The 116,691-nt window shown below is 36.6% G+C and overlaps 9 protein-coding genes and 2 long non-coding RNA genes across 12 annotated transcripts in view; 6 read left to right on the forward strand and 5 right to left on the reverse strand.

Annotated features, from left to right (window-relative positions):
* Nucleotides 1-22,790: 22,790 nt before the first annotated feature.
* Nucleotides 22,791-24,916, forward strand: LOC133880699 (uncharacterized). Its single transcript, XM_062319689.1, has 2 exons — nt 22,791-23,050; nt 23,350-24,916. Exon 2 carries the CDS (start codon nt 23,462-23,464, stop codon nt 24,779-24,781), a length of 1,320 nt encoding a protein of 439 aa, XP_062175673.1. The 5' UTR covers nt 22,791-23,050; nt 23,350-23,461; the 3' UTR covers nt 24,782-24,916.
* Nucleotides 24,917-26,539: 1,623 nt separating this feature from the next.
* LOC133879375 (N-acylphosphatidylethanolamine synthase) lies at nt 26,540-29,526 on the forward strand. Its single transcript, XM_062317916.1, has 5 exons — nt 26,540-26,840; nt 26,923-27,050; nt 27,170-27,255; nt 28,058-28,195; nt 29,026-29,526. Exons 1-5 carry the CDS (start codon nt 26,632-26,634, stop codon nt 29,317-29,319), a joined length of 855 nt encoding a protein of 284 aa, XP_062173900.1. The 5' UTR covers nt 26,540-26,631; the 3' UTR covers nt 29,320-29,526.
* An 834-nt stretch (nt 29,527-30,360) lies between these two features.
* On the reverse strand, nt 30,361-44,562 carry LOC133879374 (myosin-12). 2 transcript variants are annotated; one of them, XM_062317915.1, is made up of 40 exons: nt 44,388-44,562; nt 44,163-44,291; nt 43,295-43,438; nt 43,023-43,168; nt 42,798-42,954; nt 42,663-42,721; nt 42,405-42,564; nt 42,177-42,326; nt 41,953-42,089; nt 41,710-41,856; nt 41,342-41,443; nt 41,198-41,255; nt 41,017-41,118; nt 40,885-40,922; nt 40,476-40,602; nt 40,225-40,395; nt 40,010-40,141; nt 39,801-39,907; nt 39,490-39,550; nt 39,192-39,369; nt 38,395-38,600; nt 37,802-37,921; nt 37,577-37,675; nt 36,812-37,027; nt 34,735-34,874; nt 34,553-34,654; nt 33,799-33,907; nt 33,624-33,671; nt 33,432-33,491; nt 33,129-33,299; nt 32,854-33,009; nt 32,571-32,777; nt 32,342-32,491; nt 32,177-32,247; nt 31,973-32,072; nt 31,830-31,886; nt 31,694-31,750; nt 31,090-31,170; nt 30,677-30,759; nt 30,361-30,604 (listed from the first exon to the last, which is right to left on the reverse strand). In XM_062317915.1, exons 1-40 carry the CDS (start codon nt 44,388-44,390, stop codon nt 30,454-30,456), a joined length of 4,692 nt encoding a protein of 1,563 aa, XP_062173899.1. In that variant the 5' UTR covers nt 44,391-44,562; the 3' UTR covers nt 30,361-30,453. The 2 variants fall into 2 exon arrangements, with proteins under 2 accessions (XP_062173899.1, XP_062173898.1); XM_062317914.1 differs by lacking the exon at nt 44,388-44,562 and having other exon boundaries at nt 44,163-44,313.
* On the forward strand, nt 42,448-46,384 carry LOC133879376 (uncharacterized). The gene is made up of 5 exons (XR_009902060.1): nt 42,448-42,585; nt 42,685-42,860; nt 43,045-43,162; nt 43,266-43,354; nt 45,890-46,384. It is a non-coding gene; the product is annotated as an uncharacterized LOC133879376 (long non-coding RNA).
* A 10,734-nt stretch (nt 46,385-57,118) lies between these two features.
* Nucleotides 57,119-60,465, forward strand: LOC133880024 (protein neprosin-like). The gene is made up of 7 exons (XM_062318881.1): nt 57,119-57,676; nt 58,063-58,149; nt 58,248-58,496; nt 58,732-58,896; nt 59,043-59,096; nt 59,193-59,339; nt 59,964-60,465. The coding sequence occupies exons 1-7, from the start codon at nt 57,491-57,493 to the stop codon at nt 60,339-60,341; spliced, it is 1,266 nt and encodes a 421-aa protein (XP_062174865.1). The 5' UTR covers nt 57,119-57,490; the 3' UTR covers nt 60,342-60,465.
* Nucleotides 60,466-76,901: 16,436 nt separating this feature from the next.
* Nucleotides 76,902-77,980, forward strand: LOC133879487 (uncharacterized protein At4g04775-like). The gene is made up of 3 exons (XM_062318062.1): nt 76,902-76,998; nt 77,432-77,567; nt 77,641-77,980. The coding sequence occupies exons 2-3, from the start codon at nt 77,442-77,444 to the stop codon at nt 77,968-77,970; spliced, it is 456 nt and encodes a 151-aa protein (XP_062174046.1). The 5' UTR covers nt 76,902-76,998; nt 77,432-77,441; the 3' UTR covers nt 77,971-77,980.
* A 1,101-nt stretch (nt 77,981-79,081) lies between these two features.
* LOC133879303 (uncharacterized) lies at nt 79,082-80,880 on the reverse strand. The gene is made up of 5 exons (XM_062317829.1): nt 80,717-80,880; nt 80,399-80,486; nt 80,201-80,296; nt 79,718-79,742; nt 79,082-79,176 (listed from the first exon to the last, which is right to left on the reverse strand). Exons 1-5 carry the CDS (start codon nt 80,878-80,880, stop codon nt 79,082-79,084), a joined length of 468 nt encoding a protein of 155 aa, XP_062173813.1.
* A 586-nt stretch (nt 80,881-81,466) lies between these two features.
* On the reverse strand, nt 81,467-84,827 carry LOC133879304 (protein FAR1-RELATED SEQUENCE 8-like). Its single transcript, XM_062317830.1, has 8 exons — nt 84,749-84,827; nt 84,060-84,660; nt 83,576-83,870; nt 82,418-83,479; nt 82,198-82,317; nt 82,042-82,110; nt 81,827-81,952; nt 81,467-81,745 (listed from the first exon to the last, which is right to left on the reverse strand). The coding sequence occupies exons 1-8, from the start codon at nt 84,825-84,827 to the stop codon at nt 81,467-81,469; spliced, it is 2,631 nt and encodes an 876-aa protein (XP_062173814.1).
* Nucleotides 84,828-87,587: 2,760 nt separating this feature from the next.
* On the reverse strand, nt 87,588-91,299 carry LOC133880261 (uncharacterized). The gene is made up of 3 exons (XR_009902224.1): nt 90,920-91,299; nt 88,888-88,988; nt 87,588-87,893 (listed from the first exon to the last, which is right to left on the reverse strand). It is a non-coding gene; the product is annotated as an uncharacterized LOC133880261 (long non-coding RNA).
* A 3,597-nt stretch (nt 91,300-94,896) lies between these two features.
* Nucleotides 94,897-108,096, forward strand: LOC133879641 (protein transport protein SEC31 homolog B-like). Its single transcript, XM_062318280.1, has 17 exons — nt 94,897-95,350; nt 95,768-95,822; nt 95,940-96,062; nt 96,574-96,670; nt 96,765-96,801; nt 97,406-97,511; nt 97,629-97,686; nt 98,829-98,926; nt 99,058-99,177; nt 99,763-99,805; nt 104,278-104,399; nt 104,471-104,595; nt 104,699-105,293; nt 105,455-105,547; nt 106,078-106,263; nt 106,342-106,555; nt 107,494-108,096. Exons 1-17 carry the CDS (start codon nt 95,040-95,042, stop codon nt 107,802-107,804), a joined length of 2,694 nt encoding a protein of 897 aa, XP_062174264.1. The 5' UTR covers nt 94,897-95,039; the 3' UTR covers nt 107,805-108,096.
* A 5,267-nt stretch (nt 108,097-113,363) lies between these two features.
* Nucleotides 113,364-116,691, reverse strand: part of LOC133879305 (protein transport protein SEC31 homolog B-like) — a gene marked incomplete at its 5' end in the record, with an annotated part of 3,612 nt that continues 284 nt past the window's right edge. The window contains 4 exons of the mRNA XM_062317831.1: nt 113,364-113,949; nt 115,477-115,690; nt 115,769-115,954; nt 116,484-116,576. Coding sequence (XP_062173815.1) covers nt 113,639-113,949; nt 115,477-115,690; nt 115,769-115,954; nt 116,484-116,576 — 804 coding nt within the window. The remainder of the gene's footprint in view (nt 113,950-115,476; nt 115,691-115,768; nt 115,955-116,483; nt 116,577-116,691) is intronic.

Raw genomic sequence — 116,691 nt, forward strand, 5'->3', positions numbered from 1 at the left:
TTTATTTGATTATTGTGCACAAAAGGAATATAAATGCTTTTAAAACACTAAAGAGTTAATTAAGCATTAAATTTGATTTTTTTTTTAATGCTCAAAATTATAAGGATTTTATTTTTATTGAAACATATTATATATATATATATATATATATATATATATATATATATATATATATATATATATATATATATATATATATATATATATATATATATATATATATAACAGCCGAGTTTCAACTTAGAGTTGGCATAGAATTAGGACACGTGGTATGAATCCATACTTTTTAAACATTGAACTGGTCATTTGAGTAAAAAACTGGTAATTTAAGTAAAGCTAAACCGGTCTGTGTATTTCAAGTAAAATAAACGGTGCATTTAATATGACTAATTAACTCTCTTATATTGAATAAAATATGAATAGAAACATCAAATTTTTTTTGTCATTAAATTCTCACTAATTTCTACATCTTTCTATTCCTTTAAGTAAATTTAGAAAAAAAAAAAAAAAAAAAAAAAGGAAGGTAAAATTGAATTGTTCCATGCACTTCAAGTGAAATAAACGGTGCGTTTAATATTCCTAATCAAATCTCTTCCATTGAATAGAAAATGAATTGAAACATTTAATTTTGTTGTCATTAAATTCTCACTAAATATCCGTTACTAACTAAACCTCAAAGAACCAAACGTCAGTTTTTTTTTTTTTTTTTTCTTTAGGAAATGTCAAAAGTCACTCTAATATCTCTTGCTTTCTCAAATAAATATATGGAGAAGTAATGGTTTGTGGCAATGCAAAACCGCAATGTTGTTTACATTACTGGAGAGTGGTGCTCAAAGGAAAGAGAGCAAAGTTTTTGCTATTGTTGAAACATTTTTGTTTGTAATACTGCTATAGCCTTTTTTTTTTTTTTAGTTTGCCTTTCAAGTTTGTTGGGGTTGTGTTCAATAGAATTGTAAATAATATGTTTGTATTTATTTTATGTGTTTTTGTTTTTCTGATTTGATTTTCTATCCTTATTTTTGCATTGATAATTTATATTTTTTTTTATTTTATTTTTGTTGAAGAAGTAGTTTCTTTTACGCTATGTATAAGAATGATGGTTGAATTAAAAATATCTATCTGACTGTAGTTTCTTCTTATACCTATAAATTTATTTGGAACTGGAAAAAGTATATAATAAAATAGTTATTTTCTATTATATTAGTGGTTATCATTTTACATATTTTTTTTTACTTTATTTTCTATGATTTTGTTTTTTCTTTACATTTTTTTTGTCCCTATTTCCTAATTTATATTATTTTTTTGTTCAAATTGCTTCTTCTTTTTTTTTTTTCTTTTTCTTTTTCCTTTTCTAAATTTTACATTGAATTTAAGGAAACTATGGAAAGAGAGAGTTTACATTAATTGTTGTTTTGAGTACGAGGTATGACGATTTTTTAATTTACATTGTTCACTGATTTTTTTTTTCTCTGTATAATGCACATTGTTAATGTGCTTAATTGATAGACAATATTGATTTTCAAGGTTTCATATGAACTGGAAAAGCATATGAGAAAGAAAACTCTACTTTATTCTATTAGTATTTTTTATTTTTTACTTTTTGTCTATATTTTCTATGGTTCTCTTATTTCGTTTCCTCTCCTTTTCTTTTTTTTTTTTTTTTTTTTTTTTTTATGTAATTAATATATTATTTTTCATTCAAATTGCTTATTTTATCTTTTGTAAATTTTACACTAAATTCAAGAAAATGATGGTGAGAGAAAGTTTTCTATGGTTGTTTTTTGTACGGGGTATGATGATTTTTTTTAACGTATTATATTTATTGAATAGTTTTTTATTACTTTGTATAATACAAAAAAGATAACACAATTATATGGACATAAATTTCCTACAAACCGATTTATAGGAAATTTCTTAAAGGATACGTGTATTTTTTAAATGTGAGTTTTAAAAAATTTCCTACAAACCAATTTATAAGAAATTTTTGTCCCTATTATATTATTTTAGAATTTTTCAGTTTTCATTTTTTATCTATATTTTCTATACTTCTCTTCTTCCATTTTATTATTATTATTATTATTATTATAAAACTAAGGGATAATTGCACCGGAGGTCCCTGTGGTATACCATAATTATTTTTCACTCCCTATGGTTTAAAAAGTTCACTGGAGGTCCTCGTGATATGCAATAATTACAAATCGATCCCTGGCGTCAAATTCTGTTAAAATTTTTAACAGATTCCGTCAAATGCCACGTCAGCGCCACGTGTCGCCAATAAGATGGCGACACGTGTCTATCGTAATAAAAAATATAAATTTATTAAAAAATAAATAAAAATACTTATTTTTTTATAAAAAAAATTCAAAAAAAAAAAACAAAAAAAAAAAAAAGCTGAAGGGGTGGCCCAGCCACCCCTTTGGGGGTGGCCTGGCCGCCCCCAGCCACTGGGGGTGGCCGCGCGCCACCCCCAGTGGCTGCAGGGGGTGGCGCGCGGCCACCCCCAGTGGCCGGGGGTGGCGCGCGGCCACCCCCAAGGCCCAGGTTCGGGCCACCCCTAGATCTACTAAGGGTGGCCCGATGGCCACCCCCGGCCACTGGGGGTGGCCGCGCGCCACCCCAGGTGGCCTCTGGGGGTGGTGCGCGGCCACCCCCAGTGGCCGGGGGTGGCCATCGGGCCACCCTTAGAAGATCTAGGGGTGGCCCGAAGGCCACCCCCAATGGCCTGGGGGTGGCCGCGCGCCACCCCCGGCCACTGGGGGTGGCCGCGCGCCACCGCCGGCGGCCTCTGGGGGTGGCGCGCGGCCACCCCCATGGGCTGTTGGTGGCCTGGCCACCCCTTTCCCATTTTTGTTTTTTTTTTTTTTTTTTTTTTTTTTTTTGTTTTTTTTTTAAAAAAAATAAGTATTTTTTATTTATTTTTTAATAAATTTATATTATTTTATTAAAATTAGACATGTCAGCGCCACGTGTCACCAATAAGATGACGACACGTGGCGCTGACGTGGCATTTGACGGAATCTGTTAAAAATTTTAACAGAATTTGACGCCAGGGATCGATTTGTAATTATTGCATATCACGAGGACCTCCAGTGAACTTTTTAAACCATAGGGAGTGAAAAATAATTATGGTATACCACAGGGACCTCCGGTGCAATTATCCCTAAAACTAAATTATAAGGAAGAATCCCGTGCATAGCACGGGTTATGAGCTAGTATATATAAAAGTCGAGTTCTAACTTAGAGTTGGCCTAGAATTGTGACACGTGGCGTGAACCCATCATTTTTAAACACTGAACCAGTATTTTAAGTAAAAAACCGATGAATTTTAAATGTTGAACCGGTTTTGTCATGATTTTAATAAATTTATTGTGTTTAAATAAAAACATCATGGGTGTGAATCTTCATGAGACCAAAATAAAAACTTTTTAGCATTATAGCATTAAGTGGTGAGAATTTTTTTAAAAAACCTAAAATTAAAAACTTTTCCGAGTTCTAACTTAGATTTGGCCTAGAATTATGACACGTGGCGTGAACTCATCATTTTTAAACACTGAACTGATCTTTTAAGTAAAAAAAGGGTGCATTTTAAAGGTTGAACCGGTTTTCTTCTTGCTATTTTTCTTTATACTAATTTTCATTCTAAACTACACCTATGAGAACAAAGATTTTAACATATTTTAATTTAGAAAAATGTTTCTTGCACACACTTTGTACACAAAGTCCTACGTAGTATGTTATAATGCTTTGATAATCAGAATATTGGTTTTTCTCTTGCTACTTTTTTCTCTTTACACTTCTTTCCATTTTAAACTACACATCTGAGAATATTTTAAATGTTTTAATTTATATGAATTAAAAATAAAATTATGGTTCTTTTGATTGTAAAATTTTATGTGATTTATATATTCATGCAATGTTCTATGTGCAATGGAGATTTTTTTTTTTTTTTTTAATTTTCAAAATAAAATTATAATTAATAATCTCGCGCATTGCGCGGTTTATGAGCTAGTTACAATAAATGAGAACATATATGGAAATGAAATGAATTCATATCAGTTTCATATCTTCAACACTCCCCCTCAAGCTGAGACAGAAATTTCTCGCATGCCTAGCTTGTACAAGGCTAAATGAAGAACATTACTAGACACTCTTTAAAATATTCGCAAGTTGTTCCCCTGTCTTCACATAAGGTATACAAATCAATCATGTGCACAATTTTTTCTTGATAAAATGTTTATCAATTTCAATGTGTTTAGTTCGATCATGTTGAACTAGATTATGAGCAATATTAATCTCGGCCTTATTATCACAATATAGGCTCATAGACTCATTGCAATTATTTTTCAGGAGAATATTCAATCATAATAACTCACATATCCCATGGGTCGTGACTCGGAATTCAGCTGTTGCACTAGATCTAGCAACCACTAACTGTTTCTTACCACGCCTGATAACTAGATTTCCTCCCACAAGAGTGCAATATCTCGAGGTAGATCTTCGATTCATGACTGACCCAAACCAATTTGTGTCGGTATAACCTTCTGCTGTTACATGATTATGTCGGCCAAACAACAACCATTTCCTTGGTGGAGACTACAAATATCAAAGTATTGGTACTTGCCTTTATCCACCAGAGAACTCTCATCACTTTCTTCTAACTTTTTATTTTGCTCTACTGGATTGTCAATAGCCTTATAACCGAGCATCCTCGTTTCCTTAAGCAGGTCAAGAACATATTTCTGCTAGGAGAGGAAGATACCATGTCTTGATCTCGCTACTTCAATGCCCAAAAAGTATCTCAAATTGCAAAGTCTTTTATCTCAAATTCGCTAGCCATATATATATATATTTTTTTTTCGATCGTTGTATTTCCTCATTATCATTGCCAGTTTGCTACATAAACAATCAAGGCAATTACCTTTCCCTGTATAGAATGTGTGATGAACAATGTATGATTCGTCTGATTTTGTTTAAGCCAAATCTTTGCATAGCTTGAAAGAGTCTCTCAAACCAAGCCCTCTAAGATTGTTTTAGCCTATATAGCGCCTTCTTCATTTTGCAAACTGTACTTTTGACTGATGAGAATTTGGCACCAGGAGGTAGTTCCATGTAAACCTCTTCCTCTAAATCTCCATGAAGAAATGCATTTTTCATATCAATGTGCTAAAGTAGCTAATCTAAATTTGCTTCTAAGGAAATGTGGACTCTGATGGAATTCATCTTTGCTACTGGACAAAGGTCTCCTCGTAGTCTATCCCATATGTTTGATTAAAGCCTTTAGCAACCAATCTGACCTTATATCTTTCCACTCACCCATTAGCCTAATACTTTGCTGTAAACACACATTTGTATCCAATTGCCAGTTTTCTATTAGGCAACTCAACTAGCTCCCATATGTTATTTAGTGTAGAGCTCTCATCTCTTCCTGAATCGTTTTCCTCCACTTTGGATTACTAATTGCCTCTTGTAAATTTTGATGAAAAAACACTAAAGGCAATTTGGAAACAAAGGAATGATAAAAGGGTAAAAGATGTTGATATGATACAAAGTTAAATATATGGTATTAAGTACAAGATATGACCCCTTTACGTTGAGCAATAGACAAATTCATATCATCAATAATAGGTACTGAATTTAAATCAAAGGTAGGGGTACCATTACTTGAGTTAGGGTTAGATTTTCGGCAAGTAGCATCAGGAGTAGCCGTACTTTAATGGCGTCTAGAGTAAACTCCCAACTCCATCACTGGCGGTGGCTCACACAACTCACTAGTAGGGGACTCATTAGTTGGATTATGTTTGTCATGCTGGGCCATAGGAGCAATGACAAGTAAAGGGCTACTCATATAAGACTTCTCTTCACTTGAAACTCTACCCTTAAAGAAAAATATGGTTGTGACTCAAAAAATGCAACATCCATTGAGACAAAATGCTTCCAATAATGAAGATGATAACATTTATACCCCTTATGAGTATAGGAATAACCCACAAAAATACATTTGAGAGCACGGAGATCTAATTTACCTCGAGTTTGATCATGAATGTGAACAAAACAGATACAACCAAACACCTTTGGAAGTTGAGAAAGGTAGAGACAATACTTCAAGAGGTGTTTTGAACTTTAAGACATGTGAGGGCATCGATACATCTTATTGATGAGATATGCTACAATGAGTAATGCATCACCCCAATAAGATTTAGGAACATGCATATCAATCATTAAGGACCGAGTTACCTCAAGAAGATGTCAATTTTTTCACTCAGCAACTCCATTCAGCTAGGGAGTATCAACACAAGTAGTTTGATGGATAATACCATGTTTATGAAAAAACACACTGAGACTATTAGACATATACTCATCCCCATTATCGGAACAAACAATTTTGTTAGAGGCATTAAATTAGGTCTAAATCATGCAGTGAGATATTTGAAAAACAAAGGACGCCTCACTTTTATCTTTTAACAAATAGACCCAAGTGGTTCGAGAAAAATCATCAATAAAAGATATAAACAATCCATGACCACTGATGTGGTCTCTTCTTTACCAAAATATATCAATAATAAAATTACCACTCGCAATAGTACGAATCCTTATAGGATAGGGCTATGTTGAGGGTGTCGAACCTCAAGGACTGCGTAGGAATTGCTATCAAGTTTTTCAAGATTAAAAATAACTTAATTTAAAAGATATTTGATTTTTGTTTTCTTAAAATAAATACATAAAAGTAAAAGACATAAATTTAAAGATAATATGGATGAGATAAAGAATAGGGGATTGATTTCACCACTCACCGCATAACAATGATCAATAATAAATTAATAAGGAAAATTCATACTATACATGATAAAGGGCTCGTCTCACTCGAGTAGTCAAGAAATTACCTCTAAAGAATAAGTATAATCCATCTTCGGTTGGCACGGACCGTCCACCTAACCACTAAAATGCGGTACGACCCGTCTTCCCTAGGCATGGACTAGCTACGTCTTTAATAGGATATACACACAATCAATGGAATAGTATAACCCATTTTCGGTTGGCACAGACTGTCTACCTAAATTACACTAAACTAGGGTGTAGTACAATCCGTCTTTCCTAGACATGGTCTATCTAATCCTCTTGATCATATATCAATTAAAACCGTTGTATAACAATCATTCACATAATCACAGAAAATATGAAGGATTGAGTTCAATCAATATAAAAGACTTTCTAAGACAAGATAAGAAATTCATAATGATTGAATATAAACATTAAAATCAATTCTCACAGTTATACAACCATCATGCATAGAGAAAATCCCAAATTAAAATACAATTAAACCATTGTTACTTGGAAAGGGCTACATCAACACCCTATTAGGAATTTAACTGCTCATCGTAGTGCTGGGATGGCCTCCTGCCATGTTCTTCTCCTCTTCAACTTGTCAGGACTCCGAGAAGAATTTTCTGTCTAAATCTAAGTACAAGCCCAAGCACCAAGCACCAAGCACCAAGCACCAAGCACACCTTCTCTTGAAGCTTAGGGGTCTATTTATAGGGAGCACACAAGTCCTAGAAGCCCTTGGAATTCCAGAAAAATCTACTCTTGAGTCTTCTTGTCCAAGTAGGAGATTGAAACTTTAATCCAAGTAGGAAAAGGATTCCAAATTCGGCCAGAATTGCGGTCTTTTATTGCGAGACGATTTTGACATAGTAAACATCCTAATTTAGGAAAAGCTATTTCTGACATATTTGTTTAATTGTTTATTAGCTTTCCAACGCCACCAATTTTATTGCAATCCGATATCTGACACAAAAGTTATGATTCAAACACTGAGACATGTGCAGAATCCAAATTTGAACCCAATCCGATTTTTGACTCTTAGTAGAGAAATTCCGATTTAATCCTTCACTTGATTTGATTAAACTTAACCACATCACATAGGTATTCTATTATGATTGGTTAAGTTTAAACATATCTTCTAGGTCTTCTCAAAGTGTGCTTTAAGCCCAAAATTAATGGAATTAATTGCATCTTTATTTAAAACCTGAAAACAATAAAACAACACAAAATCAAACAAATAACAATGCTAAGGAATTAACATATATAAGTTAAGGGGCTTGAATGTGCAACATTCGACGCTTATCACACCCCCAAACTTACATATTGCTAGTCCCTTAGCAATACAAAACAAGAAATAAAACTGAAAAACAACAGAATAAATCCTTCTTTCGTGGGATATACGATTGCATTTAGCGTATGCAACAAGCCTTTTAAACCTCTAGGACTCCCTAGTGGACGAGTGAAGTCTCGTGAGGGTTTGCCAGGAATGTTACCCACAAACATTGTTCCTACCATGTTATCCCCAAGAATGCAACATCATAAAAATAATGTTTCTCATTCATTAGCAAGCTTAACAAAATAAACTCCATCTTCACAATTTCAGGGAATTAAAAATTAAGCTACTAACATGGCATTATGATATATCACAAGATTCAACTAGTGTAAAGTGAACTTAACACATAGTCATGAGGTTTCAAAACTAATCTCAATCATGAATGGTTCAATACTCAAAATTCGTTGGACTCCCCATTAGATAAAACAACCAAGGCATATATATATTTATTATTATTTTTATATATGCAGGCTGTGCAATGTTTAGCTCCCTTAAGCTTTCTAATTGACCCATGTAACAAGTGTTAGGTCAATGACTCCCAAACCAGATGGTTTTAGGGCATTAGGTGTAAACACCCTAAAGACTTACTAACTCGAGTCAAAAAGGCTACGAAGCTAAACTTAGCCATTTTATCAATCAAAACAAACTTTCACCTTTTGACGCGAATACTCAATGCTTAATGAGGCAAGAGATCCGGTTACTCAGCGAAAAGCTCAAAGTGATCAATATTTTTTTTTTCTTTCTTTCTTCTTTTTTTTTTCTTTTTTTTTTTTCTTTTTTTTTTATGCCAAGGTTATTCCTCCAACAAGTTACCCAACTGCATCCAAGATATTGATAACAGACATAACTGATTTCAAATTTCATACCCCACAGACTACGTGCTAGTGTGCTTGTGAGAATCAAATTGAAACAAGTAATATCTCATGCTGCCAAAGAAAATAACAAAACTTCTTAATTCCTTAATCAAGTGATCATGTGTTCATCATGTTAAGCTCACCAATGAAATACGAATCAGAATTCAAAATCAACAGTATGCTTAAGAATAACATTGCAAAATATTGGACAGTGTTTCGTTCTTCCATACCCCCAAACTTGAATCACACATTGTCCCCAATATGTGTATAGAACTGAACATAACAATAAGAGGATAGGAATACCTGAATGAGCAGATGTGGGGCATATCATACCCCCAAACTTGATTGTAAAAACACATGTCCTGAAAAAGATAGTGATACTCCAACCAAATACTAGTCAAGTGCAACACATTATTGTAAAATTATAAACAAAGAATGAAACAACAATGGAGAAGATAAACCTGGAAGGAGATCATGTAACCCTGGCCTGATAGAGGACTCGAGCGTACAAGGCCTGTGCTCAAACCAACGAAGCTGACTCATTTAGTCAAAATATGTGGGATCCGCCAAGCCAACGGAATCCACATCCTTGATGCGCTCAGTGCTCATTGACCCTTAAATTTAAATTTGAAGCACCAATCTTTTCTTCTCTTGGACCAGAGAGGATAAAGTTTACCTACAAAAAGGTAATTCCGAATGCCCGCATCTCGAGGTAGATCCCTCTTAGTATTCTTAAGTAGTTTCTCATCCGGAAGGGAATCATGAACTGGAATAGAATGAGGAGAATACACAAGGAAGTTTTCTACCTTAATGGTCTCTTTTTGCTCTTCTAATATCCCTAACAAACTACTCTCCTGACCTCTTGGTAAATCACAAGCAATAGGGGCTCGGGGTTCATATGGCGTCTCGAGAATAAGAGTGGATGATAAAGGAGCCTCAATGCTCACTTCCTCGCCTTTTGCCCGTTGTAGAGCTTGTGGGTCCTCAATTTGCTCTTCCTTCTTCTCTTCCCCTTGAATCTCGACCACTTCTCCATTATTCATTGTGGTGATGGTTTGCTCATGATAAGAAGTACTCTCATCCATCACATAGTATCTATCAAGATCAGCCTCTGATTGTCTTTGAAACTCTTCTTCTTCTATTTGCTTTGCCATCTGCTCCATCTGAAGCTCTAACTTGGCAATGGCTTGGGAGTGAGAGTTCAATGTCTGACCCCGAGATTTCAAATTCTGATTGATCTCACCCATAAGTTTCAACATCTGAACTTGAACGTCAGAATCTGACTGAGTAGATGGTGTAGCCTGAGACTGCTGTTGTGGAGGCCAGTAGATGGGAGATAGCTCCTCTTCGTGAGCATCCATCTTGCTCATAAATTTCAACAGCTGATCTTGAGAATCCGAATCCAACCGAGGCGGTGGTTCGGCATGGTACTGCTGTTGTGGAGACCAGTCAATGGGGGATGGCTCCTCTTCTTCAGCATCTATCTTAGCAATGGATTCAGAGCGAGAGTTCCATGTCTGACTGACAGAGGTCACTATCTGATCCATCTTGTTCATAAATTTCAACAGCTGATCTCGAAAATCCGAATCAAACCGAGGCGGTGGTGTGGCCGGAGAAGAAGGTTGCCAGTTATCCTCAAAGTTAGCACAATATGGAGATGATTGCCATTGTTGGTGGGGAGGATGGAAGTTAGATGGTGGATAGGCCGCTTGATCATTGAACTGCGGATATGTCTGATGGTATAGTTCATGAAATTGTGGAGCATAACTTTCAGGAGCTTGAGCTTGCCATGGGATATCAGACTGGTTACTCCATGCCGGGTCATAGGAATCACAGTAAGGCTCATTCCTCAGTTTAGAGAACTGTGTGTTCATATGCTCATAAGAATAGTTAGAAACTTGTCCTACAGTAGGACAATCTTTAACATGATGATAAGGACTATAGCAATATGAACATGGTCCATGGGGTGTTGGAATGCCTCCCCACATGAACTAAATTGACAAAAAAATTAAAAAAAAAATAAAAATAAAAAAATAAAAAATAAAAACAAAAAATAAAAATAAAAACAAAGATTGAAAACAAAAAATAAAAATAAAGAAAAAAAAAAAAAAAAAACAGAAAAGAATCAAGTTAAATTCAATCTTTAAAACTTAATAACATAACCGTTTGCAATCCCCGGCAACGGCGCCAAAAATTGATGTGGTCTCTTCTTTACCAAAATATATCAATAATAAAATTACCACTCGCAATAGTACGAATCCTTATAGGATAGGGCTATGTTGAGGGTGTCGAACCTCAAGGACTGCGTAGGAATTGCTATCAAGTTTTTCAAGATTAAAAATAACTTAATTTAAAAGATATTTGATTTTTGTTTTCTTAAAATAAATACATAAAAGTAAAAGACATAAATTTAAAGATAATATGGATGAGATAAAGAATAGGGGATTGATTTCACCACTCACCGCATAACAATGATCAATAATAAATTAATAAGGAAAATTCATACTATACATGATAAAGGGCTCGTCTCACTCGAGTAGTCAAGAAATTACCTCTAAAGAATAAGTATAATCCATCTTCGGTTGGCACGGACCGTCCACCTAACCACTAAGATGCGGTACGACCCGTCTTCCCTAGGCATGGACTAGCTACGTCTTTAATAGGATATACACACAATCAATGGAATAGTATAACCCATTTTCGGTTGGCACAGACTGTCTACCTAAATTACACTAAACTAGGGTGTAGTACAATCCGTCTTTCCTAGACATGGTCTATCTAATCCTCTTGATCATATATCAATTAAAACCGTTGTATAACAATCATTCACATAATCACAGAAAATATGAAGGATTGAGTTCAATCAATATAAAAGACTTTCTAAGACAAGATAAGAAATTCATAATGATTGAATATAAACATTAAAATCAATTCTCACAGTTATACAACCATCATGCATAGAGAAAATCCCAAATTAAAATACAATTAAACCATTGTTACTTGGAAAGGGCTACATCAACACCCTATTAGGAATTTAACTGCTCATCGTAGTGCTGTGATGGCCTCCTGCCATGTTCTTCTCCTCTTCAACTTGTCAGGACTCCGAGAAGAATTTTCTGTCTAAATCTAAGTACAAGCCCAAGCACCAAGCACCAAGCACCAAGCACCAAGCACCAAGCACACCTTCTCTTGAAGCTTAGGGGTCTATTTATAGGGAGCACACAAGTCCTAGAAGCCCTTGGAATTCCAGAAAAATCTACTCTTGAGTCTTCTTGTCCAAGTAGGAGATTGAAACTTTAATCCAAGTAGGAAAAGGATTCCAAATTCGGTCAGAATTGCGGTCTTTTATTGCGAGACGATTTTGACATAGTAAACATCCTAATTTAGGAAAAGCTATTTCTGACATATTTGTTTAATTGTTTATTAGCTTTCCAACGCCACCAATTTTATTGCAATCCGATATCTGACACAAAAGTTATGATTCAAACACTGAGACATGTGCAGAATCCAAATTTGAACCCAATCCGATTTTTGACTCTTAGTAGAGAAATTCCGATTTAATCCTTCACTTGATTTGATTAAACTTAACCACATCACATAGGTATTCTATTATGATTGGTTAAGTTTAAACATATCTTCTAGGTCTTCTCAAAGTGTGCTTTAAGCCCAAAATTAATGGAATTAATTGCATCTTTATTTAAAACCTGAAAACAATAAAACAACACAAAATCAAACAAATAACAATGCTAAGGAATTAACATATATAAGTTAAGGGGCTTGAATGTGCAACATTCGACGCTTATCAACCACATAAAGAGACCACCCGTAAAGGACCCCAAACATCAGTGTGAACCAAAAAAAAAAAAAGATGCATTGCTTTTGGTTATACCTTGAGAGAATGACACCCAATGATGTTTAACAAGTTCACAAGTTTCACACTAAAACTTAGAGAGAGGATTATGCAAACATAAGGAAGGAAACATTCATTGTAATAACAGAAAAGAAGGATGCCCTAACCATTGATGCCAAAAAGCCAAATTCTTACTGTAGAGTCCTCTGTCCGAACGGTGTGATAAGCTTGTGTGAGCTAATCTTGTGTGGATTGAGCACCCAGATAGTAGAGTCCATCTCTCATACTAGCACTACCGATTATCCTCCATGTGACTAGGTACTGGAAAAAATAGTAATTATAATAGAATATAACTGCACAATTTAACTCACGAGTAATACAGGCAATGGACAATAAATTGGCTAGAAAATCTAGTATATGAAGAACATATAACAATGACACAGACAACATTGATTACTCCAACCAAACACCTTGAGGAAGACGACAATGAACATCACAGACAACACTAATTACACCAACCAAACACTCTGAGCTAGTTTTCTACATGGGGCATAAAAAAACTCACATCACAGCAAACCACTATTGCGGTTTTGCTGCGTACACCAACACCACTGACAACAACGAAAAATATGGCAACTATGACGATGACATCACACCAATGACGACGATAATCTTGACACGATCAAGCCCTTAACACAGGCATTAAGCCCAATACTCATTTGTCTTTGATCAGTACCAAGAACAAAAAAAATAATAATAATTAGAGAGAAAAGGGAAAGAGAGGGGAAAGAGAAGAAGCAAGGAGACAAAAAAGAAGAATGAGTAGGTAGATGATTAAACTTAGGCTCTGATACCATGTTGAAAGATTAGAAAGAAAAATTCTTATTATTTCACAATACTTGAATGATACATCTAAGATTGTTTATATAGAGAAGCAACACACTCTAATATGGAATTAAAATAAATGGGAACATATATGGAAAAGAAATCAAATCATATTCGCTCCATATATTCAACAAAAAATGCTATAGCTTGCTCCTCAACATCCGGTTTCAGCGAATTGCTCTTTACTCGAATTGTTCAACCACACTTCCATTTATTTGTTGTAGAGGAAGGCTAACTACTTGCTGTTAAGAGTTGTAGCATCCTCGTGTGGCTCTATGACAAGGGTATTGGATAGAAATGACCTTGTTGTACCTTACTCTCTTCAATGGGGTCTTTTCTTTTTGGGGGGGAGTTCACCTGATACAAATTTCAAGTAGAACTCATCCTTGAAATCCGACTTGTAAGGGGATTGTGCCTAATAGCTTATATATACATAATTAAGATTTTGGTATGTCGAGTCTAGACGACTCCGTATGTGAATTTTAAATTATATGTTTTACCACTCACAATAGTACGAATCAATTGTACTATAGTAAGGGTTATCGAACCACAAGGATTTGGGAGTTGTTTTGCGTAACGGGATACTTAAAGAGCGTATTTAACTTAACTTCACAAATGAAAACTAATGAAAACGAGTAAAGTAAAGAAAAGCGAAAAATGAAAACAAACTTAAAAGAAAAACTTAGGGTAATGATCTTATCAAATCCTCAACCAATGGAATACTTCAAGTTTATATGGATCTTCCTAACATTCATGATATGAGCGCGTAATGGGCGTCAACCATTACGACGACCTCAACATGAAAATACTTTAGTTAAGACGTAATGATAAAGCACATAGTTTCACATCAAACACTTACCACGTAAATATTTAAACTACAATGAAAAAGCAATTATACTACCAAAAGTGTGGGGGATTGATGCTCCCTAGCTTACTACTCTATAAAACATCCTAATAAGTATACACAATACATGAACACCATAGTTAAGCCATAATGATAAGGTATTTTAGTTTCACACCGATCTATTCCATGAAAAGATTAAACTACAATGGAAAGACGTTCTATACTACCAAAGGTATGAAATGACCGGTGCTCCCTGGCATACCCTATAAGATGACTCTAATAAGTAAACACATATCATGTTAAATAGAATCATTGCAAAATGCATCGTTTCCTTTCAAGAACGTTGGTTTTATTCAAGAAATCAAGAAAACTCATAGAACATCAAGAACACTCCATGGTTTTCGGAAGAGATTTCGATCAAACCCTAAGAACGAATTTAGCTAGACATGAAATAAACTAATCTAAGCATGAAATCAAAGGAAAATAGTAAAGAAAACAAGATTTAAATAAACTAAGAACTCTATATTAATCTAAGAAAATTCGGATTACAAAATGAAATGAAAAGCACTAAAATTAACTAAGATACACCTGAGAAAATCGAAACCTCCAAAAGATGCATGAAAATAACTCTCTCTACAACCTCCTATTTATAGAGAAGAAAGTTTTCAAATATCTAAGGAAGAGATAATATAAGAGATATTTTGGAAATATCTGAAAATATCTAAAAATATCTAAAAATATATAACAAGTATCTAAAAATATCTAAGAAATATCTAAAAATATCTAAGATATATCTAAAAATATCTAAGATATTTAAAATATCAAAGAAGAGTGACATGTCAACATTGTTCTAGATTGTTCCGAAAATATCCCGATTCAATCGACCGATTTCACGGCTGCCCTGTATCACTTGATCGCATGTCGCATGATCGACTTTTCTTCGACTGATGATTCGATCGATCGATTATAAAGTCGATCGATCGAATTGCCTTAGCTGATTTTTATCTTTTCAGGATCGACCTTGAACTCTAAAAATGACCAAATTGCCCTTAATGTATTTTCAGGTCTAATTCAAGTGTTTTGAACTAGATTTCAATTAAGACCTGAAAAAAAGACATAACACAAAACTACAACAAAACGTTATATATATAACAAACTAGGTATAATAAATGCAAATTAAGGGATCTTGAATCGAATAATTCAAGACTTATCGGATTTTACTTAACCATATAAGACATTTAAGATCATAACATCGCCATTATGATAATTAGAGGAGCTTTGCATCTGATACTTACACAAAGGAACAACGACTTCAGGTGCTAATCCTAGTGTTAGGCTCTGGGAACTCAATCTGGAGTGGGAAATCCTACGCACATTTTTTTTGAAGCAAACATTGATAAAAACAATAATGCCAAACGGGGTGGCTATGGATCTGTTGGGCCTATAGATTGTGGACAGGGATTAGGGAAATGACCATTTGAACCAAGCACTTGAAGGATTGGAATTTTAGAGATTTTTTTTTTTCGAGGTAACCAACATTTTCCAAGCCAAATCTTTGTTTGTTAAAAATGTGAGTGTTTTAGTAATTTTGGTTCAATTCCGATGAGAGCATGTGTATTGTCACCAAACTAAGGATTATGAATAACTATTTCATTTCACATTTTTTCATTCCCAATAAATAGCTATTATTTTTTCAAATGAAATAGTCATTTCACGTATCAAACGTGCCCTAAATGTATAAACAATACAACTAATGGAAAAGAAAAATCTTCCAAGAAGACCATATCATCTAAAAAGGTATTCCTTATTGTTTCCATACAATTAAGCCAAAGCGATGTTTGTTACAACTCCAAGTTGCCTTGGTACATTCTTTTTTAAGTGCCAAAGAGCACTGGATACATTTATGTAGTCAATAACTATATAGCTTTTGATGCCATGTTGTATATTGCAGTGCCACTTGTTCACTTGAGCTTCTATTTTTTATTTTTTATTTTTATCTTTCAATTGTCTAACAATATTGATGTGACACTCCAAATCAACCATATATCTTTTTTATTATTATTATTTAACAATAATTAATCCAAAGGTTAGTTGAGAGTATCATATCGGCATTGTTAGATGAATATTTGATATAATTATAATATCTAACATTTCTCAAAAAATAAATAGAAAGAAAAATGCATGTGAACAAAAATGTGAGTTACACTTGCTTATTTTTAGAAAACACAAATAGATGTAGAGTTGACTCATTATTTTTTTTTCTTTTTCTTTTTAAAAAAGAGTGACCGTTTGGCATCCTCAATGGAGGACGAGGAGAGGGGGGGAGGGGGGGGTGTGGCTTTTGATTGGTGTGGCCGAATGACCACCCTTAACCTATTGGGAATGGTTGCACGATCAGATTTCTCTTTCATTGAGAGTGACCACACAACCACACAACTTTTTTAAATAATAAGTTAGTTCTTAACTCGTAAAAGTTAAGAACCTTTTTTTTTTATTTTTTTTCTAAAACTATATTGTTTCAAGAAGGTGTGAGAAGTTTTAAAAAAGTGTTTTGTGTTTTGAATTTTCTGTAGATATATTTAAGAAAAATGTGTTTTTCAAATTGAAAACAGAAAATATCAAATAAAATTAAAACAGTTAAGAGAATACACTCTAAAATATATATAAAAAAATGGAGAACTTTACTTAAGAGTACCAAACTTTCACCATTTTTGAAATAAGGTACCTGAACTTCAAAACGTTTCAATTTAGGGTATCTATTTTTCAGAAAGTCTCATTTTGGGGTCCTCCGTTAGGATTTTTCGTTAAATCCTATCAAACTTCCTAAAATACCCATGTGTTTCTTTTTTTTTAAAAAAAAATTATTTTAAAAACATTTTCAAAGATTTAGGCATGTGTATTTTTGCAAATTCCATTAAATTCTAACCAACATCTAAATCTTAGCATTTTTTTTTCTTTTCTTTTCCTAAAAAAAATGAGGGGTATTTTGAAAATTTTGATAAGATTTAATAGAAAATCCTAACGGGGGACCTCTAATTGAAACTTTTTGAAAAATGGATACCTTAAATTAAGACGTTTTGAAGATCGGGTACTTTCTTTAAAAAATGGTGACAGTTCGGTACCCTAAAGTAAAGTTATTCCAAAAAAAAATTATGATTAAGATTTTGATCATAAAATTATTCTAAAAAAAATAAGATCACATGATCTATTAACTTGACTCGTTTGCATGTTTTCTATTTGATTAATGCTACTTTTCATGCGCTTTATATGGATTCAAGGTTTACCTGACAGGGGTGGGTACGTGAAGTGACTCTGACTTAGAGGAGTTACTCGTCATCAAAAAAAATTAATGCTACTTTTTATAATTATTTATTACACTCATTTTACACCGGTTAATATAGTGTGTTTCAAGTGGTTGCCCATAACACTTACATAAAAAACCGAAAATGTACGTCACTTGAAACGCACTACATCAATAAACAATAAATATTCCCTTAAAAAAAAATTTAAACAGTAAATATTAAATAAGTGTAAAGGGTAGAATTACTCTTTCCATATTAAGCAAAGTAAAAGTCATGGAGATAAATAGAATTTGCTTGTAATACTTTATGTTCTCTCTCCTGAAAACTCATCCCCTAAAACACCCGACTGCCGAGGGGGAGGTAGTGATTTTCACTGCCTCCTCCTTTCCCCTTTCTCCCCTCTTCCTCATTCCCCCTCCCTTTCTCGCCTCTTTTGAGGCACCAATCGCTTCATCGGAGGCCATATTCGTCACCCCTGGCGACTTATCTCGATTCAACGGGTCCACCGGCTCTACCTCTACCTCTGAAGGTCCGATTGCAGCCCCCATCCGTCGTCCCCATCCTCGGATTTGGTCTCTTCCTCGAGTTCTTAGATTTGACACTTTCAAAATCAGATCTATCTACTTTCGGAAGTCCCACCACCACACACGCCACACCACCATGCTCCAGGCATCCTCCACTTTGCTCTTCTGCCAGCCACATCCCAAATCGTCCACCACGCGCTTGCGAATAGATCTCACTTGTGGGCGCGTGTATCCCACGCGCCGACGTGTGGTTGATGCTGCCGACGGCCTCTTGTGGAGTTTATGGCTAACCTTGCCTGCTCGTGGTCCTCACGCGCCGGCGAGAAACTGCCAGTTCGCCGTCTTTGTTCCTTTATGTTTACTACTTTCCCTAGATCCAACAGCTGTTATGTTGTTGTAGTTGGTTTTAGTTTTCCACTTTTGTATTTCTGGGCGTTTAATTTTCTGTATTCCTTCTATTCCCTTTGATTGTGGTTACGCAACCAGTGTCTAGGTTCTATGGGCTTTGTACACACCTTTAACTACTTTTATTGGTAGGGGTTCTTGGCATCTCTACCAAGAATCAATATGCTCGCGTCTTTGGATGCATTACCTCTGCGTACTTATATTTTTGGAAAAAATACAATTTAGCCCCCCCAACTACCATCGATTCTTCGGATGGCACCCCAAACTACCAAAGCTTGAATTCTGGCCCCCCAAACTACCAGTTCCTTGTTTTTTGGCCCCATCCATCAGTTTGTGCCGTCATTTTGGATGGAAAACACTACATGTGCACGGCACGTGACTCTAAAAGACAAAAAATTCGCAAATGCCCCTAATTTTAACCTTAAAATTACTAGATTGCCATTCTTGAGAAAAACACGTGTATTAGTGGCTTAGAGTCAGAATATTACGAAAATGCCATTCGTCTTCTGATTCATGTATCCACTAGATATCCCCTCTCCTTCGCCCCATCCACTAGCTTCGCCGGAGTCTGACAATCGCCATCTTTTTTGTCCACCATGTCCGGCCGTATGACCCATAAGAACCGCTTTTTGCTATTAACCAAACCATATCAAAACTCCATCCACTAGTTCTTCGTCATTTTTGTAATGCTCCAAAGCTCACGTAGACTACAGACTTCAATGGTTGAGCATCAAGCCAAGTCATGTAGCTTCTGTCCACTTCGAAGAGGTTGTTCGAAGAGTGAGACTGCACCTTATTTGGAGAGGATGGTAAAGGCTGATGTGTGTTTTAATGAGTACTCGCAAACGCACGAATCGTTTGCAATATAGTGTGTGTAAGTGCGAGGTCGAATCCACAGGTATATGGTCAAATATTGGTGTCTTGTTTAATCAACCTCATTTTAACCTAGTTCCAAAGGTTTGAGGATTGATTCAAGAACAAAAGACTAAATAAACGAGATGAAATGAAATATGCAAATCAAAAGGAACTAAGGCTAAGGAATCTACCAAACCAAATCCAACAACTCACACTCTTGGTTCCCACTTGAACACCCGAAGAACATTAAGGTTAGGGTGTTATTCAAGTTTCTCAACCAAATACTCTAGAACCATTAAATGAATCCAACTCAAAGATAAATCACAAAGAGTACCCATTTGAAATCAAATCATCCAATGATCCATTTAGTGAACAAATCACAATGGATATCATCATTCAAACCGATAAAACAATGTATCAATCGGTTGAAACACATTAAATGTCCTATGTCTACCAACAATCACATTCATTGCAAAAGATAAAGCATTTAAATGAATGGAACTTGAACAACAAATATGATATATCATCAAATGTGCAAGTAGTATAACAAGAGTGTGAGTGTCATCAATGGAAAGGTTTTATCCTCAACCTTAGTTGAGGTTACTAGCCTTCCATGACTAGAACACCACAAGAAAATGAAGAACAAACATGGAAATAAAAGAAAAGCTTTACAAAGAGAAAGTGTCTAAGAACAAAAGCTACTGAAATACACTATGAAATGAATGAAATTAAACCTAGCTACTGTTCTCTGAACTCTTTTAACAAGGAGGTATGGCTATGGCTTTTATAGAAGGAAATTAGGGCTAGAAACCCATGTAAAATGACTCCTCTAACCCCCTCTAGGGTTCCTCTATTGCTAGAGACAACCAAGGTCACGAAACCAGCGTGTTCTGCTGCGAAAATTAGAGGGAGAACTGCTTTTTGTCATGGAGAAGCTCCTGATTGGGTGTTCTGGCGCGCTTCTGCAAAAGTAAGTTCTGGAAAATTTCGATCGATCGACTTCGGGCAAAATTCGATCGATTGACTTTTAGTTCGATCGATCGAGTTCTTCAGAACTTTCGAATTTTCCAAGCAATTCCTCATGAATTTTGCCATTCCTCACTTATTGACCTACAAAACATAAAAACACAAAAACTAACCAAAGCATCAGAAAATAACAAGGTTAAAGGTCTAACTAATATAAATTAATGGGTCCAAATACACAATATTTGGCACTCATCAAAGGCGAACCAATTACACCTTTTAGATTCAACTGCACCTTATTTGGAGATTCAGTTCAATCTTCTCATGCAGCAACAACCACGTATGAACATGCAGTCCACATGTCACAATCCCCAAAAGGCATGTTACAACTCCACTATAGGCTTGACATGGAAAATGTTGCACAAGAAGACCATAAAAGATGACCAGTTCAATTTATGCATGTGAATAGCTTTTGTTTTCAGAAAGATTAGCATGACTTCTAGATAACTTGGATCAGTCTTCATTGCTGGTAATCTAGTTAGAGAAGCGGAAGACATGTAGCATTGCACTACTTTTTGGTGAATAAATTAGAACTCAAAGATACAGTAGCATGTAAACAAGCAAAGCAAAGGCTCAAAGCACCTCGAATAGCCATTATCAATGAAATTCTTCTCATTCTAATTTCTTTCTTCTTTTCTTCATTAAATTCCTAAAAGACCAAGAGGTCTGTATCATGTTATTGTAAAAAGGAAAGTGTTTGAATTGAAAATAAATTAACCACTCTGGTAGGAGACACCACATGCAAGTTGTTTGTAGAAATTTCTCAATGATCTCTTTCATTGAGTTTGCTCCAAGAATTCACGTCGAGTACAAGAGGACTTTGTCTTGGCTCAAGCTCAGGCACGACGTCGTCTTACTTCAACGTAGTGTTTTATCCAGAGAGCGGCATGAGGAAGAAGAAAGGGGGACGCTTGCGAAATGTAAGGTAGCATTGCTGGAGACTTATGGGCCATCACGGTTTGCAGTCCAGACAACGTCTTCTCAGGAATTCCAGCAATAAAAATCCCGACAGCGTACCCATTGCCTTGCTTGTAAAATTCAAAGGCATAGAGACCAGAATGTGACAACCACGTAGAGTTTGTGGTGGGTGTTGTGCTGAAGCAGTACTAAAGAATACAAAGACAACAAAAAACAGAGCGATGAAATCCATAAGAAGATAATGATATCTCTCAGTAACTTCTCTTTTGTCCACTTTTCATTTCCTTTTCGAACAACTGGTTTTAGCATGAAATTACCAGTTTGTGGTCGCTGGGTCTCTTTTCATGACTCTGTTCACCTTTGTTTTACAACATGAAAACAGAGATGAAGCATAGTGACCGCGCACTCATGCTCCAGAAGCGTCTGTGTGAGAGAGTGCCGCGTGGCCTTCCCGCTCCCTTCTCTTCACCACGTCTTGACACTTCTGTTGGCCGAGCCAGTGAAGACCAGGCCGTCTGAGCCAGGTTGCTCGGTTTGATGGAGCACTTCGACGTAGTTGCTCGATTTGATGGAGCTCTTGAAGATGTCCATCAAGGCGAGGGAGAGATGCTGGGTCTGTTGGGGTTTGCATGGAGCACGCATGAGAGAGGAGAGAAGGGGAAGGTGTTGGAAGAGAAAGTGGGAATGTGCGGTAACTCGGAACAGTTTTCCTCTCCAACTTTTGGAAATAGGTTTGAGTTGTAGAATGGCATTTTCGAACTTTTTGGTCTTAAAAAGTCGTGTGTCGTTCACGTGACTCATTTCCATCCAAAATGACGGCACAAACTGACGGATGAGGCCAAAAAACAAGGAGCTGGTAGTTTTGGGGCCGGAATCCAAGTTTTGGTAGTTCGGGGTGCCATCCGGAGAATCAATGGTAGTTGGGGGGCTAAATTGTATTTTTCCCTACATTTTTATTAGTGTTTAAATTGGGGTGCTCGACCCTAGTTTTGTTGTAATTTCCTTTTCAATCATCTATCTTCTTCTTCTTCTTCTTCTTCTTCTTCTTCTTCTTTTTTTTTTTTTTTTTTTTTTTTTTTTTTTTTTTTTAAAAAAAATAAAATAAAAGAAGAAGTCATAAAAAAACGAAATTTTGGGTAATTTACCAATGGGCCTTTTCAAAAGCATAGGAGAATCTAACCCAAAAAAAAAAAAAGAAGAAAAGAAAAAAGCATAGAAGAATTAGGAGAGAGGCGGATCAGACGCCCATCGCCTCAACCACCTCTGTAGAGTTTCGCGCCTCTCCTTTTTCTATCTAAATCCAAAGAAGAACAGGAAGATAACCATGTTGTGAAACGAAAAAGCATTAATTTCTGCTGTTGTAAATGAATAGCTCCGAAGCCTCCGATCAAAAAATCTGCTGATGAATGACGACCCCATTCTTCACTGTGATTCGGTACCATTTCTTTCTCAATTCTTTCTTCCTATTCATTTTGGCTTTAAAATCATTATCTGTCGCAAAGAATCATCTTAGAAAATTGACTCTATCTTATATATTGTGGAGTTCCCCCAAAACCCTAATGGTTGTTTGCTTCTTCAGAAAATAAGCAGATTAAAGGAAACGACCCAAAAAAAAAGAGACTTATTTTATTTCTTTGTTCATTTTTTTTCCTTTTTCTTGTGTTCTGGAATATGGCGGAGACGAGTTTACTTTGGTAAAGCATAACGAAAAGATGTTGTTCTATGTGTTGGCAGGAAAGGACCACTGTTACAATTATGTTGGGTGTCTAAATAGTCTGAATTTTGTTTTGGGTTCTCAACCAAAAGGAGAAAGGATTTCGATTTGCATTGCTGTAATTCCTTTTTCATGGGCAACAATATGAGGGAAGAGATAATGGATCTTGATTTGAACCAAGAACCTTTGGATGAACCCCGCGGTTCAGCACTAGGATTAGACTCTATAGTCAATGAACTAGAAACGGCCCATGAACGCATTGAAGAACGTATCAGACAGCTTGAAGCAGTCACCGCTAGAGCTAGGCACCGTCAAAGATGGAGACAGGGTGAAGCTCCCCCTCAAACAGATAGCTCTGCAGAAGCTATGGTTCAACATGCAAGTAGGCTGCATAATGCAGGTGTTGGTAATGCTGTCCAGGAAAGAAGATTTGGCAGTGGCAAAACTAGTAAGACAGGCAGTATGTTTTTGATAGCTAAAGCACTGGGGATGGATACGGATGCTGAGAAGGCAGGAAGTGGCAGTGGGGGTTTTTTTGATTGTAATATATGCTTGGAAATGGCAAGAGATCCTATAGTGACCTGTTGTGGTCACTTGTTTTGTTGGCCATGCTTTTATCAATTGTCATATGTTGATTCCAATGCAAAGGAATGCCCGGTGTGTAGGGGAGAGGTAACTGATACAAGCATCATTCCAGTATATGGCAATGGAAGTGGTGACAGCCCCCGCAAGTCAGAGTTAAAAGAGATTGGGTTGAAGGTTCCCCCTCGGCCTCATGCACACAGGGTTGAGAGTATGAGGCAGCAGTGTAGGGGTCAAGGAGTATCTTCTTCTGTTGAGGAAAGAATTCACAGCATTGTTGGCATCATGGGAGAGCGAGTGCAGGCACAAGATCTTGATCGTCCACGCATAATGGGTGAAAGAACTAATTTCTCAGCCAATCGATATCGAACATCCCGGGTATTGCCTACCACAGAGACTGAGAGCAGCCAGCGGCATCGTTCCCTTCAAGTTTCAAGATTATTACTGCAAGGAGCTGCTTCGTTTTCTTCACTTTCATCTGCATTAAATACTGCGATGGATTCTGCAGAAAGATTAGTCGAGGACCTTGAGGCATATATTCATAGTCGCCATATGAGAGGAAGCCACGAACAAGCTCCAAGTGTTGATAATAGAGATTCATTCTCAAGCATTTCTGCTGTTATCCAACCTGAAATCCAGAGTCCAGATACTGCTGCTGAAATCAATTCTATAGTTTCCCCTTCTTTTTCATCTTTCAGGACTGATATTGATGCTCCTGCTGTAAACTTGGAAAACCAGACCACGGATAACGCCATAGAAATTAATTTATCACCTTCTCCTTCATCATCTAGGACAAGAACTGATGTTACTAGAGTTTTAGATTTGGAGAATGGAGTTTCGCATGAAGCCAGAAGGAGAAGGTTTAGATGATATAGCATTTTCCCAGAAGGAATAGATGAAATTAATATGAGGTTTCTTCCTAAATACCCTAATATAGTTGTGATTAATGAAATGTTTGTGTTTCGTTCTTTTTGAATAAATATGCGTGCCAAATTCATGTATTCAGCTCAGAGTGCAATTATAAGTAAATCTTTTGTCCGTTTTATACAGAGAGTCAAATGTGTTGGGTCCTTTTGATGTGCTACGCTATTGATAATAGCATAACCGTGCTTCTTTTGTTAAGAATTGATTTTCATGGAAGAAACCTGTTGATGTTCTTTTTCGACATTGTACAAAACTTATAAACTTTGATGGTGTGTCATGACTTCTTTTCCAAATAGCAGATCATCATTTTTGTAAGATTTGTAGATGCTGCTACTAGCTTCTTACTTTCGCAAATATTTTTTAGATGATTGCACGGTTATTATCTTTCAAAATTGCAATTGTTACTAATTGGACATGCCTTCTGCTCTCCTGGTCTTTATATTGTATGTTCCCACAAATTGAGTTCTAGGATGAAATATTTTCTTGTCATTGTCTTGACTCTAATTAGGCTCTTATTGATGCTTTATGTTCTTGTTCAATATTTTAGTGGATTTCTCTCATTAGTTTGCGGGATGAATTAGAGAGTTCAATAGAAAGCAACGAACTGTGCAAACCCCTACTAACCTTGAGTGGAAAATGCTTCAAGAACACGGTTAAAGCATTTTTCCCACTTCTCTTCCCCCTCTGCCTTCTCTCTCGCTACTGCAGAATATATGGTGGCTTTTCTCCCTATCGGATTTAATATTCTTTAGTACAAGTTGTGAAGTCGCAGCTAATGGATTAACCAAACCACATTAGGGTATCAAAGTTATTTGCCGGTACTTTGAGAGCTTTTGAGCACCTTTTCGGACGCTCTATATTTGCACATGCACTGCAGGTTATAATTTCCGTAGATCTTCAAATTTCTTTATCATCTTTTTGGTCCAATGCATAGGAGGGGGTATCTTTCTTCTTTTATGTCATGAATGACGACAACGTCGTTTCCATCTCTCTCTCTTCCGTGTTCTTATGAGTAATCACTAACAACAACTAAGAAAACATGATTGATGGCAACTTGGTAAGATATGTCTATTTTTGTTTATATGTTTCTCCATAAAGGATCAGCTTCAAATATACACAGCAATCAAATTCAATGTTCATCCGTCCAGCTAATACTAACCCATCCAACAAAAAACCTTAAACAAACTCAATAAAATGTATGAGTGGATTGAGATAATAACCAACAACGATAATTGAGGATAAACAAAATGGGTTGAGAGGGCATTCTTGCAATAAAATGTGTTCGTCTTTTTTTTTTTTTTTTTTTGTGTCGACAACTAAGATTTATCTTTGTTCGGTTTGTTGTAATATCAAGTAATGTTAGAAAATCTACGTCTTTATTGTGTTATTTCAAAAATCCAATCATAATTTTAAAAATCACCTTAATTTTGGAAGAACACAAAAAAAACATAAGTATTTCTTCTAGCATTACACAATATTACAATAAGGCCTAACAAAGATAAATCTTAATTATTGACAAAAAAAAGAAAAAAGAAAAGAAAAGAAAACCAACTTAGTTAGCTCACTTCTAGCATTACTCGATATTACATATTGGGTCTAAATGAGCCATTTGTTTTTAACTTTAACTTTTCCAAAGCCTACATTATACAGGCCCAATCACTGCATATATCAATTAATAATAAGAAAAATAAAGGGTCGTGTGAAATGAACGAGAGCCATCATCCCCTCGAAACGACCGTGGCCTGAAGACTACAGAGAGGACCGAGAGGTTGTGTGAGTGGGGGGATTGTTTGTGAATGGGACGAAAAATGGAATGGGCAGGGCGGGCGAACCACATGGGAGGGATTCCGAGAAAGCTGGTGTTCATGGCGGTGGGTGCGTTCGCCAAGGCCGTTGCCACTCTTCTCAACTCCACCTCCGTCCACAACGCCGATACCCTCATTCGCCTTGTCCGATCCCGACCGCCTGGGGTCCCCCTCCTCACTGTCAGCAATCACATGTCCACGTATACCTCCTCCTCTCTTCTTAGTCACTTGAGCATATATGATGTTACGCAATTTGGTGAGTGTGGTATGATTTTGTGACAGGTTGGACGATCCGCTCATGTGGGGATTCAAGGGTTTTCCCTTGTTCGACGTAAAACTGGCTCGATGGGTACTCGCTGCCGAGGACATTTGCTTTAAGAATGCGCTGCTTTCCTATTTCTTCCGACTTGGTATGTAAAGTTGCGTTTTTGCAGTCCCAGATTCTGCTACTCGGTTGCTATCTAGACATGCTTTTTCTGATGGATTGGATGCCTTTGAAACCTTGTTTCTGAATTGAATTATTTTTCAGGGAAATGCATACCTATAACAAGGGGTGCTGGGATTTATCAAGAACACATGAACGAAGCTCTTGATCGCTTAAGTGATGGAGCATGGGTATTTACTTGATATTAAACTTTTTTACTCCACATGCATATGAGATTTCAAATCCATATGCACCGGAAATGCATACCTATTACAAGGTGTGCTGGGATTTATCAAGAACACATGAACGAAGCTCTTGATCGCTTAAGTGATGGAGCAATGGGTATTTACTTGATATTGTACACTTTTTACTCCATATGCATATGAGATTTCTACTCCATATGCATTGGAAATACATAGCTATGTTTTTCTTCTTCTTCTTTTTTTTTTTATTTTTATTTTTCTTTTTTCTTTTTTCCTCTCATAGTTTTGCTACGGAAACTGGGAATGTCTCCAGATCCTTTAGCTCAACGTCTTGTTTTGTTTCTGTGTTCATGCAACATAGATTGGGTTAATTGTAGTCTAGTTCAGATCGCTGAGCACCGGGGGGGAAGTGAATCCATTGTCAATATAGTGTTATCATATGAATAGGCCAAATTCGTTTGCTTAGTTTGTCTAGTTTTACTTTTAAGCAAGTCCATCTGCATGGATAGATAAAGATTCTGTAGGCCGGAGTTTACACGTAGAAACATTGTGTAGGTCTTGGTGACCAATGACTCGATGGGTTCCTCTTAGGAGAGTCATTGGTAGTTTCTGAGCTGATGGCATGATACCTTATCAAATTGGTTTAGTGCTATTGTTTGAGCTCAAGTTATCATAGATACTAAAATTGTTGGAAACCGTTTTAAAATTTAATTGACTTGTGCTTTGATTTTTTTGATTTTGATTTTTTTTTTTTGTATTCATTAAGAACATATTTTTTCCTGTTGGCCAGCTGCATACGTTTCCAGAGGGAAAAGTGTCCCAAGAAGATGGACCTATAAGACGATTAAAATGGGGAACTGCTAGTCTCATTGTTCGTGCCCCTGTAACCCCAATAGTTTTGCCAATTGTCCATCATGGCTTTGAAGAGGTAGTTTCCCCCCATTTTTATCGACATTATCACTGTAAAATTTCTTGTATATATTTCAACGTCTCTGCTATTTGATTTGGTTGGATAAGTTAGTTGGACTGCTTAACACCCCCCCCCCCCCCTCCTCCTCCTCTCTTTCTCTCTCTCTCTCTCTCTCTCACCCAACACAGACATGCACACGCACAAAAATAACCTGCTTAAATTTTGGCATAAAATATCATAATAACACAACCATCTAGGATTATGCACTATTCTTAATTAACATATTTTCAATAACCAAAACAATATATGTCTTAACCGTATCAAGACTTAACATTTGCTGCAGCATTTGTCTTTGGGGCACTTGCTGCCACTAGTATGACTGCGTCTGCCTCTAATTGAGGTTGGTGTAAAAACTGAAGTCAATTTTGATCATCACTTGTATTCACCTGTGATTACTACTATCTCCCTTGCTCTCCCTGTGATAATTTCTGTTTCCTGTTTTGCTACCATTATGTGAAGAGTTTAATTTCTGGTATAGTTATGTTAGTAGTTGCCTCATGCTCTGCAACAAGATGAGGTGCATGTTTTATCATGTGTATCTGCATGTAGTTGTTCGTGTCATCTTGGACATGTGTGGCTCTTCAAAAATCCTGGTTAATGTTAAAATTATGGATGAACGCTTGTTTTCAGATTGTGCAATCTTATCCATCTTGGCATACAACATACTTTTTCCTCAAAATTGTTAATTTATTTTGTTCAAATTCTGAGAAAAGGATTTGATTTAATCCGCTAATGTCCCATTTGTTCATTTTGGCCTACTTCACATTTGCTCCCATTCAAATATCCAGGTCATGCCCGAGAAATTTTTAGGTGGTGGAAGGCCTCCTTTTCCACTATGTAATAAGAATATTAACATAATTGTTGGCGAGCCAATAGAATTTGACCTCCCCAAAATGAGGCAGACGGCTATATCTATGTCTCGCAATTTGTCACTTCCTACTGCAGGATGGCACGGCGCTTCCCCTAATGGAATGGATGAGGGAGCGCAGAGATGTCTCTATGCTACAATTTCCGAGCAAATCCATACTGTCATGGAGAGCCTAAGAAGTTTCTCTAGAAGTTTTCTGAAATCAAAGGCGTAAAATCTATGCATTTTTTGAAGAAGTGGAAAGTCTGGCTGTGTATTTCTATTGTGAAGCAGGCAGTAGGACAATCAGATTTTAACCATATTGAATTAGTTTGTAATGGTGAGCATTTTTGGGCAATGAATCATAAAATGTAAAACAAAACCTCGTGATCAACATGAGGAATGCATTTGTTAATTCGAAGAATTATGAAATTTCTTCTCTTGCATTCTTGTTGAATGGATGAAACTGTCATTTTAACGCAATTCTCTTGGGAGATCCTATGTGGGGAGTCACAGCCATAGACGAAAGACCACATCATCTTGGAGTTGAAATTAGAAGGAAATCCCCCTTGCTGGTATGGTTTTTGCTGCTCAAAACCTCTTTGGGGTGTTCTATTTGATCACTACTTTTTCTTATTTTGTTTGTGTCTTGGTAGGTTCCGCCTCTTTATACGCTGCTTTCTTAGGGGAGGTTGGCAAGTTAGAATCAGGAGCAGAGAACTGCCTCCCATTGCCTCCATCAAATGCTTATTTAGTGCTGACAGTTTCTTGTCAACATAACAATGAATTTTGAGATAAACAGAATTAAAAAATAAAAAATAAAAAAATCTTGAATTGGTAAGTGAAAACTATTGCTCCGGGACCCGGGTTCTGCATCAGTGCATCTGGTGTTTGCTCAGGGCATGCCCCTATTTTATATAACAAAATTAAAATAGAATTCTGACAGCTACCTTTAGAAGACAAAATAATCTTTTCAGGTCCATGGCAAATCTGAACGTTCCATAGCATCAAAACTCCTGGGAGTCTTTTTGCTCCAAGCCCTACCAACCACAGGCATGTAGGAAAGCATTGAAAATATTCCAAAAGTTGATACTTTTAATTCTGTTGCCTTTCTCTTCTTAATATAAAAATTCACTATCACATCCTTTTGACACAAAATTCACTCCAATTGCCCTTCACATACGAGAGGCAAAATACGAACCAAAAAATGGACAATGTCATCATTTGATATTCTCTGAATTTTTTTTTTTCCCTAAAAAAAAGGAAAACAAAAAGAGAAAACGAATAAAGAATTATATTCCGGAACAAAGTCATTCACTCTCTCCCACACCACAAAGGCAAAAGCGAAAAATTGCAAGTAATTACACCATCATGTTTCAACATCAATAACTCCCTGTGCTTGTTGTAACAGGAAATGGAAATCAGATCTTTGTCCCAGGATGGGTGGCGGATCCACATCAGATAGGTTGATGTCAGTGCCACTCAAGGATCGGAACATCTCTTCCATTGAAAAGGGTATGCTGAAATTTTTGTCACATTGCCATCAGCAACTTTTTATGTTATAAAATTCATTGAGGTTTTGAAGTCGATACCTTGAATCCACGTCGAGCAAGAAAGAATTATTGGGCATATTAATTGAATCTTCTGCCATCAAGACTCTCATTCTGCCAATTACCTGAGAATTTCCGTAATTCAATATATACACAATTAAAAAAGAGATCCCTATTTGGCATTGTAATACTTTTAGGAAAATGCTTGGGTATTACAGTTTTTTTCTACAATTTTCTTACAAATTCATGTTCGCGATAGTTTGTAAGAAATTTGTAATAACAGTTGTAGTACCCCCTTAATAGCCACCGGCTACCTTTTAAGTACCATACATGCACTGCCAGTACTGCCACTGGCTACCTTAAGTACATACTGTAACCATTTCAATGTGAAACACACACAAGTTAAAAGTGACATGCAGATTATAATATAGAACAAAAGTTGTGAGAGTACTCACATCTGGAGATAATCCGTGCGTTCCATATTTGTCATCCCAGAGCATAGTTCCAATGCGATATATTTGCGGAAGGCTCAATATCTATGGAGAAAAAGAAAAGCAAGAAAAGAGCATTAGCTAGATTTGTAAGTAGTAGAGAATTCAATTTTGTCCTATACTGGATGGCTGAGAAATCTGATTTTAACGGTAATGAAATAGAATTTCCCCTTTTAAGACTCATCTCGTTTTTGTTTTCTATGAAAATCTCTTCCAACTAACCATGCAGTTGTGTTACTCCAATTAGAGTGCACTTCTTTTTGTTTTAAAATCAAGTATCAAATATTTGAAATTCTGGGGCTCAAAGTATCTTCTTCTTTCATACTAAAAATGGTTAGCATACACCGTACGTGTGAGTATAAAAAGATTAAAGTGTGAGTGGTTAATATTACATAATTGAGCTCAAACTTATAAGCTTACGTTTTGGATTGAATGGTGTCCTACCATGCTATAATTATGGTGTCATTAAAGCCTCCCAATCTCCTTAACAGTTAGAAAAGGGAATTTAAAAAAAAATTAAAATTAAAAAAAATTAAAATGCTCTTCATAGTAGAACAAAGTTGGTTACCGGGCAGAGCTCATTTGTGATCTCATCCAAAGATTTCTGAGCTTTCTGATGCAACACCTGCAAAGGAATCTAATTCTGAACCCTTACCTTTTAAATAGGTTTATTGGCTTAATTATCTGGGTTCAAGGAAATATACCAGAAACCCGACAGCTTGCCTTATGTGCTGGAGTTCATCCCAAGACGATCCAGTGTACTGTAAAAAGCAACGAAATGATATCACTTTTTCCTCCTCGATCAACTCATTTTACTCTTGGCGGAATTACAGACAAGTGTCAGTACCTGATTTGTTGTTTTGAGACACCAATGATCCAATTCCTGCAAACCTGCCTTTAGATATTCTCCATTGCTAAATGAGCAGCACTCACGACGAAGCAATAAGCTGCCAGACCATAAATTTCAAACTTCTATTAGTGGTTATGCATTGAAATTGATGTCTTTCTGAAACTGTTTTTGTGTAGGTTTGTAGTATAAAAGTCTGCTCACCTATTAAAGAGCTGTACGTTGATGAATGAAAAGACCTGACTAAAGATCTTTCTTGTGATCATTGGAGGGACCTGAAGGTCACAAAACTAAGATGAATCTGCCGCAATTGGAAGACCTAGAAGAAAAAAAAAAAAAAATACTGGAAGAAGATTGGATTTTGCTTACATGTTTCCCAGACATTACACCCAAGGTATGATCAAGCTTATTGACAATGCTCTGCCAATGTATGTTTGATGTTTGTTGCTTGGCAACTATATTTGAATGGATACTTTTAGATGACCCCCTTGTTGATCTGACCCGTGCAGATCTTGGTGCCTGTTTATGATACTTAAGAATTTAGTTTCAGATGCAAAGTTTGTTGATTTGTAAAAAAATTTATGTCTGAGATGCTTACCTGAATGCACAAGTTAAGCAATGGGCTGATCTCTTTCTTCAAACCATCACGTATCATCCCATATATTTTCTCAACACATGCAGTTAGATGCTGCTTAAATAGTAGGGCTGGGTACTTAGCTTCCACTTTCAACTGTTCATTCGGCTTCCCCACCATTCCACTGTAACCGCTTGAAATTCCCGTGCCCAATGAAGATGGACGGGAACCCTGAGATTTTATATTTACAACTATAAATTTTCAAATGGGTTTTGATGTACCAAAGAATTCACTTTTGGAAGCTTACTTGTGCCATTCTACAAAATAAGGTGGCAGGGGAATTCCGATTACGATGTGAAGCTGCACTAGTTGTATTGTTTGCCTTGAGTGTACTTTGTAGAAGAAACAAAAGGGTAGAAGTTGTTGAAAGCCAATGTGCTAAATCAGTGACATTGTCTTGACTCTTCAAGGACATTAAATTGAAAATTAATTTCACATGTCAACAAGTTGATCACATTATCATACTTAATTTAGAATGTTGAGAGCATGCTTAATATGCTTCATTTTTTGGAAGGGTCCTACCTCTGTAGATGAACGAATTGTTTGAATAATCCTGTCAAATAGATTTGTCTTCTCTGCTTCAAAAGACCTCCACTGAAGAAGTGCTTTGTATACAATACAGGCTGCGACTGGTCTGTTCTTATCAAATCGTTTATCCTCCATGAAATATTTGAGTAGTACATCGTGATTTTCCTGTTTAAATGGAAAATAAAATAGAATTTACTCTGTAGTGAATAGTGACTATCCAAGCAAAACTGGCACTATTTTCTAGGACTTCCACATTTGCAGTGTATCTGCCTATAATTTCAGCTTTCAACAAAATACCTGCTGCCTGTCTGTGAGTGATCTTTGTTTAGTTAGGACTGGGACAAGACATCCTGATTCCTGAAAAAAGAATGAATTCATTATTTTGGAAATAAAATAGATTAGTATCTATTAATTGTAATCCGTTGAAATTCTTATCAAAGAAAAAAAAATTGTTATCTGTTGAAATTTATTTGAGAAAGCAGATGATACTTTTGTTGTTTGATGTTCTTCCTCCGTTTGATGTCCATTAGCAAAACACTGCACCATTTTAGAAGGATAGCCTCAAATAGTCAAGTAACTTCACCAACAAAAGGCAAATTAAAGCAGCGTACCGCCTTGACAACCCCCACCGCCCTCCTGACGCCAAAAAAAAAAGGTAGTGTACCTTGACTTGTGGTAGCACCCTTTCAGGAGTAGCTATCTCCTTCACAACTGTTGTCTTGCTGCGGAGCAGTTCATTCTCTGACTCCAAAATTGCAATGTTGCTCTTGAGGCTGGACAAAAAGTAAAACCTTCAGAAATGTGCATAGTGAATAGGTTAGTAGTTTCAGCTCGCTTCTGTTCCAAAAGCTCACGGTGAACTGAAATTATGCCTAAGCAACTCATTTTGACCCAGTGACATTAGATAAAATCTTGGAGTTGCTTTATTGCAAAGTATAACTTCTACTGTATTATTGACTACATTTATCCCTTCAATGAAATCATTTCATGGTTTAACACTAACTTGACAAGGTGCTGCATGCAAGAAAAACAGTGTCTAAAAAGTAAATGTTTTAATGATATGTCTAATTTTCCAGTGTCTGATTGTCATTTCTAATGTATTTTTGAGCAACATAAATACTAGCTGGTCTTCAATCAGATTCATTTGTGTCCAACTGCATTCTCATCATCTTGATTGCATAGCGATAAAGATAAATATATCCATATTTTCTAAGCTGACTTTGCTGATTTCTACAAAACAAAAGGAGCTAACATATTGCATGTTTCTTTCGTCACATGATAGACATCATGGTCAACCCAACTTTTCTGATCTTCTTCACAGATTAATGCTCAAATTTTTCTAAAGTTGCTAATAGTTTACTCAAGCACAAATAACCCCCCACCCCGAGAGAAAAAAGAAAAGAATATTGCAAACTGACGTCTTCAATTCTTCGGAGAGGTCCTCCTTTGTTGATGCAACCAAAGCCTGTTGGCGTAGAACCTGATTCTCCGATTCAAGGTTTGATAAGTTCAATTCTAATCTGAAATCATAAATAAGAGTTATTAAACCCTAGATTTTGATGATAAGAGTTGTCTGCACAATCAATACTCAGTTGACTACCTTTCAATATTCTCTTGAAGTAATGCTGCTTTTAGCTGTGCTTCTTCTGCCTCTTTAAGCCTTGTTTTGTTCTCTTTTTCAGCTTCAGAATACTTTTTCTCAAATTCCTCAATTTTTGTCTTCAGCTCTCTTACCTCACCCTACATAATCGCAACTTATATAAGTAACCTGTCACAATATTTGCTAGTTTTTTTTTGATAAGTAATTTCAAATTTATCAATAAAGCGCAGAGGAGCGCAATCCTAATACACGAGAAGTATACAAGAGCGCTCCTAAAAGGGAGGAACAAGTAATAAATTTAGAAAGTCTACATAAGTAAAAACACCTAGGTGGCAAAGACTGGACGCTAACCAAAGAAATAGCGTGTTAAGCACACGCTAGTTGCAAAATCTATTTACCAATAAATGTGTTTAGTGTCATTCTCTTGCACATTTTTTTTTTAATTTAAATTTACTATTAAATTTGTGATAGCGGTCCCATATATTTAATGGTAGATTTGTATCTCTTTTTCGGAGATGGGCAAAAAATACGCAAGAGAAAACCAAACATTTTTCATTTATGAATGCATACGGTTGTATCTTCATGAGTGGTAAGACTTGTCTGTCTCTCATCCCCTAAATATTTGTGATCTATGATTTTTCATCATAAGTTTATATATTCGTTGACTTATAGTTTTCTGAGTATTCTCACTCGTTGTGCCACCATCCAATCGTAGCGCCAGCGTATTTTAGATTTTTGGCTATGCCATATATAGCTACATAACGCAACCCTGTGTAGGATATTATGTGCAGCAACCTTGTGTGGGATATCATGTGCAGGGCCATTTTACTGTTGGAAACTCTTTTTCTCTTTCTTTTACTATTAAGGGAGCCTTATTTCTGTATAGAATTTAATTCATTCGTTCCATCATAAAATCATTAAATCATTTGCTACTAATGTTATTTCTGTAAAAGAAATATTAGGAGAAAAGTATACTTATCCGTCAAGGCTCAAACTACCCCTTATTGTCAATGTTCCTCCAAACTATAAATTGAGTCAATATCTTCCAAACTACCAAAAATTGTCAACGTACCTTATTTGTCCTATGTTTTAGGAAACAAGTATTGGAGTGTATTTTATGAGATTACTATGGCCCACGAGCAGCTATATATTTCAAGTTCTTGATAGAAAGTTTAGAGAGGGGGCATGATTTTCAGTCGAAGGATTGGTGGAGGGAGTGGATAAAGCTTACAAATGATTGGAAAAGGAGCAGGGGAGAAATGATAGAGGGGGACCTTTAACTGGCCCCCCTCCCCCTATTTTCAATAAAAAATACAATTTTATTCACTAAAGCGTACTTTTTGATTGTTTTGTTTTTCTTTTTCGAATAAAATTGTATTTTTTATTAAAAAGAGGGGGAGGGGGGCCGGTTAAAGGTCCCCCCTCTATCATTTCTCTGAGCAGGAACCCACGACACTGTTTGGTGACCTATGGCAGACCCATGGGTCACCATTTTTTTTTTTGTGGAACTTTTTGAATTTATTTTTATTAAGAGTATTTTTGTTATTGAGGGGAACATTGACAGTTTTTGGTAATTTGGGGATATTGACACAATCCATAGTTTTTTTTTTTTTTGGTTGTTGTTGTGGAGTGGGGGGAGACATTGACAATGATGTGGTAGTTTGAGAGGGGTATGTATAATTTTCTCAAGATTTAAAACTATTTGTGCACTTCATGTATTCATGTACTAATTTGGAAGAAGTGCTAGAAAATTAATTAAATAATTAAATTCATCATTTTCTTATAAGCTTAATCTTTTGAGATAAATGACGATTTAACACGGTATCAGAATAAATGTCTTGAATTTGAATCATAACTCCACAGTTTATCTCTCATTTCAATAAACTATTTTACGTGTTAGACCTCACTTGTTAAGGGAGAGCTTGAGCCTCCGTGTGAGGAGAGTGGACAACTGGTGATTTAAAAAAAGAAACATAAAAGCTACTTCAAATGTTTCTGTAACCTAGGATTTTTGTAGGTCATGTATTATTTGCCACCAATAGGTAATGAATACAAAAGGAGAGTTTTTAGAAGTTACTTCCAGTTCCTCATTGTGATTTTTCAGTAACTGCAACTTGGTGTTGTCCACAACTGGAACCTCTTTAATGACTGCTGGAGCTTGCTCAATGGCTAGCTTTGCTGCTTCTTTCTCATGAATGATTGCGGCATGGGCTTCTTCCAGTTGCCCTTGCATTTCGTGTAAAGCATTTTGTAACTTTGCGATTTCTTGTCCTCTTGCTTCTTCAAGATCAATCTGCAAGACATTGTTTGTTTTTGACGAACTTAAGTGGACCAACTCTTTTATGGACTCAGCATGAAATTGACGTCTTCCAATTAGTTAGTTTCTTGAATGCTCTAAAAATATAGGGCTGAATGTGACTAGAAATTTAGAAAATGTGATTAAACTTGAATGTGAGCTCAAATCTGGATTTTGTGAATTAAATCTAAACTTATATTGAATCAACAAACTAAAGACGAGTAGAAAATAGCTGAGCCTCTCCATCTAGGACCGTGAGTTTGTAAAAGATAAGTGTATACTGTAAGTAAAATGTCATTCGCCTTTTCTTTTCTTTTCTTTTCCATCAAATGGTGGCAGTAGGCTTAGAAAATGGGGATGACCCTCCCCCTCCTTAATCCCTCCTTAAGGGGAAGAGGTACCGCTTAGTTACAAAATAATGGTACCAAGTCAAAATATTCACATCAGTTTAATAATATCATATACTTTTTTATATGATTCATTATGTTACTTAGTATAATTGGATTTAAGCCAAGCAATTTACATGTTAGTTGATGGAGAATATACCCTTAAGTGCTTTTCAAATTCTAGTCTCCATGTTAGCTCTTCTACACGCTTCTCCAACTTGTCCTTTGCTTCCTTAAGTGCCCCCGTTTCTCTTGCAGCCTGCATCAGGGGGTTTGTTGTTTTCATTATGCACTTACTTTCAATCAATCTAGTCTTAAAGAATAATTGAAGCCAAGAAGTGAACAGAAGTGCCAGTGTAAAGCTTGTATGAGAAGTAAAGCTCACCATTTTGAGCTTTCTAAGCTCTTTCCTTGCGACCCTCGCTCTCCAGAGACATTGAAGTGTAAGAGTTGCTTTCTTCTGCTGTTTATAACCAGAGAGAGCTTGGAATCTTCTCCATTGAGTCTGTCAGAAGAATGATTGATTGACAGTGTAATCAAAATCATTAGTCCAAAGTTGTTGGTTGATAAATGATTCATTGGAGTATAAAACCTTTCTCAAATGACTTTTATTATAATTCATTTATGTGACAATTATAGGCATGCATGTAACACCAAGCTTTACTCATTTCCTTAATCCAAGAAGAGGGACCTGAATCTAGTTTGTTTGACTAGGTACTTATCAAATTGTTTATATTCACCCTAATCTTGAACGTGTTTCCTATATTATTTCTGTAATTGTGGATAATTTTCTTGAATGAAGACACATCCTATCTTTCAAGATGCACTTTCACAAGTACCATTAAATTAAATAAAAAAAATGTTGTTTCTTGTTCCGAAAATATCCTAGATCATGAATTATTTAGATGCAATATAATTTCCATCTCAAAAGTTTCACTATGCAGTCCTGTATTTTATCCCAGCCAGAGGATTTATTACCTGAATGCTGGTTGTAGCCTTCGTTCTTCTTCTGTATCTGTATTCATTTCGAGCTGCCATTGCTCGTAACCCAGTTTGAATAACTATTGCTGATGCTACTAATTTTGTGTATGATTTTCTATCAGTGTGAGCACGCACATGTTTTTGTATGCGGATTGAAGCAGCTTCCTTTCTTATACACTCATATAGCTTACGTGCAAGTTGTGCTGCATGTCGAAGAGGCAAGAGAAACTGTCACATTTTCATTTAGTTCCAGCAAGGACTGTGAAAATTGATAGTTGCTCTTTATACATTAGGATAAAGCCCAAAAATAGCCCAGATGTTGGAGCTCATTGTCCCAAAAGCGTAACTGAAAATGTATGTCAAAGCTAAACAACTGGAGGGGGTTCAGACAAAATGGCTCTGGTACTGTGATGGTTAACAATGTATATCAGGTTCATACATGCTAACAAGGTAACCAGGACCTATCTATAGGATCAAACTGAATTTAAGCCCCACCAATCTGATCATGGAGTTCAAGAGAAGATGTTTACGAAAGTGATTTTTCAGAAACAGCAATATGACTGATTTTGGGCTGAGTCGTCTAAGAATCTAACCCAAAGGAAACTCTTCTAAAAAGGAAGGATACATACCTAAATATGAACTGCTAAAGTAAGCAGCCAACCTTAGGTTTGCTATAGGTGGGCGGACTTATGTGCTTTGGTAGTTCTAAGAGATACATTTTACACGTATAACAGATATTTTCTCATTTACAAGCTATGATACAATATAGAATGACATGGGAGAAAGAGAACAACCTCTCCAAAGTTTCTGGACATTAATGGTAGACCTTTGCAGGGCAATGAACTCTTTTCTGGTCAGATGTGTTCGAATTTGCCGTTGGATGCGTCTGGCAGCATTAGCCAAGACTTCAGTTCTCCTCGCATCTAATTCGGCCATCTGCCCAGCTCTAAGAAACACCTTTGTTTTCCCAATCTGAAGTACAGCATTAAGGAGACAACTGTCACAACACATAAGAAACTTTTCTTTGGAAATTAATGCACAATGATCCTAACTATTGTTGCATCATATTGGTAGTTCCAACTTTAGAGTGACCTGATAGCCCTTCAAGCCCATTCTGTCGCAGATGGCAGTAGATGCTGATTTTTCATCGGATCTGCGTGGGAGAAACCACTTAACTATCAAGGTTGTGAATAGACAAAGTCAAAATAAGTGTAGTTAAACTCATCTAAAATGAAGATATCTCAACGATACTTATAAATTACGGATTTGTTAAATATAGAGCAGGCAGCTCATATTCTAGCCTTGAACCTTGAGTTCCTGGCTTCCTTTGTATCCTATAAGTAAAGATGTGAGATAAAACCTGAAGGTTATGATTATACTTTCTAAATTGAGTGAGTTTATACCCATCAAGAACATCAGGAGCTAGCATTCCAAAACGATCGAGGAACTCATCAAATGATCTTTTTGTTGGATACCCAGCACAACTTATCCTAATAGCCTCTAATACACCCTGCCAGAACACCATTTGAAGGAGCATTATCAATAGGTCAACTTCTGATACTTTCTGGAAAATGCTATTTATTCTGTGAGGTAGAAGAGGAATTTTAGTTACCCCGCATCTTAACTGGTTTAAGACATTGAAGTTCTCAAAGATTCCAGGCTTCAAAACTGTGTTGGGCTTTACACATCTGATGTAATGTGGTTCTGTTGTGTTCAGTGTTTCCATCAAAGATTGTAGTTGTTGCTGGATTTTGAAGTGAGCAGGACTAAGGTCAGGGTCACAGCATTTACAGAATCAGATAAATGCTACAATGGAAAGTTGCTTACCTTGAAGCGAGTACCAATGGAAGAGAACTTAGATTGCTTTGATGTCTCCTCAGGTAGCGGAGGGAAAAGATTAGCAACGAATGGGCACTTGGATGCATTTAGTAGAGCTTGATGTTCTGCTACAACATAATCCTTGTTTTTGTCAAGAAATTGGTCTGCTTGGTAGATGACCTGTTGAGCATAAGGCTTTACAGTGAGAAACCAAATTTCTTAGCATTGTGGTTGGGGATAAGATTTAAAAAATCACTTACATCTCCAGCATAATGGTTGATTATAAAGTCTGTTCGAGCAAGTTTTGGCTTGCTGAAGCGTTTGTGCCCTTTATATGTCTGATACATCTTTTGTGCAAATGTCTCATGGGTTGCCTTGGGAAACATACTGCAGCAGAAGTGAACTTGTTTATTATGTCTATGCTTTCAGTATTGATGCACTTTCTCTATTTCCCAATTTTTTTTTAATTATTTATTATTGTTACTATTTTTACTGTTAGGAGGAGATGAGGTTTCCTTTTACCTAAATGAAAAAATATGGGCGTAAACAGTTTATTGCCTAAGCTATCATCTGACATGGGTGCAAGGTGCAGGACCTGCTTAAGTATATTATAAGCAGGTATTTTAGAAACTGAGATATTCATGAGTTGCAAGTAGGCAAAATGCATACCAGGCTTCATCAAGAAGAGCAATTATACCCCCAGGTTTCTGCATGTAAGGACATAGAGGCATAATTCAGGGTTCCATGCAATAGACAAAAAATGTGTTCGGTGGACATGCAATGGCCTTTGTGAGTCAGTACCTTCTCAATAAGATCCAAAACATCCTGGTTGTCCACAAACTCTACGTAGCTCCAATTGATTTCCTCCTTTGTGTACTCCTCTTGCTCCATCTTGAATACATGCTGTGGAGAAAGATGCCTATTTATTTAAAATAATCTCAGTATGATGATGTTCAAACTGTATCCAGAATGTCTTTCTTACCTGATTAAAATGTTGTTGCAACTTCTCATTTGTGAGGTTAATACATAGCTGCTCAAAACTACCAAATGGAACATTTAAAATAGATATTTCTTTAAAAGAAATGTTTTTCTGTTGATAAGTAATCATGTTCTGACATTATTATACCTGTTGAGCTTGAAGCTTTCAAAGCCATATATATCAAGGACTCCAATTAAGCTTGCTGCGTTAGGATCTTGACCAATTGAACTGTTTATCTTATCCACAATCCTGCATAGTTGAAGAATTTGCTCACTGTAATTCAGTCCTTGTCCAGTCAAACAAATTTAGGTTGGAAGAAATTAGAAATCAATTGGTATTGGTTTGGAGACAGTCATGAATGCTGATCTGTTGAGCCTGGTTTCATGTTTCCTAGGTAACATGGGTTGGCTGAGTTAGAGGTGTTTAAATTTAATATTGGAGCACTGTGGCTACCTGCCTGGATAATATAACTAATTGCTTGTTCCAGATTAAAGAGTTCAATCTAGTTTGCCTACCAATCAAACAGCCAGGAGTATACAGTCTTTGCCAAGGCGTCACGACTTAAGGCAGCTCGGTCTGGGTCTAGTGGTTTTGTAATGTTACCATCGGGAGTCACTATGACACGCTTACAAAGTGAGTCTTCTAGCATCTTCTCATCACACCTGAAGAAGCATACACCAAGGCAACAGAGAGGTATCATTAGAAACTCGCAAGAAGTTAATTTCTGTTCCGGTGGTCCAAATAGATCAGATTTCTACATGAGCAGCTCTGCGGCAGTTTGAAGATGGAATTTTGATTTCTCGTCTTTTAGTTTGGAAGAATCGACTTCCTTCCCTTTGATGAAGTTAATGTTCCCAAGATGGAGGATTGCGCCCACCACGCGGAATATAGCATCCTGCAGAAGAAACCATTTCTATTAATTTTAATAATGAACAAGTAAATCTTCAATTTGTTAGTATGTACTAATGCAAAGGCTAAAGACCTGCTCATCCTGGCTGATCCCTACAATATCCATGGCATTTCTGGTCTCCAAATACTCCCTTGCATCATTTACATTTGCTACTTCATAACAGTTTGATTGATTAAGATAATGGAATGTCCTCGGGTCCCCCAACTTGAATTTTTTAACATCCTGTAAGGGAACACCATTTCAGCTAGATGTTTATTATGCCTGAATTGGTTGCTGTGTAGAAAAATGTAGGGAGGTCACCTCCGGCGGTGCTGCACACAGCATGTAGAAACAATGATAGTTTCTCTCTGGATCGGAGACTTGGCACACACGTGACCTTTCAAGAAGATATGTACGAATTGCAGCTCCAGATATCTTTCCATGCTTATCAAATTGAATCTCAACAAATTTACCAAAACGACTGGTAAAGCCACCAAATGATGTAAGTTGAACCAGAAAGAAAACTAGTATTAAAAAAAAAATGTATGTAATGCAAGAAAGATTACCAAAGCATATCACCTGGAATTATTGTTTTTCACAGTTTTGGCATTCCCAAATGCTTCCAAGACTGGGTTGGACTGAGATGAGGAGAAAATCAGGCTTCATTTTTATCCATTGGAAGTAGTTAATATACAAGAAATAGTTCAAGCTCACCTCCAAAACCTGTTGTTCTACTGTTCTTCCTTCTGTGACAGATCTGCCCCCCATGAATGCAAGGTATCTCATGAGCATTTTTGTTGTCTCCGTTTTACCAGCTCCACTCTCTCCACTTACCAAAATGGACTGGCTTCCCTGTTCATTTATCATTGCCCTGATATATATATAGTTAGTCAACTCTTCTTTTTAATAGATAAGCTAGTTTCTACACTGGTTATATACCTATAACAAGTGTCTGCAACAGCAAAGAGGTGTGGACTCAGCTCTCCAAATGCAGCTCCCTTATACTGCTGCATCATGTGGATGTCGTACAAGTGTGGCAGTCTCCGAAAAGGATTCACCGCTATTAGAATGTTCCCAGTGTAAGTCTGCTTATTTCATCACTGCTTATCAGTATTTCCGGTTATTGTTATATCTTTACTATTTAGCGTTCAAGGCATGCATTACTAAATAGCTTCACTGAAGTGGTGTTGATTAGGGTGGATGTTACTCACATATATCTCATTGAGTGCAAACCGACAGGCAAGGTTATGCAGGACTCCTGGCTCATGGAGGTAAGCTAACTTGGTCATGTCATCGACCCCTGCTGGTGGTGCTTCTGTGTCTTTTGGGTATATACATGAAATGTCTGCAATTATCTGAAATTTATGTAAATGCTTATCTTTAGTCTAGATACCGCGTGAGCATGCCTGAGATATCAATCATTCAAACTCCATAAGACCTACCATCAGCTACATAATTCCTTATTGTTTCCTAAAAGTTGGTAGATGGATTTTTAAAGCCAAAACAATCATCTTGACAATCGAACTGAGATTTGAATTCTCGTTAAATACAGAAAACAAAATTGTACTAGAGACCCTTATTTTATTTTGAGTTTTGTCCATGTGAGAGAACTAATTATAGGTGCATTGATTCTAACTTGAACACTGTTTTATTGTTAAATTATGTATGCTTTTCAAAATATCCATACTGGCATACTGCTATAAATTAGAGTGAAATGACGGGTGGCAGTTTACTAGCACATAAAATTTCAGATGTTAATAGATTAACGTGGTTAAAGGCCTCCAAGAAAGCTTATAGATCTTCTACATTTTATGATTTCTTTACAAAAATTAGTCATCCTTGGAGATCATTTTGCTTGATTTTCTCTTCTACCAGTGAAGTTGTACACGCGCGTAATGTCTAAAGAAGAGCTCTACGAGGTAATATATGTATATGGCCTCAAAATGCATGTCATATTACTATTAAGAAGACGAAAGGATGGATGAAAGTTTGTCTTGCTAGATGATAATTAAGATGAATGACTAAATAGAAGAAGGTGCTTTCTGAAGTCCAGGAATATGGGAGGTCAGAGAAGCTTACTGTCTTCCCGTTAGTGGTAATAATGGTGGCACTTCTGCCATTGATTTCTGTCACTTCACCATCGATCCATGCATCCTCAGGATCCTCTGCCCACACATGTGATCCAACTATGATGTTTACCGGACTTCCCTGGACCATCCAAATATACGCAATAAACGCATTTTCAAGGAAAAAGATGGTCAATGAATTCAAACTGAGGCAAAACCATGAAATCAGGAAGCTTACCATAGCTAAAAAACTATATGATCATCATAAATCAAAAGGAGAATGAGCCTATGCAGATGACTTTGTGGTTTGGGAGAGAGAGAAGGATGGAATAATGGGGTGGAGGATTGCAGAAGCTGACAGTAGAAAAGAATGTTAAAAAGGAATTCAAAAGCAGAGGAAATGCCAGTGGTGTAACTCAAAAAAAGCAAAAGGCAGAGCAGCCACCCCTCACCTCCCTCCCTCACTCCGTATCAACCCTTTTTTTTTTTTTTTTCTTTTTCCTGGTCATTCCACATAGGATGCTGACTTGTCAGCGAGAGATGCACTCGGAATAAACTGTATCATTGTAGCTGGGCCAGTCGTGCGGGTCCATTGCTTAAGCCATACGAAGAGTCCCCTTGGAGGTGGTACAGGGAATAAATGAATTCCTACCTTAAATGCTTATTGCATCCATCCTGTCAAGTGGACCAATGGCATTGCTATGGTCATCCACATGGACATTCCCTTCAATTTCTATATTTATGGTGGTGTTAGCATCATTTGGATTAATTTTAGAGTCAAAAGAGTTCACTTCTCGTTGCTTTACTTTGTATTGAATCAAATAGGATTACAGATGGCTAGAAATTATTAGATGTTTGTACGAAATGACTTAAAACATGTCTGGTTTGAATGACTAAATGGCCCCATGTCGAGCACTTGGTGTGTTTTCCAAAGAGAAAAGTTGAGTGATGGTTTTTTTGGTTGAATTGGATAGCGGAATTATAATGGTCATTTTATTTTAAAGTGAATGAGTAATTTTTAGCAAGTAAGAACATCAGAGTGAGGGTGTGTAGATTTCTCTTTGTCAAATTGAAACCCACGCAGATGCAGTAGGGAATTTACGCTTTCACCAATTATATGTGGCATTTTTCCCAAGCGAAGGGATAAAAGGCTCCTACCGTAACGAACCAGGAAAAATATTAGTCTAGCTTACAACATTACTCTAATAAAATGACCTCTCTCTCTCTCTCTCTCTCTCTCTCTCTCTCTCTCTCTCTCTTTTTAGCGATTAAATCATTATTAGAGCTCCCTATAATTTCATCTAATAAAAAACCAACCAACGTAAGAATAACTTTGTGGAATGTGACAACTTTAGTCGCGATATGACATCTAGAATGGTAATAGCCTGCGCGGACCCATCGCTTCCCTGCCTCCGAGAGTCTGAATACGTCTCCCCCTCACCAAACCATGATGTGGGCCTTTTGGTTTGGAATTGGAGGGCCGGTGATATGGAATTTCTTTTCATTTCTTTAGTGGGACGGCAGATGCCGGTGCCGGAATTGGGGCAATGGCCATTCACATGGAAAAAAAAGGGGTCATTCTGTCGTGGGACCCTGGAAACAAGAAAAAGCTTACACTAACATGGCTTTCCAACCAAGCTTACCTATTTTTCCTTTCACTTTTGATTTCATTTGTTACTTATTTATAACTATTTGCTTATGTGGAGTATCATTAATCATCATTACTCTTTGCTCATACAGCCTATTTTTAATAGTGCAACAAGGCATGGGGGAGCGGGGGAGCCTGCTCCTGCCCTACAAGTACAAGGTATGAGGTATCCAAGCTGCTGACTGCCAAGTGCCATCTGTAATATTAATGCTTCTCTCCTCGGTGCTTGATCACATGCACTCATGTACACCAACCTTCCTCTGGTACACACATACTGCTCTCTCTATATGCTCACTTACTAAACCTATCAGCTTCCGCCTGCGGTCTCAGTTTGGCCCTCAATGCTGAGTTGATGATAAGCGAATAAAAAATAATAATAAAAGAAATTTTATTATTCAAGAGATAATATTTGCAAGATGATAAATTAAAAATTTATTAATGTTGTTAATGTAGAAGTAGAAAAAACTTATAGTTCAGACTCTTTCTCTATAAATAGAGTTTCGTATATAATCAAATAAATCAAGAAAAAATGTAGCCAAGAAAAAGCTTTGATATGTGGATGTAGACCACAGGCCGAACCACCTTAATTATATGTATATCTCTTTCTTATTCTCAACTCTTCCCTAGATTATGTATTCTTACATAGTATAAGAGCTACAGGCTAACACTAGTATTTGATCTTGTGCAATTTCTTTTTTCTTTTTTTTGGTTCACTCATTCTTTTGCATCTTCAATCACAATCAAAATCAAATGCCTACAAATATCCATCATGTAACAATTTTTATTAAGGCCATAGTAGCTATTTTTTTTTTTTTTAGCATTTCGATGTTCAAGATCAAAACTCATAAACTGTGTTCTACCGTTGGGTTTTCGAGGGCATATTGAGACAAGAATTACAAGCATTTAAGAGACAAAAGTTACAAGCTTGTATTATAGTTATCCAAAAAAAAAAAAAAAAGCCCCCTAAACTAACAACCAATTTTAGAATTGCCCATGAATTTTCAAGTGCACTAATGTGACCCATTAAAGTATCAAAGTGTGCCAAAAAGATGACTTTTGTTGAAATATTTCTGTAATACTCCCATTATCTTAAAACCTAAAATAAAACATTAATAAAAAAAAAACTAAAAAGAAATTTAAAAAAGTTTATTAATATAAAACTAAAAAGTTAAAGAAATTAAAAGTTTAAAAAATTAATTAAAAGAAAAAAAGAAAAAACAAGAAGAAAAGGGGTGGCTTAGTAGCCCCCAATTAAAATATCTTAATTTTTTAAGTTTTTAATATATATATATATATATATAACAGTAACACATGTTATTTTATTGATGCTAAGTGGCACATTAACAGAATTCGTCAAGTGTTTTTACGGAATTTGACTGCAAGGAGTAATTTAGTTTTATAAATGTATATTTTTATTATGTTGATTTTTTTTAGTGAGAGTGACACATGTCATTATTTTATTGGTATTAACGTCGGTACTAACAGAATTCAAGTATTTTGATAGAATTTGACTACAGTGACTAAATTGTTATTTTTTGCCTACTTTGAAGACCTTTGAATTATTTTTTATTTCTCAGTGAGCAATTTGTAATTTAGGCCAATCACATAGATTGATTTTGCAATTTTATTTTATTTTTATTTTTTTTTTAAAAAAAGAAAAAAAAAAAGAGAGAATAGGTGTATTATGAGAATATTTCGATACAAGTGGCCTTTTTTACACACTTTGGTAGTTTGATTGGTCACATTAGTACACCACTATTTTAAAATCGGTTATTAGTTCATGAGGCTTTTTATATTTTTCTAAAAGAAGAATTGTAAAAATGTAGAATAGTGAATATCTGAAAGTGATGTGTACTGGGCCAAGCTATACCTGGCCTCAGGATATAATAAACCCAATCCAAGTTAATGCCCAAACTCAGCCAATACCTCGGAGCCCAATTGTGATAGTTTCTTTCTACAAGCTGAGTAATCTCTTGTGGCAAAACGTGACAACGGCAGCACATCTAGAGTGACAAAAAGAAAATAAATTATTTCACTTTCACCCCACAATCCACATGCACTTAAAAAATCAATAATATATATATATATATACTCACATGGAGAGTAGACTACTGCTTTTCTTGTGGGCCTGAAGCACTTTTAAAATGTTTGCTTTGTGGGAGGAAAAATCCATGATGGGTTTTCAAGTCACGAGCATTTTTGTGGATCAGACTTTGAGCTTGTGATTCAACAGGAAGTATTGGAAATATTTATTCTTGATTTTTTTTGGATCGTCAAAATACATGTAATTTTCTGCAGTACTATATATATATATAGTCTACGTACATCGATCACGGATATTAATATATTATGACAAATAAATTCATTTGTCATATTTCTGATGAGTCATGACAATATCGATCCCACATCAAAACATTTTCTTGTTGGTTTTGTTTGTGCCGCTAATTAAGTAGTAATCATCATGTCCAAATATTCGTCAACTTTTGTGATGAATGTATATGAAATATTTGTCATTACTCCTTTGTGCAAATCTGTAACTTGTGCAGTAAAGTGTGAGAGATATAAGGCTTAATTTGTCTGCGTCCGCGTCCAACTACTTGATCACATGCCAACTTTTTGGCGCTGTCGGCAACTTACCTATGAGCGAGACTCAACTTAATTAGTGTGGGGTCCACAGTGCACGCCAAGCAAAATATTATGGACTTGCGATTAATATGATTCGGATGAGCTGAAACCCCGGAATCTGCCCTACGAAACAAGACTAATCTCATTCTTCATATATATTTATATATATTGTATTTTAAGTGTTTTTTTTTTTTTTTTTTTATATTAATTAAATATTATTATTATTTTTTTTTAAATTTTTACAAAAAAATTACTTAAAACATTTTATAACTATTTAGCATATGAAGTGATCGAGTGTGATAAATGAGTGAAAGCTAAAAATTATATTATTATGATTAAATTAGCGGCTTCTAATTATTTTTAAAAAACTATAAGTTCCGACCCAACTCAAAGTATAATAAATATTTTAAATAAATAATTCTTTATATATATATATATATATATATATATATATATATATATATATATATATATTAAAAAAAAAAACTCTACTCTTCTTTCTCCTTGCTGCCGGTCCCTACCTGTTGTGCTAATCTATATGTTGTCCCTCCCTTTTAAAGGTCTCTCTCTTCTCTCTCTGTAACGATCCACCCCCAATGACACAATACTGTTCGCTTTTGACTCCCCATATCAGACTTCCCAGGAGGTCACCCATCATAGGATTGCTCTCGCAGCGGCTCGCTTAACTGCGGAGTTCTGATAGGTTCATGACCATCACGGCTTTAAAACGCGTTGTGTCATAAAGGGTGCATTTATACATATAAGCACATCCTCATTCCCAGGCGATGTGGGACGTCACAATCACCCCTTCTTTGGACCCAGCGTCCCCGCTGGCGTCCCTCATTGGGCTTGTGCACGCTCCCACCATCTCAGGCTGGGCAATGGCTCTGATACCATTTATAACGTCCCAAGGAAAAGCACTCGCCACATCTGCGCTATCACTCCAAAAGGACTAGTCAATTTGAAGCTTTTCCAAGAATCCATTATAAAGCCCAGTTTCACCTAGTAACTAGGCAATGTGAGACTTAATACCCATGAGTATCTTTATAAACTACTCACTCTGTGAACTATTCATCTCTTCCCAATATGGGACCGGGGTGTAACACTCTCTCTCTCTCTCTCTCTCTCTCTCTCTCTCTCTCTCTCTCTCTCTCTCTCTCTCTCTCTCTCTCTCTCTCTCTCTCTCTCATATCTTGTTATGCTCGATTTCCAGGAGATTGGAGTCTATTTGTGAGGTTCTAATTCATATTTGAAGATTATGAAGCTAAGTCTTCAAACATGTGTTGTTCTTTTTTTTTTTTTTTTTTTTTTTTTTTTTTTTTTTGTGCGAGGGAAATTTACGGATCCGTATGCGAGTTTGAGTAGTTTCAGTAGGTCCGTCCAAGAGTAAGATTGGGCTTGCAAATCGGTTGACAAACATTCTTGTGAATGAATGCGATGGAGATTTCTAACAATAAATCCAAATTTCAAGCCGACCCAATGTTTTCGACCATGCACGAAATTCCATACCATCTAACTTGCTTTGGAATTCAAATTTTGTTCCTAATCCCCCTAGGTTGGAATTTGAAACCATCTAACTCCGTCCCAAGGGGTTGGTAACTACCCCTATATTTGGTAAGGTAGAAACAAACGGGAAAAAGTACATATACTCCTTCTAACTATGATGCAATTTGCAATGTCCTCACCTTTTTAAGAGTTTCATTAAACCACGCAAAATTTTGGCTTCAGGGTTTGTGAAAAATCGTGCACTCTAGTGTGTATATAGATCCCTCGGAAAAGACACATTGTATCAATAAAATTATAACACTGAAAAGGCAATTTTTTAAGTTGGTGTTTGGGCGACTACGTTGTCTCGTTCGAACGTTACTAGGGTTTCACGGGTTTCTTCTAGTGACATTCGTACGAGTTTTGAGTAAGGCTAACAAACAAGTGTTTCAGCAAGAATACAATCTTCAACTCGTTCAGACAAGCTTTGTCTGAGCTCACCAACCGACTTTTCTTGGAAGTAAATCTTAAGCTTCTTAGGATACAGACCGAGCTTCTCGAGAGTTCTTCAAGAAACAACACTAAGCATCCTCGTTCAGTCGAGCTCTGAATGAGCCTTCCAAATGAGGTTCTCAGGGGTACTTCTTAAGTAGCTTGTCCGAATGCACTATGAACGACCACATCGACCGAGCTCCTTGGCAACAACACTTGAACTTCATAGAAAGTCTCTCATTTGGACGTCTAGCAACCGAGACTCTGATTGAGCCAATCGATTCTTCATCTTTTGGTTTTCTATAATAAGGAGAAGTCCATACACATTATCAATATGTATGTTATATACTATGCCAAAGCATGACTTAGACACTTAAATTGTCCCTACTCATAATCTTATGGTTACTAGAAGGGTATAAAAAAAAAATACTCCCCCAAAAAAAAAAAAAATCTAATCATCATTTAAATTTAGGTACAAGTTGTCCTACGAACACTTTGCAAACATTATAAATGAAAACATCAATCAATATTTCTCCTCCTCCCTCTCCTTTTTTTTTTTTTTGGTCCTTACATTTCCTTTCTCTCTACACTGATATATGTTAGAGTATAGTATGGAGTTCAAGAATCCAATCAACAATTAAAGTTGACCTAGCTACCTAGTAACAGTTAAAATCTATTACCAAGTCACAACTGAATACTATCACCTAGTTGTTGTTGAAGTCTATTAGTATTATTCTCATCTAACCTAATTTTCCTATAAATATAAGCTTGTTATATTGTAAACATCACCAAAGAAATAAGAGCAAAATGTATCCTTTTGGGTTTATCATTTGGATGTAGATTATAGACTAAACCACGTAATTCTGTGTTTCTTTATTTACATTTTTCTTTATATTTATTTGTCAATTGAATTATATTGTCTTTCATGACATCAAAGCTATAGGCTAATGCCATTTGTCAATCTTGCAGATTTCTATATCTGTTTTCTTGCTTTTCTCATCTCATCATTTCATCGTTTTGTATTTGATTTTCACATGCTATCAGAGAACAAAATGACCTAGAGTTTGTTTTCTTGCCTAATGTGAGTCTGTGGTGCAAAAAAAAGATTTGTTTGGTCTCCGGAGGGATCCATGGGTTTCAGCTCAGAATTGTGTTTGCCAGACTGCTAGAAAATGTTTTGTGTGCTTGCACAACAGTCAAGGCTTGGCAGTACTTCCAAGTAAAACCCACCAAGTGAGAGAATATGAAAGTGTCTTGGCTTGAATATAAAACAGGAGAGTATATTCATTAATATATGAGGATTGATTCCTACACTACACAGGTACAATAACTTCACAACATCCCCTCACACTAGGGACATTATCTCTAGCAGCCTCCTACAAGCTAATGGGAGGTTCAGTCACATTGAGCTTGGAACGTAACATGGAAAAGCGGTTTGAAGAGAGACCCTCCGCTAGTTGGTCATGCGTGGAGATAAATCTGATGATGATATCTTTGTTGACCACCTTTTCACGAGTAAAATGATAGTCCACTTCAATATGTTTAGTACAAGCATGGTAAACGGGATTGGACGTAAGAGCAAGAGCCCCAATAATGTCGCACCATAATTTTGGAGGAATAGGTAGATCCTTAAGCAACATATGTAACCAATAAATTCTAGCGATGGCAATGGCCATGGCCCAATACTCATCCTTCTTGCTTGAACGAGAGACTACAGATTGTTTCTTGGCACATCAAGACACAAGACATGGACTAAGAAATATTCCAAATCCAGTTGTAGAATGATGGGAATCAAGATCACCCGCCCAATTTGAATCACAAAAGGCTTCCAAGGCAAGAGTGCCTTTGTGATAAAAGAGCCCATGATTTAATACTATCCTTGAGATATCATAATACATGCTTGGCAGCAACCCAACGAACAGAGGTGGGAGAATTCATGAACTGGCAGAGTTGGTAGACAAAATAAGATATGTTGGGTCTGGTGATAGTGCAATATTGGAGTGCACCGACTAGATGTCTCAGATTCAAAGAAAGAGGATCCCCAACTGTGGCCGAGAGTTTAGAGCTTGAGATAGTAGGTGCTAAACATGGCTTGGCACCAATCATGGAGGACTTGGATAATAAGTCTTGAATATATTTTATAACACCCAAGAAAATTCAGAATATTTTGTTTTTATATATGAGAACCCAAAGAATATATATATAAAACGTGGCAGAAGTCTCCAGAACAAGGAAGTCTTCTTCCTTAAAGCAATAGAACGAACTATTAGAGCACTCACAGTGGATTGCGTATATTTCAATCTATAATAACCAATCAAAACCCACTTTATCTAGTTTAGATAATGAATTTTAAAAGGCATCATATATCCGATTATCTATTCTTAACTCTATATCATTTAAATATTATTTTTATCTTTCTTTACTGAAACTCAAGCAAATATAATTATCCCTTGGAACTTATAGAAAAAAAACGCTCTAGTAGCTTCTCTCTCAGAAACCTCTCGAACCCTCCTCCTGTTGGAAAAAGTTTTGCTGGTTTACCAGCCATGGGAGGAAAGCTTCCCTTCCCACCTTTCTTTGCCTCACTCTATCATCTCTCCGCCCCTTTTTTGTTTGCAATCGCCTCCTCCTTTGAGGCTCTACCTAGTCGAAATCAGCCTCCACCCAATCGAAATTAGCCTTACCCAATTGAAATCCCACAAAAAATCAACCCCAAATTCGTCTCCCCAAAGCCTGATCACGCCGTGTTCTTATCTCTCCAATTCCAATCGCTTTCTTACCGATCACACTGCGTTCTCAGATCAGATCTTGAAAGTTCATTGATGGTAAACTTAACAGTTCAAGAACCCCCTACGACGTCGTAGTGGGTGGAGGTAGGGAGGGAAGAGATTAAGGTTTGGGAGATTTAGGAGAGGAGGGAGGGGTAGGAGACGATGAGGCGGAGGTCGATGTAGATGGGAGAGGAGATGCCAGACTTGAGCTTGAAGCTACCAAAATTCACAGCCGAGATCTCGTGGAGCTGGAGGATTAGGGACTCCATCGATGGTGAGGTTGTCCATCGACGACAACAAAGAAGAAGAAAGCTGAAAGAAAAAAATGAGAAAAAAAAGAAAAGAAAGAGAGAGAAAGCTGGGAGGAAACAATAAAATAATCGGTAGATTGGTGGACAGTGTAACGCCACATGTGGCGTTACACTGTTCACCAATCTACCAAAACTTTAGTTTAGACTTTGAATACATAAGTTGATGGAATCTATTTTTAACACTTTTGTTTTCTATTATAGCCAAAAGTGGGTTTTACATATCCCACTGTAAATGTTGAGTATCGGGCCATGGCCATATTGGTCATTTTGGACAAGCCAAACATGCGCCGCTCATGGTAAAAAGCAAAGTTGGGTTAAAGGGGTTTAAACAATATATGCTAAATGAATAATAATTACATTCTTTTTATTCAATCTAATAAATTCTTTATTTGTAAAGTCTAAGTTTTATCCAGATTTAAAGGTTATATTGCTATTGTTATGTTGTGTTACTTTCTGAGTTGTCAAACTCACTCCTTTTTCCAGTAAACTTTTCTGATGGCTCTCAACATAATTGTCCTCTTAGCTAGAATCCCAATCGGGGTCACGACATATAACGACCCAGAGTATTGGCTCATTGAAGAAGATCAATGGGTCTATGCTTATTTTGAATAACAATAGTTCATAGCCAGAGATTTTTTGTTTTGATTATGTATAGCTTATGACACTGTAGGCCAAATTCTTTTCTGTGGATGGCAAAGACCTCCCTAGAGCAATAGATTGTCATAGATTGGATTAACTTTTGTATATTGTACAGTGTTCTCTTTTGTGATCCCTGTCATTATGTTGCACTAACTTAAAACTGCAATATATATATATATGTATGTATGAGAAGTATGAAGTTAATTCTCCTATCTTGTGTTATCTTTTGGAAATTTGTGGATTTTTTTTTTCTTTTCATTAACTCAAAGTTTGCATTTCCCTTATATCCCAAAACGAGGGCGTGACATATTTTGATTGCCAAATATGAAGGCCAGTAGCATCTCGGTGAGCCTGCATGCTGAGGAAAAATCCCAAATCCCCAAGGTCTTTCATAGCAAAGACCAATTGTAATTGTTTGATAACAGATAATATGACATTCGAATCGGTTCCTATAATCAAAATATCATCCACATAGACTAATACATATAAAGTAGCATTAATGTGTGACAAATAAATAATGAAGTATCCACAACAGAGGATTGAAACCCAATATCAAGTAAAGCCTATGATAAACGTTTAAACTAGGCTTGAGGTGTCTACTTAAGCCCATAAAGCGACTTGTGCAAACGACATAGGTGATTGGGTTGAGAGTAATCAATAAAACCTTGTGTCTGTTCCATAAAAACCTCATCATCAAGGTACCCATGAAGAAGGCATTCGAGACATTCAATTGTCGAATGCACCAATTAAAATGTACTGCAAGAGTTAGAACTACACAGATTGTAGAAGGCTTAATCACTGGACTAAATGTTTCAGTAAAGTCAATAACACATTTCTGATCAAAACCTTTAGCCACCAAGCAAGCTTTATACTGTTCGATGGAGTCGTATTGCTTCCGTTTGATTTTGTATACCCATTTATTGCGAACAATATGCTGATGCAGGGGGCGAGGACATTAAGACCACGTACCATTTGTAAGTATGTCATCAAATTGAAGGCCCATGGCAACCCTCCACTCAAGGGAAGTTATTGTTTGGGAATAGGAACTTGGTTCAACAACTACACACATACTAATTGAGGCACGAAGTGGGTGACGTGTGGAGTAAAAGGTGTGATAGTCATGAAAGTGATGTAGAACGGAATTTACTAATATTTTTGTTAAAAAAACAAAAATAGAAAAAATGTCAAAAATAATATTGGAGTAGCACCGTTTGATTAGAAGTTTACCTGTTCTCAGACAATGGAAGTACAAAAGGAAAGACTTGATCGTCAAGCCAAGATTTTATTTTCTTATTTTCAATTAAAACTTTATTTTCTTTACTCACTAGAACTAGATTTGCTTTATTTATTTCTTTTCCTTATTAGGATTAGATTTATTTTTACTATTAGAATAAGGTTTACTATTGTTACTAGAATAAGATTTACTATTACTATTAAGATTATGATTACTTTCTCTACAAGTATTTCTTTTTTATAAATAGGCTTGCTTATTATGTAAAAGAATTCAATTGAATTGTTATAAAATTAGAGAATTCTCTCTCAAATATTCTAGGGAGTTAGCTGACGTAGCAAAAAACTAAAATAACTAATCAAAGAGTAGTTCCTTTGATTTTGTAAAGAGAAGCATCTTCATCTTTTATCCAAAAAAAAAAAAAAACTCGCAAACTAAAATAACGATAAAAATTCAACAAAGTTTTATCTCTAACACCAAGAACAGCTCGAAAGGCATCAAACTCTTTAAGGCGCACGCACTGAAGACCAAAAATACCAAAAGCCAATACAGACAAACGGTACTGTTAGGTGCATGAGTTCATTCCTATATATAAAAAAACAGTTCATAGGGATCCGTACATGTTATGTAATAATGATTTTTACGAAGAAAAAAAAGGAGAAAAAAAAAACCAGGAAAAAATCAATTTAAAAAAAAAAAAGAGAGCCAAAGTTTGCCTGTCTATTGACCTAGTTATTTGGTCAATTATTAGTTGTGTTGTTGACTTTTTCCTAAGGTGGAACATATCTAATATTAGTGAGTGTCCTCACAGCCCCATCAAACATCCTAACTTTTATAGTACCTATTTCAATAGTAATGAGGGCATTTTGGGAATTAACACGTGTATCTAGGGGCAATTTTGAAAATTTTGTAAAAAAAAATACACATGTGGTGCACATGAGCCATTTTTCCTTTAAAGACGACAGAAGGGGCTAACAAAGTGCTTGCATTGAAAATTTCAGAAATTTTGTTGGGTACATTGCCACTTTTTAATGTCGGAAGCAAAAGTGAAAAAAGTGGTCAAACTTTAAGGGAGTAAAATGTATTTTTCTGATTGTTTAATCATCCAAGCCCATTTAAGGTCCATTTTGGCCTCATTTAAGCCATTTGTTGGCTCCTTCCTATTTTGGCCCACTGTTGTTAATGGCTCATCTCCGGCCATTGTCTCCAACTACCATCAACTTTAGTTAACTTCATCGACTGCCACCAACTCTAGTGAGTTTTCGGCCACCATCTCAGGTCTCTGTTGTCAACCGCTACCGGTTCCAACAAGAAAAAGGAAAACAAAAATAAAAGCCAAACTCAAGATTCCACAAGTTCCATCTTGAGTTTGGGAGGATGTTAGAGTATATTATGGAGTTATTGAAGCTGACCTAGCTGCATTTGAAGTCTACCACCTAGTCACAGTTGAAGACTATCACCTAAGTGTAGTTGAAGTCTATTTGTATTATTCTCATATACCTTAATTCTCCTATAAATTGAAATTTGTTATATTATAAACATCATCAAAGAAATAAGAACAAAATTTTGTTCTTTGGGTCTATCCTGCAAATGAAGATCATAGACCGTATCGCATAATTATTTTGTTTCATTATTTATATTTTAGTTGTCAATCATTAGAGCATCTTTCAATGTAGCGCTCACGAAGACGTTAGTTTTGGGTCATGTGATTAATCGAGTAATTGACCAATTATATATTATGTGTCAATTTCGAACTTCGAATGAGAGCAGGGAAATGCCCATGGAGTACAGAGGATATCATTTCTAAGAGAACGAACAGATAATGCTGTAAGTAGTGGGAAAGGAACAGTGAAAGAAGGCAAGAATGAACCAATAATTTCTCATTTTCTTTCTTCTACCCTTATACAAATGGTCGGCAGTTTTGTTGGTTTCTTGCTGTGACCAGAAAAACAATGCCATGTAGAAAATATCCCAAGCTCATTTGTTTGTATCTTGAGCCTTGAGGGGAAGGGTTGGTAGGGTGCGTAGGATAAGCGGGGAAGGGGTTAAAGGTCACCCACTCAACTCAACACTCAGTCACTCACCCAGTATTGGTTTCAACCTATAGCTGCTATAGCTAGACACTCCCTCACTTGTTGAATGCTCGAGTTAGTCATGGCACCGCTTTGTGGCGGCGGGAAGATAAGAGGGAGTGCGGCAAAGATGGTATTGTGCTCGTTGCTTTTTCTGATACCAATGGCATCATCGGCAGTCATCCCTCATCGGAAACTGGAGGTTCAGAAGCAGTTGATGCGCTTGAACAAGCCTGCTCTTAAATCCATCAAGGTTATTGCTTTGCACCTTTTTGCTTCCCCTTGTTTTTTGTTCTTTTTTCCTCCCGTTTTTTGTTCTTTTTTTCCTTTATTTTTTTAAAACACAACAACATCGACTCTTTGCTAGTGCAAAGCCGAAACTACAATTGCCTATATTTTCTTTATCTCTCTCTCTCTCGCTGTTCTTTGGCGTAAGCAAGCTTGTGTTTCTTGAATGAATACTTCATCGGGTGCCTGAATTTTCAGTTTCTGTCTAAAAACCAAACAATTCGTGGGCTGTGGTTCCTCCATGGCTGTATGTATTCAATCTCAGGGTACCCAATAGCGGGTGTAAATGTATGTCAGATAACTGAGATTTCCGACTGATATCTGTGTGTTGGGCATAAATGCCTAAAACAGAGTCCGGATGGTGATATAATCGATTGTGTCCATATCAACCACCAGCCAGCTTTTGATCATCCTCTTCTCAAAAATCATACAGTCCAGGTGATTATCTGGGTTCTCTCCCTATTTAATTTCATTTGATTGGTGGAATGGGGTATCAATAATTTGATACCAAGTATGGGGGTTGTATTTTGCCGTAGACGACACCAAGCTTTCGCCCAAAAGGGCGTTCATTCGATGAGAGCAAGGTCTCTTCAAATTCCAAGCCCATTACTCAGCTATGGCACTTGAATGGAAGGTGCCCCGAAGGAACTATTCCCATCAGAAGAACTAAAGAAGAGGACGTATTAAGGGCAAGCTCCGTCGAAAGTTATGGAAGGAAAAAGCACCTAAGCATCCCTCAACCAAAGTCCGCTGAGCCTGACCTCAACACTCTAGGTGGCCATCAGGTACACAATCCTCATTGGCCAATATCTCTATCTTATTTATTTTCCCCATGCATTTAATTACTTCAATAAAAGCATATACACGCGTAGAAATTTGACAAGAAAAAAAAAAATTAAAAGATTTTAATAAAGAAGTAGGCAAAAGGTCAGCTTCTTATTACTTGCTGATCGATCTTCTGCTTAATTTATGTTTTTTTTTTTAAAAAAAAAAAATTTATAATGCTTTTGGAGTTTCTAGCATGCAATTGTTTATGTGGAAGGAGATAAATATTATGGAGCTAAGGCCACCATAAACGTATGGAAACCCCAAATCCAACAACCTAATGAGTTCAGCTTATCTCAAATCTGGATTCTGGGTGGTTCTTTTGGTGAAGATCTCAATAGCATTGAAGCTGGTTGGCAGGTACGTATGTTATTTTCATCGATCATCGATCACTTGTTTCCTTATATTTTGCACAGAGCATTTTTTAAGTGGTTAAACATTTTTCACAAATTAAAATGATTTTCTTTTCTTCCCCTGGCCTTCTACTGATCTGTGAAAACGAACAGGTGAGCCCAGATCTTTATGGAGACAACAGCACTAGACTCTTCACTTATTGGACTGTAAGTTTCCGCCTTTTTTATTTTTTATTTTCCCGTACGTGTTTAATTATCCATCTGATTTTCTTTTGCTTGTGAAAACTTTATCATACATGGTAGAGCGATGCATATCAAGCCACCGGCTGCTACAATCTCCTGTGCTCTGGCTTTGTTCAGATTAACAACGAAATAGCGATGGGTGCAAGCGTCTACCCTATTTCTGGCTATGGTAGTTCCCAATATGATATCAACATACTTGTCTGGAAGGTAGAAACTATTCTTAATTAATTCTAAGCTGGAAAGTAGCTAGAAATTATTGAAAACAAAAAAGACCACCCACTTCATTTTATTAATATACTTTTTAATTGGACCTTTAATTTGTACATTTGTATTTGGATTCTTCATTAATTAAACTACATTAATTTTCTTCGAACTATCACCTTATTTGCCAATGGGACAGAAATTCCATGTCTTTCCAATATTTTAATTTTTACAATCTCCTCTTTCCTCTCCCAAAATGTTAAAAATATATATTTTTTTAGCTTTTTTTATTCAGAATTTTTGTTTCTCGTATTTCTGTATTTTTTTTTCTAATCTTTTACTACTTTAGATTTTTTTTTTCCTGAGTTTTTTCATTTTTACTTTTTTTTTTTTTTTTAAATCTTATGTGTGGTAGTTTAGTCATTTTGAGTTGTAGAAATGGAATATTGCAACCCTAATGATAAATTAAAGAGACATTTAATTTATTAAAAAGATGCTGAGAATGATCTCTTCCATCTATCCATGACCCCTTTTCATCTGTGTATGACTGTATGTGTATTTATCATTCTTTTTAAAGATTTATATATAGCTAATTAATTGCATATATTTTTGGTGATTACGATGCGGCAGGACCCAAAAGAGGGGAACTGGTGGATGCAATTTGGGAATAAATATGTGCTGGGATACTGGCCGGCCTTCCTATTCTCGTACCTGGTTGACAGTGCTTCAATGATTGAATGGGGAGGAGAGGTGGTGAACTCGGAGGCTGTTGGGCAGCACACCTCCACACAAATGGGTAGCGGTCATTTCCCTGGAGAAGGGTTTGGAAAAGCTAGTTACTTCCAGAATATCCAAATAGTTGATGGCTCCAACAATCTTAGGGCCCCCAAGGGCATTGCCACTTTCACTGAGCAATCTAATTGCTATGATGTCCAAAACGGCCAAAATGGCAATTGGGGCAACTACTTTTATTATGGTGGTCCTGGTAGAAACCCCAAGTGTCCATGATCATTCACATGATTAAACTTTAAGAAGAGCCAGAATCATTTTCTTGTGTCTCTCTTCATGTCACTACAAAATGTAACCCACATTGACTCACTTCATCAATTGCCCGTATGCCCTTCTTGTTTTACACTTGTTTAGGCTAGAAACTTGAGAAATCTGATTTTTTTTCAATTTTTTTTTTTTTTTTTTAAAAGAAATTTTGACTTCCTTTTAAGCGCCTTCCCCGGAATTTATTGGAGAGAAAGAGGCGGTAAATTTCCCAAACTTCTCCATATGCATCTCTTCTCATAAAATCAGTTCCAATGACCAAGAATAGTATCACTATTCCTCTGTTTGGGCTTAGATTATTACATATTTCCAACAACCTCCTTAGATTCTCCATGTGCATCTCTTCTCATAAAATCAGTTCGCCCTTGACAAATGGGCCCTGTAAAAAAAAAAAAAAAAAAAAAAAACAAAACAAAAACAATGGGTCATGCTAAAATCCGAAAAGAATCTCGTGAAGGACACATTCTTGACAAGGAAATGTTTTGCCCTTGAACCGAAAGAGTACTCTATCCCCGTGTCTTTCCCTGTTCCTGCCTAATGTATGTTTGCTTTCCTTGTCCCGGTTTAATGATTTATGTGGCGGGCTCTAACTTTGGCTCTGGCTGCAGTGCTGCTTTCTTGAAGAGTCACGGCCACACGGGTGTTGTCTAGTCTGTCCCTCTTCTTGTGAGAGTACTCTATCCCCGTGTCTTTCCATGTTCTTGCCTGATGCATGTTCGCTTTCCTTGTCCCAGTTTAATGATTTATGTGGCGGGCTCTCACTTTGGCTTTGGCTGCGGTGCCGCTTTCTTGAAGAGTCACAGCCACACGGGTAATGTCCAGTCTGTCCCTCTTCTCTGAAGATGTTTATCTGCAGATTCAAAAGTAAAGGGAAAATATTTTGACAACATGAACCCTGAGCATGAACCATTAGGACTATTAGCCTGAATATTATGCAACTTTCCATTATGAAGATTACAATTCTTAAAGACATTGCTAGATCAAGTCACATATGCAATACAAATTATTTAAACTACATATTTAACAGACTTCTGATTCATAACATAAACTGCATTATCAGCATAGACAAGAAAACACAGACAGGTTTTTACTGGAACTACTTGGGAAACAGCAAAGCAATACCAAGCCAAGTTGGAAGAAACCATTCACACTGAAGCTAAGAATGGACTAAAATAATATATTGTAAATTCATTACAAAGTTGAATGATTTAACATTGCATTTGCCCTCAGTAGCCATGGTCTCTTGGGAAAATTGATGACTGCCACTTTGATGCACTTGTTAATGCTAGAACATCTTGCTTAGCTAACTGTAAATTACCTCAACTAAAAAACAAAATAAGGGATGTCACAAATGGCATCTATTCACAATACCATCATCATTGAACTATTAGTTATCATTTGTTTTTGGGCCTCTTCCAGACTTAGCAACCGTGCAACCATCATTTCTCTACCACCAATAAGACAATCCATTATGTCTGCAACGTCTTTCCAGCTCAGCAAGGGGAAGATTCATTAGCTCCTTCATAGCTGCTCCCTTGCCCATTGCCAATGCAGCATCTTGGTTGGCCTTAGCCCCATCAACTATAAGAAAAAGAGATCAGAAAATAATTGTGAAAGAAACTTGCACTACAAGAAGCCTGGTCTTTAGCAACTACAATTTGTTGTTACTAATAGTGTACAGGTCGTCGCTAATACCTTTTAGCGACGACACATCGTCGCTGATAAGTCCTTGCAAGAAGATGGACCTTGTTGCTCTTGCAAGAAGATGGACCTTGTTGCTCATCAGCGACGACTTTGCGTTGTCGCTGATAAGCTTGATGTCGTCGCTCCTCCCTTCATAACAAGAATGGAACACAAAATGGGTGTCGTTGCTAATAGTGTTCTTATCAGCAACGACTCAAATGTCGTTGCGAATAGTGGCTTATTAGCAACGACTTTCAGTCATTACTGATAGTAAATTATCAGCAACGACATTTATAACATTGCTGATAATGAGTTATCAGCAACGACACTTATGTGGTTGCTGATAGTGTGGATTATCAGCCACAATATTTATGTCGTTGCTAATAGTGGGTTATCAGAAACGACACTTACAGCCGAACACGATGGAGATCCCTCTGGTGAGGCACGTGTATGGAGATGACGTAGCGGAAGACTAAGGTAACTAATCAAAGAACAGTGTCTTCGATTCTGCAAGGAGAAGCGTCTTCGTCTTCTACCCCAAAAGATAAAACAAGTCCGCAGGCTAAAAGAAAGATAAAACTCCACAGAGTATTTGAGAGAGAATTCTCTGATTTTATAACAATTCAATTGATTCTTTTTTTACATAATAAGCACGCCTATTTATAGAAGAGAAATACTTGTAGAGAAAGTAATCATAATCCTAATAGTAATAGTAAACCTTATTCTAATAACAATAGTAAATCTTATCCTAGTAGTAAAAGTAAAACTTATTCTAAAAGGAAATCAAATAAATAAAGCAAATCTAGTCCTAATAAGTAAAGGAAATAAAGTCTTAGTTCTAATAAGGAAATAAAATAAAATAAACTCTTGGTTTGACGATCAAGTCTTTCCTTTTGTACTTCTATTGTCTGCAAACATGTAAACTTATAATCAAACGGCTCTGCTTCAATATTGTTTTTGGCATCTCTTCTATTTTCGTTTGCACCGAAAATATTATTAAATTCCGTCCTACATCAGACACCCCCACTTGAAAAAAACTCGTCCTCAAGTTTTTTTTGCGATGTGTCACACGTGGCTCTTCTGGAGAAAGATATTTAGAAAAATCTTCATAGATAGCGCACGACTCTTCCGAAGAAAGATATTTGGAAAAATCTTCATAGATAGCGCGCGGCTCTTCTGGAAAAAGATATTTGGAAAAATCTTCATAGATAGTGCAAAGACACAACTTTTCCTTTTTGTCTCCTTCCATAATAATTTCTCCAAATATTTTTTTCTTGATGTCACCTTCAACTTGATTGTCTTCTTCAAAAGAATCACCATTGTCATTTATTTCTGCCGTGATCGTGATGGACTGCGCTTGTGGTGGATATTCTTCCAGTGGTATAGTAGTTGGAACCAATGGTTGTGGTTGCACATGTTGTCTCTCTAACGACAACTCCACTTTTTTACTGTAACTAACATTCTCTTCATATACGATTTTCTTATTCGGAGATTCATAAATATGGTTAGAAATAGGTTGAACGCAACTTACATCATTGTCACCAAAATCTTCATAGACCGGTGCTCGGTTTATGGGTGCAAGTCGTTGGTGACAAGTAGGCTTCACTCGAATCCCATCATCATTATGGACAAGATTTTCCCTACGATTACGAATAGGACCCATGTACATGCGCTCCATCATCTCTCGCATCTGGCACATCTCTTGTTGCAACATTTGCCGGAACTCTTGCAATTCGGCTCTCCAAGGAGCCTCCCTGTCACGATCCACATCGTTATAGAAGATGTTACTGTAGTATATGTTGGCCATCGAATCCGGATAATGCCGGCTCGGATACCCCAAAGATTCGGCTCTCAAAAGAGCCCCTCCCCTACAAGCAGCGTTGTTGGAGAAGTTTGTCACTGTTGCGCTAATTGGCCATGATTAAGATAAAGCCTGCTCTGATACCAACTGTCGTAGCGGAAGACTAAGGTAACTAATCAAAGAACAGCATCTTCAATTCTGCAAGGAGAAGCGTCTTCGTCTTCTACCCCAAAAGATAAAACAAGCCCGCAGGCTAAAAGAAAGATAAAACTCCGCAGAGTATTTGAGAGAGAATTCTCTGATTTTATAACAATTTAATTGATTCTTTTTTTACATAATAAGCACGCCTATTTATAGAAGAGAAATACTTGTAGAGAAAGTAATTATAATCCTAATAGTAATAGTAAACCTTATTCTAATAACAATAGTAAATCTTATCCTAGTAGTAAAAGTAAAACTTATTCTAAAAGGAAATCAAATAAATAAAGCAAATCTAGTCCTAATAAGTAAAGGAAATAAAGTCTTAATTCTAATAAGGAAATAAAATAAAATAAACTCTTGGTTTGACCATCAAGTCTTTCCTTTTGTACTTTCATTGTCTGCAAACTTGTAAACTTTTAATCAAACGGCTCTGCTTCAATATTGTTTTTGGCATCTCTTCTATTTTCGTTTGCACCGAAAATATTATTAAATTCCGTCCTACATCAGGAGAGGAGGACCCAAATACCGTAGATCTACAACCAAAGATGCAAAAGAACCAAAACATCCACACAACACTGGTGCGGTAGCCACCCACTGAAGCTACGACGATGGAAAAGCAAGCTGGCGAGGGAACCAGAAGTGGATCGACTCCCAACCACCGAGATCTACTCCAAAGATGAAGAAAAACCCAAAACAGAAAACCCAAAAAGAAGGAGGAACACTTGAGAAACTGTTATTAGCATGGTTGTTACTAGCTGGAGAGCTGACCAAAAGAGGACTTGGGAAGGGGAAAAGAAGGGATTGGAAGCAAAAAAAGAAGAAAAAGGAAATGAGGCATGGAAGAAGGAACCATAAGATGTGATAAGAGCATCTTCAGTAATGATTTTCATTTTAGCTATTCAAAATAGCTCTTTTTCTATTTTAGCTACTAACTTTTCAGTACAAGCTCTAATAGTTCACTCTCTACTTTTTTAAAATATTATTTTTTAATAATTTTCTTTTATTTTTTATTTTTTTAAATCTGTTAGGGCGTTGCGATTTGGTTTCGTTTTGACGAAAAGAACTGTTCTATCAGCAAATTTATTTACGTTCCGAACACAAACTCACGTTCAATTGTGTTTTGCATGGTACATTAGCGAATCTGATTTTGGAGGACCAAAAAACAGTTAAATTCTGATATTTCAGTCTTCCAATATTGTAAACTCTTGAGGCAGTATGATTTTATTTCGTTTGAAGAAAAAAACTGCTATATCGGCAAATTTATTTACGCCCGAACATAAACTCTTGTTAAATTCCATTTTGCGTGGTACATAAGTAAATCAGATTTTGGAGGACCAGAAAGCTATTAAATTTTGATCTCTTCGTCTTCCAATATTCCAAACTCTTTGGGCGTTGTGATTTTGTTTCGTTTAACGAAAAAAAAAGGTATATCAGCAAATTTATTCACAACCGAATGTAAACTCTTGTTAAATTGTGCTTTGCGTGGTACATTAGTAAATCATATTTTGGACGACCAAGAAGCAGCTAAATTCTGATCTCCCCGTCTTCCAATATTCCAAACTCTTTGGGAGTTGTGATTTTGTTTTGTTTATCGAAAAAAAAATAGCTATATTAGCAAATTTATTCACGCCCGAACATATACTCTTGTTAAATTGCGTTTTGCGCGGTACATTAGTAAATCAGATTTTGGAGGACCAAAAAGCAGCTAAATTCTGATCTCTCAATCAACCAATATTTCAAACAATTAGGGAATTGTGAATTTGTTTCGTTTAACTAAAAAGACAGCTATATCAGCAAATTTATATACGCCGGAACACAAACTCATGTTAAATTGTGTGTTTGTGTGGTACATTAGTAAATCGGATTTTGGTGGACCAAAAGACAGTTAAATTATGTTCTCTCCGTCTTCCAATATTGGAAACTATTAAGGCATTGTCCTTTTGTTTCATTTGACGAAAAAAAACTAATATATTGGCAAATTTATGTACCCCCGAACACAAACTCAAATTAAATTGCGTTTTGTGTGGTACATTTGTGAATCATAAATTGCGTTTTGCGTGGTACATTTGTGAATCAAATTTTGGAGAATTAAAAAGTAGTTGAATTCTGATCTCTCTGTCTTTCAACATTGCAAACTCTTAGGTTGTTTTGATTTTGGTTCGTTTGGCGAAAAAAACTGCTATATCAGCATATTCTTTTACGTCCGAATACAAACTCACATTTAATTGTGTTTTGCGTGGTACATTAGTGAATTAGATTTTCGAGGACCCAAAAGCTGTTAAATTCTAATCTCTTCATCTTCAAATATTCCAAACTCCTTGGGCGTTGTGATTTTGTTTCGTTTGACAAAAAAACTGCTACATCAACAAATTTATTTACTCCCGAACACAAACTTACGTTCAATTGCGTCTTGAATGGTACATTAGTAAATAAGATTTTGAAGGTCTAAAATGCAGTTAAATTCTTATCTCTTCGTCTTCCATTATTCCAAACTCATTGGAGGTTGTGATTTTGTTTCATTTGACAAAAAAAAACAGCTATATCAGCATATTTATTTACGCCCGAACATAAACTGTTTTTAAATTGCGTTTTGCGTGGTACATATGTAAATCAGATATTGGAGGACCAGAAAGCAGCTAAATTCTGATCTTTCCTTCTTCCGATATTACAAACTATCAGGGCATTGGGGATTTGTTTCGTTTAGCTAAAAAATTAGCTATATTAGCAAATTTATTTACGCCGGAACACAAACTCATGTTAAATTGTGTTTTGCGTGGTACACTTGTAAATCAGATTTTCGAGGAACAAAATGTAGTTAAATTATGTTCTCTCAATCTTCCAATATTGCAAACTATTAGGGCGTTGTCGTTTTGTTTCGTTTGTCGAAAAAAAAATTGCTATATCGGCAAATTTATTTACGGCAAAACACAAACTCAAGTTAAATTGCGTTTTGCATGGCACATTTGTGAATAAGATTTTGGAGAATCATAAAGTAGTTAAATTCTGATCTCTCTGTCTTCCAATATTGCAAACTGTTAGGGCGTTTTGATTTTGTTTCGTTTGTAGAAAAAAACTGCTATATCAGCATATTTATTTACGCCAGTATATGAACTCACGTTTAATTGTGTTTTGCGTAGTACATTAAATAATCAGATTTTGGAGGACCAAAAAGCTGTAAAATTCTAATCTCTTAATCTTCCAAAATTTTAAACTCTATGGGAGTGATTTTGATTCGTTTGACAAAAAAAGCAGCTATATCAGCAAATTTATTTACGCCCGAATATAAACTCACGTTCAATTGTGTCTTGCGTGGTACATTGCTAAATAAGATTTTGGAGGACCAAAAAGCTGCAAAATTCTGATCTCTACGTCTTCCAATATTACAAACTATTAAAGGGTTGTGGTTTTGTTTCGTTTGACAAAAAAAACTGTTTTATCAGCAAATTTATTCACGCCAGACCGTAAACTCTTGTTAAATTGTGTTTTGTGTGGTACATTAGTAAATAAGATTTTGAAAGACCAAAAAGCAATTAAATTCTGATCTCTTTGTCTTCCAATATTGCAAACTATTAGGGAGTTGTGATTTTGTTTTGGTTGACGAAAAAAACTCCTATATTAGCTAATTTATTCACACCCGAACACAAACGCACGTTCAATTGCGTTTTGCGTGGTACATTATTGAACAAATTTCGGAGGACCAAAAAGAAGTTAAATTTTGATCTCTTCATCTTCCAATATTCCAAACTCCTTGGGGGTTGTGATTTTGATTCGTTTAATGAAAAAAAAAATAGCTATATCTGCAAATTTTTTCACGTCCGAGCATCAACTCTTGTTAAATTACGTTTTGCGTCGTACATTAGTAAATCAGATTTTGGAGGACAAAAAAGCTGCTAAATTCTGATCTCTCCGTCTTCCAATATTACAAACTATTAGGGCATTGGGGATTTGTTTCATTTAACTAAAAAATTAGCTATATCAGCAAATTTATTTACGCCGGAACACAAACTCATGTTAAATTGTGTTTTGCGTGTTATATTAGTAAACCAGATTTTGGAGAACCAAAAGGCAGTTAAATTATGTTCTTCTGTCTTCCAATATTGCAAACTATTAGGGGGTTGTGGTTATGTTTCGTTAGACCAAAAAAACTGCTATATCTGCAAATTTATTTACGCCCGAACACAAACTCAAGTTAAATCGTGTTTTGCGTGGTACATTTGTGAATCAAATTTTGGAGAATAAAAAAGTTGTTAAATTCTGATCTCTCTGTCTTCCAATATTGCAAACTCTTAGTTCGTTTTTATTTTTGTTCGTTTGACGAAAAAAACTGCTATATCAGCATATTTATTTGCGCTCGAATACAAACTCATGTTTAGCTATGTTTTGCGTGGTACATTAGTGAATTAGATTTTCAAGGACCCAAAAGCTGTTAAATTCTAATCTCTTCATCTTCAAATATTCCAAACTCTTTGGGCGTTGTGATTTTGTTTCGTTTGACAAAAAAAACTGTTATATCAACAAATTTATTTACGCCCGAACACAAAATTACGTTCAATTGCATTTTGCATGGTACATTAGTAAATAAGATTTTGGAGGTCTAAAATGCAGTTAAATTCTTATCTCTTCGTCTTCCATTATTCCAAACTCATTGGAGGTTGTGATTTTGTTTCATTTGACGAAAAAAACACCTATATCAGCATATTTATTTACGCTTGAACATAAATTCTTTTTAAATTGCGTTTTGCGTGGTACATATGCAAATCAGATTTTGGAGGACCAGAAAGTAGCCAAATTCTGATCTCTCTGTCTTTCAATATTACAACTATCAGGGCATTGGAGATTTGTTTCGTTTAACTAATAAATCAGCTATATCAGTAAATTTATTTACGCCGGAACACAAACTCATGTTAAATTGTGTTTTGCGTGGTACATTTGTGAATCAGATTTTGGAGGACCAAAATGTAGTTAAATTCTGTTCTCTCAATCTTCCAATATTATAAACTATTAGGGCGTCGTCGTTTTGTTTCTTTTGTCGAAAAAAATTGTTATATCGGCAAATTTATTTACGCCACAACACAAACTCAAGTTAAATTGCGTTTTGCGTGGTACATTTGTGAATAAGATTTTGGAGAATCAAAAAGTAGTTAAATTCTGATCTCTCTGTCTTCCAATATTGCAAACTGTTAGGGCGTTTTGATTTTGTTTTGTTTGACGAACAAAACTGCTATATCAGCATATTTATTTTCGCCCGAAGACAAACTCCCCTTTAATTGTGTTTTGCATGGTAAATTAGTGAATCAGATTTTGGAGGACTAAAAAGATGTTAAATTCTAATCTCTTAATCTTCCAAAATTTTAAACTCTTTGGGCATTGTGATTTTGTTTCGTTTCACAAAAAAAGCAGCTATATCAGCAAATTTATTTACGTCCAAATACAAATTCACGTTCAATTCCGTTTTGCGTGGTACATTACTAAATAAGATTTTGGAGGACCAAAAAGTACCTCAATTCCGATCTCTCCATCTTCCAATATTACAAACTATTAGGGGGTTGTGGTTTTGTTTCGTTCAATGAAAAAAACTGTTATATCAGCAAATTTATTCACGCCCGAACGTAAACTCTTGTTAAATTGCGTTTTGTGTAGTACATTAGTAAATAAGTTTTGGAAGACCAAAAAGCAGTTAAATTCTGATCTCTCCGTCTTCCAATATTGAAAAATATTAGGGAGTTGTGATTTAGTTTTGTTTGACGAAAAAAAACTACTAAATTAGCTAATTTATTCACACCCGAACACAAACGCACGTTCAATTGCGTTTTGCGTGGTACATTAGTGAATAGATTTCGGAGGACCAAAAAGCAGTTAAATTCTGATCTATTCATCTTCCCAAATTCCAAATTCCTTGGGCGTTGTGATTTTGAATCGTTTAATGAAAAAAAACAGCTATATTTGCAAATTTTTAACGCCCGAGCATCAACTCTTGTTAAATTGCGTTTTGCGTGGTAAATTAGTAAATCAGATTTTGGAGGACCAAAAAGCTGCTAAATTATGATCTCTCCGTCTTCCAATATTACAAACTATAAGGGCATTGGGGATTTGTTTCGTTTAACTAAAAAATCAGCTATATCAGGAAATTTATTTACGCCGGAACACAAACTCATGTTAAATTGTGTTTTGTGTGGTACATTTGTAAATCAAATTTTGGAGGGCCAAAATGTAGTTAAATTCTGTTCTCTCTGTCTTCCAATATTGCAAACTATTGGGGCGTTTTCATTTTGTTTCGTTTGTCGAAAAAAAATTGCAATATCGACAAATATTTTTACACCAAAACACAAACTCAAGTTAAATTGCATTTTGTGTGTTACATTTGTGAATAAGATTTTGAAGAATAAAAAAGTAGTTAAATTCTGATCTCTCTGTCTTCCAATATTGCAAACTGTTAGGGCGTTTTGATTTTGTTTCGTTTGACGAACAAAACTGCTATATCAGCATATTTATTTTCACCCGAATACAAACTCACGTTTAATTGTGTTTTGTGTGGTACATTAGTGAATCGGATTTTGGAGGACCAAAAGCAATAAAATTATAATCTCTTAATCTTCCAAAATTTCAAACTCTTTGGGCGTTATGATTTTGTTTCGTTTGACAAAAAAAGCAGCTATTTCAGCAAATTTGTTTACGCCCGAATACAAACTCAGGTTCAATTGCGTTTTGTGTGGTACATTACTAAATAAGATTTTGGAGGACCAAAAAACAGCTAAATTCTGATCTCTCCGTCTTCCAATATTACAAATTTCTAGGGGGTTGTGGTTTTGTTTCATTTGACGAAAAAACTGTTATATCAGCAAATTTATTTACGCCCGAACGTAAACTCTTGTTAAATTGCATTTTGTATGGTACATTAGTGAATAAGATTTTGGAGGACCAAAAAGCAGTTAAATTCTGATCTCTCTATCTTCCAATTTTGAAAAATATTAGGGAGTTGTGATTTTGTTTTGTTTGACGAAAAAAACTGCTATATTAGCTAATTTATTCACACCAGAACACAAACGCACGTTCAATTGCGTTTTGCGTGGTACATTAGTAAACAGATTTCGAAGGACCAAAAAGCTGTTAAATTTTGATCTCTTCATCTTCCAATATTCCAAATTCCTTGGGCGTTGTGATTTTGATTCGTTTAATGAAAAAAAACAGCTATATTTGCAGAATTTTTCACGCCCAAGCATCAACTCTTGTTAAATTGCGTTTTGCGTGGTACATTAGTAAATCAGATTTTGGAGGACCAAAAAGCAGCTATATTCTGATCTCTCTGTCATCCAATATTACAAACTATTAGGGCATTGGGGATTTGTTTCATTTAACTAAAAAATCAGCTATGTCAGGAAATTTATTTACGCCGGAACACAAACTCATGTTAAATTGTGTTTTGCGTGGTACATTAGTAATTCAGATTTCGGAGGACCAAAATGCAGTTAAATTATGTTCTCTCCGTCTTCCAATATTGCAAACTATTAGGGCGTTGTCATTTTGTTTCGTTAGACCAAAAAAACTGCTATATCTGCAAGTTTATTGACGCCCGAACAAAAACTCAGGTTAAATTGTGTTTTGCGTGGTACATTAGTAATTCAGATTTTGGAGGACCAAAATGCAGTTAAATTATGTTCTCTCTGTCTTCCAATATTGCAAACTATTAGGGCGTTGTCATTTTGTTTCGTTAGACCAAAAAAACTGCTACATCTGCAAGTTTATTGACGCCCGAACACAAACTCAGGTTAAATTGAGTTTTGCGTGGTATATTTGTGAATCAAATTTTGGAGAACCAAAAAGTAGTTAAATTCTGATCTCTTTGTCTTCCAATATTGCAAACTCTTAGGTCGTTTTGAGTTTGGTTCGTTTGACGAAAAAAACTGCTATATCAGTATATTTATTTACGCCCGAATACAAACTCACGTTTAATTGTGTTTTGCATGGTACATTAGTGAATTAGATTTTCGAGGACCCAAAAGCTGTTAAATTCTAATCTCTTCATCTTCAAATATTCCAAATTCTTTGGGCGTTGTGATTTTGTTTCGTCTGACAAAAAAAACTGCTCTATCAACAAATTTATTTACGCCCGAACACAAACATACGTTCAATTGCGTTTTGCCTGCTACATTAGTAAATAAGATTTTGGAGGTCTAAAATACAGTTAAATTCTTATCTCTTCGTCTTCCAATATTCCAAACTCATTGGGGGTTGTGATTTTGTTTCGTTTGACGAAAAAAACTATTATATCAGCATATTTATTTACGCATGAATACAAACTCACGTTTAATTGTGTTTTGCGTGGTACATTAGTGAATCAAATTTTGGAGGACCAAAAAGCTGTTAAATTCTAATCTCTTCATCTTCCAAAATCCCAAACTCTTTGGGCGTTGTGATTTTGTTTCATTTGACAAAAAAAAAAACGGCTATATCAGCATATTTATTTACGCCCGAACATAAACACATTTTAAATTTCGTTTTGCGTAGTACACTAGTAAATCAGATTTTTGAGGACCAAAAAGCAGCTAAATTCTGATCTCTCCGTCTTCCAACATTACAAACTATTAGGGCATTGCCAATTTGTTTCGTTTAATTAAAAAAAAAAAAGAAAAAAAAGAGCTACATCAACAAATTTATTTACGCCGGAACACAAACTCAAATTAAATTGTGTTTTATATGGTACATTAGTAAATCAGATTTTGGAGGACCAAATGGCAGTTAAATTCTGTTCTCTCCGTCTTCCAATATTGCAAACTATTAGGGCGTTGTCGTTTTGTTTCGTTTGACGAAAAAAATTGCTATATCGGCAAATTTATTTACGTCCGAACACAAACTCAAGTTAAATTACGTTTTGCGTGATACATTTGTGAATCAGATTTTTGAGCATAAAAAAGTTGTTAAATTATAATCTCTTCATCTTCCTATATTCCAAACTCTTTGGGCGTTGTGATTTTGTTTCGTTTGACAAAAAAAACTGTTATATCAGCCAATTTATTTACGCCCTAACACAAACTTACGTTCAATTGCATTTTGCGTGGTACATTAGTGAATCAGATTTTCGAGAATTAAAATGCAATTAAATTCTTATCTCTTCGACTTCCAATATTTCAAGCACTTTGGGCGTTGTGATTTTGTTTAATTTAACGATAAAAACAGTTATACCAGCAAATTTATTCACGCCCGAACATAAACTTTAGTTAAATTGCGTTTGGCGTGGTACATTAGTAAATCAGATTTTAGAGGACCAAAAAGCAATTAAATTTTGATCTCTTCATCTTCCAATATTCCAAACTCCTTGGGTGTTGTGATTTTGTTTCATTTAACAAAAAAAACTGCTATATCAGCAAATTTATTCTCGCCCAAACATAATTACTTGTTAAATTGCGTTTTACATGGTATATTAGTAAATCAGATTTTGGAGGACCAAAAAGTTGCTAAATTCTTATCATTTCTAGTACTTATTAAAACCACATGGGGCACATCATGAAATGTATAAAACCACATGGTTATATATTAAAAAAAAAAATGTGGTTTTTAATTTTAAGGTTTTTTTTAAAAAAATATAAAATAAAATTCTAGAGATGGCTGAGGGCCACATGACTCGGCCATGGGGGTGGTTAGGCCACCCCCAAGGGCCAAAACCCTTTTTTTTTTCTTTTCTTTTTTTCACTTTGGCCCTTAGGGGTGGTTCGGGTGTGGTTTGGCCACCGCCAGACCGAGCCACCCCAAGCCAAAGCCACCCCCTTGGCCAAAATAGGGTGGCCAGCCACCCTTATGTGGGCCAAAGGGGGTGGCCCATAATTTATTTATATATATATATATATATATATATATATATATATATAAAGAAACCATTAAAATAATAATAATAAAAAATGATAGTCATGTCAGCGCTGAAGTGTACCACGGAGACAGGTATCGCACATGCACGTCGACACCTGTAGGATGACATAGCTAGACGTTGGTTTTGGACAAAATTTGATAAAAAGTAAATTTGATAAATCTACTTAATATACCATTTCCGTCTTTTTATATACCACATGTACCAAATTTGATCAAAAGTAAAACTGAATGAGCAAAAAATAAAGGTCGTAAAGCACATGGGTGTATAGGCTATTTAACTCAATATATTATCACTTATTTTTAAGGGATAATTGCACTATTGATCATTGTAGTTAACATAAATTACAAATCACTCTATGTGGTATCAACATTGACATTAATTCAAAGATTATTGTGGTTAGCTTAATTTACAAATCGATTCCTAAAGTCAAATTCCGTTAAAATTTTTGACAGATTATGTTAAAAGCTAAGTAAACGTACGTCACGTCAGCCAATAAAATTGTGACACGTGTCAATTTTGATAAAAAAATATAAATATATTAAAAAAAAAATAAAACCTATTTTTTGAAAAAATAATTAAATATTAAAAAAAAAAAAAAAAAAAAAAAAAAAGCAAAGGGGTGACTGACTCCAGAGATCGATTTATAAATTAAGCTAATTACATGGATCTTTGAATTCATGTTGATACCACAATGAATGATTTGTAATTTATATCAACCACAAAACTTAATAATGCAATTATCCTTATTTTTAAATAAAGTGATAAATTATATGCTATTATGTCATATGCAACAAAACAAGATCATTCTCAACGATTTTCAAATAAAGAGATCTTATTCTACCAAGGGTACGTAGCCTTAGGTTGATGTTACTCCCCCTGATGTTACTTTTATTATTAATATTTGATAGGCAAGATATATAATTCTAGCAAGCAAGTATTGTGAATTTTTGAACGAAATTAAAACAAAATGGAAATTGTTGTGTCAAACACATTAATTTTAATTAAGAACAATTAAATGAGTTGATTTAATGCAATTTATAAAAAAATTTCATTTACGAATTATTTTTTGACAAAAAAAAACATCGAAAATAGCATTTGAGTTAATTATCGGGATTTCTTTACACTAGTCCAATAAAAAAAAATCAGGGATTAAATAAATAAAAGACCATTGTAATCTACGTCTCGTTCTTCATAGAAGGAATATGATCATTTTAAATGAAATTGAAATAAATTATTGTATAATTAAAATTTAATGTCGCTGTATTAAATAATATAACTTCATTTCCATTATTAACTATAACAACATTAAATCATCTTTATCGGGGATATATTTACACCAGTCCAATAAAAAAAAAAAAAATCAGGGATTAAATAAATAAAAGATCATTGTAATCTACGCCATACTCATCCATAAAGCTTAAGTAGGGCCAGAGTCTGTCATTTTCAGCGACTTAACATCATTAATTTTCGAGATATGATCTACACACTACTCTTCACAACACTTTCACAACACGCCTACGTGGCATTCATATTTTATTGTTTTTTTTGTACTTTCGTTCACGCTCTGCTAGAAATCATCTATACACTGAAAATCCTCAAATTTCAAATTTCCCACGAAGACATCTCTCTCTCTCTGAAACCCCTCTCTCTCTCTCTCTGAAATCTCTCTGCCCATAAAGATCTGATTTTTCTCCGTGGAGCGTCGTCCGTCGTCCGCCTCCGGTCAGTGACGTCGTCGGCTCTCTCCCTCTCTCCGGCATATATCTGCTCTCCGGTCAGTGACGTCGCCGGCTCTCTCCCTCTCCCCGGCATATATCTGCTCTCCGGTCAGTGACGTCGCCGGCTTCGTCGTCCGGCGGTTCCGTCGTCCGGTGCCCTTCTCCGTCGTCCGTTGTCCGGTGCTTCCGCTCTCTCCCTCTCTCCGGATCTGCTCACCGGTCAGTGACGTCGCCGGCTTCTCTCTTGGCGGTAGGCGTCCTCCGTCGTCCGGCGTCCCCACTCCGGCAGATTTGGCGGCCGGATCTGTCTCCGGCGACGCCCATAAAAAAGGATCTCTCTCCCTTTGGAGCAACCCCCTCCCTCTGTCTCGCCGTGTTCCTGTTGTAAGTCTCATTGTTTTTTTTTTTTTTTTTTGTGTTATAATATGACATAAAAATAATACCGAGTGCAAGTGAGATATAGATTTTGGTGGATTTGGACTAATTTACTGGCTAGTATATTTGTTTGTTTGTAAAATGGAAGGAAGAAAGGCCTTTGCTCGACATCATTTGAGCAATGACGGCAGAAATTTTGTCTTCAACAACATCATTGCCTTCCCTATGATGAATATTGAAAATTCTCATTCCCAATCCCTTAGCACTTGTTGACTGAGATGCCATATTTTGAAAGTGTTTGGCCCATGTTGAATAATGATAATAATGATAATGCACTCATTCTCTTGCATCAAAACATGTTCATGTAATCACGTTGGGTTAAGTACCTTTTTATTTTTGGGGATCCATTTGGGTCAGGTGTTGTAAAAAATTTACAGAATTTTTTTTTTTGTTTTTTAAAAGGTTTGGATTTAATTTTTGGGTTAAGTACCTTTTTATTTTTGGCCCCAAGAAATTGTAGCAACAATGATCATGTGATTTGCTGCCATTTTGTGGTCATTACATTACAATTGAAAGAATTCTACTAAGCTTCAAAAAAAAAAAAAAAAACCAAAAATCATCAATATTATTTTACAATTGAAAGAATTCTGCTAAGGTTCAAAAAAAAAAAAAGATTAGTGAAAAGCCAATGAAAAAGATTAGATTGATTCTATGAATCCATTATGACAATTTATTTTATATTGAAATTTGAATGATTTCTTTTGCACTTGATTAGATTGATTTTTGGGTTGTTTTTCCAGTGCACACAAGGTGCTTGATAAAATGCTCCACTGACCATTTTTATCTTCTCTTGATATACATTTTCTCTCATGCCAAACAGTACCATTTAATTTCCAAGGATCATCAACTCTGTTCTGTTGCTAGGAGCGCTATTATGTAGAGAGGAATTTGTTGGGGTATTGTACGACCAAGGTAAGTAAACTCATGTACATGGAACTAGGCACAATTTTGTTACATGAAATTAGGCACAATTTTCTCTATGTTATGTGGGCTGGATTCTTTAGGGGGAGACCATTGGAATAATGACAACAAATTGGTCCTTTTTTTAAAAAAAAAAAAAAAAAAAAATCTCTGGGAATCATGCCGGCCCTAGCTTCGACCCTAATTAGTCTCCATTAAAATATATATATGCATTTGGATTATTTAAAGTTAAAACTAAATTATTGAATCATATTGTTTGAATTTGTTGGTGGTCTCTAATTCGGTTTGAGAGGAAAAAAATTCGGTCTTTCGTTTGTTGTTGCATAGTGTTAGTGATTTTGCTGGTTTCGATTGTTGGATGATGTTGATATATATGCTTGGTTCTGATTTAGTTTTAGATTTTAAATAATATTCATATGTGTAGGCTCGAAAAAATGTCGGTAAATAGTGATGCACCAAGACCCCCTCCGTTATGTTACTGTGGAGTGCGTGCACGTCTAAGGTACTCATGGACTAGTGACAACCCCGGACGAAAGTGGTATGGCTGTATAAAGTATAAGGTAATTTTAAAATGAATTAATTGTGACTTATTCTTTTGTTAATGGTTTATGACATTTATTCGTTTTCACACAGGAAGCTGGGGATTGTGATTTTTTTAGGTGGGCTGATAACGACATGACTTCTTATGAGAAGAGATTGGAGGAACATATGAGAGACATGGAGGAAGGGAGACGGGCCGATATTGAGAAAGTTGAGAAGATGACAATGGCCAATATTGACAGACTTGAGAAGCTGATGGAAACAAAATACAATGAACAATATGCTAGACTTCGGTTGGAGTTGGGTCTGCGTCAAAGTAATAGAAAGATGTTTTGGGTAGCAGTAGTCGTAGTCATTTTGGGCCTTGTAATTTATTTCAGTGGTTATAGTGGTTCTAAAGTTAGCTACTTGATGTTAGAATGAAAAGACGGATACAAGAAGGTTGAAAATGATCATTGTCAAATATTTTATGTTCTATCCAGTTGAACAATAGTAATTCTGAATTTTAGTTATGACGGAAGTTGATCTGTAAAATCAGTGTTTGTAGATGGGTATTGATACTTTAACGAAAAAAGCAGTGATTGCATGCTTCATTGTCATGACAAATTAAAGCTGGTTTTTCATTGATCTAAGCTTGTTTTATGTAATCCCTGTAATTTCTCCTTCCTATTCTTCCTTAGAAGAAAGTCCTGTTTTATGTAACTTGAGTCCTTGTCTTGAATTTATTGATCTCTGCAGACATCAATGACTGTCCATTCTGATAGGTTGAGTTCACTGATGCACATTTCTTTTCCTTTTTTTTTTTTTTTTTTTTTACCATTTTTCGAGAGCTTCCTTGATCCTGTGTCTCATGAATGTGCTGCTCTTTATCTCTTAAGCATCTGATGGTACACAGCTTTCTATTGCTTTCATATTAATGAATCCGAATGGAGATATGTGGTCCATGATTGGTGCACATTTGTAAATCCTAATAAACGTAAGATTGGTAAACCTTGAAGAACAGCATGATTTTGTTGACTTTCAACACATAATTAAACACCATGTTATGACTTTAAACCAGAAGTTGCAGCTGCCTGCTGGTACAACAAGAAGTGAAACGAAAATGGTGCAGCCAGCAGGTAAGGCTCTGACTACATCGCAATCTACATACAATAAACTGAAATATGAAGTAGTATCATTCTATTTACAGAACAGACTTAGCCTTTTAACTTTGGATATCAGGGGCGGACTAAGTTAAAAAGTTACAAAAATTTCGAAGTCAATTCATAATTATCTGGACATGTCTGGTAAAACTCGGAAATCCAGTGATCACTGCACAGCAACTCTATTTGATAAATGACAGTGGCATTCCCAGAAGCCAGATGTAACTCAAAGTTTATGTGTTTCTTCCGAGGATGACTTGCTTTCAAATGAAATTGAGGCACCATCTGATTTTGGGGGCATAGAATCACCAGTTTGATTATTAAACGGGCTCTGTTATTTGGATATTTTATAAAAAGAAAAGAAAAACGGATACCAGGAAAGCCACAAATGCTCACTGATTTTGCAGAGGATCACCTTTAGCTGCCCCTAGAGCTATTGGAACTCTATGCTTGAATTCTAACTTTTCACGTGAATGTTGGCCCGTTCCTGCAAACACAAAATCACATTTTCAACATGCATCAGAATTAAATATCAGAGATGCAAGGTCTAAGTATATAATAAGCCGAGAACAAAATGCAGAAGAAACTTTATAATGATCGAGTGTTGTATCTATTTTTTTATTTTTATTTTTTGGTAAGTGATTGAGTATTGTATCTACCATGATTTTGCTTGAAAAATTAAAGGTAAGATGGATGAAGTAGTGGATGAAACTTTGTATGGAGAAAGAATCAGTTGAGATATTTCCTTCACCAATATACTCTAGTTCACTGAGCTAAATAAAAACAAACATGTTGACTGGATAGAGAGTTACCATACAAGTGACTGGAGACGCTTCCTTTAGGTATATATTCATATTGTCAATCATATATGAGAAACTGTTGATTATTTTCCTGGCAGTAGCCCAATAGAATCACAAGATTTGCCGAATAGGTGAAAGGTAGAGTACCTGATAATTAAAAGTCAGTCCTGTTAGATCAACCACAAAAAATAATACTAAAAGTTGACTCAGTTGTACATATTTCATTACCAGATTTTGAAGCAACCAAAGGAATCTGGAAGAGAAATCGAAAAAAGAAAGGTAACCCATACCATGATTTTTCATGGTAATGCAAGATCAAATAATATGGGAAACAAAAACAAAAAACAGAAAAAGCAAAACACTGTTGGCTACAAATATTCATATTCCTTAGTCAATCCTGGAGGCTTGTCAAGCTAGTATTATGATCCTATCTAAAATGAAACTCGAATATTATCAGGGGGAGACTTCAGAGACGAAAGAAAATTACTCTGCAGCCAGTTTAGGAACTCATTTTATCGACTTCCACCTTTCACCACTATTTTTTCTTTTTATTTCTTTCTAGCTGCATCTTATTTTTTTCTTCTTTTTTTAGGAAACAGAGTTGAAATCCTGTAAATCTTAATTAACTATTTCTGTTGCTTCCTCTGTTTTCTGTTTTTGGTGCAACTTATATGATCAAGTTTAGCTGTATGGGAGGAAAGTCATAATTACCTCATCAATAAATTCTTGGCTAGGTGCTCCTGGTATGGGAACCACTTCAGCTATGCTGTAGAGTATTATTGGGATATAATTTGTTGTACATTGAACCTGTAATGCAAAGGATGCCACAAGCAAAATAATCAAGTACTCCAAGATTATCCTTATTTTTTACCATACAAGAATCAGAGTGACTGGGGCTAAGCGATAAACCTTTCCACACATTTCGATGGTTGAATTGCTTTTCCCAACTTTCACCAATGGATTATTGAATGGATCTTCATACTTGAGAGGCATTGAGCTGCATGAAATTCGCAAGACAAAGCACATCACTATTGGTGCAAAGATAATGTCATAACTGAAAACTTGGGAAGTGAATTAAACAATGGTTAATATAGAAAACTACAGGCAACCAGATCATATGGTAAAAACACCCTCCAATTACATCATGCGGAAAGCTTTTACAGTTCAAAGCTCGAGAACAAATTTATCCATGGAAAACAGGGAAGGGATTAAGGATTAGGTTCATACATGCCTCTTCTATCAGATCTTAGCTGGCCACGTCTGACAAGATCAGCTACAGAGCCAGGACGGCTGTACTTTAACTTCCTTGCTGCATATACTCTTACAATGATGACCAAAAATGCAGTTGCGATACATAATCCTATTGCAAAATTACACCATATAACCGACATATAACTCTCTTTAAAAAATCCAATAACATAACTTTGAATCTTAAATTGTCCCTAAAATTTCCACAGCAGAAACTCTAATCTCAATATCATCTAGTATTACATCACAGCACAGACCCAGACAACAACTCCTAAATCAACCTTGTTTACCAAAACCGAATCTACCAACTAGTCACCACCCGCTTAATTATACATTGCACCAGGCTTAATTATAACAAAACCGTATTTAGGGAATCACTAACATAATATACATAAAACTACATATACATGTATTTATAGAATAACATACACCATCCAAAATTCACCTCAACCTCTTTAGCTAGTACACAACATATATGAACATCTTATAAGAACAACAAAAAAAGTAAAATAAAATAAAATAATGGAGTCAATCTTCATTACAACTCCATTACATCCAGGAGTCCATCTGAAAGCTAGCTCCATCCATTACAACTCCCACACAAAATATTCATTTCAGCTCTGCAAGAAAACACATACATATTATAAAACAAGACCATTATATTGTTATGAAGAAAACATAACGATAACTAAAATAATAAATCAAATACCATTAACTATCATTTTTGTCTCAAGGTGGAAGTAAACCATTCATCAGAAGACGTATAGTTGACCGCACAGCATCAGTAATTGTGGGCAGGACACTTATATGGTTGAGTGCGGCATACACTTGATTGAAGATGGGCCGCACATGCATTTCAATTGCCGGATCAGTTGGGATTATGGAATTAAAAACGTGTGTCATCCAAGCAACTATTACGGCTGGGTTGGTATTGATACAATATGGTAAAAACCACAACAATTGAACCAATACTTCTTGACTCAAAGGGAGAGGATCCATAGTCAACACCTGAAAATCAACTTTAATATTCAGACATCTAAAATCTAAAATGGATGCATTTTAATAACACAATACTATCAAGTGATTTACCTGGGAGCAAATCCAATTCACAATTGACACATCACGCATTTGTAAGGCTGTAGTTAAAGCCTCTTGGTATTTGTGTTGGCTTATCATTGTGGACAACAGATTTATGGGGTCAATCGACAAATTCACCTAATGAATGCACGCATGATTCGTTTCTCTTATTGTACGCATATAAATTCCAATCGAGAAACAATGACTTTAAAAAACACAAATTATACCTGAGAAAGAATAGAATGATGGTGACCACTGAAGGTGTGAGCAACTGTCGATGACGAAGCGACGGAATCCTGCAAAAACAAACATTAAATATCCTCGTGAAATATCAAATAATTATCAAAAATCAACTAATAAATAAAGAGATATTGGATAATCACCTGAGTACTATGATCGTGAGTTGCAGAAGGTACAGAAGGCAACGGAGATTGAGTTGCAGAAGGTACAGAAGGCAACGGAGATTGACTAGTATTGCCTTGATTTTCCGTTGATTTCGAGGCCTACAATTAAGAATGATTTATGCAATGTGGGAAAGCACACATGTTTTTAAGCAAGTAAAATGTGGACATAAATATTTAAAAAAATAAAGAAATCACTAACTTGATTTTTTCGTCTCTTCGTTTTAGCATTGTTGTCTCTTGGTGGCTTGCTTGATACATTAGATTTCTTTACCACTGTTTCTATAACAGACACCTTTCTCTTTGTTCTTGGCCTCCCTTTACAAGTAACCTTATGAGGACTAAGCACCTTTTGACAACTAACAGTAGCTGGAATGCCAGAAGCTTGATTTTCGCAACGCCACAACTCCTTCATTTGATCAATTCTTTTCATTAGTTCCATGCAACGTTCCTCAGTGTTTTCTGATGCGAGCGACAGTAATTCCTCAAAATTGTTTCTCACCTTGTCATATATTTGGGCATGTGGATTATCACCAATGGCATCATAACTACTCTTAACCTTCGAGTACTCTCGCTTAATATCCTTCCTCCATCTATCAAGAACATATCTTTGTGGCAAAGTTGTCACTTTCTTTGTCCGTAACACGGAAAGTGAATGCTTACATAAGATGCCTCTTACTTCAAACAATGCACATGTGCACTTCACTTCCAATTCATCTTCATTGAAGTAAACAAGAAATATTTTTTCTATTAAGTGGTCTCCAACGACAACATATTCAATAACTTCAAACGTGGAAATTGCACCTTCACTTTTGAGATGAGAGTTATTACAGGACATCATTTTCACAAACTGCTCATGTACTTCTTTGAACTTCGCATTTGTGTAGACAACTTGAAACTGTTTCTCTAACGGCAAGGCGCTTATACATGAGATTGTGCGATTGAAAGAATCAAAATCAGCACGTGCCTCACTCTCGACCATTCTCCTCAAAGCATTATCATATTCATCAACAAATTCTTTTAATGTGGTTCGTGAGTGCACGTAACCATCAAAAAATGCGTTCATACTTTCACTTCGCTGTGTAGTGTTCATTCCCGCCCAAAACGTATCTTTCATGTATGCCGGCACCCAAAATGTCTTATCCTTATATAACCCATTCAACCATGCATTATCATGAAGGTTATACTTCTCCAGTAGATCTTTCCAGTTTTCCTCATATTCTTCACATGTTTGAGAGTCATACAAACATTTATTTATGGCACTCTTAATGCCATCAAAATTAGCATGTGATCCAAACTTTTCAGGGAATTTTTTCATAATGTGCCACATACAATATCTATGTCGACTTTCAGGAAAAACAATAGCAATTGCATTTTTCATAGCTCTATCCTGGTCTGTTATAATTGCTTTAGGGGCTTGGCCATTCATGCACTCCAACCAACATTTAAACAACCACACAAATGTGTCTGTATCCTCGCTTGAAATTAGTCCTGCCCCCAAAAGTATAGATTGACCATGATGATTCACTCCTACAAAAGGAGCAAATGGCATGTCATAGCTATTGGTCAAATACGTTGTGTCAAACGTAATAACATCTCCAAAGTAATCGTATGCTGCCCTACTCCGTGCATCCGCCCAAAAAACATTTCGTAACCTACAATCATCATCCATATCTATCATAAAGTAGAAGCCACTATTTTGCTTTTGCATTCTTCTGAAGTAATCACAAAGTGCTTGGGCACCCCCTTTACCAAGACGGAGTTCTTTTGCCTTATTAATATAATTCCGACAATCTCTCTCTCCAAAAGAAAGACTCTCAAACCCCCCACTTTCAACGACTAACGAATTGAAATTCTTACTCAGACGTATTCCTGCTCTATCATTTAGCTCAAGTCTTCTTTTTGCAGCATCATTAATTTTCCTATTGCTTCTAAAAAATCTTGCTTTACCCAGACTTAACGAATGATTATGCGTCAACTCAACTTTACTCAAAAACCACGTTCCATCACCACATAATTTCGCACAAATCCTAGCACCACACCTTGTTCTATTAGTTGTTGGAATTGGCTTCGCAACATCATTTGTACCTCGCTCGTCACCTCCACGAGTACATATAAGCACTACGTAACTTTTTCTGCCATTCGTTTTTCTCGAAGTTCTATGAGCTACACCAAACCCAGCTTGCTTAGCATACCTCCTATAATAAGAGCAAACTTCTTCTATTGAACTGAAAGTCATTAATGACTTCGGTTCTTCAATTTTCTCATCATCCTTTAACACCACAGGTAAGACCACATTTTCTTCCTTATCACTCAACTCTTCATCTGAACTAAAAGTCATTAAATCCTTTGGTTCTTCAACTTTCTCATCATCCTTATCACTCAACTCTTCATCTGAAATAAACGTCGTTAAATCCTTCGGTTCTTCAACTTTGTCATCCACATCTATCCAAAAGAGAATACCAAGTGTATTTATAAAAAAAGCCTAGAATAATAATAAAGAAATGAAAACAAAAAAAGTCAAAAATCTAACCATTTTGATGGTCGTCTTGTTGGGTTAAAGCACCGTCAATTTGACCCTCGGTATCCAATCGTGAACTTGAAGAGTCCATTTTGGAAAATGCTATATTAAAAAGCACTACAAGTTAATTGAATGGAAAAATGTAAGAATTTGTTAATAATAATAAAATTCTATTACACATTAGAGAATTGTAGAAAAAATAAGACTAGACATGAAGAAAATTATAGTCAAATTTATTAGAGATGAGGGATTCAAGGTGGAAGAAAATTATAGTCAAATTTTTGTAATGGCATGCTAATTTAACACCACTTCTAATCCTAACTCATGGTGATCCCATCCACAACAAATTGAAGTTGGCTTGTCCATCGTATGGTTAGAAAAATCAATGCAAAGGACAACAGGGCATTTAATTTCGACGTACGACCAAATGCAAATACTTCCAAAGTAGATATTTTATAAGTGTTTTGAGTTTTGAAAAATATAAAATTTGAGAGGATAAGCTTGAAAAAAGTATTCTGAGGTCCAGAAATGAAAATTAGTTTGCTAAAATTTTGAAAAACCAGAAAATGATAAACATTTTTACAACTAATGTTTCGTTTTTTTGATGATTTTTGGTTTTTTTTTTTTTTTTTGAAGCTTAGTAGAATTCTTTCAATTGTAAAATAATATTGATGATTTTTGGTTTTTTTTTTTTTTTTGAAGCTTAGTAGAATTCTTTCAATTGTAATGTAATGACCACAAAATGGCAGCAAATCACATGATCATTGTTGCTGCAATTTCTTGGGGCCAAAAATAAAAAGGTACTTAACCCAAAAATTAAATCCAAACCTTTTAAAAAACAAAAAAAAAAAATTCTGTAAATTTTTTACAACACCTGAGCCAAATGGATCCCCAAAAATAAAAAGGTACTTAACCCAACGTGATTACATGAACATGTTTTGATGCAAGAGAATGAGTGCATTATCATTATTATCATTATTCAACATGGGCCAAACACTTTCAAAATATGGCATCTCAGTCAACAAGTGCTAAGGGATTGGGAATGAGAATTTTCAATATTCATCATAGGGAAGGTAATGATGTTGTTGAAGACAAAATTTCTGCCGTCATTGCTCAAATGATGTCGAGCAAAGGCCTTTCTTCCTTCCATTTTACAAACAAACAAATATACTAGCCAGTAAATTAGTCCAAATCCACCAAAATCTATATCTCACTTGCACTCGGTATTATTTTTATGTCATATTATAACACAAAAAAAAAAAAAAAAAAACAATGAGACTTACAACAGGAACACGGCGAGACTGAGGGAGGGGGTTGCTCCAAAGAGAGAGAGATCCTTTTTTATGGGCGTCGCCGGAGACAGATCCGGCCGCCAAATCTGCCGGAGTGGGGACGCCGGACGACGGAGGACGCCTACCGCCAAGAGAGAAGCCGGCGACGTCACTGACCGGTGAGCAGATCTGTACGGAGAGAGGGAGAGAGCGGAAGCACCGGACAACGGACGACGGAACCGCCGGACGACGAAGCCGGCGACGTCACTGACCGGAGAGCAGATATATGCCGGGGAGAGGGAGAGAGCCGGCGACGTCACTGACCGGAGAGCAGATATATGCCGGAGAGAGGGAGAGAGCCGGCGACGTCATTGACCGGAGGCGGACGACGGACGACGCTCCACGGAGAAAAATCAGATCTTCACGGGCAGAGAGATTTCAGAGAGAGAGAGAGAGGGGTTTCAGAGAGAGAGAGATGTCTTCGTGGGAAATTTGAAATTTGAGGATTTTCAGTGTATAGATGATTTCTAGCAGAGCGTGAACGAAAGTACAAAAAAAAACAATAAAATATGAATGCCACGTAGGCGTGTTGTGAAAGTGTTGTGGAAGAGTAGTGTGTAGATCATATCTCTTAATTTTCATATCTAGAACAAGTTATCGTCATCCTCCATCATTAATCCGAAATGTGTATAAAATATCTTAAAAAATGTGAAAGATTAATCCGAAAGATTTTAAAAAATGTAATGATCCGACGAATCTCAGTACACCCTAAAAGAATAAAATCTTTAAATGGAAAAAAAAAAAAAAAAAAAAAAAAAAAAAAAAAAACTCCGAATTGTTATTACAGGGATTTTAAGAACAAATCAAACCAGCATGACACATGTCGCACTTTGATTGGGTTCTCTGACGATTGATTCAAAAGGATCTCCTTCTTGAGCCACGCTCCTCTACAATCTCCCTCCCTACATCCCCTACACTCCCGCTCCTTCCACTCGTCCCAAACAACCAATTTTACCCCTCAATTCTACCCCCATTGACCTTTCCATGCCAAAGTACAATTTCAAAGAAGAAGAAGAAAAAAACCTGATCAAATGATGTTAGTCTGTTGAGTTCTTAAAATCTAATCATCATTTAAATCAAAATTTGTCATCTTAAATTTTATTAACAAGTAAAGAATTCCTAATTTCTTTTTAAATTTATTTATCTCATTAAAAAACTAGTATGCTCTAAATGTTTAGAGTAATAAAAAATACAATCAAAAAAATTACCCAGCTCAAATGATGTTGGTTTGTTGAGTTCTTAAAATTTAATTATTATTTTGAATTAAATAATTAAATGTTGTCATCCTGAAATTTATTAATTATTAAAGCATTCCTTAATTTGTTTTTAAATTTATTTATCTCATTATAAATTAGTACTTCCTAAACATTTAGTGTGACGACCCGTTTTTTTTTATTATTATTATTACAAACATAAATGAGTCCTCACAGTGGCACGACGATGCATCGCAAAGCCAACATATGGTATATATCCCATAATAAATACACCTGGTAAATCAGAGTATAACATATAACTAACTATGCAGCGGAAACATAAACCTGAATAGCTAAAAGCATAGCTTATACATCTATTACAAATTATTTACAATACAGAGCCATTTAACATCTATATGTTTAAGTCCTATCAACATAATATTTAAACAACATGAATGACTTATACAATAACAAGTGACTAAAGCGTCACTAGCCATAAACAAAACCTATAAAATAGTGGACAACTGTGGTCCAACCATTACGACCGTCGCGGCGAGCTTCAGTCATATTATCCCAAGTGCACATCTACAACACTCTCCCCTATGACCGGAGTACCTGCAGCCAAAGGAACATCTATACGGTTGTGGGGGTTTGCCACATCCGTATAGGTGGAATTATGAGCCCACCATCTTAGCATACATAAATATACTAAGACCTCAGAGGTATACTATTCACTAAGTTTTCGCAAAGAACCAACTTTTCTTTTCTAGTCATGCGTACACTATAACAGCCACCAATTTTATAAACTTTTGATTGAAAACCCCATAGCTAATATAGCACTCACCGGCTAATAAAAAACATTTGAACATACTTGGCAGCTAAGATTATACGTAGAAGTTCTGTTGTAGAAACGACTACGTACGACCTCACCTACGATAATACTTTAAGATTTATTTGCTTAGGTTTACATAACCCTTATGTTAGAAATCAATGACATTTAAATCATGCAACCATCCGATAGAAATATACATAAGTTCTTTTCCATTAAAACTCTTATGCATACTAATACGTCTAGCAAAACTACTCATAATATAAAAACATCACACTCATCAAAACCATGCTATGAATGATTATGCAATGCACATCATGGAAATTAATCCAAGCATCATGGGTTACCCCAAGCATCATGGAAATTAATCCAAGCATCATGGGTTACCCCAAGCATCATGGGAATTGCCCCAAGCATTGTTTCCCGTGAGTTGTGAACCTCACTTCAATGCACGTTTAGCGTTCATATGCATATGCATCATGCTTTAAAACAATATACACAATATACATTTCATTTTACGAATCATGACTTTAACACATGCTTTCTTTACAAAACATAATCAATTCAACATGTCATTTCTTTAACAATTTGCATAACTTAAATCTTTATACTCACTCTAAACTCACCAATCATATTCATAGTTCAAAACATCATCAATATTTCAATATACTCCAAAGTACTCGAATCATCCAAAACAATTCATAATCAACATACAGTTGGTTCAGGTTTGTAAAACAATATATATTTTGCAATTCATCATTTAAGAAAATAATACTTCTCAGTGAGTAGAATACTCACCTTGACTGCATCGGACTCTTGACTCAAACATTTCCCCCGTGTTCTAGTTACTTGAACTCTAGGTTGGAGAACACGTTGAAGTCTCCAATCACGGCACGTGCCTGCAACCATTTAGGACGTTAAACTATGCTATTGAACCTATACTCTAATACACATAAACTACCCGCGTGCTCACACGTCGCTTTACTCACTTCTAGAGCCAACTAAGTACCTTGGCTACCATTAGGTTAATCATTGGTTATATGTTCTTATTATATCATGTTATTTAATTAGAATATGCATTTACTATTTTATTAGTTTGTTTATTATTGTTGTGTCACATTATTATTGCTAATCCTTTTTATAGCTTGTTGCTTATCTATTAAGTTAACAATATATATTTAACTCATATACATATTCATGTATATATATACATTTACACATATACACATACAACCTTAAACCTAATCAATTGATACACATAAATATCATGTACACACGGATTAGTGAAGTGGGTACTTAGTCACCTTATTATCATTATTATCTATTAGGTTTTATAGTTTGCTTATCCACTTAGGCTAACTAAGTGAATTCGGTCTATTTACACATATATGTACATATATGAATAGAAGGCTTGTTAAGTTAAATATAGTCTCATTACACACTTGGATATTTTATTATACATAGATAAACATATTAATCATATAATTACATTACTAATTGATTTTAGAACCTATTCACGTATTTCTATAATATTACTATTTTGAGTTTGTTGTCTTAGGGTTATTTGGACAATTTATCATTTTACGACATTATCGTTTTAATTATTATACTTTGTACTTAATCTTTATTAACTATTAACCATCAAAGTAATTTAAGCTATAAAACTTTAATCTTATAAAACATATTAATCTAATAACTCTTATTAAACTAACTTCTAATCACATATTGTAATTTACATTATTTAATTATACTTTGCCTATTTGTTTATTAGAGCTTAAGGTATATACATAAACCTCAAAGCTTAGTATTATACTTAGGATCAATTCATTTTTAGTTCATAACTTCTTATGAACTCTATTATGTCCATTTCGATATCCAAAATGTTATCAATGTTGGTTTGACTCACTCGGTATCAATTCTTATATTTCTTTTATATCTATCTACTCTCATATTAAACTTTACCCTTTATTTTTATTTTTATTTTTTTCCTTAACTATTTCCTTTAGACATCACCATTACATTTCTCTATTTCAACCGTATTGGCCATTTTTACATAATAAGGATCTAAACACTTTTAACTTCAAACCATTCAATCCTTTTCTAACTTCCTTTACTTCACCTCAAAGCACTAGCCATAAGCTACCATAACTAACCTCCAATTTAAATAATTCCATCAACCATAACTTTTACTAACATCTCCTAACAATTCCCACCCTTCACTTCCAAGATCACATATGCCCATAATTCGATTTTTACCAAGGCCTACCACATAGAAAGGGATCCTCAAAATCAACTCCAATCAAGGGTCTAGGCACCCACAAGCATCAAAGGCCTAAAACCAACTCCTATATCAATAAAACAACACTATAAGAGCCTAATCAAAGATCCAACATCATCCATTGGTTCCTATCAAAACCCTTAAAAATAATACAAATCAAAAATAATAACTCACCCATCAAATCCATAAATTCACCATAAACCTTAGATTTTCATCTAAATTGAAACCTCCTAAAAGAACAATGATACACGACAATCCATTCCAAAAATCACAATCAAACCCCAGGTTTCATCTCAAGCAAAACTCAATCAAAGCCCTAAGAACAAGATACGAATTTCATGTTATTTACACAATGGGTATTCCGAAAATACAGTGAAATAGAGTTAGGGATTTTCTTTTACCAATTTTCGGTTAATATCAACCTTAAACCTACAAATCCAAGACAACCACAAACCATCCAACACATACCCACAAAATTCACCCTCCAATCCGCATCTACAGAAAATCAATGGAAATCTAGCAAATCGGAGACAAGGGAAGTGAGAATCTCACCAAAACAGGGCCAAAATCCCTTGCTCCAGCCACTGCCTCCATGGTACAACGGTGGTCCGACCACCACAGTTCAGAAACCGTACCACCACGGCCAAGGATCCGCTTCCACGCACTCGGGTTCTCTGCATTACAACCTCTCCATCACAATCTAGAACTCTCACGGCTGGGTCACTCTTACCGGTTCTCTCTCACGGGCTCTCCGTGTCTCAGGCGTGCGTGATAGAAGAAAGGAAGGGAGAGATGGGAGTCAGGGAAACAGAGAAGAGAGGGAGAGAAAGAAAGATGAAGAGAGGAGAAGGAAAGCAGGGGGGGCGTGCGTATCCGAAAAGTGGAGAGAAAGAAGAAAATAGGAGAAAGGGAAAGAAGCAGGGGAGGCGTGCGTGAAAAATGAGGGGAGAAAAGAGAAGAAAGAGAAGGATGGGAAGAGAAGGGTGACACGTGTCAGTGTGTGTGTGGTGGAGGAGAAGATAATGTTATCTTCTCCAAGCCAATTGTTTGCAGACACGTGGCAAGTGGAGATTCCCTTTATTTTTTTAATACCACAACTCTCAAAAATCACAACAGGACCCCACTATTTTAAAATTCTATATTTTGATAATTAATATCTGACCCCACATTTAATCTAACTAAATTCAGTCAATACAATTAATTATTTATCTCCCTATTTATTTTCTTGGTCTTTACATTTAGAGTAATATTGGTAATAAAATTATTAAGCTTCACATTTTGTTAATTCAATATATTCATCAACTTCACACATTTTTTTTTAATTCAATATTATCAAATATGAGATGCAATTAATTGAAAAAATAAACATCACTTAAAAGTTAAAACTAATAAACTATGAGCAAATAAAACTTAAACGATTTACTTTAAAAACAATAACTAAATATTTAAAAACTCTATAATCGTGAATTGAGGTTTTTCGAGTTGTTCTAGAAAGTGATGCTATCAAAGTAATGCAAGCGTTGAAAAAAGATAGAATAAATTGAAAGAGATATGGTCATCTAATTGAGGACGGTTGAGAGATATTGGATTGTCTCTCTCTCTCTCTCTATATATATCAATGTGTTTTTGAGGAAGTTTCACATATATATTGGATTGTCTCTATATATATCTATATTTATTGATTTATTCAAAGCTCTATTCCAATATATATAAAAGAGACCAAATGGTCTAATGTTTAGAGTTACAAAAATTAATTAATAAACTAAATCAAAGGCACATAAGGTACAGTCAGGCAAAGTCAAATTCAGATTATTACTGACCACAGTTGCGACAAGAGTCACAAGATAACCCATACAATAAAAGATAGCTCTACATTACATGAACCCCTGCTTGATATAGGAAATGACGCACATTTTGAGTTATAAAATAGCTTTTACAAACTAATTTTGATATAAAAAAAACATAACAGACTGCATAAGAAAACTAAAAACAACACAAAAAAAAAAATCAACAACATTGGCTGGCGGCTCATCGGATGCCTGCCGGCACGTGAGGACCACGCTCTGCCGAAGCAAGACAAATGAGCGACAAAAACGCCAAAAGCTTGACGAGAGGCTGAAAAAATCAGTGGTGGGAGGCGGAGGAGGACCAGCATGCGCGGCTCTGAGCTGAACACTCGTCGGAGCGTGTAATGCACGTGCCAGCGCGTATTTGTTGGATCTGGAAGTTCACAGCGGTAGAACGGAACGTAGGGGAACCGTATCACAGTGGAATGATGTGTGTGATGAAAAGACCTCTTGAAGTCGACAGATTTGGATTTGAAAAACTCTACATCAAAAAACTTCAATAGATCTTGAATCCGGGGTAGGAGCGCTTTGTAGAGTTTGAAAACCGGAGCTACCGTGAAGGGAGGAGGCCAGAAAGGTATTGAACGGGATATTCGTCCGAAGGTGATGGACAGAAATCTACTTCTACATGTCACTCAATCCAAGAATAGGATGAGAAAAAACCACCTTATCCTTTAAAGTATTACAAGTGCCTTAGAGAGAAAACGCCATTCCAATTGTTAATGCAAATACCTGAAAACACCATGGGAGAAAGTGGAGCATTGTGCTTCCCTCTCCCTCAAAAATGAAACTCGAACTCCTTTGCTCTAGAGAGAAAAAACGGTTTCTAAGTTGTCAAGTTGGCCATGGTGGTGCGGTTTCTGAACTGTGGTGGTCGGACCACCGTTGTACCATGGAGGCAGTGGCAGGAGAAAGGGATTTTGGCCCTGTTTTGGTGAGATTCTCACTTCCCTTGTCTCCGATTTGCTAGATTTCCATTGATTTTCTGTAGATGCGGATTGGAGGGTGAATTTTGTGGGTATGTGTTGGATGGTTTGTGGTTGTCTTGGATTTGTAGGTTTAAGGTTGATATTAACCGAAAATTGGTAAAAGAAAATCCCTAACTCTATTTCACTGTATTTTCGGAATACCCATTGTCTAAATAACATGAAATTCGTATCTTGTTCTTAGGGCTTTGATTGGGTTTTGCTTGAGATGAAACCTGGGGTTTGATTGTGATTTTTGGAATGGATTGTCGTGTATTATTGTTCTTTTAGGAGGTTTCAATTTAGATGAAAATCTAAGGTTTATGGTGAATTTATGGATTTGATGGGTGAGTTATTATTTTTGATTTGTATGATTTTTAAGGGTTTTGATAGGAACCAATGGATGATGTTGGATCTTTGATTAGGCTCTTATAGTGTTGTTTTATTGATATAGGAGTTGGTTTTAGGCCTTTGATGCTTGTGGGTGCCTAGACCCTTGATTGGAGTTGATTTTGAGGATCCCTTTCTATGTGGTAGGCCTTGGTAAAAATCGAATTATGGGCATATGTGATCTTGGAAGTGAAGGGTGGGAATTGTTAGGAGATGTTAGTAAAAGTTATGGTTGATGGAATTATTTAAATTGGAGGTTAGTTATGGTAGCTTATGGCTAGTGCTTTGAGGTGAAGTAAAGGAAGTTAGAAAAGGATTGAATGGTTTGAAGTTAAAAGTGTTTAGATCCTTATTATGTAAAAATGGCCAATACGGTTGAAATAGAGAAATGTAATGGTGATGTCTAAAGGAAATAGTTAAGGAAAAAAATAAAAATAAAAATAAAGGGTAAAGTTTAATATGAGAGTAGATAGATATAAAAGAAATATAAGAATTGATACCGAGTGAGTCAAACAAACATTGATAACATTTTGGATATCGAAATGGACATAATAGAGTTCATAAGAAGTTATGAACTAAAAATGAATTGATCCTAAGTATAATACTAAGCTTTGAGGTTTATGTATATACCTTAAGCTCTAATAAACAAATAGGGAAAGTATAATTAAATAATGTAAATTACAATATGTGATTAGAAGTTAGTTTAATAAGAGTTATTAGATTAATATGTTTTATAAGATTAAAGTTTTATAGCTTAAATTACTTTGATGGTTAATAGTTAATAAAGATTAAGTACAAAGTATAATAATTAAAACGATAATGTCGTAAAATGATAAATTGTCCAAATAACCCTAAGACAACAAACTCAAAATAGTAATATTATAGAAATACGTGAATAGATTCTAAAATCAATTAGTAATGTAATATGGCTCTGTTTAGTAACCCTTTTTTCTCTCCCCTTCCCCTCCCTATTTCCTGACACGTACAGACAAGTCAGCTTTTGGCAAGAAAGTTGAGAAAAGTCAGTTATTTTCTAAGATGGGACAGCGTGTTTTTTTCTATTTTACCCCTGACACGGAAAAAAATTTAACAGCTTAAATAATCGTATATAGGGGTAGAATGGGTAAAAATAAAGCCTGTTTTGTTTTACCCATTCTACCCCTGGCAGGAAAAAAATTTGTGATTGTATAAGGGGTAAAACGGAAAAAAAAAACTTGTCTTGCCATGAAAAAAGCTTGTCTTATCATGGCTGAATGTTTTCAGCCCTCTGCCAAAAAGCTGCACGTCAGGGAAGGGGGAGAGGGAGGGGGAAGGGGAAAGGGTTTATTAAACAGGTAATGAGATTAACCTAACAAGCCTTCTATTCATATATGTACATATATGTGTAAATAGACCGAATTCACTTAGTTAGCCTAAGTGGATAAGTAAACTATAAAACCGTAATACGTTCCAGTTTCATTCGGTTCAAAGATGACGTGTTTAAAGGGAGTGAGGAGATCGGCGATGGTGGCGCTTGCACCGGATGCGCCGTACGTGGCGGCCGGGACGATGGCGGGGGCTTTCAGCTCGTCAGCAAACCTCGAGATATTCGAGCTTCATTTTCAGTCCTACGATTGGGAACTGCCGCTCGCCGGCGAGGCGCCGAGCTCCGAGCGCTTCAACCGCCTTTCATGGGGGAGGGCCGCGGCAGGATCCGCCTCCGAGCATTTCTCGCTCGGCCTTGTCGCTGGAGGACTTGTGGACGGGACCATCAATATCTGGAACCCCCTCACTCTGATCCGGTAATTGATTTGGTACTCTTTGATTTGATTTGGTGGAAGTTTGAATTGAATTGAATTGGTTGGGGGAGTTTGTGTTTGATTGTGAAGCAGAGATTTGTGATTCGCTTGCATTGTTTCATTGAAATTTGTAAGATTCAATTGATTGCGCACAGTTTTGTTAACTAGTTGTCGCTATTAATTAAAATAATTTGTTTGTTTAACCCTAGCTTGATATAATTCTGAGTAGTAGATATTATTCGTTTATTGTTTTGTCTTATTTTGCACTTTTCTTTGTCAGGGGCTTTTGTTTTGTATATGCTAATCCATATGATATATTGTGTGAATAAACTATAACAAAATTATGCTGTTTTGGATAGTTTTTGGCTTCTTTCTATTCATGACTTCCTTATTTTGGTTATTACCCTTTCTTTTTTTCAGTCCTGAAGCAAATGGAAACGCTCTTGTTAGCCATCTCTCAAGGCATAGAGGGCCGGTAAGTTTTCCACTTCTCCATTATGTTAGCCATCTCTTTGTTGACGTTCTTTCATCACTCGGACAGTTTTGATGATTGCAAGTCATGCTTTGTTGAACTTCTTCTTTTCAATTTCAGGTTCGCGGTCTTGAATTTAATGCCATTGCACCAAACCTGCTTGGATCTGGGGCTGACGATGGTGAAATTTGCATATGGGACATGGCAAATCCTGCTGAACCTTCTCATTTTACACCCCCCAGGGTAGGTGTCGTTACTTGTCACTCATAGATCTGAAGCCTTATCATGGCACCCGCAGGAAGAATATAGCTCGGCCCCTGTTTTGCTATACTCAGAAATTCTGATAATACGGGTACTTGCAGCTATCCAAAGCTAGAGAGTATTGAAGAACAAAGACTTAAATGTGTATGGAAATACGGGCACTTGCATAGGGTGGGGTTGCGGCATTGTCAATAAAGTTAATCTTGGGAGCTTGGGTACAAAAATTGAAAGGATTACTTTACCCTAAATCTATTTATAAGTACAGGGACTTACTTAGCCCTGGTTATCTATTTTGGGACCTTGCTCTGGACATATTTGAGTGATGAAAAACTCAAATTCAACCCAACTATCCTCCCCTCTCTCTCTTCTTGTCTCTTTTGTCTTGCATATTATATTTTAGCCATTGTGTCTCTTTTGTCTTGCATATTATATTTTAGCCATAGAGTTATATATTTTCCCGGACATGTAATCATTTCGTGAGATCTTTATGCAGGGTAGCAGTTCTTCTTCTCAGGGAGAGATTTCGTTCTTATCTTGGAATAGCAAGGTTGAACATATATTGGCGTCTACTTCATACAATGGGACAACTGGTGAGGAAGGAAAATAGAGTTTTTACATCATTTGTTTTCTATTTACTTTTGTTGTATTCTATATATATAATTATTATTATTATTATTTTTCCAGTGGTTTGGGACCTAAAGAGGCAAAAACCAGTAATTAGGTAATCCTTTTGCTACTAATGCGAAGTCTTTGGGTGGTTTTGCGTTTTAATGTTTTCATTGTGCTGCAGCCTGGTATGATTTCCTTGTATCACGCACCGGCGGGCGTGGCGCCACGCTCTGCTGCTCTTTTTTTTTTTTTTTTTCTTCTTCTTCCTGTAGCTCGGGTTTTCCTTGTATTTTGGGTTTACTTTGTATTTGGGCTTATCTATGTATTTTGGGTCCTTCTCGTGGGTTTTGGGTTTGTGGGTTTTTTTGGGAGGGCTCTTCGGGTTTTGGTGGCAGGTTTCTTGGGTTGGGGTGCTTCGGGCAGGTTTGGGTGATTGATTGGGGGTATCTACTACTTTTTGGGCGTTTGATGGGTGCTTCTGTATTTTGGGTTTATTGTGGGTTTTGATGGGGTTCTACTTTATTTTGAGTTTCTTGTGGGTTTTATTGGGTTCCTCCTATGTGGGCTAGGTGGGTTTTATTAGGGTTTTTTTAGGTTAGCTGGGTTGTTTCTATGTATACTACCTGTGTACTTATATGCGCCTTATGTTTTTTTAAATAAATTTTTCTTACTTATCAAAAAAAAAAAAACCTCACTTGGCCTCTGTCAACTTACAGCTTTTCAGATTCAGTTAGAAGGCGGTGCTCTGTTTTGCAGTGGAATCCTGATGTTGCGACTCAGCTTGTGGTTGCATTGGATGAAGATAGTTCACCTTCTGTGAGGGTATTGACTATGCGACTGATGTTGCTTCACTAGGGGTTAAAATGTGTCTGTGAGGTTATGTTATTAGAAAATGAAAATGTTCTGTTCATTAATTTATAGTGATGTTTGTGCAAGCAGCTATGGGATATGTGGAATACAATGTCACCAGTTAAAGAGTTCACTGGGCATACTAAAGGTAATCATGCTTGGTAACATGGTATACCATTTTGAATGTGTCACTGACTCACTGTCTTACCAGTTTCCTCTTAGATGAGTGCAGTCTTGGGCTGCCATTAGTCACGCATGACTTGTCAAAACGATATTGTTTAAAATAATCCAATTTGATTAGACTCCTATTTATAGAAGCTGCTCGATGAGGCGTATCAGTTGGTTAATATTGTTGTCATATGAACTATTTGCTTTTTATTTATTTTGAGTTGTTGGGAATTATTTTGCCTTTTCTTTTAGGCATGTTGTGTAGCAGATCATTGATATATATACATAGATGACTTTCTATTATATTAATCATTTTTCAAGTCTCCCGTTTTTTTTTTTTTTTGATAAGTAATTGTAAATCAATAAATAAAAGCGTAGGGGGGTATAACCTTTATACACGGGAAGTATATAAGAGAGCCCCTAAATGGGACCAAGTCTCCCGTTGGATGCCATATCTTCCATATGCATATCATGCATGTTAAAATTTATGTCAATCTTTTGTCGCTGGCTTAGTAGATTCTTAAAATATATAAAGACCATAACTCTGAACAATTTTTAGATGAGGTAGTTCTTAATCCTCGATTTTCTTGATACTTAGTGAGTGTGAGAGGTCATATATCTGACGGTGGATTTGACAGTATTGATATTTTGAGAATTTATTAAGGTGTAATATTTGAAAGAGTTATTTAAGCGGTGTAATATTGTGAAAGAATTACTTTAGGTGTTACTTGAACCGAAGTGTGATCATTATGATTAGCGTAATTTGATCATTATGATAATTACATGCTAATTCAGCTTTAAATGACACAAGATTTAATAATGTTCAAAGTTTAAATCTTTATGTTACTTGATTATGCATGTAATGGATACCATATTACTAGATTGTAGAGGCTTTTCTTTTGTTTTGTAATTACTTATATGTGTAAAGATTTGTACTCTTATATGATTTTCTGGTTGCTACTGAGTGGAACAGTAGTTTTACTTTTAATGCTACAATAGTTGTTCTTGTTATGCAGTTTGTTTACTTTCTAACTTCCTGATGTATCATAATCATAATCGCTTTAGTTTTGTTGTGCTTGCTGTTCATTTTTTGCATCTTTTTGCTTGCATGTATTACACCAGGTGTAATTGCGATGGCGTGGTGTCCCATTGACAGTTCCTATTTGATTACTTGTGCCAAAGATAGTCGAACCATTTGCTGGGACACTGTTTCTGGGGAGGTATGAACTTACTGTAGCTCTGCAATATTTTTAATGAACTTTTTCCTTTTATGACTTTTCTTCTGGGTTATGGATTCAGTGTAGAGTACTTGGTCCTATGTTGATGCTTCTTTGTTTTGATTTTGACTTAGATTGTCTGCGAATTGCCTGCTGGCAACAACTGGAATTTTGATGTACACTGGTATCCGAAGATACCTGGGGTCATATCAGCATCTTCATTTGATGGAAAAGTTGGCTTTTACAACATTGAGGTATCTACCTATTTTATTTTCACGGTTGTGCAGGCTGTTTTGCTTTATTTGAGCCTCATAACAAGTAATGGTAAATTGGCAACAATTAAAATGGAAACAATTGAGTGGAGAAAGTGATGAATATTTTTTTATCCTTGCTATATGCCATTTTTAATCTGTGCAATTAATGCTAAATTAGATGACTGGGACAAAAGGGACGCTAGTTGGATGAGTAGAGCAACACGGAGTACAAATTTTGTGGCATATGGGGATTTTAAGATTGATAGTGACAACATGAGCCAGAATAGACTGAGAAATGGCTGCAGTGGTATGAATGTGAAGGTGGTGCTAAATGAGTTAAGATCAAGGGAATTTCTCCAAGCTTGTTTGGGCATGTTGAACAAAGTTTCTTTGAAATTCTGATCTTGACATTACGAGAAGATGACAAAAAATGGTTCTGTGCTTATATCTTTTTTATTTTCATGCATTTTCTCATTTTGGTTTTCCTACTCTGGTACTACTGGTTGACATATTTGCGAAATGGTCTAGCTTGGAATTTTCTTTTGTTGCCATCTTTTATAATGTATTTTACATATTCTTTTACAGGGTTGCAGTCGCTACAGTGTTGGAGAGAATGAGTTTGGTGCAGGTATTCTATTTCTTACTTATTTGGTGTTGTGAATTATATCATCAAATTGTCTGCAGTGGTTGATAAGTGTACCGTTATCTATATATTACATGCACTAACTGTCTTGGTCCTGTCAGCTTGTTTCTTTTTAACAAATGTGGAGGATAAGAAGTGGAATTTTTCCCTCTATATGTTAGATCAGTTGTTTATGAAAAAAGTCAGATTAGAGGATGTGGATTTTGTCTTTGATTTTTTTATTTTTTTTGTCTTGAACTCAATTATTGATTGCCTCTCGTAATGGTAGGTTTAAGTTGACAAGAAAAGAATATGACAGATTTGGGATCCTGAAGCCATTTTTGGTGTATTTTGAAGGATATAGATAAAGTAGTTTTTATACATAGACATACAGTAAGAAACGTCTAAGAGGAGTTGGTTGTTTGGAGCACTGGATAATGGAGGCTGAAATGGTCTATTCTATTTCCTATTGTGAATGGTTTATGTTGGTAAAGGTGGAAGGCAATGGAGTCTTAATAGTTTAGGACATAGAGGTTAATTTTGATTTGCAGATTAGTCCATTGGATATGATAGACATGAATGGCTTGACATGGATAGCAAAGGATTGAAGGACTAATATTTGTTGGGGGTGTGGCTGTGTTTGTGTTTTTTTCTTCTTTGATGAGTAGCTGAATTTCATTAAAAGCAAAGGAGTGCAACTCAATTACACTAGACGTATACAAGAGAGACACCTATCAAGAAAAAGTTCAAAGATAAAGAAAATCATGAACACTAGAAATATGAAGACAACTATAGGCAGTCATCCAATGGTAAAGGGTTTTGAAAAAAAGGGCCTTTAATTCTGTCACTATCCTTTCATAATCTTTAAAACTTTGATCATTGCGTTTCTCCAAATACACCATATTAAGAAAGATGGAATCATCTTCCACACTACCTAACTATGATGTATACCAGATTTTCCTCTCCAACAAACCAAGAGACTAAAAGTAGAGTTCCATAAGGCACTAGTTGTCTCGCAATGGAGAAATAGATGATCAACGGTTTTCTCGCTCTTCTTACACATGCAACACCAGTCTACCACTATGATATACAACTTCCTTAAATTGTCCATAGTTAGAATCTTCTCTAAAGCGGCTGTCCAAGCAAAGAAATCCACTTGTATCAAAGCTTTATTCCGCCAAATACTCCTCCAAGGAAATGAGTACTATCATGAGGAAGTAAGGTATTATAGAATGATCTAACTTCAAATATCCCTCTCTTGGAAGGGGCCCAACAAAACTTGTCTTTACCACCCTGTCTTAGTATGATTGAATACAAAAGGTTGAAGAGCAAAATAAAGAAATCTACGTCCTGGTCATGCAGTGTTCTGTTCCATTGAAGAGTCATTAGAAAACTGTAAATGATCTGCCACAGAAGCATCCTTAAAGTGAATAATGCTAAATAACTCCAGAAAAGCTACCTTTAGATTCTGATCTCCATACCACACGTCAAAATCTTATCCAGACTAAATGGCACACTTTTTGACTCCATAAGATTGGGTTGGTTGATTGTGCTATGTGGTTTAAGTCCCATGGAGAGAGCTATTTACCAATCCAAAAAAATACTTTGTATTTTATTTTTAATTTTCTGCTTTTATTTTTGTTTTGCCAATCGGTTTGTGGAATCAAGTTTTGAATTGCATTGGGTAATTGCAACAAAAGTTTTTTTTTTTTGATAAGTAAATAAAGTTTTATTGAAAGCGCAAGGCGCCCCTAAGTACATTGGAAGTATACACAAGGAAACGCCTAAGCAGGCAAAGAAAAACGAACAAGAAAATTAGAAAAACTAAGCGACAAGGGTGACAAAAAGGCCACTGTCCAAAGATACAACAAGCGAAAAAACGAGGCAACAATATCCTCCAAGGAGTTCTCTTTGTCTTCGAAACATCTAAGGTTTCTCTCCTTCCAAACACACCAAAAAATACAAATGGGCACCATTTTCCAAACCGCAGCACTCCTTGGCCTTCCAGCCTTCCACCAACAGGCAAAAAGGTCGATAACTCTACTAGGCATAACCCAAGAGAAAACAAGATTCCACAAAGTGGAAGCCACATCACAGTAAAGAAGAAGGTGGTCCACAGATTCTCCATCTTTCTTGCACAAGTAGCATCTATTCACAATGATGATCTTCCGTTTCCTGAGATTATCGACTGTTAGAATCTTGCCTAGGGCTGCCGTCCACGCAAAAACGTCGCCCTTGGAGGAGCCTGAGTCCGCCACACACTCTTCCAGGGGAAGCGTCTACTAACAGAGCCAACCAAGGAACAGAAGGACTTGACCTTGAACACACCTTTTTTGGAAGGGACCCAACAGAGCCTATCTGCAATATCTCGACTCACCGTGGCTGATTGTAGCACCTGAAAGAAGGAGGCAAAGACATCCACTTCCCAATCTTGCGCCTCTCTAACGAAGCTCACATTCCATTGAATAGAGCCGCCCAAAATCTCCATATTATCCGCAACGGAAGCATTCTTCTCCCGAGCAATACCAAAAAGAATAGGAAAAGCTTCCTTCAATACCGTATCCCCACACCATAGATTATGCCAAAATTTTGTCTTGGTCCCATCCCCCACCTCAAATCTAGTAAAACTGGAGAAGATCTCCCACCCTTTCCGGATATTCTTCCACAGTCCCACCCCATAGGGACCTACAGGCTCGCGGGAGCACCACCCACCCCACAAACTACCAAACTTGGAATCCACCGCAACTCTCCACCAAGCATCTCTTTCACTTCCATATCGCGACAACCATTTGCCTAGCAAAGCACGGTTGAACTTTAACAAATTCCGAATACCCAACCCCCCTTCTGAGATTGGGGTGCAAACCTCCGACCAACTGACCAAGTGAAGTTTTAACTCCTCACCCATCCCACCCCAAAGAAAATCCCGTTGTAACTTTTCAATGCGAGAAGCAACACTCCCTGGGATAGGGAACAAAGACAAAAAATAAGTAGCTATGTCCAAAGAAAAATAAGTAACTTTTCAATGCGAGAAGCAACACTTCCTGCCCACAAGCCCATCCTCAACTAAGTCCAATTTCTCAAGGCAGACACCTATGTCTACATGTAGCTTCAGCAACGTATCCCTCAAGTTGAGGAGCTCGAGGCTTTCACCAAAATGGAGGTGTCTGTGGCGTGAGTCAGAAGCCACCTCTCCCATCACACCCTGCTGGTTAGAGACCGTTGGACCACAGCTTGAAGTGAGAGCCTTCTCCGGAACATTGGACAACTTCACCGGAGCCAAATTTCCAGTCGCCGGAAACTGAATTCTTTCACCGGACAAGCTCCTGCTCGATACCGGTACTCGGACAAACTTGTCCGTGGAAACTCCCTTCGACAAATCTTTCACCCATTCAGGCACCCTAGCAACCGGGCCTGAGCACTCACCGAGATTTTCCTCCAGCGGTGGCAAACTCTTCGATAAAACCTCTGCATAACTCCTCCTGCTTCCCCTCACTGCCTGAGACTCTGGAAATGCTGCCACCCCACTTCCTCTAACACTAAACTGCTCAACAACCGATCGTAACGCAGAACCAAAAAGGTCCCAACCTTTTCCATGCCTTCCTTCTGGAACTAGGACCGCATCCCTTCTCCTTCCGCCGTTGTATTCTTCAATCGTCAAGAATCCACCGTGCCTGTTAAAGCAACGCTGGGCAATGATCCTAGGAAATCCTGCAAGGGCTTGATTCCAAAAAACTCGAGAATCTTCTACTTCCACCAACTCCTCAAAAATACGAACCAACCACGCTATCTCATCTCTATCCATGAGAATAGACCTCAATCTTCCTCTGCAACTCTCACGAAGTCGGACCCCCGTTTCACCTCCAACGATTACAAGTTCAAACTCCTTGGATTCCACTGACCATCTTCTAGAAAAAACCATGTTTGCACCCGCCGTTGACCACCAAGAAAAGGATTACTAAGGATTACTTAAACTTAGAAATTAAAGCCATAAAAATGAAACTTCGCACAAGTTGATGTTCATAAGACTATATTTTTAGATTGATAGGACAAAAACAAAAAGACATAACTTCATAGAGGTGTAAGAGTGCTCTGCAAGTACCTAAGGAATACCAAGTATTGGAAGAATAAAAGTGATTTTTTTTTAATTTTTATTTTTATTTTTTATAACTAAGAGAAATATCATTGAAAAGCACAAAACGCAGTCAAGTACACATGGAGTATACAAGAGGAGCGTCTAAGACGGAGGAGAAAAAAGAACAAGAAAACCAGGAGTATAGGGAAGAAATTAAATTATACCTCGAAAAAGTAATTTAGAATTGACATATGCAAACAAACACTTATACTGCCACTAACCCCCCTCCCCTCAAAGAAATAAAAGCCCTTTGTTATTTTTCAGTAACGTATTTCTATTGCCTGTGAAATTCAGTATACTAGTAGCTTTTTTTATTTTTATTTTTATATCTGTCTCTTCTATGCAGCTCCTCTGAGGGCTCCAAAATGGTATAAACGTCCTGTTGGGGTGTCTTTTGGCTTTGGTGGCAAGCTTATGTTGTTTCGCCCTCGGCCCTCTGCTGCAGGTGTCCCTGCTGGTGGTTCGGAGGTATCTTTATTGGTCAGTCTCTTTGTTCTTTTAAGATGGTTTTCTTTGTTCATTTTTCCCTCTTTGTCCAGGTTTATGTGCATAACTTAGTTACTGAAGACAGTTTGTTTAGTCGATCATCTGAATTTGAAGCTGCGATACAAAATGGGGAAAGGTCTTTGTTGAGGGTACTTTGTGATAAAAAATCTCTGAGTATGTTATCTTTGCTGGCCATTATTTTCATCAATTTTGTTCTTCTGCAATAAGAAATTGTGCAATCACTTTTGCATCTCTTTATTCCTTTTGACTTCTTTTAACAGATCTGAGGATGACTCTGAAACATGGAGCTTCTTGAAGGTTATGTTTGAGGATGATGGGACAACAAGGACAAAACTGCTTGCCCACCTAGGTTTCAGTATACCTACTAAAGAAAAAGATAGTGTTGAAGGTGCTCTTTCTCAGGAAGTAAATGCACTTGGACTTGAGGATACAGTAGCTGAGACAGTTGGATATGGGGGTGATAAAGAAGCCACCATTTTCTTTTTTTTGATAAGTGATAAAGAAGCCACCATTTTCCCTACAGATAATGGGGAAGATTTCTTTAACAATCTTCCTAGCCCCAAGGCTGATACACCTTTGTCAACCTCTCATGATAAGTTTGCTATTGGGGATGCTGTGCATGGTTCAGAACCATTGCCGCAAGAACCGGATGAAATTGACCAGAGTGCTGACCCAGCATTTGATGATGGTGTCCAACATGCTTTAATTGTTGGAGATTACAAGGGGGCAGTTGCACAGTGCATATCTGCAAATAAAATGGCCGATGCTTTAGTTATTGCTCACTTTGGTGGTGCATCCTTGTGGGAGAGCACACGTGATCAATACTTTAGGATTAGCCGTTCACCTTACCTAAAGGTAGTTCAAATATTCTTCTTGAAGAGCTTCAACTTGAACTTTAATGAACATATGAATCTATGTAAACAGATGAGAGATAAATATGCTATTCTATCTTTTGAATTTATTCTTTCTAATGTATTGTGATGGGCTCTCATAACATCGGTTGTTTTCATTGTCAGGTTGTTTCTGCTATGGTGAACAATGATCTCTTGAGCATTGTAAATACCAGACCCCTGAAATCCTGGAAAGAAACACTTGCTCTTCTCTGTAGTGTAAGTTTCATAACTCCTGATGAAAAAAGTGTTGTTTTGTGATATTGCTAGGTTGTTTATAATTTATATTGGAGTTGTTATGTGCATTTTATGCACTCCTTTTTTTTAGCAGATGGTATAAATATCCCTGCATGATCGACCTCACTACCCTGTGGCTGTATTTAGTTGCAAGAATTGCGGGAGTCTTTCTTTCAGCATCTTTTGACTAAATTATCGTTAAATTTCGGATGATATTATTATGAAAAACCAACAGTCATGATTGTGAAACCATGAAATAATGAGTTCTGGTTCTAGATTTATTGTGGATGATATGACCTTTTGACCTTATACTGGCTTCTGTGCTATGGCCCAAAAGTCAGACAAGCCAAACTTAACACATTTGTTTCTTTACTCTGGACTGATGACTGACACTGTAGTAGTTATTATATGAAACAGTTTCATGCGGAGCTAATATTTGTTGATCCTGAAGTTGTTGCAACTACTACGGTTGATTTATGGTTTTTTTTTTTTTAATCATCTTCAATGAACAGTTTGCACAGAGGGAGGAATGGACCACACTCTGTGGCATACTTGCTTCTAAACTCATGGCTGCGGGTAACACTTTGGCTGCTACTCTTTGTTATATCTGTGCTGGAAATATTGATAAAACTCTGGAAATTTGGTCGAGTAGTCTTCAAACTGAGCATGATGGGAAATCCTATGTTGATCTTGTTCAGGTTAGTTTTTTACTTTGAGAGGTGTATTTAGAAATGCATAGTCTGGCCAGCTTATGCCTTTTTCAATTATTTTATTAGGATTTGATGGAAAAGACCATTGTGCTTGCCTTGGCAACTGGGCAAAAACGATTCAGTGCATCTTTGTGTAAGCTGGTTGAGAAATATGCTGAAATTTTAAGAAGTCAAGGGCTTTTAACAGCAGCATTGGAGTGCCTTAAACTTTTGGGTTCTGATGAATTGCCGCCTGAACTTGTGATCTTAAGGGATCATATTGCATTCTCTGCAGAACCTGGTATGTGCTTTTGGTAATATCTTTGATGTACTATTGGATGCCTGGTGGTTGCTGGATGAATTCTTTGTTGTTTCATTTCAGTTATACATTTGGCTTGTGTTATTTTTCATTTTAATTTGTTAAACACGCTCCTATTCTTTGTCATGTTTTACTGATGTTCCACGCGAAGTTATAGATATACATTTGGAGTTTTTCTAGTTAACCATAACTGCTCCTATTCTAATTAATTAATGTAGAATCAAGTGGTATTTGTACCTGAGTTCGGTTGTATCTTGCGAGGGTATTTGTCATTTCTATCTTCTTTTGTTGAATCAATATTTCATGATATGTTTTACAGCCAACCAAGATTTTGATTTCTTCTCTAGATTACTTAACATGGGTTTATCCTTGAGTTTTAAATTGCATTCTACTTATTGTGTGCTTGAAATATTCTAGTAAGTAATTTGACTGAAAGTGACAGCACTGTCATTGGTGCACGACAGTGAAACATTATGCTCAGTGTGTCTTTTCTTTTTTTATTAAATGATGACTGCCTGGCCATAGTGTAAGTTGCCCCCTTTCTCTATATGTAAACAGCTCTAATGTCAATGATCAACTTGGGGCTCTTTGGGTGATTTAGTTTCTGATCATATAAGATTGTTTTAAGCCGTTTGGGGCTCTTATTTTGTATTGCTGTCTGCAATCGGCATGTATAATGATATCTGGAAATCAGTAGTTTTGTCATATCAAGCCAAAAAGAAAAAAGTACTAAAAAATAATGGAAGTTCGACAAGCATCTTGCATGTTGTTTTGAAGTCTTTTCATGCCTCCTGATATTTGTTTGGTATATCTTTGTTTTCTGGCTTCATTTAACATGCTGGTGTTAGTTTCAGATTGGGTTTTTACCTACATGCTATTATTTATTCAATTTGCTGTTTGTTTTTGCTTAATTTTTCCAGTCCATCAAAAGCCTGTCATTGCAACATTGACAAGGCTTTCCAATGAGAAGTCAAAGCTGGGAGGTTCACGTGCAAATCCAGCTAACAAGCGTAAAATAGAAGTCAATTCTAGGAAATCAGGGGCCTCTTTTGCAAAACTCAATAGTGGGGACTTAGCATCTCGGGCTCGTCAAGGCATCAACCAAAAGAGTATGCTGTTGTTGCCCCCTTCACGGATGAGCAAACAACCTCTAAGACTTCGTACCGCAAGGAAAAAGTTAGAATTTTTTGACATGAAAGCCGGTGGTATCACTGGTATGGCATTTTTCTGAAACATTATGCTCACTGTCTTTTTTTTTTTTTTCAAATGACTTCAGGGCCATAGTGTAAGTTGCCCCCTTTCTCTTTATGTAAACAGCTCTAATGTCAATGATCTTGGGATCCTTGAGTGATTTGGTTTCTGCTCGTATAAGATTGTTCAAAGCCGTTTGGGGCTCTTATTTTGTATTGTTGTCTGCAATCGGCATGTATAATGATATCTGGAAATTAGTAGAATCTCATTGTATTGATATTGACATGGTAGCAACCATCATCTAAGAGATCTGATGTGGTTCATTTATTAAACTAGGAAATCTGATTCGCTTGATAATTAGAACAATTCATTTTCCATTAGATCTTTCAAGCATTTTAATAATAGCGTAGATTCAGATGGTAAATTTCTCTTGATTATGCTGTTTTAAGCCGTTTGGGGCTCTTATTTTGTATTGCTGTCTGCAATCGGCATGTATAATGATATTTGGAAATTAGTAGAATCTCACTGTATTGATATTGACATGGGAGCAACCATCATCTAAGAGATCTGATGTGGTTCATTTATTAAACTAGGAAATCTGATTTACTTGATAATTAGAACAATTCATTTTCCATTAGATCTTTCGAGGATATATGATTTTTCTAGTTATTTTAATAATAGCGTAGATTCAGATGGTAAACGTCTCTTGATTATGCTATTTTTGTGGGGCCTGCCCTATGATGGTCTTTTTTTTTTTTTTCTTTGTTTGCTTTAATATTTGGTTTCAGAATTTTTTATGGGGCTAATCCATATCACATCTGTTGTTTGCGAGCCTTATTTTTTGTGAGATTTATTCTTTGCCCTTGAAGTATCTTCACCTCAATTTGGTGTAATGTTCCCTTCACTAGAGGTCTAGGGTGTATTTTAGCTTTCTGGTCACAGTATTCAACTGTGTTTTAATTTGTATACTTGTGATTATTGTTGTGTGGTTGGTGGTTCTCGGGTGGTGGGTTTATTTTTTCTCATTCTGTTGGAAGGAATGTATTCCCTGTAGGGGTGTCAGTCTCGGCTTGATGGAGAGCCGGTTTTTTGTGGAGGCGAAGTCCTTCCGATTCTCGGTGGAAGCAGGATCTGCCGAGCTTCGGGTGGAGGAAAAGAGGAAAGGTTTTTCAGGTTCTGTTGTGTTCGGGTTGAGCTGCTTTGCCTGGTTGCTGTCGAGGGTGGAAGAAGTATTGGGTAATCCTAGGATTGAGGAATTTGTCAAATCTTTTAGGGAGGGGTCTAAGGTGACAATCGCTCGGAGAGGTGAAAACAAATCTGGGTGGTTCTTGGAGGTAGCTGTGTTCGACGGAGGTCGGAGAGGGCGTATTCTCTTTCCTGAAGGTCGGGACGGGAGAGGGTGGAGCCGTGTGTCCGGGGAGCTGAGCTAAATTCTGGATTTTCTGGGAACCACGGTTGGGTTGTCGTCTTCTGGCGGTCTTCCTTCCTCTGGTGGTGTTTCGTCGGGCGTTAAGCTGGGGAATGGAACAGGACGTCCGTCGTTTGCGGAGGTGGTGAGTTCTGCAGCATCCGTTTCAGGAACTAGGGTTGCGGTAAAGATTGATGGGGATTGGCCTTTGCCGGTCAGGTGCGACGTGGAGAAGACGAAGATGCGGGGAATGGAGATGGGGGCGGTTCGTCAGGGGAGAGATTGCTCCGTCCTGGAGGAGCAAGCGGGTGGTCCCTCGGGGTTGGTCCATCGTGCAGATGATCAGCTCAGGTCTTGAGGTTTTTGTCTGCAGATTGGCTGGCGTGTCCAGGGATCCAGATGTTGAGGGTGACGGTTCTCTGCAAAGGGATGGCGTGTTTGGAGTATTCGAGAAGGTTTTTGAAATTTTGGGGCGCTTCTCCAAGGCGTTGGTTTGGGCCTGTGGATCTTTGAATCAGTTGGGCTTTAAGTCTTTGCTTGGGTTTAAACGTAGGGTGGGTTTTGTGGCGGGCCGGGTGCTGAAGAGGGTTAAGTTAGTTGTTAAGAGATTTCGGGTTGGGGCTATAGTGGTTAAGCCCTATGCCAATATGGACGCTGGTTCGGGCCTTAAGGGTCATTCGGTTTCTGGTGGGATTTCGGGGCGGAGATCGGGTCTGGGGTGTCCTCTGCGTTCGTCGGAGGTCCTTGGGAGCGCTTTTCGGCCGGTCATGTCGTCGGCGGCAGATTCTAGGGTGGATCTGGGTCTGTCTTCTTCCGAGGCTAGTCCCAGTGATCGGAAGATCGTTCCGGTGGTCGAGTCCGTCGAATCCGTCAATCCGGTTACCATACTTACTTCTCTTCCGGCGCCGTTTTTGATTCCTCCGGTGATTCTGAGTGATCTTCTTTCTGGGGTGCGGTCTTCTTTGGCTTCGAGTTCTTCTGGTCCAGGGCCTTTCCTTCGGCAGGCAGCGGCTCTTCAGTCGGTTGGCTCTGTCTTGGTGAGGTCGGGTGTTGAGGATTTTCAGTCTGGTGAGCTTGGTGCCTCGTCTGGCAGTGCTGGGTTTGTTTCCGTCGGAGTTGATTTTGGTGTTCCTTCAGGTGCTCTCATTCGGCAGGCAGTGGTGCACTCGGTTGCCCCTGCCTTGGTTAGGAGTTTTGGTGGGGATCTTCCTCTTGGGAAGGTTGGAGATCCTCCCGGGATTTCGGCTTTCATTCCCCCTCTTCAGTGGGTTTTGTTTCCTCCGTGGCCAAGACCGTTATCCTCTGTGGTTGGGTGCTTCCAGTTGCATGGGGTGTCGTCTGGGATCGTTGAGGTAGGAGAATCTTCAAAGGGGGTTGATCCGAAGGAGAGTGTTGTTGTGTACCCCAGGGTAGTGGAAGAAAGTAGGTCGTGCTTTCGCACGATGGGGGTTACGTTCGTGGGATCTGATCAGAAGGGTTTCCTTGATTTTTTGTCCTTGCTTGAAGATGAGCGCTTCAACTCTGATTCCCCTCCTAGGAAGGTTAAGGAGGCATTAAGGAAAAAGGGGAATAGAGAGGTCAAGAATCTAGAATGTTCTATTAATTTCGATGCTAAGGGAGTGGGTTCTAGCCGACTTAGGAGTAAGAAGTTGGGGGTTTGATGTAGTATTTCTTTTTTGGGTTTTTTGGTTCTCTGGCACGTGTCAGCGCGTGATCACCGGAAAACACATCGGAATTCGAAGGAGGTGATCGACCAGGTCTGCTTTCTTCAATTTTTATTTTTTTTATGGATTTGTTTGGATTGATTGTGGAGATAGTCTAGGCAGGCTGAATGGGTGGGGTGAGAAAATCTAATCGAATTACAAGCAGGGGAGGTGGTAGAGGAGGGTTGAAGGGAACGATTGGGAAGAATGTGAATGCTGTAGATTCTGTAGTCTCTTTTGTTTATGATCAAGTTGTTGATGTGATAGATGAGGTTTCAGGAGAGGATGGTGAGCTGGTAAGGGTTTTGGAGGATGGCCATTGTTCTATGGGTAATCTCTCTTTGCAAGAAAGAGGCGTACTTGTAGAGGCTTCTATGGGAAGGGATGCTGCAGCTGTTGTTCGGGATGAAATTCTTGATTTCCATAGTGAGGGATTAGAGGAGGATCATCTTCTAGGTGAGGATATTGAGGAAATTGAGGCAATTGAAGAGATTGAGGAGACTGAGAAGGTATAGAATGTTCATACAGATTGGAGAGGTCTTTTCAAATCAGAGAAGACAATAGAAAAACTTGAGTATTTTGCTCCTATATATGATGGAGAACAGGTCATTGTCTCTCCTCCGGAGGAAGCCATTGAGGAAGGAATAGCCCAATGGAATTCAAGTCTTGTGGGGCAATTTTTGGATAAGACTTTCCCATGCCTCCTTGTTAAGAAATCTGTCCAGTTGATGTGGAAGCAAATTGGTGATATTGAGGTTTTCTCTATTGAAAATGGTATGTTCATTTTCAGACTTTCTGATGAGGCTGTGTGATGAAGTCTTGGAATCCAAGAGGAAAATCCCCACCAAAACTCCTAACCAAGGCAGGGGCAACCGAGTGCACCACTGCCTGCCGAATGATAGCACCTGAAGGAACACCAAAATCAACTCCGACGGAAACAAACCCAGCACTGCCAGACGAGGCACCAAGCTCACCAGACTAAAAATCCTCAACACCCGACCTCACCAAGACAGAGCCAGCCGACTGAAGAGTCGCTGCCTGCCGAAGGAAAGGCCCTGAACCAGAAGAACTCGAAGCCAAAGAAGACCGCACCCCAGAAAGAAGATCACTCAGAATCACCGGAGGAATCAAAAACGGCGCCGGAAGAGAAGGAAGTATGGTAACCGGATTGACGGATTCGACGGACTCGACCACCGGAACGATCTTCCGATCACTGGGACTAGCCTCGGAAGAAGACAGACCCAGATCCACCCTAGAATCTGCCGCCGACGACATGACCGGCCGAAAAGCGCTCCCAAGGACCTCCGACGAACGCAGAGGACACCCCAGACCCGATCTCCGCCCCGAAATCCCACCAGAAACCGAATGACTCTTAAGGCCCGAACCAGCGTCCAGATTGGCATAGGGCTTAACCACTATAGCCCCAGCCCGAAATCTCTTAACAACTAACTTAACCCTCTTCAGCACCCGGCCCGCCACAAAACCCACCCTACGTTTAAACCCAAGCAAAGACTTAAAGCCCAACTGATTCGAAGATCCACAGGCCCAAACCAACGCCTTGGAGAAGCGCCCCAAAATTTCAAAAACCTTCTTGAATACTCCAAATACAGAACCTGAAAAACCTTTCCTCTTTTCCTCCACCCGAAGCTCGGCAGATCCTGCTTCCACCGAGAATCGGAAGGACTTCGCCTCCACAAAAAACCGGCTCTCCATCAAGCCGAGACTGACACCCCTACAGGGAATACATTCCTTCCAACAGAATGAGAAAAAATAAACCCACCACCCGAGAACCACCAACCACACAACAATAATCACAAGTATACAAATTAAAACACAGTTGAATACTGTGAACAGAAAGCTAAAATACACCCTAGACCTCTAGTGAAGGGAACATTACACCAAATTGAGGTGAAGATACTTCAAGGGCAAAGAATAAATCTCACAAAAAATAAGGCTCGCAAACAACAGATGTGATATGGATTAGCCCCATAAAAAATCCTGAAACCAAATATTAAAGCAAACAAAGAAAAAAAGAGAGACCATCATAGGGCAGGCCCCACAAAAATAGCATAATCAAGAGACGTTTACCATCTGAATCTACGCTATTATTAAAATAACTAGAAAAATCATATATCCTCGAAAGATCTAATGGAAAATGAATTGTTCTAATTATCAAGTAAATCAGATTTCCTAGTTTAATAAATGAACCACATCAGATCTCTTAGATGATGGTTGCTCCCATGTCAATATCAATACAGTGAGATTCTACTAATTTCCAGATATCATTATACATGCCGATTGCAGACAGCAATACAAAATAAGAGCCCCAAACGGCTTAAAACAGCATAATCAAGAGAAATTTACCATCTGAATCTACGCTATTATTAAAATAACTAGAAAAATCATATATCCTTGAAAGATCTAATGGAAAATGAATTGTTCTAATTATCAAGCGAATCAGATTTCCTAGTTTAATAAATGAACCACATCAGATCTCTTAGATGATGGTTGCTACCATGTCAATATCAATACAATGAGATTCTACTAATTTCCAGATATCATTATACATGCCGATTGCAGACAACAATACAAAATAAGAGCCCCAAACGGCTTTGAACAATCTTATACGAGCAGAAACCAAATCACCCAAGGATCCCAAGATCATTGACATTAGAGCTATTTACATAAAGAGAAAGGGGGCAACTTACACTATGGCCCTGAAGTCATTTGAAAAAAAAAAAAAAAGACAGTGAGCATAATGTTTCAGAAAAATGCCATACCAGTGATACCACCAGATTTCATGTCAAAAAATTCTAACTTTTTCCTTGCGGTACGAAGTCTTAGAGGTTGTTTGCTCATCCGTGAAGGGGGCAACAACAGCATACTCTTTTGGTTGATGCCTTGACGAGCCCGAGATGCTAAGTCCCCACTATTGAGTTTTGCAAAAGAGGCCCCTGATTTCCTAGAATTGACTTCTATTTTACGCTTGTTAGCTGGATTTGCACGTGAACCTCCCAGCTTTGACTTCTCATTGGAAAGCCTTGTCAATGTTGCAATGACAGGCTTTTGATGGACTGGGAAAATTAAGCAAAAACAAACAGCAAATTGAATAAATAATAGCATGTAGGTAAAAACCCAATCTGAAACTAACACCAGCATGTTAAATGAAGCCAGAAAACAAAGATATACCAAACAAATATCAGGAGGCATGAAAAGACTTCAAAACAACATGCAAGATGCTTGTCGAACTTCCATTATTTTTTAGTACTTTTTTCTTTTTGGCTTGATATGACAAAACTACTAACACGTATTATTCGCCACATTGTCTGGATTCATAAACACCGAATGAACGTGGACAAGAAAAATTTGCAAAACCAAACTTTGTGATGGACAGAAGATCGCCATCCATACCAAACAATTCTTTACCTCAGGACTTCCAATTGCTGACATCTAATGTCACCAGAATCTCCTTGATACAATGTATCATGACTTCATTGCAGCCACAGCTATTCTTTTATATTTTCATTAGATAAGATTTTGAGCAAGAAATGTCAAAGTAAACCTTAATTGAGATTCAAAGAATCAATGGAATCATTGAAAGCCTAGGGACGTTAGATCTTGAGAACCCTTACTAGAAATTAATATATTAAGTGAAATACATAAATATATAAATCTAGATATATGTGTCTAAGAATTTACCTCGTCCATTTGATGTATCAACTGTCTGTACTGTAGGTAGTGGAACTGCAGGTGTGACAGCGGGTTGTGCTGATTTAACACCATATACTGCTCCAGTTTGTGTTTGAGAGTTATCAAAAGCCATTGCCCTAGCTTCTTTCTCTTCAACAAGCATAAAACAAATTCATCAACTGAAACCAAATATTAAAGCAAACAAAGGAAAAAAAGACCATCAAAGGGCAGGCCCCACAAAAAGAGCATAATCAAGAGAACTTTACCATCTGAATCTATGCTATTATTAAAATAACTAGAAAAATCATATTTCCTTAAAACATCTAACGGAAAATGAATTGTTCTAATTATCAAGGGGGCAACTTACACTATGGCCGGGCAGTCATCATTTAATAAAAAAAGAAAAGACACACTGAGCATAATGTTTCACTGTCGTGCACCAATGACAGTGCTGTCACTTTCAGTCAAATTACTTACTAGAATATTTCAAGCACACGATAAGTAGAATGCAATTTAAAACTCAAGGATAAACCCATGTCAAGTAATCTAGAGAAGAAATCAAAATCTTGGTTGGCTGTAAAACATATCATGAAATATTGATTCAACAAAAGAAGATAGAAATGACAAATACCCTCGCAAGATACAACCGAACTCAGGTACAAATACCACTTGATTCTACATTAATTAATTAGAATAGGAGCAGTTATGGTTAACTAGAAAAACTCCAAATGTATATCTATAACTTCGCGTGGAACATCAGTAAAACATGACAAAGAATAGGAGCGTGTTTAACAAATTAAAATGAAAAATAACACAAGCCAAATGTATAACTGAAATGAAACAACAAAGAATTCATCCAGCAACCACCAGGCATCCAATAGTACATCAAAGATATTACCAAAAGCACATACCAGGTTCTGCAGAGAATGCAATATGATCCCTTAAGATCACAAGTTCAGGCGGCAATTCATCAGAACCCAAAAGTTTAAGGCACTCCAATGCTGCTGTTAAAAGCCCTTGACTTCTTAAAATTTCAGCATATTTCTCAACCAGCTTACACAAAGATGCACTGAATCGTTTTTGCCCAGTTGCCAAGGCAAGCACAATGGTCTTTTCCATCAAATCCTAATAAAATAATTGAAAAAGGCATAAGCTGGCCAGACTATGCATTTCTAAATACACCTCTCAAAGTAAAAAACTAACCTGAACAAGATCAACATAGGATTTCCCATCATGCTCAGTTTGAAGACTCCTCGACCAAATTTCCAGAGTTTTATCAATATTTCCAGCACAGATATAACAAAGAGTAGCAGCCAAAGTGTTACCCGCAGCCATGAGTTTAGAAGCAAGTATGCCACAGAGTGTGGTCCATTCCTCCCTCTGCGCAAACTGTTCATTGAAGATGATTAAAAAAAAAAAAACCATAAATCAACCGTAGTAGTTGCAACAACTTCAGGATCAACAAATATTAGCTCCGCATGAAACTGTTTCATATAATAACTACTACAGTGTCAGTCATCAGTCCAGAGTAAAGAAACAAATGTGTTAGTTTGGCTTGTCTGACTTTTGGGCCATAGCACAGAAGCCAGTATAAGGTCAAAAGGTCATATCATCCACAATAAATCTAGAACCAGAACTCATTATTTCATGGTTTCACAATCATGACTGTTGGTTTTTCATAATAATATCATCCGAAATTTAACGATAATTTAGTCAAAAGATGCTGAAAGAAAGACTCCCGCAATTCTTGCAACTAAATACAGCCACAGGGTAGTGAGGTCGATCATGCAGGGATATTTATACCATCTGCTAAAAAAAAGGAGTGCATAAAATGCACATAACAACTCCAATATAAATTATAAACAACCTAGCAATATCACAAAACAACACTTTTTTCATCAGGAGTTATGAAACTTACACTACAGAGAAGAGCAAGTGTTTCTTTCCAGGATTTCAGGGGTCTGGTATTTACAATGCTCAAGAGATCATTGTTCACCATAGCAGAAACAACCTGACAATGAAAACAACCGATGTTATGAGAGCCCATCACAATACATTAGAAAGAATAAATTCAAAAGATAGAATAGCATATTTATCTCTCATCTGTTTACATAGATTCATATGTT

Source organism: Alnus glutinosa, chromosome 10 (genome assembly GCF_958979055.1).
Source record: "Alnus glutinosa chromosome 10, dhAlnGlut1.1, whole genome shotgun sequence".
Classification (NCBI taxonomy): domain Eukaryota; kingdom Viridiplantae; phylum Streptophyta; class Magnoliopsida; order Fagales; family Betulaceae; genus Alnus; species Alnus glutinosa.

What these genes read in the sequence shown, in the direction of transcription:
- LOC133879303 (XM_062317829.1), bottom strand. Translation starts at nt 80,880, where the DNA reads ATGTCGGTTATATGGTGTAATTTTGCAATAGGATTATGTATCGCAACT. An exon ending in AGATCTGATAGAAGAGGCAT is followed by an intron (nt 80,487 to 80,716) that starts GTATGAACCTAA and finishes AATTTCATGCAG; the next exon opens with CTCAATGCCTCTCAAGTATG. An exon ending in TTTGGTTGCTTCAAAATCTG is followed by an intron (nt 79,177 to 79,717) that starts GTAATGAAATAT and finishes TTGTGTTTGCAG; the next exon opens with GAACGGGCCAACATTCACGT.
- LOC133879374 (XM_062317914.1), bottom strand. Translation starts at nt 44,300, where the DNA reads ATGGTCCAGGGAAGTCCGGTAAACATCATAGTTGGATCACATGTGTGG. An exon ending in TGCAACAACATTTTAATCAG is followed by an intron (nt 41,119 to 41,197) that starts GTAAGAAAGACA and finishes CTTTCTCCACAG; the next exon opens with CATGTATTCAAGATGGAGCA. An exon ending in AAGAACATCAAACAACAAAA is followed by an intron (nt 33,492 to 33,623) that starts GTATCATCTGCT and finishes TTCTTTTTTCAG; the next exon opens with GAATCAGGATGTCTTGTCCC.
- LOC133879641 (XM_062318280.1), top strand. Translation starts at nt 95,040, where the DNA reads ATGACGTGTTTAAAGGGAGTGAGGAGATCGGCGATGGTGGCGCTTGCA. An exon ending in TCTCAAGGCATAGAGGGCCG is followed by an intron (nt 95,823 to 95,939) that starts GTAAGTTTTCCA and finishes TTTCAATTTCAG; the next exon opens with GTTCGCGGTCTTGAATTTAA. An exon ending in GATAAAAAATCTCTGAGTAT is followed by an intron (nt 104,596 to 104,698) that starts GTTATCTTTGCT and finishes TTCTTTTAACAG; the next exon opens with ATCTGAGGATGACTCTGAAA.
- LOC133880024 (XM_062318881.1), top strand. Translation starts at nt 57,491, where the DNA reads ATGCTCGAGTTAGTCATGGCACCGCTTTGTGGCGGCGGGAAGATAAGA. An exon ending in ACACTCTAGGTGGCCATCAG is followed by an intron (nt 58,497 to 58,731) that starts GTACACAATCCT and finishes TGGAGTTTCTAG; the next exon opens with CATGCAATTGTTTATGTGGA. An exon ending in TCAACATACTTGTCTGGAAG is followed by an intron (nt 59,340 to 59,963) that starts GTAGAAACTATT and finishes ACGATGCGGCAG; the next exon opens with GACCCAAAAGAGGGGAACTG.
- LOC133879375 (XM_062317916.1), top strand. Translation starts at nt 26,632, where the DNA reads ATGGGACGAAAAATGGAATGGGCAGGGCGGGCGAACCACATGGGAGGG. An exon ending in TTCCTATTTCTTCCGACTTG is followed by an intron (nt 27,051 to 27,169) that starts GTATGTAAAGTT and finishes ATTATTTTTCAG; the next exon opens with GGAAATGCATACCTATAACA. An exon ending in TCCATCATGGCTTTGAAGAG is followed by an intron (nt 28,196 to 29,025) that starts GTAGTTTCCCCC and finishes TCAAATATCCAG; the next exon opens with GTCATGCCCGAGAAATTTTT.
- LOC133879487 (XM_062318062.1), top strand. Translation starts at nt 77,442, where the DNA reads ATGTCGGTAAATAGTGATGCACCAAGACCCCCTCCGTTATGTTACTGT. An exon ending in ATGGCTGTATAAAGTATAAG is followed by an intron (nt 77,568 to 77,640) that starts GTAATTTTAAAA and finishes GTTTTCACACAG; the next exon opens with GAAGCTGGGGATTGTGATTT.
- LOC133880699 (XM_062319689.1), top strand. Translation starts at nt 23,462, where the DNA reads ATGGGCAACAATATGAGGGAAGAGATAATGGATCTTGATTTGAACCAA.
- LOC133879304 (XM_062317830.1), bottom strand. Translation starts at nt 84,827, where the DNA reads ATGGACTCTTCAAGTTCACGATTGGATACCGAGGGTCAAATTGACGGT. An exon ending in CGAAGAGACGAAAAAATCAA is followed by an intron (nt 82,318 to 82,417) that starts GTTAGTGATTTC and finishes TCTTAATTGTAG; the next exon opens with GCCTCGAAATCAACGGAAAA. An exon ending in CTCACGATCATAGTACTCAG is followed by an intron (nt 82,111 to 82,197) that starts GTGATTATCCAA and finishes TTGTTTTTGCAG; the next exon opens with GATTCCGTCGCTTCGTCATC.